We start from the raw sequence: 138,607 nt of genomic DNA on the forward strand, positions 1-138,607 counted from the left end.
CAACAGGCAGCTGCCTTCCCATTTAATGTAACCCACCAAGGAAAACATCCTGGTTTATATGCTTTCCCCCTGGGAGCTTGTATACATCCAAACACCGGCTTTTATATTTTGGGGAGTTGTTTTTTTTTTTTTGGTGTCTGAGAGAGGTACCTTGGAAATGACTGTTCTGTTGGTGGGTGATGATAATGACTTTGGGGATGTGGGTGGAGGAAAGGAGAGAAAGTTTAATGTATGGAGTTAAATGCTGTTGTGATTTCGTTGCAAACAACTTATCTGGGGAGACAGAGGCACCTCTGACACGGGCAGTGACTGAAATATCCCTTTATAAATGGGAGAGATGGATCCCCCTCCCTGTTGTTGCAGGCTCTGCTCTCTGGGGCCATCCTTGTCCCGGCATCGGTGTCTGTGGGGCTGCGCCTTCAATCCTATTGGTGTCGCTTATCTTCCCCCTTTTGCAAGAAACCTCCTTAAAGCCTCAAGGTTGTTCATTGCTGTTTGAGAAGGTAGTCTTGAGATTAAGGCAGGAAATCTGCATTCAGCTCCTAGCTCGAAGGGAGACTTTCCTTATGCAGTGTTGGACAAGCCAAGCTAAACTCCCATGCTTCATACTCTGAACTTGTGTAAGAAAAATCGTACTGCCTTCTGTTCTTTGTCTTGGCTAAGCGAGGACTTGGGGAAGAGAAAGGCTTTCACTCTGTGTTTATACTGTGCCTGGTTCTTCGGGGCTTCAGCCTGCAACATTCCCTGAGCACAAACAGCAAGAAATAATGAATTGAGTGAGATCCAACCCAGGGCCACGCTCCGTCTGGTTACTTCACAGTCAGCCTCAGATCAACCGATAGGCAAACCTACCCCGGCACTGCCTCTGTGACAGGGACGTGACGGACCTTCCGCGGTCGGGGCAAGGCCAGCGGAGCCCCTCGGCGCGATCGCAGCCCCTCTGCTCGCCCAGAGCCCCTCTGCTGGCCCAGGCCGCGCTCCGGGCGGGGAGGCTCGTTCCGTTCCCCGGGGCGGGGGGGCGCGGCCGGCCCGCCCCTCCCTCAGCATTGGCGGCGGCGCTGCCGGGGCGGGCGGGGGGCGGCGGCGGCGCGCAGAGCCGGCGGGCAGCAGGTGGCTGTGCTCGCTCCGCTCCGCGCTCCCGCCTCGCCTCGCCCGCCGCCTCAGCGCGGCCCCGCCGCCGCCAAGACGCCGCGGGCCGTGCTCCGAGTGAAGAATGGGGCGGCCAAGCTCGCCAAGCCGCCCGCGGCCGCGGGCGAGACCCCCGGCGGCGCCCCCGGACAGGGGCTCTTCATGGAGCGCTCGCAGAGCCGTCTCAGCCTCTCCGCATCCTTCGAGGCCCTCGCTATCTACTTCCCCTGCATGAACAGCTTCGACGAGGAGGATGCGGGTATGGGGGCGCTGGGGGGACGCGGGGTCGGTGGTTCCCGGTGGTTCCCGGTGTCCCTGTGCCCATCCCCGGGTGTGCGCCGTGTCGGGCGCTGTCCCCGGCCCCGCTGGGGCTCCGGGTGTCGGGGGTCCCTCTGCCGCCCGGAGGGGGCTCAGCCTGGCCAGGTGTGTGCGCAGGGTCCGGGCTTGGTGCAGGGCACTGTGTTCCTGCGGAGATTAAAACTGGGAATGCGCTCCGGCGGTGAAACGCGCTCCTGCTTCTAATCGATAAGGAGCCCAGGGTGTTTGCAAATGGAGCGGCTCATGCTCCATCCTCTGTGTGAATGAAGGGCAGCGCTCGGGGAGGAGGCGTCTATTCTGCTGGATGGTGTGTCCACCCTGATTTATACACCGTGAGCTCTGGGGCCGATTGTTCCGAGGGGTTGTTAGCACTGTACACCATGCTGCCTTTGGAGAGAGGAATAAAGGGATTCAATTTAAATGGGGGCGAAGTAAATCCCAAAACAAAAGCCTTTCAGAACAGATGCAGTGATTTTTTTTATTATTTTTTTCCCCCCCATGTCAGAAAGACCTTTCTGGCCTCAAAGAGTTGGCAGTAGTCATAAAATGAGACCAGGCTTCCAAAAGAGGGGAATTGGTAGGGCATAGTAAAAAGGAATTGCGCTGAATGGGAGAGGAAGGGCAGTGGGTACTGGAGAAGGTGCCAGGAGTAGAGGGCAGCACAGCCGTGGTGTGGGTAGGGAGGGCGTACACGGGAGTGGATGGAGAGCGGTCGGTGAGCGCTTTGTCCATTCCCGGTGGCTCACTGGTCATTGAGGGGTGTTTTTCCCAATACACACTGTCCCAGAGACTGAACCTGTAAGTGAATCTTGTGAGGGGCAAATAATGAAAGTTGGTAACTAAGGTATATTTTGATGCTGTCATGGTCGCATCCTTCAAAATGCCGGCGTGCTCCTTTGTCTAGTGGCTCATCCCAAGAAGTGCAGGTGCCAGCAGGAATACATCAGCCCCCTGGCTGCTACACCTGTAACGTTGTTGTTTTTAAAGGAGTTGACGTAAGAATCAATTCATCATCTGTGTGATTAACCTAGACTTGTCATCAGCATCGTGCAGGGGTGTCAGGCAGAACATAGTATCCTCCAACAGATGTAGCTTTTAAATTTTTTGTCTCAAAATTCTGCTGACGATTTTTTTGCACTTCCTATTTGGTTTGAATGCTGGGGAGCGTACAAGACAATAACGGGAGCTTTGGGAAGTCTCGGCGCTGTTGCTTCAGAAATGATTGATAGTGAGACATGCTTGAGTACGAGAACCCGACACAATGCCTGGAACGGCGTTTCATTCCCTGGTGGCCGACCCCTCCCGCTCAGAGCGGGGTGATGGTTTAGGTGATTACTCCCTCTTCCAGCGCTTAGAAATGCGGTTTTGCGCTGAATTGTATCTATTCACGCTTAGTGAATGCTCACGCATGAATGTTAATAGGCTGCTCTTAATACAACACGAGCGCTTGTCTCTGAATTAAATAAATCTACAATTAAGATCTCATTTGCCAGCAGCTTATTAGCGGATCTCGCCTGTGAGTTGTCTCGCTGGTGAAGCTGCTCGGGGTGGATTCAGTGCAACGGGGACGTTGCAGTGTTGCTCCTGTATTTTGTGCCTGTGAGAGTGTGTTCAGACACGTCTGAGCACCCAGCGAGGGAGAACGTGCGCCGCTTTCTATTTCTGGTGTTAAAACTACAAGCGTATAATTTTCTTTCACGGCATCTATTTTCTTGAGAAATTGTGAAAGAAATACTGAAATTGTTCCAGATAAAGTTCTGTATTATTCATACCCATGCATGGTCCTGAAATTGTGGGAGGTTCTGACCAGTTTGGGTTGCAGCATGATTTCTCTCTCAAAAAAAAAATGGATCTCGATAGCTCATTCAGGGAGATGAATACTGCACTTGGCAAGATGTTCTCCATAGGAGACGGTGGGGGAAAAATGAAATTGATCCCAGGAGCATTGACAAAGTAAACAATCCTATTTCAAACAGACACATCATCCATTTTGTCTCAGGCTGAGGACCACGTCTTTAATGGAATAGTCATCCTACAGAAAAAGGAGAGGAGCTGATAAATGGCAAGCTTAAAGGAAACTTGACATTTTCCTCTGAAATAGGAGAACAGCCTAATGAGAGCTTAAATCTACAAACAATAAAAATTCTTGAGGTGTTTCATTGAAGTTACTATGGGAGGGTTGTATCAAAGGAGTGTAAAAGGAAATATACAGAAGTGCTGAGAGCCCTGGCAGTGTGGAAACATGTCTGGCCATATCTGAGCAGTGCTAATGATACCTCTGGGTTCTGGTATTTCCCCCCTTTAATTCTGGAAAAATGGCTCTGCTTTTGAAAAATGTACAATCTATTGTTACTTGTACTTATGGAATATTTTATTTTCTGCCAAAGTCCTTTTGTTTTTCTTTGCTTTTGTTTTTCTTTACCTTCTGGACAACAGGCAAGAAGACTCTTCTCATCTTCCTCAACTCTTCCTCCAGTGAATCTGGGCTGAGATCTGGGCAATGAACCGGGTGCAGATGATGTCTTAGTGTGCAGAAGCAGGCAGACAGCGTAGGCAGGAAAGCAACGGGACTTGGAGCAAAAAACAGGATCCCATTTGAATATTTCCAGAGCGTGAGGGTCGTGGAGATTCAGATGTGTCCTGTGGCACATGGGGCTGTGTGCCTGTCTCTCCAGAGATGGATGTGGACTTATACTCTAATGTTCTGATACCCTTTTTGTTCCTCAGCCATGCAAACACTGAGCTCTGTTCACCAGGAAGTTGCAGTGGGGCTTTGAAATAGCTGAAATGACCATCTGCTCTCAGCAGTGGAAGGACTCTGGGTTAATGACTCTCTTGATCTCGGCATGGTAATGTTGCTGCCCTTCCTGCTGGCTGAGTGCCACTGTCCTTGCTCCCCTGAGGTCCCCAGCAATGTCAGTGAAGTTAAGGATTTTTAAGCTGCAGTTATTATCAGAATAATTGTTGGTTTTACTTATGTAAATGTCTGTCTTCCATTTCAGTTGTGGAGTGGTGGACTAAGGAGGTAAAAATCAATCATGCACTCTTTGTGGGCACATTTTTAGAATGCCTCTTCTAACAGTGTGAACAAAATCTTAGCTGTCCTGTGGACCTGCCATACTCCTGGTCTTGGCTGGAATCAGCCATTCAGGATGCTGGTATTCCCATGGGAACATGTTGGAAGGGACCAAACTGCTGAGGACTGAACTGCCAAGTGCACGTGGGTTAATAACAGGCTGTTGAGGATCTGTGATGACTGTGTGCACCTGCCTTGTAGGCAGCTGGTGAGTCCTGGGTGCAGCTCACCACTAAAACTGAGGGACTGGGGTGTATGAAATCCCCCTTTGCTGACAGTGGCCTTAGCAGAGCCCAGCCCAGTCTGAGGTGAAGGACATCCTTAAGGTTAATGGGAACGTGTTTTCTGGTGTGGAGGAGAACCAGCTTGCTCCTTGTGCAGAACATGGAGTTTGGAAAGCTGGCTAAAGCAGAACAAAAAGTGAGGATTTGGTAGAGAGCAATGCCAGCTGACTTGGAGCTGCACATGAAAAAGGAGCAAGCCTTGGGCAGGGGAAAGGAGGTGGTTTGAGTAGCAGGACAGTCGGTGTAGTGGTGGTGGACCTGCTGGAAGTTGGGAAGCCAGAAGCAGTCCTCAGCTCTGAGGAGGTGAGAGCATCCAGCCAAGGACCCTGTGTACTACAGAGGACAAGGACTACACCTAAAAGAAGTGGAGGTAGGGAAATGCCAAAAATCACTGGAGGGAATGGGGTTTTCCTTAAGCCTCTGTGCCTAAACTGCAGGATCCAGGAGCACTTCTTAGGTCTGGATGTGTGCTCCAGCTGTGCTGTGGCTTAAGTGGGTAAGACACAGTAATGCATCAGCACCTTTGATCCTGCATCTTGGTTTTCCCAGGAAGAACATCTGTTTGCACTGGCAAAAGGCATCCGATGCATGCCTTGGTAGGGATGCAGATTTGGATGTTTGGGATTGTAGCCATGGGTCAAATGCAGCTGCCTGGAATCCAGATCCAATTTGAGCATCTACCACAAGGGGAAATTCCTGTTCCTTACACACCCAGGTGTGAAGAGCAGGGCTGCTGCCATCAGGAAGCAGGAGAAGGTACAGAACAGCTGCAAGGGACGTGTAAGGGTCCCCTGGATCACGACCCCAGCGTGAGGACTGTCCAGCTGGGCAGACCTCTTGCCCTGGCAGCAACACAACAGAATCAAATCATGTCTCAGCCAGCTGGAACCAAGTGTCTGGCAGAGAGAAAATGGTTTCCAAAGTCAAAATGTCTCCTAGATACTGAGAGTAAGCCTTCCTTGTGTCAGCTGCTAATTCAGGAAAGAGTTGAATTAGAGATAAAATTCAGCCCAGGCTGCTGTTTTCACACACTATCAAGTACTAGCAGGGCCCCTGTGTTACGATCAATTCTTTAAAGAGAAAGTATGTGAAATATTAATTTAATGGATTGATAAAAACATTTAAAACATTGGGGTGGGAGAGCGTGCTGTGGACACTTAGATTAGTTTAGAGTACTCTTTGTTTGGGTTTTATCTGTTGAACTTCTCTATAATTTTAAATAGTGACCTTCTCTATAATTTAAAACATTAAGGTGTCACAAAGTTATTAAATAGAGAGAGCTCTTATATGTGTTTTCATGTTGCCATGGATATTTCTCAGTTGCAGCACTGCATTGGGGTACATATTTTTAAAGAAAATGATGATTCAAGTCCTTACTAGTCCATTTGTATGTTTTTTTTTTAAATGCAGATCAAGCATGTGAAGTCCTTTTGGTGTTTAGTCTGGTTTTGCTTCATCTGAAGTTACCTCTGAAGCTTGGTCAGCCTCTAACTGGTTTTGTTAGTTGTTTGTTAGGTGGGTAACCATGCTCACATGGGAAACATATAGGCAGCAAGGGAAATTAGCTGTACACCTGCAACGTTAGCTGTTTTTCTTATTAATCTTTTACAAATGAAATGACAGTTCAGCCCTTTAACCCTGCAAAGACACAGACCCCAGAGCTCACCTGATGATGCATTACCCCAGGGGTGCCAGCTCTCTTGGCTGGTGCAGGAGGCAGCAAATCCAGGGCTTCTCCCCCTCCTTGCACAGTAAGGAGCGCATCCTTGGCCCTGGGTTATCCTAGTGATTGAAAGAAATGCCTCTCTCCCTGCTGGGCCCTTTCTGGCTCTAGGTAAACATGTTTGTTTCGTGAACGGATTAAGTTGAAATGAAAAATGAGAACGGTTTTAGAAGAGCTGCTGTCAAATCAGTCTGTCATCAGAGGGAGGTGTATGAAAGGGACCAGCGGCCTGGAAGAAGATGCTGCTGATAATACCTGCAGAGGTTGGTGGTCTCAGACCCAGTTACAGGTTAATCCAAATCCTAAATACAGCGACTGATTCTTACACCACGGATGCACCTGGTCGGGGCAGAGCTGAACAAGCCGTGCTGTCCCTTCCCTGTCCTGTGCACTGGAGGCAGCTCCCTGCTCTCTGGGCCTGCTGCTGTGTGTGTGACCAGGGCACTGCAGTTACAGATGGCGGGTTTTGTCTTCTCCTGTGGCCCTGTGAGACCGGGGCAGAGCAGGAACCCTGTCATGAGTCAGCGCTAGGATCGAGGGGTTTGAAACCTTGTCCTTGTTTGTGGTGTTGTGGCGGCACGTGAGAGCCGCGGTCCCCGGCCAAGTTCATGCTGTGCCTGTAGAAAAGCGAAGCAAAATGTCAGTGCGAGTCCCAGGGTGCTGACGGTCTGTGGCAGAACCCAACAGATGGGGAGGGTTGGACAGATGGGAGAGCGCAGGGGAGGGTGACGTGGCATCGGTCAGCGCTCAGTGTGCCAGGCAGCCCTCCCAGGCCACCAGCTGCTCCCCGCTCCTGTCTCCCGTGGGCTGTCCCACAGAGTTGTCCTGCATGCCCCAACCTGGAGCCTCCACCTGTGCCTCGTGCTGAGTATTGGCTGAGGAATTGTTTTAAACAATGATGTAAGGCTGGGAGAAGAGAGGGAACAGCTAGTCCCGGGATCTCAAGCACTGTGCCACAAAGTGCTGCGTAAGCGTTTCCTTGGTGGTCATCTGGGTATGGATTTACAGGGGAGAGGGGACGTGGATGAGGTCACGGGCTGTGATGGTGGCTCTGTGCTGTCCCCTCAGCCTGCTTCTGCAGCACACTTGCTGTCACAGAAAGCACAGTGCTGTCTCCTTCCCTTGGAGGTGACTGTGCCCGGCCTGATGGACGTTAGAGGTGTTCAGGGGATGGTGCTGAGCTCCAGCCACGTGGGCAGGAGTTGGTGAGGGCAGGTTGTACGTGACCACTGCCAGCCCCAGGGAAAGGATATCTCTCTCGTTTTGCTGTCTACTGATTTCTGAATAGAAGAGCCTGTGTCCCTGGAAAGTGTTCTATCTAGGAGACACTGTTTCCTTACAGCTTCTATTTCATATGCAGTTAATTCTAATGCAACATTTATTAATTCAAAAGCACTCTGTTCTCCAGACTAAAAAAAATTATCTTTACTCTGTCAGATTCCTACATCAGGACAAGTTGTGAAACGCTGTAACTACTTTGCTTCAACATTTCTGTTTGACAGAAACTGTATCTGCTTTGTGTAGGGAAGAATTAAGTTTGATTGGAGTAGTTGTTTTGAGGAATAATTTATCTATGCAATTATTTTCTGAAGCACTATCTGCTTATATATGATTGCCTTAAGTTAGATTAGAAATGTGAACAATTTAATTTAGGATGCAGTCTGCAAGTTGCTGATGTGTTTTATTGGGGCAGTGAGACCTGGCTCCTACAAGACTTCTCAGCCCTGTTGTCTCCTCCTCCTCCCCACAGACATCTGTTGTGAAGCACCATTAACATGTTTGAATAAGGATTTCTGCTCCTCTGAGGAAGTGTTCAACACAGTTTGAATATCCATCTATCCAAATGACGTTCCCCTGAGGGTTGGTTTTATTTTCTGGGAGAATGCTACACTGTGTGGCAACATGTGTCACGATAGAGATTCTGCAACACAATGATCCATCAGTGGTGCCACTGCTTAAATCATCTGCTGATGACACACGCAAATTAGGCATTCTCTGCTTTTGCTGTCAAACCATTCTTGCCTTGAAATCTGCATTTAAGTTATATTTTTGGCTTTGCTTTTTGCAAAACAGCACACATGTAAAGACTGGGAAGCCCTGGTACAGCCTAACTTCCCACAGGAATACAGCAAATCTCTGCAGCCCTACCTTTTAGCCAAATCCAGACAGTTAAATCACTGAGATGGATACTGTTCCAGCTTCGTGCAATCAGGGTGTTATATCACCTTTGTCCAATACACAAAGAACTCATACAACCTTGCAGAAGCCAGTCTGAAGTGTTTGAGTGCTCAACAATTTGCAGAGTACGGTGTGTACAGAGGTAAATGTCACATTTTTCTCAGAACTGTTTTATGACTAAGAGGAATTTATGCTATTGTCTGTGTCCTTACTCTTACAAATGCAGAGGTAGAAAGGGTTCTGAGGAGTCATTTGTATCTGTTCCCCAAGTAACTAATCTATTCTAATTAGAAGGAGAGTTTACCCTAAAATTCAGCTTAAATCTGTGTGGAAATCACACAGATGGCTATTGTATTGTTCCCAGCAACATGGGAGGCAGTTGGTCACTGCTGTCTTCAGAGCAGCTCTTCACATCACGAAACTGTTCTTCCCTGTGCTGATAATCCCAAGCCAGGAAGTGAGTGTAACAACAATCATGAGTGCCTGGCACCCCTCTCCCTCCTTTTGCATTTTGGACCAAAGAAACCTGGTTGATATTTTCTTCTTGCACGGAGCAGTTTCCCAAGCGCTGTGTTGGCCTCGTTGGTGTCCTCGGGATCGTGCGGGAGGAGCAGCGTGGACAGTGTTGCTGCTCTCTGGCCCCCAGCAGGGAGGAGGAACTGTCTCCTGCACCTTGTGTGCAGTATTGTTGTAAATACAGTGCTTTTGCAAGAGTTTCAGCACTCCTAACTCACACTTGGGGTATGATCCTTGCCTCTTTTCCAGATCGTTCTCTGCACAGCTGCTCCCTGGCTACTCAGTCCCTTTATGGCATTTGTGCCTTTGATTTATTTTTTTTTCAATGCTCTGAAGTTACATGTCCCTTTAGTGAATTTTCTTGCATTGGTTTGGAGGGTCGAGCTATTTGATCCTGTTGGTATAGGTCTGAATTCTCTATCTGTTGTTTAGCAAGGCCCGTGATGCTGGGATGTTTGTGGGATTGAGAGGTGGGATAAATAGATGCTTTACCTTTTGGGCTTCAGGAATAGTGCCCTGTTTGTGGATGACTTTGGCAGCTGGAGATCCTCTGTAACTGAGGATCCATGGGCAAAGTGCAGCATCCTTGAAAACCTTTGCTTTCAGTGCAGCTGGAGTGCCCTGTTTTCTCAGGCACCTTCTCATCGCCTCATTCTGCAGTGCTCGAGTCGAGGCACTGCTGAGGTGTCATTCACTGTTAGTAGCTGCAGTGAAGATAATTGTGGTTAATGGTACTTCACACTGGTGACAGATCAGATTTAAGAGGTTATAGTCTCCCTCCCCAGGGAACACATGGTTGTGTCCCTCTCTGGAGCTGACCAACCTCTTGGTGGAACGGCTCAGCTGTTGGTGGGGTCAGACCTGCAGAATGACCAACCTTGGTGAGGGAGCAGCAGCGTCACCAGGAGAGCAGTGTAGGCACAGCCTGCCCCTTGCTCAGCTCCCTGGGCACTCTGGATGAGGCTGACGTTTCCCAGTGGTGACAGCTTCCCAGTGGTGTGGGACTTTTGCCAGCTGCCCACCAGCAGTATGCATATTTACACTTAGCAGGGAATGTATCCTGCCATGTGGATGGAAAACATGTAAATTGTGTTGCAGCCAAGATGTCTAAGAAGATTAAGATATTTTTTTTTGTTGTTGTAAATCCAGCTCCTCGTTTAGCACTTCTCAGCATCCTGGGAGGATTGTGTGGGTGGGTGTTTTTTTTTGTTTTATTTTTACTATTTACCTTTCCTTTCTTGTACGTAATGTGTGACATCATAGCACTAGTGAAAACTTAGGAAAACTTGATTCAAGATTTTTAAGGTGGCTGCTTTATATCCATATTTGTGTTTTAATCAGATTGCCAGGAAAAAAAGAGAAGGCTTTTCCTTTCTGATGGCAGTTGGAATTCCAGCTGTTGTAGTCGATTCATTTCTGGATGGCAGTATCATGACAACTCAGACCCAGTAGCTTTCCTTGTCCCTTCCTTAGGGTTGTGCTGCCATCCCTGTGGCTGAAGCCCTGCTGTGAGACCTCACCAGTGGATGGTGGGATTAGAGCATCTGCTCTGCAGTAGTTCTGCAGAGCCCCTCCACCTTTATAGTAGCTTGAATTAAATTTACAATAAAGGTAGACAGCTCCAGACTGACTTCTGAAGCTTGTCAGTATTCTGCTTTCCCCCAGTTCCCCCCAAACCATAAGGAATTACAGGAGCTGCTCTTGCAGCCCAGTGTTACATTCCAGTGGTGGATTTGGTGTGTTTGTCAAAAACCCAGACATTTTTGTGTGGGTTTATCCCCACACATCTGCCCACAGTCTACAGCTGCACCCTCTCCAGATTTGAGATTTTTGTTTCAGTGTGAGTAAACAGGAAAGATAGCATTACCTGATGTGCCTTGAGATAAAACCAAGCTTTGTGCCATGAGCATGGTTTTTACAAGAGTCAGTGCTTGTTTTAAATATTAAATGTGCAAAGTAGAGCTTTTTCAAAAATGCCTGTGAGTTTTGATCTCTGGCATTTGTTGAAAGTGAATGGGATTTGGGGCTGTACCTGCTTTCAGCAGTTCAGAAAATCACCTCACAGCCCTGCAAGTGTGGGACTGGCACTGCTGCTCTGGTCGTGCAAAGCCATCTGGAGCAGAGGAGCAGACTCCCCCTGGGATTCTGGGAATTCAGGGAAGCTGGGGAGGGAACACTGAAAACTCTGGTGTGGAAAGCGGGGCAGGCAGTGCCGAAAGTGGGCGTGCAGGGCAGCGCTCAGCCTGGCAGACAGTGCGTGCTAAATCAGGGTGATTTATGGAACAGTTTCTGTGAAAAGCTTCCTCGTGCACTTTAGGAAGCAGAGCTGCCAGATTGGTCAAACTCCAATGCCCAGACAGTTTGAATTGGCTGCCGGGTGCAGGGACGAGCGTGGCAAAACTCGAGCAGCCGTTTCACAGAGGCTTTGCAGGCTGCCCCGCTGGTGCTGCTGCTCAGAAAACAGACAGTGTCAAAGTGTTACGTGGTACGAGGACATTTCCATGGCAACGTCAGCATCCCATGACACCGTTCCCGTACTGCGGCGTCAGCACATGCTGCCATCCCTGTGCTTCCTTGCTCCATCTGGGGCCTTCAGGAACGCTCTGCTACTGATTGTCTGGGTTTCTTCAGGGACTGCTCATAGTTTTGGGGCTGAAGGTGGAAGAAATGCTCCTTCTGGGCTTTTGGGTGTCTTAAGTAAGGCAAGTATTCCTTCTTTTAGCAGAGCAACTCTCACATAATTCAGCTCCAAAGCACCTGGTTTTGCATTCTGCTGCACTGGGAGAGCATTTTTCCCTCTCAGATGGTCGTACCTGGCCTCAGAGGTACCTGCACTCTTATGCAGATCTTTGGACAGCTCTGAGATGGCTCAATTTGGGAAGGCACTCCTGTCTTGTCCTGTCTTCTTTCAACCCAGAGAAAGCGTGTTGCTGATGTCCATTTGCTCCCTCCCGCCCTTCCCTTGTAGGAGCCATCAGCTGCTCTGGGCACCGCTGTCCACAGAGCTGGTTTTGGACAGCAGCCTGATGCTTTTGGGTAGAGTTTCATCCATGGCTCTCCTCCTGGTTTCATCATGTCTCCATCAATGGTTTGGGCATGCCTGGAAATATTTCAGTTTCTGCTGCTACCTCTGCAGTAACTGTGTCCTGATAGGATTTTCAGTTTTACCCCTGTGTTTTTTTCCCTTTTCTTATATTTCTGTATTTCCACCAGGTGTTGCATTCCAAAATTAGCATAATGGTGGTTTGTTTTTTGTTTTTTTGTTTGTTTTTTTTTTTTTACTATGCTGGCAACACATGTTGACTGGCTTTTTTCCCTTGACATAGAGAAAGCTGTTCTCAGTACAAGCTAGAGCCTTGGCAAGAAATGACAAAGGTGGAGATGTTTCCTGTGTGGCAGCCCATGGACCTTCCACCAGTGCACATCTTTCACTTCTGCTTGGTACTTTATAAGAGCAGGAGAGAGATCTTGGTTTAGTTATTGTGCATGTGCAGGTTCTGAAAATTGCATTGGCAAAGAGACTTTAACATTTACCTAAGGATTTGCCTCCCCAGTGTGCATAAACTGTGGATGTGCAGTCGAGGTTTGTGGGTGCATGTCAGGGCTATTTCTCACACAGTGTTGCTGTAGCATGAAGGGACCATGTATGATGAAACTCAGAGCTTGTGATCTTCACATCTGGTCTAAAGTATTTCACATGAAGGGTCTGAGAGGGTGAATGTGAGGCAAGGGGAAGGAGCAGAACTTGTTTCTTCAGTCATATCTGCTCCTCAGGACCCACTTCTGCACTGTTTCAAAACAATAATTCTCAACTCTCCTATTTTGCCCAGGGCTCTGCTTTGAGTCGTGCCAGAATCCCAAGTTATCTTTCTATAAACTTGTTTTTCATCTGTTTCCACTGAATTCCTGGCTTCTGCCTAGTAACAGGAGTAGGTCTGTTCCTGTGGCCTGGCTGCTCTGTCTCTGCAGAAACACTTTTACTGCTCCTGCACAGGAGACTCTGCTATGTCCTAAACTCAGTTTTTCCCAAGACCCAGTCCAAGCCAAGTGCCCCTAAACCTGGCATCGTGTCGGTCCTATTTCAATGTTTTTCTATTTCTGTCTCAGTACTGCCTGGCTTACCTACTTAGGCACTCTATGAAATATTCCATGGCTGGTTGAGGCAAAATCTGGCTTGCTGCTCTAGGAATAATACCAGGCAAATTATCCACAGTCCATTTTAGTTGGTGAATGTGTTTTCACAGCCTGTTCACTGCAGCCGTCTGCTGCAGAGAGGCAGCAAGCTTGTAGGACAGATTGGCTATAAAAATCAGGAAGTCTTATTTCAGGCCATAATTCTTTTTAATTTTGTGAAATCTAGAAAGCTGTTTATTTCCTATAACACCTTTCCCTGGATCCTTAAGGCTGGGTTTCCAAAGATCACCTGCACAGGGTACTACCTATATGAAATATGTTGGGGGGGGGGGATTGAATCCTGAAGCAGTGACACCGTGATGGTCTGAAAATGTTTTGCTGACCAAAATATTCGTTAATAACTTTCCAGATTTCTCTGTTTTGTCCAAAATGCACTTTTATACACAAGCTGACCAAAACAGACATGTTCTGTGAGGGTCAATAATGCAGGTTAAAGCAGAATTTGGCCTCTGATGCTCAGTAAATGGTTTGGAAACTGCATTTGGCTTTAATGCTAAATTACTGTGTCAGGAAAAATTCTCAACCTTTTATTTCAGTTTGCAAGGAGGGGAAGAAAAGCTTGGTATGAGTACATCTTACAAGGGTTGGACATTGTAAAAGGTTTAGTGACCTGCTCTTGTAAGCTCTTGTATTCATCAGATTTGAGAGGAAATTGCAGTCAAAAGTGAACATTTTAAAACTTGCTGATCCAAGTGGTCTAATAGTCAACCTGGTTTTTCCCCTTGACATTCCTGTGCTGATTTCTTCAGACCTGCAGGTGTTCAGTCCACTAAGGCTGCAGTGCAGAAAGGGGGAAAGAGCTGCAAAACTAGGACAGACTTGGAGTATATTTAACAATGCTCCATTTCAATGTGACAACAGCTATCGAACACCTACAAGTTTGCAACTGTGATTCACTCGGAAGCTGATATAACTGATGTCACGTTGTATTAATAGCTACAGGATTGTAACTGCTTTTAGCAGTGAGATTCATTAACAGCCTCTACAAACACTCTTGACAATCAGTTGAAAACCTGAAAATATTAGGTGTATATAAAAATGGATTATGCCATAAAGGAACCTCCCTGTGCTGCCAAATGTGTTTACAGCAAGTTCTTGCGGGTGTTATGCATAATGATTCCTCTTCATCACTTTCAGCAGGTCTTACTGATAGCAAAAGGTGTTTGAGGACTTATCCACACACAAAATTAATTAGGAGCTGCTGCTCTAGTGGGGTTACACAACGTGAGTATATTTGGGGATTACGGTGTCCACGGCGTTTTTCTTGGCAAGTGGAAGCTGCACAACCTTCCTGCATGGTGCTGATTTTTTGGGGGGGAGGTATTTGGTCCTTCACTTGTTTTAGTTGAACATTTTGGCTTCAATGGCTGTGACAAACCGTGCCTAGACAGAACTCTCCAAGGTGTACCAAGCACATCGAGTTCCGCTCCCCTCTGAGCCTTGTGTGCTTTCCTCGGGGTGGGCTGGTAGCTGTGCCCAAGGAGATGGGCACGGAAGAGAAGGAAGTGTTCATTGCCTCCTACCATCTTTGAAGATACTGAATGGTGACATAACTGGTCCTCTCCAGCCTCTGTTAACTGTCCTCTGGGGTGAATGAGTTGGTTGCTCTTCCAGGCTCGTGCGGGTTTAAGGTTGGCATCCCTGGCTTGATTGGTCAGGACATGGTTATGGAAGTGAAGTGGAAACTGAGGGTCAAGAGAGGAAGTGTTCAGGATGGCATTGGCCCCATGCCAAGTTGTGTAGTCAGGCTTGTTGCCAGCAGTGATTCTGTGGATGTGTACCTTTGGGCTGAGATTTCCAATGCTCTGAGTGCCTCTGAGACCTGGTCCATCTTGGTCAGCCATCTACTTCCTGCAGTTCCTTCCTTCCCACATACATCACAGTGCCTCTTCTCTTCCTTTTGGCCATGAATAATTCCCTTGTCCTAAAGTTTTCAGGTAATCTCGGCTCTGTCTCATTCATCTGTTGCTGGCTTTTGGCATCTTATTTGGATGTGACCTTGCTTTTGCTGACCTGTGACTCTTGGGCTGGCCTGGTGTGCTGACTTTGGGAGATGGAGAGTCTCCTGAGACTGGTAGGAACAGTTGGCTCAGGATGCAACAAAACTGCAAATAACAGTCCTTTGAAAACAGTACTGTCTGCCAGGGAAGCAAAATTCCTTATTTTGAGAAGATGGAAACCGTAGGCATTTTCCCACCTTTTTCATTGTTCTTTTTTACAAGGTTAGAAACCTTGTTTCTTGAGTACATCATTAAATGATCATTCACCCATCCTCCTTAGAGTTACAAGCAGCTGTCCAGATAATTAAATACACCCCTGTTCATATTTTAAATGTCACAATAGTAAATGGTTCATTGGCCATATACACAGCAAGTGATCAAACCTTGGCTCAAGGTGTCTGTGGAAACAGCCTACGACAGTTAAGGAGTGTAATTAGCAAGACACACGGAACTGGATTGAAAAAAGATGTGAAAATAAGCACAAAGGTTTGAAAAGGATTAGGAGAGTAAATGACAAACCGGTAGTTAAATGGTGCATTATTAATGACTGTAGAAGGAAAAGGTTGACTAAATATTGTGACTCTGTAATGGCTGCCCCAAAGCAGTAGAAAATAGTTTGTTTGAAAGACTCTGGAACTGGATTTTTATCTACACATATGCTGACTCTGGATTTAGACCTGATTCTTAGACTTGGCTTAGGTCAAGGTGAGCATCCCCTGAGATGCTTTCCTGATTGCCTCGATGACCTGAGATTTGTCTCCAATCTTAAATATTAATGATCAGCATCAAAATAGCAGGTACCTCACTGAAATACTGTGAGAACTTCCACCTGAACTGTGGTCCAGGTGGACTGGACTGTCAATCTGCAGCATGTCAGCAAAGCTGTTCTGAGGAAAATCAGGCTCTGTGTGTTCAGTAGCTCCCAGCTTATAGATTTAGTTTTGTCTCTGAGCACTAAATTGTTTGAGTTCAATAATTCATCTCCCTCCAACTGCTTTATTGTCACTTGATTTATTAATGAGTTGACTTGGACTTTATCACAGCACAGTGAAAATAAGAGTTGCACTGAGGCTCACACAGATTGTGTGAAAAACATACCATTTCCCTGGAGCTGGTCCCGGAGGGACAGCATGGTGAGACTGGATGTGCAAGGGCTGGACCTCCTAAACTTTAACCTTTTTCTGTCCATCAGTATCCCTTCCCAACTCTCATCCTCTCTCTTGCCTTCTTGCTGTAGAAGAACTTCAGATCATGCTTTCTTTTCCCCAGGAGTGGATTGTGATGGTTAATTAGATAATGTTTATAGAGCAGTGTACAAAACCTGCCAAGGGTCACTGTCCTCGCTGGTATTATTAGAGCTGGAGGAAGACTGCCAGAAGGTATTGATTACTTGGTAAAAAATAAACCCTTCGAACTTCTTTGGGGTTTATTCATTACTTCTTTTTATCTCAGCATCCTGCAAACATTTCAGAGGGTGGATTTGTTTGCCGAAAGATCAAAACAAAATGTTGACAACTACTGGTGCCAATTTGTAGCCTCCCGTGTGGGCGACATCAGAGGAATCTGTGCAGTGCTCTGGAAAGTCTTTTGAGGCTTTAACTCCCCTTGGATCCTGGGACTGTTGTTTGAGCAAAGCATCCGAGTAGCTGGGTGGGATAGCACATTGAGTATCAGACATGAGAGAAACTCTCTGGGGCTTGTGAAACTCTATTGTGTATAGAAGCCTGTATATACTTCCTAAAGTTGACATTTTGGTTTGTTTAGTGAAGTTTGGCAACGAATTGAGTAAAGCTGAGTCTTGCAGGGTGTGGTGGGTGCTGTTGAGAGGGCTGTGGCTGGCTGGTGGGAAGGGCTTGCTGCCCTCTGTGTTTTCTAGTTCATCTCACAGTGATGGTTTACACTTCTCTTACACCTCACCGTGGAAAACAAAATGTCACACTTTAAATTCATTAAGCAGCTGTGACTACTGAAAGGGAAAGCTGTTCTATATGACAGTAAAACACAGGGGGAAAAGTCACAAATCTGTAGCAGAAAATACATGAAGAAGACGTATTGTGTAAGGGCCAAGTCATGCTTCGTAAAGTGGAATTTCTAAGGAGAATGGATACAACAGGAGGACAATTCAATCAGGAATATGGCTTACAGGATACAAGGAGGAGTAAAATTTAGTAGTGACTTCAAAACAAGTGTGGCCTTACAGTTTCTCTGATTGAAATGTGCAGTCGGAGCAGAAGCAAAACATGATGTCTTTCTCCAAATTAGGCCAAGGACAAAGCACAGACCTCCAAACATCTGCACATGTTATGACCTAGAAATTGCTTCAGCAGGGAGACTAAACCAGGCTTTGGTGGAGGCTGCAAAGTGCTTTCTGTGCGTGTGTCAGACTTGCAAATGGATTTGCTTTGATTATCACAAGTCCCTTTCATGTTCATTTCAAACCATTAAGCTCCTTCGAGTGAATGTTTTGGTAAATGGGAGGTTTTTCAGCTGACTGAGAGTCATCCAGCCATCTTACAAACTGAGCTGTCGTGGAGCAAGGAGCACATGTCCTCAGAGCCAGCCAGCAGGGCTTGAAGGCCCCATGCTGGCCTGTCACATCAACCTGCTTCCTTGGTTACAGAGCACCTGCTGGGGGGTGCAGTGACCAATGATAGTCTTTGGTAACTGTGAACAAATACCAGCTGCTTTGCTTCTAAAATTCAGGGCAATTCATGAGCAAAGGAAGGGCAAGAACCATGGACAGATGCTATCAACTCACTCCCTCAGTGCTGGTTGCTCAGATTTCTTCTAGAAGAAGCTGAGATGTGAACAAGTCTCCCAGCTGCATAAAGTATGGGTGAAATAGGTTCAAAAAAAAAAAAGGCAAATGATATAATTAATGTGTAGGCAAAATGGAAGGAGTAAGAGGTTTTCATGTTTGCCAAGGTATTTGGAGACAGGGAGATGGCGAGAGTCCCAGACTGTGGAGGAAACTCATGAAGGAGGTGAGTGCTGGGACAAGACATCAGCCTGACCTGATCACCAGCAGTCTGGGCTTACCCCATCCCTGAGTAATGCACAGCTGAATGGGAGATGGAAGTCCCACTTCACCAGTTTGGTGACTTTTATGAGTGCCCACCTCATAACCCAGCAAGTGATTGCTTCCCAGATTTCTTGGGATGCTGCCTGACTTTTTTTTTTCCTCAGTGATTTCACCCAGTTGCTTTTTGAGTCCTTTTTAGTGTCCAGCAGCACCCCAAAGTCCTGCAGTGAGGACATACCCACCCCTGGGCAGGGGGCAGTGCTGCTACCCCTCTCACCTCATGAGCATATCTGCTAAGTTGTTGGCTGTGGGTTGCCACAGAGCTGTGGTGGGGCAGACCCTAATTTTAGCACATTATGCTGGTTTAATGACAGTAATAGAAAGTCAATTTATAGGCAAGAGCAAATTGCCTTTTTATGTGGGGAGGAGGATAATTCCTCCCATGTGTTACATTATTAAATTTGTAATCTTCATTTCTAATGCTTTTCGAAAGTGAATATTAACAGAATCTAAAATGCAGATCTTAAATTCATAAGCTGCATTTTTTTTTACCCAAACTCATCAAGTTGTATAATTTGTCTTCAAAGGTGAACTTCAGCAAGGTTGATTTTTTTTTTTTCTTTCTTTTTTTTTTTGGGAGGGAGGGTTTTTTTGCTTAACTTAATAAATGAAAATCCCTTACTCGCTACCTACCCCTGGACAAGCTTAAAGGCTCCAAAGAAAAGATGCTTACATTTTAAATAGCAGTAATGGATATCTATTTCCATTCTTGCTGAGTGGAGACTTCTCAGTTCAGACTTATTCCCTAGTGATAAAAGACACCAGAGAGAAAAAAATGACACATTTTGGTGTGTCGTTTGCTAGCGAGGAGGCTGTTGTGATGCTCTTTTTTGTTGCCAAGGAAACAGAGCCCTGAACTCCTGTCTCTGCAGGCAGCAGGAGGAGGAGGAAAGGACGTTATTTCACTCCTGAGCTCAATTTGTAATTTTGACGTGGGATCAGGGACTGTGAATGGGTTGGGGCTGAGGGTCTCACTCGCAAGTTCACTTTCCAAATTGTGTGTCCTACCTCCCTACGTTTTTTGTGTGTTGAAATGCCCCTCCCTCATGCTGGAGAAGTGAGGTGGGTGGCTGTTCACACACCCATCACTGGCACAGTTACCCAGAGTGAAATGGAGCCCTCGGAGCACACTCAGTGATGGAAGGGGATTGTACTTCTCTGACCTTGCCAGTACCATCTTGAGAAATCCCAAGGCCTCCTTCTTTCAGCCCCGTTGTTAAATGTGAGAACAGAAGCAAGACAGTTACCTGCAGGAATAAGAAGGCAGCGAGTGATGCAGACACAGGTGCTTTGTAAGCACATTGTCCTCTCCTGACCTTGTGTCTTTACTGTTGGGCAGTCTTTGCCTGCACATTTTGTAAAGAGATTCCCATCAAACATGGTGGGTTTTGGTTTTTTTTTGTAGTTACATTAAAACTATTTTTTCACTCCTAAATACACACACTGCTCTTTAATGCGTGTTTGATCTCCTGAGCTGGCAGAGTTGCCTGCAAGACTGATGCTGGCTGTATCACAATTTCTTCATCTGTTCTCTTTTCTGCTCTCATAGTAGAGACAGACCAGCAGGGTGCTCTATCCTTGCTCCCTCTCCAAAATGTATTTAGAAACATGTGGCACAAATCATGGGATTTTGGTGAACTTTGTGCCATGCCCACGTCACGGGGCAGCCGTGCTGCACACAACCATCACTTCTCACAGTGCTGTGCTGGTGGCTGTGTTACCCCTTGAGTGATTAACACAAACTCCATTCAATACAGTATTGAACATTGTGGCGTGTCTCTTCTTCACAAAGGACTGATTCTTCCTGCTTCCAGTGGTTGGTAATTGAGAAAAGTGGATTTTGGTATTGTTCCGAAAATGTATTAATCTGCTGCATTGATGGCTTTTTCCTCTAATCCTCAGTAATCTGCAGCCAGGCATGATATTTTGGTTGGTTTCCCACATTCTGCAGTATATTTCAGCAGAGATGAACACACTATGTCTGTTTTTCAGCTCTGGCCGAAGGGCTTTTTTTTTTCCCCTCTGTTGGAAGCTCAATACTCTGCTTAGACAAACGGTGAGCTGAATTTCCCAATGGGCTTCAAATAACCTGGGATGCTTTTATATCTGAGTGCTGCTTTTGTGCATGCAGGAAGCAGATGTAGGAGGCAGATATGTGTCTGCCATGTTCGTCTGTGGGAGAGTGTGTCACTCAGATGAGTTTGCATGTGTCTCCTTGGGGTTTGGGCTGTGAAAATTTTGCTTGAATTTTTTTTTTTTTCTTAGGTGTCTGCTAGTTAAATTTCAGTGCCTCTCTTTTTGGTATTGGATGGTGTTTTCCATGTGTAACGGCTCGACTTGTCACCAGTTGAAGATATTTATGATGTGTGATTGGCAGAATTGTTTGCAATGAGACAAACTCACTTCGATTTCTTAGTCACCGTGAATCACTTTACATTGTAAGCAACTGTTGCTCCTGTCCTGCTTCTGGGCACTGAAGCCTGACCCCCTCTAGCAGCTGTCCACAGATGTTTGCAGCCAAATTAGCATGGTTGTGAAGGGTAGAGTGCTCCTTTTTCACTCCACTCAAACAGACCTTGATCCTGGAAAGGGATCTATGTGGGAACCAGTATGAGTGCAATGGAGCCATTTGCAAAAGCAGAGCTCTTGTTCGTGGGCCTAAAGAGCTTTTGAGCCAAGCTCTTCCCCAGGCTTTTTGGAAATGCAGCCACCCTCTGGGCTCACCCCTTTAGCATCACAGATGTGCTACAGGCAGAGATGTTTGTACTGTTCTTTGTACCACTTGGGAAGAAAATAGTCCCTTTAGTGCAGCTGTACTGGGATGCAGTAGTTGACTGGTACAACAAGCACTTCACAGCCTGTCAAAGGATGTTTCTGGGTGAGGCAAAGCAATGTGTAGAATTAGAGGGGAAAGACATGCTGGCTTGCTTCCTTTAACATTTGCTACAGGTATTTCATGAAAGCACCTTTGGTGAAGCCTGACACACGTAGTTGTAGCATCTGGTGAAATTGTCTGGAATTAGGAACTGAGTGCCTGAAATTGTTTGACTTCTCTGGAAACCAGACCATGGGCTCCCCCTCTCTGCTTCCACGGTGGTTGAAATAATTGCTTCCAAATGGACACAAGTTATTAGGCAGTGTGTGTAATTAAAGTCAACTCCTTGTGAATTTGATCATTCATTTCCTTAAGGAAAATATGATGAAGTAATTACAACCCAAGCTAAACACAAATCAAATGCTATTCTAAGCGTGATTCTGCACCATGATTCTGGTTTATGAATGACTCCAGGGTTCTGTGGCTTTGTGCCTGTTAGGGAAATGTGGCTGTATTTTTAATTGTGTTTATAACGAGTGAACAAAAGGTTGCATGACTCATTCACTGTGCCAAAACTGTTGCTCTCTGTGCTCACACACACGTGGTCCCGACAAAGCCGCTCGCTCCTAAAAGAGCATCAGTGGGACAGAAGAAAATGGAAAAATCTCATTAATAAATATGGCCTTGTCAGTTCCTACCCTCTGAATTTTGTCAGTACCAAAACTAAATTTTACTGCCTTAGCTGGGAATCTCAGGGAGGCAAATATTTCTTCAATACTTAAGCCTCTGTCCTGACCCTTTCCCCTATGTAGTGTGTACTTTCTAGTTTGAGCCAAATTTGGGAGAGAAGTGCGAGATGTGCAGACCCTAAAAATGCTGAAGAAGATGGCAGAGAGTAGAGAGAAAGACACAGACTAGTGCCTTTGGAAGAACAGGTCTGATATTATATATCAGCTTAAAATTAACGGTCTGAGTGAAAGTAAACCACTGGAGCTGAGCATCCAGGGGGTGGAAAGGTGTGTCAGCTCCTCAGAGAAGTTTTGGTGGCTTCAGGAGGCTCATGACCTGAATCATCTTCTGCAGCAGGAGAGCACAGCTTGGAAACAGGCTGCTGAAGTTATTTTGCCCACTGCTTGCTTCCCAGGAGTTATTGAGTACTTTGCCAGGAGGTACAGTCTGTGAGCAGGCGGGTTCAACAGGCTCAGGAAGGACACAGCCAAGTGTAGGCAGAGCAGCTCTTTCATCTCATGCCATCCTCCTCTACAGTGGCTCTTTCCAGTTGATTTATTTTTGTGAATTCACCTCATTTTTGTGATCCTTTTCTAAATTGAGAGGTTTTCTGCAGCTCGGGCTCATTCATATTTCACAACCTGGACTTAAGCAACACCCTCAGAGTTATTAATAGCATGAGATGGATGGTAGAATTAGAACATCAGAGTGCTCTGGTTCAACTCACTTGTAATTAAGTAGACATCCTCACCTGGCCTTCACCCCTTTTATTGGTTAGCTGGAGGACTTCCAGCCACAGGGACATAAGTCGGTTCAACCTCTGTTTGACCTTGTGAATTAACAAGAAGAAAGCCCTGGGATGGCCCCAGCAGACAAACCAGTCCCCCACCTTTCTACTTCCATATTTTCCTGATGCCTTCATAGCTGGCAAAGTTCTAAGAGTCTGGAGCTGAGAACACATAAACCACCACTGGTTGTTGGTGCTGTGCCTGGCATTTCCCTCTGCTTTCTAGGGAATAAATATTACAGTGTAGTAGTTTAAATACATTATTTGCTATTGCTGTGCCAAAGGTACCTCTTCTCTGAGTACATCAGCTACACATTCCTTGATTTGATGTATGTACTCAGGCTGCAGACCCCCGGACCTTGCAGGTGGGCAGATGGCAGAGTGGAGTTAAGCTCTGGTGAGGCTTAAACCACAAAATCCAAGAAGCAGAAACATTGAATCCACTCCTTGCTGTACAGTCTGAATGTGTGGGTGTATATATGTATCTCTGTGGTTAATTGCCTTATAAATATCATAGTAACATTATATGTTTAAATCATCACCAGTTGCCCAGGCACAAAAGCAGCAGAAGATGAAGAGCCTGGGATGTGGGATGTGCCTGTCCCAGATGTGTGGCCATTCCAGGGAAAACTGGTGCAGCATCACCAGTTCTGTGCCTGTCTGTCCCTGGAGACCTGGGCTGCAGACAGGGCAGTGCTCAGGTTTCATTGCTGGGCTGCTGGAGAAATGTTACAGCAGTGAATTTTCTGGATGGATGTGGACACTTCACTTAATCAGACTCTCCTGCAAAGCCTGGCAGATTGGGGGAAGAGAAAGGGGCAGTGTGTTCCACTCCCTTATAAAAATAAAAATGCAGAGCAGCCATCAGATGAAGCTATTTGGATCCTGCTGCTGCAAACAAAATAGAGACATGGAAAGAATTCTGAAGAGCTGGATCTAGCTGCAAAGTAGTTCCCATGAAATACTTGAAAGAAACGAACGTTTTTGTTAGTGTTATGGTACTGTAACTTTTTTATAGTGAAAAGCTAAACAATTTTTTATGGTAGTCAGAAACTGTTTGAAAGTCCCTGACAGTGGAATATTATGTGTTTACCTTTTGGCTGTTTGCTTTCTCTCTTTTGTTGATGGAGGAAAAAAATCTCAAAGTGATTTTCCTGGCTACATGTTTGTTGCAGAACTTTTTCTTTAGACGTTTTTAAACAAAAAAATTTGGCCATTGAATTTTTTTTTATGTAGATGAATTATCAAAAAGGTCAAAATTAAAAATAGTACCATGGGAACTATTTGGTTTTAACCTCAAAAGGAGCAGAAAAAGTATACCACATTTTCCTCATTTAAAATATGAAAGTGGAGCCTTTGAAGAAAGGAAGCAAAACTGATGCTTTACCAGTACCCCAGCCAAGCTCCAAGAGGTGGTAACATCTACTGGGGGTGGAGACTTGCTTAAATACAGCTGGATTTAAAACCAAACTGCAGCTCAGACCAGCTTGGAGGAGACAGTGCTGGTTTAAAGGGGTTGAGGAGTTGGGATCTGGGCTGGGTTGTGACGGAAGGAAGGGAAGGCAGCCTTGGAGGCTGCTGTCAGGTGCCAGCATAATAAAAATAACCCTGTGAATGATTTTTGGTCCTCTTCTAATGGTGAAGGGGAAAAACAAAAAATCTGGGTTCAGGGGGAGTTGGTTTGATGTCCACACGAGTGTCACCACTGCTGGTGTGGATGAGGACAGGCTGGGTTGAACTCTGGGATGAGAGAATGCTTTTTTTGTGGCCCAGGAGCAGTGGGACATGTTGGTGACTGCTACAGTGGGAATTCAGTGCTGTCCCACTGGATCTTCATAGGCTGCCCATGCAGACTGGGTGTCCTGGTCCTGCTCTGCATTCAGCTGGGGTCGGTAGCTGTAACAGCAATGCAAATAGTTGTGAATTTTACTGTTTTCTGGCTGTCACAAGAAGAGTTGATTGAACTTTCCTAACCCTGTGAATGTACTTAAGCTGCACAGATTAAGAATTGACATGTTGAAACACTTTTTTTTTTCTATCCCATAGAAGATTCTGTGCTTAATTTGGAAAGAAAGGGTGTGATTTTATTGGTGTCTGAAACTGGGACAAGGGGAATGAAGCAAACAGCCTGATTAGTGCCCCTGCTTATCCCCAGCCATTTTCTGTCATTCTGGTGGATTACTCAGGCTGTGATGATAGCCTGGCATGTTCTGGAGCACAGTACAAACTGCCTCTCTTTAGGTGCTCATAATTCACACTCCATTAGGATGTTGATGTAGGGAATGCTTGGCAGGATGTCAGAGCTTGCCGGGCATGATGAGATTGAGTTCATCTCATTAAACTGCATTCTGAAGTGACAATCCACTATTTATATTTTTTTTTTTTTTTCCCCACAGCAGCACCAGCCCCTTTAGGAGAGCAGCATGGCTTTCTCTGAACAGAGATGTCCAAGGGTTGCCCCCCTGTCCAAGGGCCTGTGCTGCCCACCCCCACACAGCCTCGTGTGCCAGGCTGGCACAGGTGTTGGATGTTCACACAAGGCTGTGGGAAGACTTTTCCTTTATTTTTTTTTTTTTTATCCCCTGTGAAGCTGAACAATGGAATTCTTTTATTCATCTCGGAGTTGATTCATGGCACACAAATCTTAGCGCGTGTCATAGGGAGTCAGCATCTGACTAAACAGAAAAAAACCCCAACTCTTTATTTCTAAATCCTTTAGGAACAACGGTGCAGTGACAAAGTTTGAAGCGGAGAAGTGAAAGCGTTGGCTCTTTTCTCAGAATGTCTGAAAACAAGTAGGAGGTAAAATGGTCAGTGCTTCAGCAGTCTCATGGAGTGCTGTGCTGAGGCTCCCACTGCTGCTTTTTGCCCACAGACATGCCAAAGACCAGCTGTTTGACCTGGGGACCTTCTTCCTAATCTCAGCAGGTGATAATGTCAAGATGGGTGTTTGGTGTTTTCCCCTCTTCGTTTTTCAGCCCCAAACTGACCTGGATCATCTTTTTTCAGGGGCAGATCTTCATGGGGAAGGAAGAAAGAATCAACTCTTTGACCCTAAGAATGAAGTTAGTAGCTGTGGAAAATGGAAGGGTTTGTGAGTCCATGTTTGAGCCAAGGACAGAGCAGGCAGGTTCGGTGTGAGCCCAGGGGAGTTAGCTCAGGGCAGATCTCTGCAGGCAGTCAGGTCCTGTCCTGTCTCTGCTTTTGCTTTCTGTGTGATCTGCAACATGCTCCGAAGGCTGCATTGACTCTGCTAGATGGGTTTTTCTGTGTTCCCTTGCTGGGGTTGTCAGTTCTTCATGTTTCATAAGTGCAGGTCTGTATTTCGGAGGTTTGTCTGTCTTTCCACGTGCTGAGAAACCCAGGTGTGAAGCAGAGAGCAGAGTCTGCCCAGGTAGATGCCCTGCAGCATGTACAGATGGGAATCACTGCACACTGCTGGGCTTGGGCAAGAAAAGCAATAGGAATGCAGTCTCCCAAGCTCAAGCTTGGAGTAATCTTTCCTGGAAAATATGAAGCATTATATTTTCCAAAGCTTTGCAATAGGAACAAATGGAAGTAAACATCCAACTGATTTCCCTTCCTGATTTTTTTCCCCTTGTGTCTCATTGTGAAGTTTGGGAAGGGATAAAAGCTAACCATGATGTTTGGCCAGACCCTTGGTGTGTTTTGGGTGGCCTTTGTTGGTGCCACGTGGCCACGTGCTTTGCATGCCATTGTGTTCACTGCTTGGAAGCAACTGGGTAATTTAGGAGCAAAGCTGATTGAGTTAAAATGCAGTCAATTCCTAATCTCAGGGTTAAATCAATATCAATTAATTCTAAAGTACGAGAGGGTCTGTAGCACATGCCTCGTGCTGGTTTCATTTTGTTCTGGTAGGATCCAGTGAACTGCACAAACATGGAGGAGAAAATTGAAAACAAAGTGGAAAAGAGAAGGATGTGGTACCAAGTATTGGGTGGGGAAAAGGAAGTGACGAGTGGAGATAGTGTAAGATAACAGTGGAAGGGACATGCTGCCCTCAGAATGTCATTAATAAGCAGCTGCTGTAGAGAAATTCTGTGTAGGAGTAATAATTACATAAACATGACCTTGTGATGAGCAATTGCAGAGCTCATGAAGATTTTTCAAGACCTGACAGTCTCTGAGCATGGAGAGCCCTGTCAGCAGCAGAGAGAAAGGTCTTCCAAGAGTCATGTGTTGGAGTGGGCAGAAGTGGTGACTCTTTCCTTGAGGGGAGAGAAGGGGGCAGTGCCACTCTTATGTTTCCCTCCCCCATGATTTAAGGCAAAGACAGTTCTAGGTGGCATCATCCTTGAGAAGAGCTGCCCTCAGTGTGTGGGCAGCTGGAAGTTTAGTGAAGGAAGGGAAGTCTCCAAAGGATGCTCTGCTCTGCACAGGGCACCTGCACGGTCACCTTGCCCTCCACACAACCCAGTAGTGAACCAGGAGGAGAACTTTGGCTTAGTTGGTCTGATGTCACTCACAGACAGAATTAGGGGAAACATGATAATGAGATCTAATTAATAATGAACAAGAGGATGGAATATAATTAATATCAGTCAAAAAGAATTTAGGGAAAATGGGTCTTGTGAAAAATTTTTTTTCTCCCAAGTTTTTGCAGAAGCAGGTAACTGGGTAAATGTGATAAGTATGTAGGGGTTTTGTCCTAGAACAACATGACCCTAAAAAATGTGATCATGATAAATAGATTAAAAACATATTTCACTTTTCAAAAAGCAGTTGTCAAGGAAAAGCCTCAAAGGCAGGAGGCTCTTTTGAAGGCCTGGTGCTGTTCAGTGTTTTCATTTGATTTGGAGCAAGCATGAGCTTAAACCTCACTAAATTCACAGGCAATATGCACATTAGAGGTGAATAGTATTGGGGGTGGGAGAGCTGTATAGAGCTGTGTGGAGTTTTGCTTGCTTTCTCTGCAAATAAAATTCATTTGCTTACATATTTCTTAATATAATGTTCTCCAAGGTTGTACCAGCAGGACAGGCAGAGACTGCACAGCCTCCAGGTGAGGTGTGATGTGACCAAGAGCTTACTGTGGCCTTGGGTCATGCCAGCAGAAGCAGTGAAGATGAGAGTACAAGCTGATTTTTACCTTGTGTACATGTTTCTGCACTGAAATGCAGACTCCAGTTCTGCTGTGCAGGTTCTCACAAGGATGTTTAAAACCTGGGGAGGTCATAAAAAAGGCTCAAGGCCGGGAGAAAAAAAAAAAGCCGGAGCATAAGAGACATAAAGATCTCAGTCTGTTTAACTTGTCAGAATAAGATTGAGAGATAACTCAACTGCACTGCAGAAAAGTCTCTATGGTGAGAACACAAAGCACAGAGGAGAAGGGCACTAAAAAAACTGATGGGTGAAAGCTGAAACCAGGCAAACTTAAGTCACATCTCTAAATGTCAGGTAGTAAAATAAACTGTGCAGGCAAATGGCAGATTCTTCATCTCTCGATATCTTCAGATCCAGAGTGGATAGTGCTGTAGAAGATATTCTCCAGCCAAACATAAATTGTTTGGCTGAACGGAGCAAAATCTAAGCTCCTGTCAACACTGAGGACTTGGCAAAGTGACTGCTGGGCCCTTCTGGCTCTTGGCATCAGCGAGGTGCTGTGTCTCTTCATCCTGGATCTTTGACCAAAAAATTTCTCCTTCCCAAGGTCATCCCAAAGGAAAATCCGCTCTTCAGTGATGTGTTGCACTGCAGGTTTGATTGACTGCTTAACCTTTGTTGTTTACTGCTGAACTGGAAAAGGAGCAGGGAATAAATCTGGTGACACTGCAGAAAACGTCGATACCACTCTTACTTGTTCAGATACTGCCAGCTAATTAAGACAAATGATTTTGCCAGGCAACACCCACGTAGATGCATCTCATTTACCCCCTGATTTGCAAAGGTGTCAGAGCACAAAGATTTCAGGTAAGGGAGGAGGCACAGCCCTGATGTGATGCCCCACACTGACCAGAGAAGGTTGCTGGTAGGTGACTGTTGCTTGTGAAATATTTTTGGCCTGCAGATGCTGCTCGGTCCATATTTCTTTCCCTTCTGTACGGACCCTTTCCAGGTGTGCTACTCCTGATGTGCCCTTCTCTCCCAGCTCCGAGGTGTAAAAAAAAAAAAAGCTGACTGAGATAAAGTGTGACAAAAGAGTTTATGTGGGTATTTTGGGAATCTACATCTTATGGCATCTCTGGGGCTTATGCTGGTCCCTTACCATGTTTCAGTCTTGCCTCTGGCTGCAGTGGTTTGGGGCCTTGCCTTTTTGGCAAAACAAATTTCTCCCCTTCTGCTAAAGGAAAACTTCTGGCAAAAAGAGACTACAAGGGGATGAAAGGTTGAAGAAACCTTTCTCCAGATTAATGGATGCAGGAGTTGCTGTGCATTTCTGGAAAAAGAGGGAGGAACAAAGGATTCTTGTCATCTCTTCCTGTTGTTTAGTTTTTCAGAGTTTCTCCATTATATTTTTTTGTTTGTTTGTTTGTTTTTTTGTTTTGTTTTGTTTTTTTAATAAGAATATCCATGTGCTGTAGCTGTAAAAGCAGTCAGGTGTGCTAGAAAACCACCCACTCATAGGCAGCCAGCAGTGAAAGCTGAACTTGCCCCATGCCAGCTGGATCATCTCTGGCACAGTTCCCTGGTGCTGCCCTTCCTTGGGTTTGGGCCCTTCTGCTTTAAGCCCCTGGCTTTGAATCTGGAGATGTCTGGTAGAAAGCAGCAAGCACCTTGGGTTGTTCCAAAGCCTTGCTCTGTCCCAAGCCTCTCACTTGTTGCCAGCTGTGGATGAATAGTCCTTTAAGTTGGAATGCCTCCAGGCACGTCTCGGTAGATTGGGGAAATAAGAGGTTTTTTTAAGCAGATGTTGCATAGCTGGGCAACATTAATTTGTTTCCTGCATTTGTGTCATTTGCTGTCTGACGCTGGCTGCCAGCAGGACTAACCTGGAGGGGCAGGAGGATGAGTGTTCTGAGTGCACACGTGAAGGAGGGGGGGCACTGGTGCGTGCAGATGACTAAAAGATTGTTCGTGGAGGTGAATGTGAGAGACAAATTCAATGGACCATCACGTGTGCCCGCAAGGCTGTGGGATGCTCCCAGAAAGGAACCTGCAGACCCCATCAGAGGCTCCAGTGAGCTGTACAAGGCTTTAGAAGGTGCATCAGAGGGAGCTACTCTGCAGTGGTTGGGGGAATAGGCACGACCATTTTGCAGGGCTTTGCTTTTGTTGATGCCCACATTGTTACTCTTGCCTGAAGGTTTGGATTTTGAAAGCACATGAAAAATATGTTTTACGTTTGTGTGACTTCCTGATTTATACAATGTGCTTAGTAATTGCTCAAGGCACACAAACAATACAAACTGTATTTAATGTTAACCCAGAACATGCACATTCCATCCCCTTAGCCCATAGGGACATGCATACACGTGCTGCACCATATGTGGGGACAGCAGCTGGTGCAGAGCCCTGGGGCCAACACATTTACCCAGTTGGAAACCTAATGATAACAGAAGAAAAGGTACTTTATAGCTGTATTTATAGGAGAATTTTTGTCTTTGCATTTCAGTGTAGATATAATTTGAGAAGTAGGATAGGAAGCATTTCTGGTGTCTTACTGGAAGTGCCTGTTCACACCAAGATCTAAAGAAAAGTATTTTAGGTCAAGCAGACTGCTACACAAATAACAGAGATCTGCAGATTTTAGACAGGTTCTTACAGATACCCTTTATTTCCAAAGTAGTTTGGAAAGTGATACACAAGAAGTTCTACCTGAATATGAGGAAGAACTTCTTTACTGTGTGGGTGACCCAGCATTGGATCAGGTTGCCCAGAGCAGTTGTGGAGTCTTGCTCACTGGAGATATTCAGGAACCATCTGGACATGATCCTGTGGTCTAAGACGATCCTGCTTGACCAGGGAGGTTGGACCAGATGACCCACTGTGGTCTCATCTAACCTTATCCATCCTGTGATTCTGTGAAAGACTTGTTTTCTTTAATATTTGGGGACCCTGAGTTCTCTAGACTCAGTAGCTGGGTCATTTCTTCTCCAGGGGTGGTCCTCAAACAGCTGGTGGGTTTGGGAGAGCAGTGTGGATCAGAGGTTGGTTGCCTGAATCCACATTAATGGCCAGGCATCTTTAGAGGATTTAGATAATTCTGATTTGTTCAGAAAACTTGTAGCAGATGTGTTTCAGGATGAGTGCTCTACGTAGGATGAAATCTGGAGCTTCCTAACACCAGTTACAGCAATTAATAGTAATGGTATTCATTACATATTCATTGCATAACTTGGTTTGTTCTGGGAAACAGACTGCTAGAGATGGAGGATGAAAATAGCAGCTGTTAATTTCAGAGGGCTGAGCCTCTGAAGACTGCACCCAGGAGGAACCAGAACCTACTTAATTCCCTTTATGCTGTAGCCGAGGGCATCTACCAAGGGGAATAGTCCTCTCCAGGGTTTTCCACTGCTGGTGGCTTTCTGGTGCCACCAGGGAACAGTTTGCCTGTGCCCAACTATTCCCCTGTAGCCCATCTGGAAGGGCTGCTGCCTTCACAGCACCTCTGGTGCTGCCTGGCCTTTTCCTCCCCTCTGCTCCAGGACCTGCCACTCTGCTGGCAGCAACAGGGGATTTGGGAAGGGCTTTGAGGCAGGGTCAGGCTGTGCACCTCAGCTGTGCCCGTGGTTACCACTGCTGCGTTCCCTGCCTGGGCAGCTCCAGGTGTAGCCAGCTGGAGTGCATGCCTGCTCCATGGATAGTTGTTTGGTACAAATGGTTGGAGCAGGTAAGGTGGAGTGTATGCTTTGAGTATCTTCTGGGCCCTGGCTTGGTGGAGCACTGAGTTTGTTCCAGATGTGACTGGGAGCTGCTGAAGGACCGAGTAAGGAAACACTGTCTGACAGCAAAGTACTGCCAGATGCCAGGCTGGTCTTTTGAAAGACCTTCTCTGCTTCTCCTTGGCTCTGTCATTGCAAAAGGCTCTAGGAATAGAGGCTGACTGCCTTTTCTCCCCTTGTGTTCCTAGACGGCGATGGTCGGAGGCTGAAGGGAGCCATCCAGAGGAGCACAGAGACCGGGCTGGCTGTGGAAATGCCCAGCAGGACCGTCCGTCAGGCCAGCCACGAGTCCATCGAGGACAGCATGAACAGCTATGGATCAGAGGGAAAGTAAGTCATCAAAAGAGAGCTGGGTAATCACTCGTGGGATGCACTGTCCTTATACCTATTAATTTCCCTGCAGCATGATGGATGGTGTGTTCTTCTGACTTGCTTATGCTGCAGGTGTACTGCCCATTCAATTAGAGCAGATCTCTCTGCAGAGCTGACACGTCCTTTAGCTGTTTATATACTTTTTTTAGTGTCCTCATTATTCTGAGCTGAAGCAGATACCCATTACTTTTAACCACTTTGCCTTTAGAAGAATGATTCAGGGTGAATAGCCGAGGCTCATTACTGGTATTAAATTATAAGCCAGTAGTTTCTAATATTGCACAATAGTTATGCATTTCCTCTGTTTCAAAATAGCCCTTTGGTTTGGGGCAGGGGGAGGTGTCAAGGTGCTGAAAAGGGTCAGAGTAACAATGCATTATGGCACATAGCAAAATCATATCAAAATACATATTTAGAAGCCTGTGTATACTTTGGTAACAAGCTTTATTTTATTTCATTCGAGTTCGTGTCCTAAAAGAACGTGTTGCAGAAAACATTTTTGATCCCGTAAAAAGTTAAGACACACTTTGTTGCATTTAGGCTTTATTCCAGAATGCAAAGCAGGAGTCTTTAGGCCAGAACTTTGGGAGCTGACTTGTCTCCAATTCTGTTTTTTGTATTTGCATTATTTGAAGCCATATATGGAGATTTTATTAATTTTATTAAGATGACCATTCATGGGAACGTTTGGAAGCAAAAAACCCCACAGTATTTAAAAAAGAAGGCAAAATATACCACCAGAGTCTGTGCTTCTAGATGTGAGGCCAGAATGTTTGTATACCTAAAATGTGCTTTATTTAGGCCAAGTTTCACACTTGACATTGCTCTGTACACTCACTCTAGTCCTGTGTGGTATTCCAAGTACACTGTACAACTAAAATGCTGGGATAGTCCAAAGGCACTCTCAATTAATGTGATTCTGGTGTTAAATAAGTAACAGCCTGTAAATTAAGAGAGACTTTCTTTAGCTTTGGAAGTAGGCTAATCCTGGAAAGGCATCATAGATCTGTGCTGAAGGTTCAAAATAGTAATGAGGCACAAGCTGCGATAGCAATCTTGTCACTCCAAAGCTGTGATGTACCTTATCTCTTCTGTGAGCTGCTGTCTCCAGGGAAATATTCCTGCTACACCAGCACAGTCCTGTGGCTTGGAGTTCTGCCTCTGCTACTTGTTGCAGGGGATTAGTGATTAAGTTCAGTCCCTTGGCAATGCAGGGCAAGAATCTGCCTTCATGCAGAGCAGAATTCTTTCCTTTTTCTATTTACACAGCTTACCCTCCTGGGAAAGGGTTTAATTCCTTGCATGGTCTGTGTCCTGTCGTTGCATATGCTGGCTGCTTTCATTAGGCTTTCCTGGGGGGAGAGTATCTCTGCCAACAAACTATTGCACCCGTACAAATGCTGCCTCACCCTGAAGGCAGGTGACATCTCGCTGTCAGCTCGGCAGAGAAAGGGAAGCCCTGCCTTGCAGTCCAAATGTCTTTATTAGAACAAGCCCAACATTTGGTATTCCAGCCTCCAGCGCTGCCAGAACATCCTTGCCAGCGCCTCTGCCAGGGATGGGATAGTTTCTTCTCTTACTTCTCTGAAAAGTGTGATTAAGTGGTTCCTGGATGCTTTGTTCCTAGGTGGGATAATTAATCTCTTCTGGGAAGCCGGTGGGAATTGCAGCTATCTGTCTGAGCCACGAGTGATAAGCAAACAGGGCTGAGAATACAAAGAACTAAGAGGGCTCAATTCTCTTGAAACATGGTGGGAGGGGAGTTTCTCTGCTTTCTTTTCCTGCAGCAAAGAATGGAATTGTTTGGGGAATAGCTTTGAGGAACAGAAATGTGTTCTCCTAAATCAGATTTCTCTTGACCTCTCTCATTTGCTGTAGCTGTCTTCCCGGGGAGGCAAAATGAAGGTTCATATATCTTGGTTAGCTGTGGCAAGTTTACTTTCTTTCTAATAAAAGCTGGGTTTCTGACTGATGCAGATACTCCCAGGTCAGAGACAGTTTTCACCAGTGAGTGTCAAAAGCCTGGTTTTCAGCAAGACAAGCCTGCCCTAGTTCTTCCCACCTGAACATCCCTTCCGTGTGTTTGCACCTGGAAGAAGATGAATTCAGTACCTCATCTTCCAAGAGGGCTTGTTTCTCAACTTCTCTATGTTTTTATAATCCCTTTCAATTTAAAGACTAAAAGGACAACTTCCAAAGGTGGCACACTGAAATGAGCAAAGCTCTGGTGTACCTGTGCTGCAGGAGGCCCAAATACCTGCCCTCAGCCACACAAAATGCTTTTAGAAAGCGATGCTGACTGACTGTTTTCATGTTCGTTGCAGCTGCTCCAGCTGCTCTGTGCCAGTGCAAGGTATCACAGTCAAAGAATTTTCTGAAATGCATAATTTTGAGCAATGCTGATTTCATGTGAACACCAGAGCACCCAAAATCCAGGTCTTTTTTTTTTTTTTTTTTTTTATGGAGAGCATATTATGCAGGGGTATACCTCTCAGGTATGCTAGGCCCTCCTTCAACAAAATAATCCCTTTACCTGAAGATGAAGTATATAGAAGATTAGCTGGTATGGAAGATGCATCTCCTGGAATTGAAGCTCATACAACATGCCAGTAAGTGCTCACAGTGTGAACACACTGCTTCATGTAATTTTTCGCCAACCTTATTACCCGGGTTTTACACTGCATAGTGGTTCTGCACTAGCATAGGAAATTAATATAATAAAACTCAAGGCAGGTTTTTGTGGAAGGGAAAGTAGGTATTTATTCTAAACACAACTGTTTTCAGTCATTGCCTTGTCTGGGTTTCACTCGCTCACGCTCTCACCACCCCATGCAGGCACCAAGCCTCGTGCATCCAGGGCTGTAGCCAGGATGGATTGTGTGCTGCAGGGAGGACCAGGAACACCATCTGTCAAGCCCTTGCTGTGTCTGCTGAGTTGTTCTTCACAACAGACTGGCTCTTGGACTGTTTTTTTTTTTCTTACACTTTCTAGGACTTACCTGCTATTTTGGAGTGATCTTTCACCTCGGGGTCTTGCTCTTTTTGATCTCAAGCAGCACTGACACCTTTTTGTTCCCTTGTTTGGGGGATCTTTATGGCTACAGTCTGCCCTCAGACAGGCTGTGGAAGTGATGTGCTCTCTAACCTGGTTGTCCTTCTCCTGTCATTGAAGGACAGATCTGCTGCTGACAGGCTGGTTGTGCTTTCACACACACACAGATGTTTCCATTCATAGTTCATCCAGACCAATCTTAGCACTGGTTACAAATCTCTACAGCAGTGAGTATTTTCTTCAGTGACTGTATATCTAAAAATTTGCTTGAGAGAACAGTTATGCACTGTAGCAAGTGCCTATCGGGTGGTTTCAGGACACCAGGATTACTGCAAGGATACAATTCCGAATATAGGAATAACTCACAAACAACCCCCTGAGATTCAGCAGAGATCTCAGCTCCATCCTGGCTCTTGCACGATCTACATCTTGTTTTGGCTGGGTTTTGCTGCAGCTGCACGACACCATGTACAGCATTCAGAAAGCAATAGATTCTGGACTTGCGTGTAACTCATTCCTGCCAACCACTTTTCTTTCTGAAAATGGAGCAGAAAGACAAAAATGGACCTGGAACAAAAGCCTGCTAGCTGCCATAGTGCCTAGTGAGTTGTACTCATAGCATTTTTGTTCTTGCTGGCTACTGCTGAGATGATTAAGTTATGGAGAGCTCAGGTGATTTTTACCTTAGAAAAGCACAGCAGGGGGTGACTGGCAAGGCCTTAGAGGATTGTTCTTGTATTATCTGAGACGAATGTAACTGTCCAGCAAGGAGGCATCTTGTCAGCCACATCATCTCTCTCTTCCATGGGGAGAGCAGCACCAGCCTGAGCCCTGTCTGAAGGCCCTGTTGTGACAAAGACAGGAGGGAGAGGACAGCCTGGCATGTGTGCTGCCAGCATGGGAATCTCGAGCCCCTCAGCTTTCTTCTGTCTCATGCTGTTCCTGCAGGCTTGTACCAGTTCTCTCACTGGGCATATGGGGCTGGTGTGAAGCAAAGCTGGGACTTGGGCTGGGAGAACTGCCTGCCCTTCTCTGCTTCACTGTGGAGCAATAAATACAAGGAAGCTGGAGAAATAGTGACCTGGCTTCTAACTTCACTTTCCTTCACCAAAAGTTATCCGTTGCCATTCAAGAATGATCAAAAGACCTGATTCCTAAACACATAATTCAACAAATTCTCACTGCAGCTATTCACGGAATGTTTCTTCTTTGACATCCAAAGCCAGGGGACTCTTTTACAGCAGATTATCTTTGGCACTCTTCTTTTATCCAAGTCCTTTTAAAAAATGTAATGAAAGGTGGTTTTAATACAGTTCAGGCTATAAGAAATCGATGCCTTTCGAGATGGTAACCAGGAAAGGAGTAGGGATTGTTTCTGTAATACATCAAGAAATTCATCAGCCTGTTGAGCAACAGCATATCCTTTTGTGCTGGTAAAGCTTGACTAGCACAGCTTGGAAAGGGTGTGACCTTGAGAGCTGTAGTTACAGCAGTAAATGGCTGTGAATCCCACCTTCAGCAACCTCTTGGGAACAGACAGAATTGCTCTCTGAAGACAGGTAGCTATCTTTTATTCAGTGAGTCTGAGATAACTAGTGATTGCTAAAAATGGAGCTTGCCTGGCAAGGTGGGGAAGGGAATGGGGGAGGTCTTTGTACAGAATTCACTGCATAGTTTTTATAGCACTGTTTCGGTGGCAGAATTCATACAGCAGAAGGAATCGGATACGGGAGCAGAGTACAATGTGTTATAGCACATAAGACAGCACGTCACAGTGCTAAAAATGTTACAGAAAAGTGGAGTGGCCAGGAGAGGAACAGAGCTTGTTGAGAGGCAGAGACAGAGATATTGCCTGGCAGAGGAGAGGTGTGCAGTCAGTGGAGTTGGGGTGGGGTTGGGTCCTGCAGGGATAGATGCTCGTGGAAAACCTCCCGAGCCAAAGTGAAGGCTCCTGCAGCATTCCCATCGACTTTGACAGGGTGAGGGGCTGTAGTCAGATGCATATTCCATTAATAATTCCTCATGTGCATCATAAATATTTTAAAGATCGGGGCAACAGACATGAACAAGTTCAGCCTTCCTCCTTAGCTGATAGATCTCTACTTGGCTTCTGGGTGTAAGATGCGATTTAAAAGACGTTAACATGCAATATGGATGAGTGTGATTGTTACACAGAACATTACAGCTCCCTGAAATTGGAGTCTTGATGGTTTTTTTTTTAATGCTCAAATAAAATAACTGTCAAGTATGTTTTCAGTCTCAGAGGAGACTTCCCCCTCCCCATTGCTTCTGGCTGAAGGAGTGTGTTGCTGTCCCTGGTTTTTAAAGACAGAGCCAGAGAACTTCAGCTCTGTGCTAGATGTAGATGTGTAGTCAATCTGTTAGTTCAGCTGTGCAAGTCAAACCACTCAGGTGCATGGCTGTGTTTAGGTGTGCCAGGGGGTGGCTGTGTTGAAGCTGTCTGGCTTCACCACCCCCCCAGCTGGCTGAACCCACAGCAGTGGAGCAATGCAGCTCTGCAGGAGTCAAGGTGTGCAACTTGTGTAGTAGAGAGGCAGGAATGGGGATTTTGTCCAAGGGGGAGGGCATGAAATTATCTTCTCCTCTTGACAGAGCTCCTGAAAAAAAAGGTGTTACAGCCAGCCTGTGAAGGGAGTAGTGAATCCATTCTGCATTTCTTCTGCACAGACACATCAGCCAGTGTGTGGCCATTACAAGTTGGTACAATCAAGATCAGTCTCAAAGTCTTGTAAGATAGAATTGAGAAGTATAGTATCAGGAGGAAAAGAAATTGAATGTGTTGATCTATCTTGTGAACTGGTAACTCACAGATGGCGTTCAGGACTGATGTGTAAAGAGGAAGGGCTGGAAGAAGATTCAGAAAGAAAAAGCAAAGCACAGGAATAAACTCATAGGGAAGGATTTTAAGAACAGGTTAGACAAGCAGCTGTCATGGATGGTGTAAATAAGGCTACTCTGGCCTTGGGACCTGGATGTGGACTGACTGACCTGTGGAGATGCATTCTTACCATGTTTCCTGAGAGTTTTACAAGATTTTGACAAGTTGATTCTGCAGATGCTTGCAACAGCATAATGGATACCTGGCATATAGAGTCCCAGGGGCAATTTAAAAATAGATTTAGAAAAGAGGTCAGAGAAACTCCACACGGACAGGAAAAGAAATTAATGATACATTTTCCCTAAATGTGTCTGCTGTTACACACTCCGCATGCTAATGGTGCAGAGCCACATACACCCTGTGAGAGGGATCAGCACAGCTGCTCTGCATTTGCTTTATAGCATTTTGCATTGAAATCAGTGTTGTCCATCTAGGCATTCAAATCCTGATCAGTTTACAGGCAAACTCTGAAAAGCTGGTCCTCCATGCAGTCACAGATAAAGAGCAGCTGCTGTGCCGTTAAGGAAGCGACCACACGATGCTTTGCATGAGGAGAGGAAGGACATGGATCTTTTTGCAAGGAGCAGGTCAGGAAATGCTGTTACCTTGAAAGAGCAGAGAAGCAAGCAGCTGGCAAAGAGCCTTTAAACCACTCTTAAATTACACTACAGAGGACAGATTCCATACGCCCTGACCTACAGCATGCAGTGCAGGAGCAGAGTCATCAGAGACTGCTGCACAGGTTTCCTAAATCATCAGGATTAGGAATGTTGTGTTTAAAAGAAGGTCTAGGTGATCTCAGCCCCAGTCGGAGCACACGGCTCCTGAGATCGAGTGAAGGTGCGGTTTTGTTCTGCGTATAAACGTGTCACAAAAGACAGAAACGTTTTATGTGTTGGGCCATCTGTGCCATAAGCCGGGATGATGGTTGGTACCCGCTCTGCCTGGGGGCCGTGTGCGGGCCTTGGGATGGGGCAGGAGCTGCCAGCCCGGGCGCTGCTGCCTGCGGGGTCTTGTCTCCCTCTCGTGGGTGTCTGCACGGCTGCAGCGGGAGCTGCTGTCCCTGCTGTCCCAAGGTGTGTCCCTGCTGCCGTGCCTGCAGCATGGTGTGCAGGGGGCTGTGCTCACTGCCTGCTGTGCCAGGGACAGCTCAGGCTTAGAAATGGCTGTTCTATCCAAGTGGCTGAAATGGGGTTTGCAACCTGTGCTGAGCCTTAGGGGGTGCTGCTACCTGTGCAAACACTGTTAATGTTCATGCGGGTTTCTGCTGCATTGGTGGGCTCGGAGATCCCAGGGTCGATAGTGTCCAGAGCGTTGTCTTTCTGCTGTCCCTGCCCTGCCTCCTTACCTACAGCTGAGGGACAGGGCCTGAGCATCCTCCAGCCAAATGTCCTTCATTTGTCCTTGACACCCTGGAGGCATCACTGACCTCCCTGTGCTCTCTCTCTGCCTTCCAGTCAATAACGAGTCACATTCAACTTACGACCAATTCCACAGCAAACCCATGATCTTTAACTTCGTTAAAACCATTCTCGTTCTGCTGTGGCAAAGCAGAGCCCGTGAATCACGATTAGTGAGAGCAAAGGGCCAGAGAAGAGAGAATTAATTTCTCTTTGCTGCTCAAAGGCTGTGCTGCCCTGGCTCAGGGGAGGATCTGTGCCCTTTAGACAAAAGGCTGAGGAGTGTCACCTGTTAATCTTCTCTGTGTGCAGCCCTTTGCAGCATGAGGTGGTCCTGCTGCAGCCCCTGTCCCCAGGGCCCTGCTGGCTGTGACAGCTGCTATTTGCAAGTCAGCTGAAAAATGCTTCCTCTTTATTCCTCTGGCTATTTTTAGCATTTCTCTTTAGATTGCAAAGACATCTCGTATCGGTGATTTCTGCCCTTAAGGGAGAGGCATGTTTGGCAATGGGAGGGGAAGGGCTTTCTAGGATTGCTCCAGTGTGTGTGAAACACATCTGCTGGCTGTCACCCACGGTGGAGCCAGCACTGTCACCTGTGGCAGATCCCTTCAGGAGCATGTCTCTTTGCCAGCACATCCAGCGTGTGGTGATGCAGCTGGAGAGCTGGTTGCTGAATCAAGGGCAGGTCAGAACAGCTCAGTTTCATCAGAGGTCAGGCAAGAAAAGTCTGCTGGGCGTGTGGCAGCATGGTAGGGGAGGGCTGTTAGAAGCACCAGGGCTGTGTTTAAAGAGCTGAAAGAAGTCACAGTGGTCCCTGGAGCTCTTTTTCTCCCTGCTTTAGCTTCAGGAAAAGCAAGTGAGTGAGTGGGGAAGGTCTCTCCCACCAATCTCACCATACACATCCCCCTCACCTCAGCATCCCAGCTTCTCTCTGAGCACTTGACAGACAGAGCTCACTGAGCTGGATTTGAGCATCCTAAATTTAGTTGATGCAGCGAAATGGTTCCTGCTGATTTTAATTCACATTCGTACTAAATTTCTGCAATTTTATTTTCCTCTTCCCTCTCCTCTCAGGGGAGAAGCAATGGCTTTCTTGGAGGTAGCTTATGAGTTTTCCAGACAGAAATTGTTTCCACTCCAGGGTTACTGGCAATACCCAAATATATGTCCAGGAATTGGTCAAAGCCAAGGAGCCTGATTTAGAGCTGCTGCTTCTAATGTCTCATAAAGCAGCACTCCAAAAGGTCAGCCTCTGTGCAATGAAGCAGCCAGTCCCACTAGCTAATGGCATAATCTATTAAAGAATTAATTCAATACGTTTTCCCAGTCAAATATAACAACAGCAGGGAACATTAACTGTCTAACCTAATACTGAGTTTCAAATAGTGCTAGTAAACCTATTAACTAGGGCTGTTATCCAGACTGATGGAGTCTTGACCTTGGCCTGTGTTTCTAAATGGGCTTTGCCATTCCTCTTGGGATCAGCCTTAGAGTTACAAACCAGCAGCAGCTTCATTCAAGCACAAGGGCTCGGCTCCTCGTGAGGGTCTGTGCTTGTGGGCCAGCCCTGGTGTCCCTGCAGCAGGGTCCTGCCCTGGCTGTAGTGTGCTCTGAGGAGTGTTCATCATTCTGAGGTCATCCACAGCCCTCTGACTCCTGAATCTCTGTGGAGGTAACAGCAACCTTTGCTTTGCTGGAAACACTTCCAGTTGCTGTTGGTTCACCTTTAGCCCAACAGCTCTTGTTCCTGTGCTTTTTAGCATTTTCCTTCGTGCTCTCCTGCTGTTTTCCTCTATATCACTGATGAAGGCTGCAGCATAGGCTGCTCCTTTAGCAGGTGCTTTGAGTTTCTCCTGAGCTGCCCAGCTGCTGGCAGAGCCTTTGCTGACAGCATTCACAGCATCACAGAATGGCTTGGGTTGGAAGGGGCTTTAAATATCACCTAGTGCCAGCCCTGCTGCCATGGGCAGGGACACCTTCCACCAGACCAGAGGAGGGGTGAGCTGGTGTGTGAGAGCACGGGTGGCTTCTCCCCACACATGTATAAAGTGCAGACAAATACTTGACATCGGCCTTTGACATGATTCTCCCCTCCAGCAGGTAAGAAGAAGTGGTTTTCTGTGACTGATTGAATGAATTATTTTGAGGATCCAGGGGCCAGAAGGGTTTTTCTTCTTTGTTGTCCTGCAGCATGCCAAGTCTCAGTGGGTGGTCTTCTCCCAGCTTTGTGTCCCCACTGCAGTAGCGTGGCTGGAGTTCATCCCAGAGAAAAATGGCTCTGAGATCTGGTTCTGGGTGTGCTGTGCACTCTCATAGCCTTCAGCTTCACTCAATCTTAGGCCTCCCCTCCTCTCTCCTGGTCCTCAGCATCTTGTTAATTAGCCTGAGCATCTGTTCTGAGCACAGCAGTGAACATTTCCCTGAACAGTTGGGAGTTGTCTTGCCAGCCTGTTATTTACGTGCTTGTTCAGGTCACACACTCCCCAGGGCAGGAGCGAGACCCTGGCCCATTTATCTTCCATGAGCTGAGGAAAATAAAGAAAACATTTACCTTCTGGCTGATGGTCCATTCATCTCCTGCTGAATCTTATGTCTTTCTCTGTCAGGTCTCCTTTCTCTTGAACTATTTTGAGTTCTCTAAGCACTAGTTTTCATCCTTTTTTGACTCTCTGTGTGCAGCTCCAGAGGCCTGAGCCAGCAGGCTTACTGAGTGTTGCTGGTCCTTGTGTGCACCAGGACTCTCTTCTTCCCTCCTTGTATGGGCAAATCATGAGCCTGATAAAGCCTGTCTGGCTCCAGGCTCCCTCTTCCCCTGCCTCCCCCATCCCATGTCCCCGCAGATTTACCAGCCCTGGGGATGTCTCTCTCTCTGTGCACAGTTCATCCTCAGAGCCTGGCCACAAATCCAGCTCCTGTGCCTGGGGTGCTGCTCCCCAGAGAGGGCTCCCTCAGCAGGGCCAGCAGATGCCAGGTGGGTGGTGGGGCAGGAGTCCCCTACCCAGAGGGAGCAGAGCGTGGCCCTGTGCCACCCCTGCTCCCGGGACAGATCTTGGCACTGGGGATGCACCTTGTGCCGCTGAGGAGTTGGTGACACTGAAAGACAAGAAAAATGTTAAGCCTTCTCTGCAATTAATGCCAACAATAAATCCTGCTGTTGCTGTTGTATCTCAAAATATCACCCTGAGTGTTTTTGCAACAAACAGTGAAGGTGGGGTAAAAAAACACTGAACAGGGGAAAATCCGCCCATGGAGAGCCCCTCCCTTCCAAGCCTGTCTCCCAGGATGCCAAGACACCTTCCTCCCTTTTCACAGAGGTGACATTCGTAAAGAGCTCAAGGGCAGGGTTTTCCATGCTGATGGCTCAGCAGCTCCCTGTGTAGCAGCAGTAACCAGGTTTCTCAAAGAGCCAGGTCAGCAGAGAGGGAGGTGCAGTGCTCCGTGGAACAGTCGGGCCATTTAATGCAGTGTCCCTGTCACGGGGGGCTGAGCCACCCAGTGAACCTGTCATGAGGACATGAGCTGGGGACACATTCTCTTCAGCCCATGCATGGTGAGATGCTGAGGTGTGTGTGCTGCCTTTCTAATTCCTTGTCAGAATAAATAAATATTCCCGTGGGGCTGAGACCGGGTCTGAAAATAGCTAATGAGAGCTGAAATCCTAACCTGAAATTAATGTTCTGCTGGCTGAATGGGGTTTAAAAAGAATTTCTTTTTTTTCTCTTTAATGTCTTTTAAAATGTAACTGGCTTGCAGGGGGGGCATCAGTGAGTCTTTGTGGCTGAGTCAGCTGTGTGAGAGCCTGTGGTCCCCAGCCCGCCCCGCAGGCAGGGCTCCGATCTGCCATCACTTGTACCCAGTGTGCAGCCTCCTCTCAGCATCCTGAGAAACAAATTTGGGGAAGCAGGGAGCTGCATCATTACGTGGGTAATTGCCCCCCTCCAAGGGCGTTTGGAAAAGTGGAGGAGGTTTGTAATTGTGCCTGGCTTTGGCACGCAGCAGCTTCCCCGGAGGCAGAGTGCAACACCCGGCGCGGCAGCGTGGGTACCCCGGCACAGAGCTCCTGACGGGTGTCTCAGCAGCTGTGTCATGGGCTGGCAGATGCCTGCAGGACAAATGTAGGTGTCAAATGCTGGCCTCGAGCCTCCTCCTTACCATTTGCAGCAAGTTTTTCTACAACCTCGAAAACAGCTGCGTAAATCAGGGTGCAACTGAGTAAATCTTGGTTGGTATCAGGGTGCCTCAGCGTCTGACGCTTTTGTGTTGCTTCACACGTGTCCAGTGCAGTGACCAACACCTGTAGCCACGCCATGGACCAGCCTCAGTACCTGATTTGGAGTCTATGTCCTCCCAACAGCTTTTGTTTCACTGCAGTGACTGCGGCAGAGGCATTGCTGGGGTTTGAGGACATCAATGAGTTTTGCAAGAGGAGAAGTTTTCTCTCGATGTCATTAATTGCAAAGGTGTATCAAATCTGGTTCTTTAATTAATGGGTTGCTTTAAAACGCAAATTAACCACATGCCAAAATAATTTTCTTTTGCAGCTTGAATTTCAGTGGAGTCCATCTGGCATCTGCTGGGCAGTTCAGTGACTTCCTGGGGAGCATGGGCCCTGCACAGTTTGTTGGGCGTCAGACCTTGGCCACCACCTCGATGGGTAAGGAACTCAAAGGTGTTGGGTGGCTTTAATTTAGTTTTGAACTGCTCCTACAGGCCAGTAATAATGTGTCCAGCGTCTGCTGATCTACCACTGTCCTGCTCCATTTCTCTGTTAAATCAAGTGTGCTTGGCTGAAAGGTTTTGCTGACTGGAGCAAATGTGGCTTTAGCAGGAGAGCAGCAGCTTTGTGCTTTCCTCCCTCAGCTCTGAAAGGCACAGACTGAGTAAAACACAGCTGAAGTCCTGAAAATGCATCCTGTGCATCTTGGGGTTTTTCTTTCTCTCAAAGGCCCACTGTGCTCTGTAAGGATTTTGTTATGGTCCACCTTAATTGCATTTTCCAAAGCAGCCTGCAATCCCAGGTGCTTTTGTTTGGGAGAGGTGAGAGTTTGTTGCCACAAAGAGTAGGAGACTGAGCCCCCAAAGCCATATTAGAGGGCTGGCAGTCGAGTTTGCTTTTGAAAATGTGGGCTGGAATCACTGTAGAGCTGCTCCAGAGTAACACAGGAGGAGATCAGGCACATACAGTTTGTTGCAGCTTGTAGCAGGCAGGACGTGAGGGTTGTTTTTAAACATTTTAATAGCCCAGGGATATATTGTTTTGAAAGCCTTCTGTTTATTTTGACATTTTGGTTTAGGGGACGTGGAAATTGGCTTGCAAGAGCGAAATGGGCAGCTAGAAGTGGATATCATTCAGGCTCGAGGACTGACACCAAAACCCGGCTCCAAAACACTGCCAGGTAGTATGCTTTGATCTCCTAAAGTAATTGCCTGAGCCCCAGCCTCCCGTGATGCTTGTGAACAGGAGAAATTTTAATTTCACTGGGCTTCAGCAGGACTAAGCAATCTATGTGCAGCATTGAAAAAAAAGGCTGCTTGGGCAAATCTTTTCCCTGCTGTAAATGCCTTCTTCAGAAGTACCTGAGATGTGGCACTTTGTCTTTTCTAAAGCGAGCATGAATATTTGTTTTCACATTTGACCATGTTTGTTTTTTCCAGCTGCTTACATCAAAGCTTACCTGCTGGAGAATGGCGTGTGCATCGCGAAAAAGAAGACAAAAGTGGCTCGCAAATCATTAGACCCTTTGTACAATCAGGTGTTACTGTTTGCTGAGAGCCCCCAGGGCAAAGTATTACAGGTAAGATGAGCAAATCTCAAGGCTGCCCATCTCTCTCTTCCACCTCTTAGGGAAGATAATAAGTCTGGCAAGGGACCTGGATAATTAACAGGGATGAGAAAAAGCCAATGTTTTCGTTGAACCAAATGCACTCCATCTGAACGTAGCAAATGGAAAGGAAACCCTTTTTTTTCACACTCAAACTGATGATTATTTCGTCCTCTGCCAATTACCATGAATACCTACCAAGAAGAGGTTGATTTTTATTTTTTAATTCTTTTTTTTTCCCCACCCAGTTAGGAGATAGGCGGTACCTATAGCTGCTAAACAATCTGCAGCATGGGTTATCTTCTGTGTTTATACACATTCAGAATGCTCTGCTTTGGCCATCACCCAGTCACATGTCCTGCCCTTTTCTACCTCTTTTCTGTTACTGGCATACATTTTCTATCATACTCATATTTTCACCTCTGTTTCCAGAGCAAAGAATGATTTGCATTGTTGATTCATATAAAAATCATTTCCATCTAATAAAGCCTGACTAAAATCCATTTGTAATACTTAATGTAATTCATCCATGAGTTTCTATTGTTTACCTCAACTGGCATATGAATTGCCACATAACCTGCTGAACCCTTCTCATTAGTGACCTCTTCCTCATCTACCTTGATTAGAAGCATTTTCCCCTGATGCAGCGAGACTGCACATTTTTGACTGAACTGGGGTGGAACCTGGCTTGGTCTGCTCTTGCCTTGCGTGGGTTTCCTTACCTGCTGCCAGGAAAGGCAGTAAAATGAGAACACAAGAGAATAAAATGAGGAGCTTGGCTCTCTGCTGATTGCCGTGTCACCAAACCAACTTTGTGCAGTGGCTTGCTCCATCTCCTGCTAACCTAGAGTGTGAATTTTTGTCTTTTAATTGACAGTCATTGTCTCTCCTACCTCGTTTTACAGAAATTTGTAGTGTGGTGGGAAGGAAGTTGTGAGGATTAGCCAGAGATCACTAGTCATTGTCATAACCCACCCTACTCATCCTCTCCTCTTCAGAACACGGACTCGCTCTGGAGTCAATCGTCTCCTTTGTCTGGAGCCACGTAGGGCCCCTTGCCCACGTGCAGACCTCCAGCATGCCTAATTCCATGACCCTCACTGCATCTGTTCTTCCACCCACTGGTCTCCATCATGTCGTACGTGTGATTCAGCCTTCCCTGCTCACCTGGCAGCTCTGTCATTAGCCCTTCCTCTGCGTCTGCGAGCCGATCTCGGCCGTCCGTTCTGCTTCCCCTCGTGCCACCCCACGTGTCCCCTGTGTCACTGGGCTCCTGCCCTTCCTCCAGGTGAGTGGCTGTGCCTCATCTCCATCTGCCCTGTGCCACAAGCTCCAAGTGCAGAAGTTAAAACACGCTCTTTTCCTCAGACTGTTGGCTTTTGACCCAAGCTGTTGCCCCCCTTTTTTTTGTTGGTTTATTTTCCCACATAAGGAGCTCTACCTGCCCTTTCCCCCCAGGCCACCTTTTGGTGTGTGCAAGGCCTGTCATGTGCCAGGAACAGGTTTTACCTGTGGGTATTGGACTGCAGCTCCAGGGATACTTCGTGCAGGTGCTGTCCCTGCCCAGCAGATCAAATGGCAGAATGGTGTCTTATCCACGTGCACATTTACCTCTTTTCCATGGGGAAATACATACCTGATAACATTAGACTTTATAAACATGTGCTTAAAAAAATCAGTGATATCATCAGCCAGAGGTTCACGTTACCTGTTGGTATAGTAAATTTTTCTGGTCTTCTTGGGCTGTAGTAAAGCTCCAAGAAGTTGGATGAGTAGAAAGGATTGGTCAGACTTGTGCTTCCCAAGCAAGTGTGCAAGTTGAAAGATTAACTGTGCTCCCCCTTCTTGTTCCTAAGGTGATAGTCTGGGGAAACTATGGGCGCATGGAGCGCAAGCACTTCATGGGAGTCGCCAGGGTCCTCCTGGAAGAACTGGATTTGTCAACTTTAGCAATCGGCTGGTACAAGCTCTTCCCGACTTCCTCCATGGTAGATCCCACTACAGGCCCGCTCCTGCGTCAGTCCTCACAGCTTTCCCTGGAGAGCACAGTGGGACCCTGCTGTGACAGGTCTTAGTGAGTAAGGAAGGGGGAACTGCTTTTGTTTTTTAAACATGCTGTCAAAGGTTTTGTTTGCTGGAACTCTGACCTCAAGCGCAATGCATGTTCAATCAGTTCTTGTGGAGCTGGAAGAGGAGGATAAACCAGTGACCTTAGACAGAAGACGAGGGGGAGGGCACTGTGCCCTCTCCGTCCGAGGAGGAGGTGCCGTGGGGCATGAGTCCTAGTTGTCAAATTAGACATACACCTCTTGTTTCACTTCTCTCACTGTCATTCTTGGACCCTTGTTTCAGATCAATATTAACCCTGACAAGTTGCAGCGTTTGAAAGAATTTGAGGGGGAGTAAGGAAGGAATTTTTCTTAACTGTGCATATTAGAAATTTCTAATACGGATTCTTTCACGAGAAAGTACCCAAAAAATTCAGAGGTCAACATCTGGCCTGAAAAGAGCAGGAGCAGAAAGTTTAGGAGGAACCATTAGGGTTTTTATAAGGTCTTTCTTTTTGAAAAGAAGAAAAAGAAACCTGCAACTCTTTCCTTAGAATCAGTTCCCTGCCACTGAGTCATGTTAGCTGTAACACTGTCGTAGCTGTGTTTTCAAACTGTGCCAAATTACCAGCAAGTGTCTTTACTGCATTACGTGTCTAACACTGCTGATGAAGCAAACTTGGTGGGAGAACAAGTAGCGCCTACTTAGACCAGACAGTTTAAACAGAGTTCGAGTTTAGCAGGATAATTAACTGCAGTTTTACTCAGAAAAAAACCCACTGGAAGTGGGAGCTGAACACCAGAGTTGCAGCTTGACATGCTTTGTATTGTCAGATACAACGTTCTGCAGTTTACTGACCCCCTTACCCTGTTGCTGTGCATCCTTCAGTCATGATGTCTTCTATCTCCTGCTTTGCCTCCATCTCCCTTGTCCTGGTACATATCTGCTGGAGATGCTGCCCTTCCTGTTGTGCTGTGGACTGACCTGAAACAGGACTGTTTTGTTCAGCCATGGGAGAGGAGATTGGGGGTTCTGGGGGTGCAGAATAAAGAAACCTCAGTTTGTCATCTGACGAGAAGATGCTGGAGAGCACATAACCTTCCCTGTGGAGAGAGGGGAGCTTTAGGCAGTGTCAGTAGTACACAGACATTGTCAAGTGTCCTGCAAGAGGAGATGTGACCCCCGAAGTACAGAGAGGTAGTGAGTGAGGAATGTGACACACGGCGGTCACAGCGTGTATATTCTGTTCATTAAAGTGCAACACTAGCTGTAAACAAGTCTTGTAGATCCAGTCAAGCACATTCTCAGAGCTGCTGAGCTGTGGCAGCTGTTGCCAGCAGAGCCACGTGCTGGAGGAAGTGCACTAGATCCTCCCAATAATGAAATTATCCAAAATCACAGAGAATCTCCAAAGGTTTTCTGTTGATAGCTCTGTTTTGGCTAGGTTTTGTCTTAGTTCCTAATGAGGATTTGATGACTGCTGTCCCAGAATAAATAAGCTTTTGGAGATGTTTTGCTTTGTGATTTAAAAGTGAAGGTCCCATGTCATGTGTAGGAATGAGCAGATTCTTGAGCTGTCATAGAGAAATACTGAGCATTTATTTCTGCATGTGGACCTCAGCTTTGTTAGAATAAAAGCATGAGTGTTGAGTGGATGGTAAAAGCAGTTGCTTTTGGTCCTAGCTTGTCTATGGCATTTTAAATTATTTTGAGGTAAATTACATGATAGATGCAAAAATTATAGGCCTTACAATAATCTATAAAAAATTATATAATATAAAGGAGAGGGAAGGAGGACAAGGGACATAGAATGTCTAGTTTTTTGAGTCTTCAGTGGCAAAAGCCTCAACATTTCAGATAAATCTCCTTATTTCCTTGATCAAATATGTCTCGGGCCTCTCACTAATTATTTTTTCTAATTGTATTAGACAATTTCTATATATTAGCTGAAGAAAGTTTGTTGCATGCTGGTCAAACTATGTTGTGGCGCTCTCTCTTATTTTTATTTTTTTAAAAAAAAGCACATTTACTTGTAATTCAAGTCAGCATCTTTTCCTCTTGGTATGTAGTGAGTACTAGGCAATATTGTACAATATGTGTATGAACTAGAATAGATAAGGTAGATTTAGTGGTTTGTAGCACTGGATCTTTTAATAACTATGACTTTAAAAGGACTGTGGGGAGCTCCAGGTACATGCCAGACCTGGCAGCTGAGTAACAGGGCTTCTGTCTTAAGTTATGCTGAAACCTTTGTATGGCTACTTAGTTTGGACATTATCTACCAGTAAGAGCTAAGTTAATCCTGGGTTTCCTGTGTCCAGGAAGATGAATGCAGCATTTTTGCAGTCTTTAATAGGGAGTAGGAGACTATACATGCCAAAAACATTCCCCCAGAAAACTTTGTTTAATGACTGTCTGTCAAAAAGCTCAGTTCCTGTTTCCCTGGCAGACACATGTCTCTGTATCCTGCCCCTCCAAAAGCTCTGCAGGCTCAGTGATGATCAGTTTAGTTACCATAGGACTCCATAGCACTGAGGACTATCTTCTGTCTGGTTTTAATCACAGGAAAAGGTCACTGTCAGGGGAAAACACAGAAGTTACAGTTCTGGTTGTGTTATTTTTGTTAATGTCTCCAGTTCTGTGATTTGGAGGCAGTTTAACAGTCTGCTCTGTCCTGTTTTCTTCTGCATTTTTTACGTGGTTGACTGTGGTCCAGTGGCTCTTGCTTTTGTTTTACTCACTTCCCAGTCCTGTTTCTCCCCAGTGAGGGAGCGTTGCCATCCCTGGCTGCCACACACAGCACAGCCACGTGAACTGGCAAGTGCAGGTGACCTTCCCTCTTAAAGCAGACTCACAGGAGCCCTCCTGAGTGTGCTCACGGGATACAGAGTGAGGCCAGGAGAGTTGCATAGTACCCCAAAGTCTAAATTCTTGCTTCACTCATACCCGTGATTCCTGCACTGACCATGGCGTATTATAGTCAAAAAAAAGAACTCTTCTAATTATCCATCAATTTAAATACTCCCACTATAGCATCCAAGACAAGTCTCAGGCTTGGAATAGCTTATTTTTATAAAGCCTAATCCTTTTTTTCCCAAAAATTTGCCTGGCCAGTTCTGTCTGAGGGGATGTGCTGTGACAGTTGGGATTACCAGCGTGGCTGTGTACAAAGCAGACATTTGCCAGAGTGATGAGCAACTGGAAACTCAACTTTGGTTCCCTTTGCAAGTCCTGGCTGACTGAGCCTTTTCCTGTGCCTGAGTCTTGCTGTTAGTTCTAGTCAGAGACAGGGGAGAGAGGAAGAGCAGGAGACTTAAATAAAAGAAAAAAAGGCTTTATAGTATTTTTTGGTCTGTGAGCGTGATGAGGGATGAGACTGAGGAGAGATAAATGCCTGCCCAGCTCAGGGTTGTGCATGAACTACTATGTTGTAATGTAATGGGAGGATTGCTGGCCAAAAAAAACATGGAGAGCCAATCCCTAAATGTTACCTGAATTACTATTCCCACGGAAAACAAATCTTGATGCTGAGAGCAGAATAATCTCTCCCCAGTGGGAATCCCCGGCACACAGGGAGAGCAGCCTCACATCTGGCTTTGTCCTCTTTGTGCTCTGAGCAAAAATTTGCAGCCGTGACTGTGGCTGGTCCTGGTTTGTTCAGGCCAAAAAAAAAAAAAAAAAAGTATTTTCCCAGTCTCTTGGTGTTTTTTTCCCTTTGCCCCAACACAGCTGGGGTGGCACAGAGCCAGCACAAGGTCCTCAGTCTGCAGTTCAGTCCATGGGTCCTCATCCTGCAGTCGGAGCCATGCGGGCACTTGTGTCCTTGGGCAGGGTAAGGGCCAGGTGACTTTATTGTTCAGTCAAGTGCATCCCCACTCCTTGGGCATGGATTGTTTCAAAGGACATTGCAGCATTATTTGCTTTGAATGAAAATATATATTTATTGTTCCTAGCTACCAGATCCTTTATCAATGTACTGTTCTAAATTTGCAGGTCTTCTGGAGTATGAATATCACAAGTTCCTGTAAAGGAGCTGTTTTTAAGATGTTGAGGCAGTTAACAGAATCTCAACCTAAGCATGTTTAGTAATGTTTAGACAGCAAGACAACTTTTTTATGAAACTCATTTTAAGTTAGTTTATTACATGCTGTTGGTAATATTTTAAAACAGGAAGAATATTTTTCTTTAAAGACGAAATGATATGTATGTTTTTTAACAGGTAACATAATTTAGTGTTTTCAAAAATGTTTGATGTTCTTGGTATGAAGTTTACTCATTCTTTTGATTTCTATGTTCCTTGTTATATTTTATCAACTTTTTTCCAAAAGAAAAGAGGCATATGTAAATAAACACCAGAAAAGAGTCCTATAAGAAATTCTGTTCAAACTGGCCATAAAATTATTAGTAAGTATTTGTTATCATTCATTAACTCTCAGCTACTTTGTTGAAAGAATTGATGTTGTATTTTCAAGATGAGAACTACTTAGCTAGTTTTGTCATAATCCTGTACTCTGTATAAAAATCTTTTTATAAAGAAAGTCTAATAGGCTACCAAGCAATAATATATTCCATTTGGTGTGCACAGATTGTGACTTGCAGGCTGTAGTACATATTGTTGATACAGTTTATAATTGTCTTCAATCTCAACGACATCACTTTCGAAAAGGATCCATATTAACTTTGACTGTAAAAAACAAAGACTGGGCTGTTGCCTTGTGAGATATATTCATCCTATAGACTTCTCTGTGAGTGTCTGTGCCCATCGACATGAGATCTCTCTTAGGTGAGGAATGAAAGAGCTGTAGGTGACTTCATACTACAGAGGTAAAAAATAGTTTCAGTATAAACTTCATGACTGTTTCAATCTCCTGTTTTTTCTTAGGCTATCTAGTATTTGTAACTCGACGAGAATGGTTCCCACTGCCACCGTAGCCCTGATAAAGCAAAAAAGCCTTTGCACTCTGGGGCCACATCAGTTCTGCCTGACAGCTGCCTATTTTCCTCAAGATACCAGGGGCAAGCTAAAGGGAGGTTTTTTTCAGAGCAGCAGGTTGGGCTGCTCTTCTTTAAAGGCTTTGTGGGTTATTTTGTCCATTTCGTAGGTGGTATTTGTCCATTTTGTTAGAAAATTCCACCCAAGGCAGAGAGATTGCACCTTCGCAGAGGATCACGGGGGACTGAGGGGTAAAACAGGCACAGTTCTGTGCCATTCTCCACAAGTTTGCTAGTGCTGGGCTCACCTGAAGATTTTTCCAAAGTAGCAGGATCGAGATATTGAACTTTAAGTCAGCTCCATCACTGGTGCAGTGCATAGAATTAAACAGTCTCAGAACAGTGTCCCAGTTCATTGCCTGTGGATTCCTTGCAGCATTTCCCATAGGACAGGTCTCCCTGTTGTTCTCAAGACTGCCAGACTGCTGGTTGTGCAGGCAGCAAGTCCCAGTGGTGCTGGGAGCCTGGAGGAATGATGGAAGAATTCCTGGTTTTTGTGAAACGCTTTGAGGAGAGAGAGAGGTGTAAATGCAAAGTGCCGTCAGTAGAGGAGCCCAGGGCATATTGAAACCTGGAGGGAGCATCTAAAATGAAATTGCAGCTACCAAATTTGAGCAAAACATTTAGAAAAAGAGATGATCAGTGAGAGCCTTTTCGTGCTTACCCCAGTGCACACCAGCCAAGGTGTGTGTCTGAGAACACATTGATTCCCCAGGGAGTTTGCAAGTGATTAGGTGTTCTCAAAACGTGGCTGACGAGTTTTCCACTCACACTGCCAGGCTCCTCTGCTCAGTGGCCACATCCCCGTGACCAAGCAGCCACACGTCCAGCCCCAGCTGCTCACCCATGACAGCAGCATCACAGTCATTCTTGGGGAACCTCAGGCTCTTCTCAAAGTGTAGACACCCTCTGTCCTCCCTCCCCCGTGGTAGCTGCTCTTACTCTTGCAGAGGGGAGGAACCAGGGAGACTTTCTTGTAGCATTTGGTTCTTTGCACTTAAGAGGCTGTAACAGAAGGGCCCTGCACCAGCCCTTTCCAGAGCACCAGCAAACAGAGGCAACAACCCATCGACTTTCCCTTCGTGACTTCCCAGTAGCTAAAACAGCACCCAAAGCTGTGTTGTTCAGCCCCGCTCAGCCAGGTCAGCAGACAGCCTTGGCATTTATGCTGGGCACCTCAGGTGAGCTTGAGACCCCTGTGCTGGGCAGGGAAGGGCTGTGTCTGGCAGAGAGGCCATGAGGGCACAGCTGTGAGCTCTGCTCCCTGAGCAGGATGGGGGCAGAAGCAACCCGAGGGAGGGATCCAGGATGCTGAAGCCATCCCACAGGCTTTCCAGGAGTTGGTTTTTGTAGTTGTTTGGGCACCACACATTGGGATAGGTGCTCCAGGTCCCACTAACAGCCAGCCTGGAGCTTGAAATCCCGCAGCAGTGTTTTCTTTGTGGCTGCTGCTCCTTACCCAGTGCTGCACGCTGGTCTCTGCTTTGGTGATTCCGTCTCCTCGACCTGGAGCTGCTTTTGGCTTTGGAGCAAAGGAAAGCAAGGTTTGGAGAGCAAGTCTAAAGCACAATCCCACAGCCTCACCACGCTGGGCTTGCCTTTCTCCTGCTCCCTGCAGGCTGTTCCCTGCACCAGGAAACAGCAAAGGGCATCCCGGGGATGCAGTGCCTCCCCCAAGACCCCCTCATGCAGCACTGCCATGGCCTGCCACCCACCAGGGATGCCCGTGTCCTGCCCACGTTTCGTGGCAGTCCCAGATTCAAACCACAGGGGGTCCTTCCTTTCCCATCCTTGGAAGGAGCAAGGGGTCTTCTGCAGGGGCTGAACAGCGCAGGCAGGTGGGATGTGCCACACTGACAGCCAGGAGAGGACAGACCGGGATCTGCCCCGTACTGCCCGGGGAGAAGGGGAGCTCCCAGCTAGCTTTCCTCCAGGTTCCCTTTGCTTTTCCCAGCATTCTCTGCTCCCTTCAGGAGTTCCCCCTTCCCTCCTCATACAAGGCCTTATTCCTCAGCCCGAGGGGACTGAGGCTGCCCAGGGCATCTCTTTCACTGACAAGTCCCTCCCAGGCTGCCTGCCGGGAGCCCCAGGGTGATGCAGCAGAGCTGGCCTCTGCTCGGGGATGGGGCCACCCCCAGCCCATCCACACCCTCACCTCCCCACTCCAGCATGCAGGTGCTCTGCCTTGTTCCTCTCGTGCCAGGGCCTGGCCAGTGTAGGGAAATCTGCTTTCATGGTTTAACCCTTTTTACTTCATTAATCGCTTCACAAACCCCAGCAGCTTTGCAGGGGCACTGCACTCCTCTTGCCTTTCCGCAGGAGTGGGGGCAGCTGATCTGCCTCTTTTTGGCCTCTGGTAGCCCTCTCCAAAACTTTTTGGAGGTTTTTAACATCATGTGGTGAGATGTAATCTCCGTGGGGCTGGAGGGAACACAGGCAGTGGAGCTGGGCAGCCTTTGCCCCGGGGGCGAGGGGCTTGCGAGGTGCGTGGGCTGCCTTGGGTGGAAGGTGGGACACGTCCCTGCAGCGCCGGTGGGACACCGGCCACTCGTCTGTAGTCAGGAGAGGATTCTGCTATACTTTTTTCCTGTCTGTAGGTTTTATTCAGACAATATGTAATGATTGAGTGATTTACAATTCAGTGTTAAGCTAATGAAACCGTTGATAATGGTGATAATAAAACCTTTCTTTTTCCTATGGTGTGTTGGAGGTTTTTCTGCGGAGTGTCTCTGCCCTCTCTGTTGCCACCACCCTGATCTTCAGCCTGATTTCAACTGGGCCCTCCCTTCTTCTTGTGTCTGTGGGGAATGAGAGCAACTCATCCTGGTGTGTCCCAGTTCTGTCCCAGGCTCCTTGCCAGTGCTCTTTGTGGAAGGACTCTCAGTCCAGCTCCCTCAATCAGCCCCAGGTTCAAACCTGCATTCTCCTGTGACACTTCCAGATGAAACTGGGCCATGGGCCTCCCCAGGCACAGAGCTCAGCTTGCTCCCAGCTGTACTCTGCTCACCACCCCAGTCCAAAGCCTTCTGCTCCTGCTGTTTTCTTCCCAAAGATCCTTCATGCCCAGCCCTGACCATTCAAGGGTGATTTTGAAACCCTGGAGGTGAAGACTGCTGGCAGAAAAAAGTACCCCTGCTCAGGCCATTGGGAATACTGAGTGAGTGTGGGTGCAGGGGAGCCTGGGGATCCCTGGGGAAGGAGACCCTCAGATGTCACTGGGTGTGCAGCTGCTGCCTGCTCCTGGGTGACCTTTGTCAGCCCTGGGGTGGGAAGTGTTAGGAGGCTTCTGCTGCAGGGGTCTGTGGGAGGGGGTGGTGAGAACAGGCAGCATTCCCTGGGGAGCCGCCACAAGCCCTTTTCCCATATGGGAGCAATGAGGGATCACAAGTTATAGTTCATGGAGAATTTTCTTAACGGTTTTTCTCATGCCTCCACATCCCTCTGCTGGTCACTGGGGCAGGACCAAGGGGCAGCTTCTCACCTGCCCCAGCTACAGCCCCTGGGGAGCAGTGGTGGAGGGAGGAGGGGGAGAGTTTCTTTAGCAGTGAGAGTGTCTGGGGGCACCTGGGGGTGAACAGCATCTCCCACCCTCAGACCATCACCAGCTTCCAAAGCAGGGCTCAGGCAGTCCCTGAGCAGCCAAGCTCCCCAGCAGTGCTGCCTGGAAGCTCAGGCCACATGGAAGCAGCAATAACCCGAGTGTGTGCCCCACTTTCTGCACCATCACCTCCTCAGCAACACTGTCCTCCCCGGGGCAGATGTCACAGCACAGCCCCGCTGCCTCTGCTGGGCTTTGCCTGTGCGTGGTGGGCTCTGTGACCCGAGCACGGGCAATGCCAGCCTGAATCCAGAGGGAGAGTTCCAAGCTGGCTCAGCCTCTGGATTGGAGATGTTCTCCTGCTTCCAGCTCTGTAAGAGGTGGGTTTCACCAGGGCAATGCTGTGCAGGCTCTGCTTTGGGCAGGAACTTAAGACCTGCCTCTTTCCACGAGGGTGGATGAGGGTGAGAGGTACCATCTCCATCTTAGCCACTGGGAAGGTGTCCCAGGTTTAACAGGAAAAGAGGGAGAGATTTCCATCTGCTGCCCAGCTCTGATGGCAAAGGCATCACATTACAGCCAATCCTTGGGCTGACAGCCTTGGGGAGGGTGGGGGAGATGGGAGATGGCAACAAAGGGGCTGAGCTGGTGGGATCAGCATGAAGTGGCACCACTGAGGAGCTCAGAAACCAATGAAAGTCTCATTTTTAAGCCTGTTTTACACGCTCAGAGCTTGCTTTCGGCCTCCCCACCCCCCTTCTCTTTAAAACCAAGGCTCACCCAGCTGATCCAGATCTGGGGCCACTGGTGCAAAGTGAGGCAGCTGCTGGGCCCCTGGGGGGAACTGCAGTCTCCAGGGTTTGGGGCTTGGACACATCCCTCTGCTCCTCCTTCTGACAAATAACCAACCACCACCAGCTGGATTCATCTTTTATTAAGCTGCCACTCAGAACAAAAGGGAGAGAGCAAAGCCTGCCCTGAGACCTTTCCAGCGCTGGCACTCTCCATGCCTTCACATCAAGAAAGGTGGATTTTCCTTCAGGAAAACCCCCTCAGAGGGTATTTTAGATAGAGCCATTAGTGAAAATGTCCCTTTACTGGGGAAAAAAAAAAGTGAAACAGGGCTCCTGCCGCTGTCAGAGCCTAGTCCTGCTTTCCTGCAGATGAGACAGGATGGACAAAGGCCACCAGCTGGAAAGAGCCTCCCAGGTGTGGGGGGCACGTGGGGATGGGATCAGCCCCCTCAGGTAATCCCAGCAGCAATAAACAAAGACCCAGGGGCTCGTAGGGACTGTGAGTAGGTGAGGAACTGGCACTCCTGCTGGGCTTCCAGCTGGAGGAAAGGTGGAGAAGGGAGGGGTGATTTTAGCTAAAAAAAAAAGTCTCCTCAAGGCCAAGCCCTTTTCAAGGTTGTGGTTGAGGAAGGCTCTCCCTGGGGCTGCCCTTGGCACAGTGTGGGCTCAGCAGAGGAGGGCTGGGCTGGGCTAGACTGGACTGGACTGGACTGCAGGAGTTCAGCTTCCCCTGTGAGTGGGACACAGATCCCACCAGCCAGCTCAGGACCTCCCAGTGGCAGTAAGGTGTAAGAGGTACGGTGTGCTGGTGGGCAAGTGGGTGAGTGCATGGGCCTCCAGCTTCCAGAAGCACTGAGCCAGCCTAAAGGACTGGGAGATGCAGCTCCCTGAAGCCATCCCCATGTGCTGAGCCCCTTCCCCCCTGCCCATCACCAGCTGCAAACCTACTGCATGGCACTGACTTACCTGCATCCAGTGTCAGGGGACAACTTAAAGGTTCCCAGCCCTGCAGGGCTCACTCACATGGGCCCTGGATTTGGTACTCTCAGCAAGTGCAACCCACCCCATGGAGCAGAGCCATGTGCTGGCAGCAGCCACAGCCAAGGTGTGGCAGGGTGGGAAAGCAGCAATGCACCCTTTGGGGAGCAGGGAGGTGGGAAAGCAAATGTACAGCTCGCAGGGCTTCACACCAGGGGGGCTCTTGCCAGACCCAAATGCCTGAACCTACTTGGGAGGAGAAAGCAAATAAAAACCAACAATGTCATTCAGTGCCTGCAAAAAAGGAGTACTTATTTCTCAACAGGGTTTAAAGGCTCCTGCTGGACCCTGCGTGGGGCTGGCTGCCAGCTGAAGGGGGAGAGGAACAGAAGAAATGAGAGAGTAAGAAGAACCTGGCATCTCTGTTCTTAATTTGTCATCACGGTAAGACTCGAGCACTGAGTGCAGCTCGGCACACGCTCCTAGATGGATTTCCTGCGCAGCCGGGGGTGCTGCCGGCAGCGAGGGCTGTTGGATGATAAAGTGCTCCCCGGGGAAGAGCCGGTCTGACCCCGCGTGCTCAGGGACACCTCGTCGATTTTGTAGGAGATGGAGTTGTAGTACACGGGGTTGGTGTGGCAGCTCAGGGTCTCGGGGTGGGAGGGCACGGGGCTGCCGCACACCTGGGGTCTGTAGCACAGGCACGTGCAGAAGGAGGGCACCGCGGCCGCAGAGTTGGCCGACTGGCGCCGCTGCCTCTCCGCGTCCTCCTGGACCAGCGGGATCAGGTTCATCTGGCTCGTCCTGTCCTCCACGGGGAGAAAAATGGCGTTGCTGCTCCGGCTGTCCTCTTTTGGCTTGAGGTGGATGTTGTTCCGGGCTCTCCTCAGCGAGGCTCGCTCCTCGGCGTCCCGCCGCTCGTCTTCCGAGTTCATCGTCAGGAACCGCAGCACCACCAGGTTGAGGAAGGCGCCGATGACGGTCAGGCCCACCAGGATGTACATGAAGCTGAAAGCCACGTACGGGGGCTTCTTCTGCAGAGCCTCGTTCTTCTGCAGAGCCACAAAGTCTCCAAAGCCAATAGTGGTCAGGGTGATGAAGCAGTAGTAATAGGCATGAAAGAAAGTCCAGCCCTCGAAGTAAGAGAAGGCTGCGGCGCCGATGCACAGAGTGCCCATGCAGGACAGAAAGCCCACAAGGACCATGTTCTCCATGGAGACATGGGTTGTCCTCATGCCCAGACACTTCTTGATCTTCTTGAGCAGCAGCCGCACCACGGTGTTCATGCGCTCCCCCAGGCTCTGGAACATGACCAGCGTCAGAGGGATGCCCAGGATGGCGTAGAACATGCAGAAAACTTTGCCGGCATCCGTGCCCGGGGCAGCGTGTCCATAGCCTGTAAAGGAAACAGGAAAAGTGGTGTCAAGCCCTCACTGGGGTTTCCAGCAAGGCTGCCCTGGGACCAGAGGAGCAGTAGGAGAGTGGGGGAAAATGGGAAACGACTCGGTAACAGATCTGCAGGCAGTGCTAATGGGGCCACATGAGGCCACATCCTTTGGGATGATGGCACATCACAGTATCATGTAGGCAGAACCTCATTTGGCCTCTAAAGAGAGAAGGTCCCCTCCTGACAGACCCTGAGCTTGTCGCAGAGGCCAGGAGGGGCCCTAAAGCTGGACTGGGGTCTAGAGCTGGACAAGCCTCCTGCAGCTCACAAACAATTCAGAGGCCATGCCAATGCAGCGCCGGGTGTGCAGGGTAACCTTAGGGAGGCTGAGGGCTCCACAGGATGCTGAGACAACAGTGCCAGGGTCACCCTGTGGGAGGGAACACACCCAGCCAGGACTGTCCACAACTGCCCTGCAGGGGCATCGACACCTCCCCTGGCACCTGCTCTTGGTCCCCCTGAGCACTCCAGTGTCACAGGAACCTTTGACTCTCGGCTGTATGAGAACCCGCTGTGTGACCTTGTTGGACATGAGTTATAGAGCCAGTCCCTGCAGAAGCATCTAAGTGTGGGAGGACTTCTGCAGAGCCACTCCGGATTTACTCCAGTGTCACCAAGACTCAGACCTAAATCACGGCCGGACTGTTGGGGAGGAGGGGTTGTGCTGTTTTAGATGCAGGGAAGTGAGCATTTATGCCATTGAAGCTCTGTCAGCCCTTGTCCCGGGGACAAGGAGCTCAAGGAGGACAAGGTTTGCCTTGAATGCCTCCTGAGATTTAATTTCCCCACCTTGGTCCAAGTTTCAGAGCTGTGACTCAAGGACACACACGATTACACCATGAGGCATAATGAGGTATTTGCTGCAATCTTCCGGACTCCAGCGATTCTGTGCCCACCTCAATTACAGCAGCTCAACAGAAACCAGTGGCCCCTGCCCTCAGCAGATGAGTAACAAACTCAGTGCCAGGGAGTCACGTGGCATGGGGAGTAACGGCATCCAAAGGCATCCAAAGGCATCCAAGCCTTTCTTCTGAGTTTCTTTTACAAGAAACTACCAGGGCCAGAAACTTCCTTTCTGAAGGTGCCCACAGAACAGCACTGGCTCCTTCCCATGCTGCTGCCCGGGGCTTTCACAGACAGCTACTTATATTTTCACTTTTTGCAGGAATTTGTGTGACTTTTGCGTGGAGAAGAAACCCTCTTGTTTATTTCTGTCTTACTCAAAGCTGTGCCTTGGCTTCACCTCTGTCCTTGCTGCCAGTGGTTTTCCAGGACTCTTGTGGAAGCTGACAGCACACAGTGATGGGATGACCAGAGGAGGATAACCATGTTATCCCGGGCTCTGGAACACACCTCCCACTCCAGGAAACTCCTACTTGGGACAGGGTTGAGGGGCTGAGGACAGCATCCTGCTCCATGTTGTGCTCTGAGCTGTGAGCAGGCAGGAAGGCACCAGCTTCTAATTGCTCTGTCTGTTCACAAACCCACACAATCAAAAATTATGAACTTAATGCCTGCATGCCACATTTCACAGAATACAGAGCAGACAGAAGACTGCAGTGGCAAAAAAGCCCTGTCAGATCCAAGCTTAATAACCAAGTGCAATTACCAGATCCCAGGCTACCAGATAATACAGTGACAGCAATGAGGAGGTAAATATAATGATCTATAAGAGCAGTAAGTGGAAAAACAGTTGTTACACCCTGAGAGACTGTTGAAAGAGCATTTGACTGATGCTTTCAGAATTACAAAGGGAATTAGAAAGAGTAAACACAGCTACATTAACATTAAAACTGAGATTTGGAGCACAGCCCAACACAAAGAGATCTGACGTGCCAGTGTTTCAGAAATATGGCACCTGGGTTGCAATTATTTATTGCACAATGCGTGTGAGAAGTGTAGCCATTGTTTGTCACAGCTGACAGGAAAATCATGTAAATGAAGCTATAACCTGTCAGGCAGTGATGGAGATTTTTGCTGAAGCCATTCACCCTTCCCTCCTGCTGGGGCCTCACCTGAACTGTGCCCTGAGCCCGCTGCTGTTTGCTGGCCACGTGTGTTCCCAGCTGCACGGCCCCCATCCCATGGGAACACATGGAGACCCCAGGCAGGGCCTGCAGGGTTCCTGCCCCTCTGCCACCTCTTGTCCTCTGGTAACACGGTGCAGTTGATCCCATCAGCCCTTGTCCTGGGGGATGATGCTTTCAGCTACCAGAGGTGTTTCAACCATCCCAAGCCTTTTGGTAAGGCTGAGTCCTGTCCTGCAGATGAGGAGGTGGCTGCTGGCTGTGGCAGGGCAGGATTTGGCCTCAGAATTCCTGCCCCCAAAACACATCTGCTGACTGAAATCCCAGCACAAGCAGTGACACGAGCACAGGATCCCAGCCTGTCTACCCCCATGGGATGCTCAGGGTGCATGGATTAATCAAAATGGATTAATTAAACAGTGCTAAACTCCCATGTGGCTAATCTCACCTAGAATTAAGGGAACCCTCAAACAGTTTCATTCTCTTGCAAAATTGAAGGCACTGGGCTCTGGTGTGGGTGAGTGTGGCTGTGTGGGAGTTTAATGTGATTCAATCGTTCCCCTCCAAGCTGACACCCATCTCTCTGCAGGTTCCCGCGCAGGCAGAGCAAGGGGCAGTGGCTGGTGGCTCTCTTGGCTCCCTGAAGCAGGTCTCACACAGCCAAACCTCTGGAGTTTTGAGCTGGCAAAGAAGCCAACAGTTCTTGCCCAGCTCTTCTCTCGGCTCGCTGGACACAGCCCTGAGCAGGGACAGATGTGGCCCCCACCTCTGCCCTCCCACATCGCTGCCGGCTTGGGCAGCTGCCTGCCCCGAAGGTTCCTGCAGAAGCTCCACGAGGTGCTGCCTCCCTGGGACACCATCGTGTCTCGTGGCCTCAGCCACAGCAGCATCCCCGGCATCTGGGTGGCCCCAGCCTGCCCATGCCTTGCCTTCCCCAGCACTGGGCACTGGGGGTCTCACAGGGTCAGCTCGGGGGGGGGCCTAAAGAGATGCCTGAAGAGATGCAAGCCTTGCGAGGAGGAGACCTGCCTCTGCCATGTGGGCATCCCCCAGGCTGTCCTGGAGCTCCCGAGGGTACTGGAGGTGCGGGGATGGAGGAGGATGGGGTGCAGGGAGGTGGCGATGGAGGGATACGGGATGCAGGGGCGTGGGGATAGAGGAAGATGGGAGACAGGGATGGAGGGACACGGGGTATCGGGAGGTGGGGATGGAGGGACACGGCGTGCAGCGGGTTGGGGATGGAGGGATACCGCGGGCGCCGGCCGGGCTGCCCGCACTCACCGATGGTTGTGATGACCGTGATGGCGAAGTAGAAGGAGCCGGCGAACTTCCACTGGCGGCCGGCGCGGTGCGGCTCGGCCTGCAGCACCAGCCGCTCCAGCTCCCGGTAGTCGTCGGCGGAGAAGCGGTACTTCCTCCGCAGCTCCCCGCGCTTCTGCTCCAGCAGCCGCTTGCGGCCGCTCTCCGCCTCCGACTCCAGCGCATCGAAGACGGCGGCGCCCACCAGCAGGTAGGAGAAGATGCAGAGGATGAGCGCGGCCGTGCGCAGGTTCTGCCGCTTCATGGCGAGGGGCGGCCGCCGCGCTCAGCCCGCGCTCCGCATGGCCCCGCCGCCGCCCCCCGCCCGCCCCCCGCGCACCCCCCGCGCACCCCCCGCGACCGCCCCCCGCGCACCGCGCACCGCACACCGCACACAGCACACCGCACACAGCACACAGCACACAGCACACAGCACACAGCACACAGCACACCGCACACAGCACACAGCACACCGCACACAGCACACAGAACACCGCGCACCGCACACCGCACACCTCACACCGCACACCGCACACAGCACACCTCACACCGCACACAGCACACAGCACACCGCACACAGCACACAGTACACCGCACACCGCACACCTGACACAGCACACCTCACACCGCACACAGCACACAGCACACAGCACACAGCACACAGCACACCGCACACAGCACACCTCACATCGCACACGGCTCCCCCGCACGGACCGCGGGCACCGAGCAGCGCCTCCGGAGTGCCCCGGGCACCGCCTCCTGCGCGCTCCCCGCACCGGCTCCGTAGGCAGCAGCTGCTTCGGTCACCGGCTCGCACTCACACCAAGGCTGGCTCCGCTGTGTCCCAAGCCCCCGTGCCCGGCACCCTGGGCAGAGCTGGTGGCCCCGGCTGCAGGTGAGCCCTGGCGAGGCCGCGGTTCGTCCCGTGCCAGTGACGCTGGTGACAGCCCCGTTCCCTCCAAAGCTGCCCCTGGCTGCGTGCGCCCAGGCTGGAGGAGGGAGGTTCTCATGCCAGCACCTGCCCTCCTGGCAGAAAGGGCCTTTAGGGCTGTGTGGCTGTCCCGAAGTACCCTGCGGTGCCATCCAGTGCAGGCAGCCCTCGCTCCTGCTGCTCTGCCCAGCTGTGGGCAGGGGGTGCTGCTTCACACCAAGGGCACTGAGGAACAGTTACCCGTGTTTGCTGTGTTACCCCTGTTATCTGTCTGTGTCAGCCCTATTGCCTGTGTTGCCTGTGTTACCCACATTATCTGCATCACCCGTATTATCTATCTGTGTTATCAGTGTTGTCTATCTGTGTTGTCTGTGTTATTTATCTGAGTTATCTATTTTGTGTTCTCTGCCTGCATTATCTGCCCCATCTCTGCTTTTCACAGCCAGTCACCAGAGCAGCACTTGTGCCTTCTTGTGTCCGGTGCTGTCTTAAGAGGGCAGAAAGGAACAAAATAACCAGGTTCATGTTTTCTGCTGCTTTCTTTGGCACACTGATAAGAGGCTGCAGGCACAGGGGGCATGGGGCCTGTCAGCCCTGTGCTGGTAAGGAGGGCAGTGAGTGCATCCTCCTCACACTGATGGGCTGTGGACAGCCCAGGTCAGCTCCGAGGAGTGGGGAAATTAGCCGGGGTAGGAGGCAGAGCCCACAAAGTGAAGACCCTGTTTCTCATTCCTGGTTTCCACAGCTTTTATGTAACTCTTATACTTCACTTTTAAAAATAGAAAGATACTTCTGAGTTGTGTGTTGCAGGAGATAGTATCTTGTTCAAGAAATAAACTATCTTTCTTTTGGCTGGGAATAAAACAAGTAAAAAAACCAATGAGGCTTACATCCCTCTTCATCCATCTTGCTTCTCTCTCTAGAGAGGACAAGATGCTTTGGGCTTTCTTAGCAACAATGGAGGTTTGCATTGGACATAAGAAAAACTTTTTAACCATGAGGACAGTGAAACACTGGAACAGACTGCTGGGGGAGATTGTGGCACCCTGTCACTGGAGGAGTTTAAAAATAAGATAAGCAGATGTCTGGGTGCCTGCTGAAAATGCTCTGGGTACAGCAGATGCTCTCCTGAAGCAGGGGATGACTCAATGCCCTCCCGGAGCCCCTTCCAGCCCTGTCCTCAGCGTTTCCATGGCCAGCACGAGGGACACAGTGGCCTTTCCTACTGTAATTGTGAACTCTTTTTCACCCTGGCCACTTGCCACTTCCCTCCTCCTGGCTGAGCCTCCGTGCCAGCACCATTAGTGAAAGTTGTTATTAGAGAAAAAATAGACTCCCCCATCCATCCATCCAGCAGCAGCAGCACGAGCTGTCAGTTTGCTGCTCACATCACAGCGCTCACAGCCCCCTAAATCATGTGGCACAGCCTGTGCTGGAGGAATGTGTCTGGTTTGTGTTCCCTGTGGTGTGTTTGCAGCCCTGCTAACGGGGCCTGGGATGCTGTCAGACCTCCCGACCCAGAGACATGTGGGGGCTGCCTGCTCAAGTAGACACACTTCACCTGCTGCTGGGAATTTTTTCCACTGGTCAGCGATGACATCCCACCTTGCAGATGGGCCCCAGAGCTGCTAACTGAGCTCCTGTTGGTTCCAGAGGAAGGAAGTTTTAAGGTGACTGCATCGCTGGGTGCCTGTCACGCATCTTTTAGGAGGAGTTCTGGAGTCTCTAGTGCCTCCAGTGCCTCACAGTCAAATTCTGGGGTCCCCAGGTAATATTTGGAGTGTTAAGCTGATGCTGTAGCCTGTTATTCAAAGCCATCTGCTCTGTTGGGCCATTGTAGGTTTTCCAGTGTGGAAAACCCTGGGAGATGCTCTCTACCTGTGAGTGACAACAGGCACAAGGCACTTGCCCAGTTTCCTTTAGCAGCAGCATCAATCTTAGCTGCTCACGGACTAACTAAATCCTCCACAGTTTGTTTCCAAACCCGTGTCTGCGATGAGAGCCAGCAGTGGTTGGGCAGTGATGGTACAGCACGGCCTTCCCAAGGTGGTACTCACATAGGGAGTGGGTCTGTGGATGGGATATCACCCTCCCTGTGGCTGGGGCCATCGGGGCAGTGGGGCCATCTCTGCCATGCAGTATTAACAGCTCTCAGCACTTCCTCAGGAGGGTTTCTGCCAGCCCTGTCCTCTTTGGGGCTGGTGGAGGGTTGACCTTAGCTTCTCCTGAGCCCAGAAGAAATCCTTGCCTTACAGTGTCTTGTGGCACAGCTCTTCCCTCAGCATGGCCCTTCCCTGCTGCTCTGGGAGTTACAGACATCGGGACGTCACTGATTTCTCCTTTTGGGCTTTGCTTTGACCTCGTGCAGGTCACAAGGCTCTGTGGAATAAATGCTGCTCAGCAGGAACAAGGGTAGCAGGATCCATCTCCTAATGAGAAATCCCCCAGTAACAAACCAGGAGTGTGCTCGGGGTGGGGCTGGAGGCTTCATAATTCAGGCTGGATTCAGCCTGCTCTGCCTCTCACCCCTCACATGATGCTTTCTCCTGCCTGCAGTGAGCACGGGGCAGGAGAGACACCAAACTGTGCCAGATGGCTGTCGTGCAGGGCCATCCTGTCCTGCCCCTCCTGAGGCACAGGAAAGTTTCACACTTTCCCAGTGCCAAACCCTCCAGTTCAACCCTTGTCTTCCCCCCGACTTCGCTGCGCTCGAGGAAGGTCAAGCCGGAGCCGCAGGCTCAGGGCAGGCAAGATAATGTACTTTATCATTGATTTTCAGTGAGAAGTTGCATTGTGAGATAAAATGTCTCGTTTTTATTGCGTGGGGAGGCAGAGAGAAAGCGGGAGCTCTGAAAATAAAGCCGAAGTCGAAGCACTGTGTTCCTGTTGTGAGGTGCTCGTGACTGGGAGTAAAGCTGCCTTTTCTTCAGTCCTTTGGAGGTGAACTCCGAGAAGCTGCTTCCTCTGAGGTTGGTAAACAAAGTCAAACTTCATCTGTGTTTAAACCAGTGCCTAATTAATGTGTCTAATTGGCCCACATCTACTAATTCCAGGCTGGCAGGGAGTTTATTAAAAAGCTTTTCTAGTTCTAATGGATTGAAATAAGCAAAGCTGCTTAACAGTCTCAGCTGAAAGGCACTAACCAGGGACCCAGTGGTGTGGGTCTGTCTGAGTCAGTCCCACGTCCCATCAGGCATCAGCCCCCTCCTGGGTTTTGGCCACAAGGTGCTCCAGCTCTCTGGGGGCTTGGGGACCATCCTGGTGTTCTCTGCTTCTTTTGGTTATTTTTAAACACCAAATTGATGCTTTTGTTTGCCTTAGTAAAAGCATCAGCTGTTCTGGGTTTAATGCCATTTAATACCGAGATTATAGATAGCCTGGTGATGCCACGGGGTATTTTTAAAGCAATGGATTACTTAATTTCTGAAAAGTATTAGTTATCAATGTGTGAATGACAACCAGCTGCAGCTGCCCAGATGGTGTCCTTGCACCACAACAGGCTGCAGGCACTGCTGGGCTGACCCCAGCCAGGCAGCACCATGAGCTGGGCACAGAGTCCCTGATGGGGCCCAGGCTGGATGTAGCTGGGTTTACTTTTGCCCCATGACTCCATAAATCATCCTGTAAATTATCCTCCTGCTCACCAGAGCTGCCTTGTCTGTGTCCTCTGGCCATGCTCAGGGTTACTGCAGGCTCAGTAACCTTGTGCTTTCTCTCTGCTCTGAGAATTCCCACTGCCTCCTTCCCAGGGTCTTTGGAGCTCAGATGGCTGCAGGCACTTTGCTCTGCACTGTGATCTGGAAGCTCAGCAAGGGAGTCAATGAAGTGTTGGATATAAACTGGTTGCAAGTGCAGATCACCTCCACATGGTCTCCATGGATGTGGCTTCCAGGTTTCAAACCCAGGGCAGATGGACACAGCTCCACATATGACTGTCTTCAACCACCTTGCCCAGTGCCAGCCATGCTGCCTCCTGATAACCCACAGCTCATTAGTAAGCCTTTCCCAAATACCCTTCCTACCCAAAATGGGTCCTGCAAAGGGCTGCACAGCCCCATCCTCTCCATCCTGCTCCCCCAGCAGCCTGATCTCCCAGTGGTTGCACACAAAGCAGACTTGGGCTGGAAATGCTGACAGTGCTCTTGACAGTTTATGGTCACAGACTCTATTTTCAGCCTAATAAGTTTTTTATGTGCTTGGAAAACTGTCAGTTGAACATCAGCCAGGTAAAAAGCACCTGCCGTAAAGTGCCTGGACCACAACCGAACGGGAAAGGTGCTGCTCTGCTTTGGCAAGTTCTTGATCTCAGACACTTCAGTTGGTTCACTTATTTGGTTTGAGGATCTTGGCTCTAATTATAAAATAATAAGATAAAAGAATAACGCCTGTATTTAAAAATTTGTGGAAATATTTGCTGAGAGCCTGTTAAATCAGAGCAAGCAGCAAGTCTGGGTTGGGGTTTGGGGTTGGGAGGCTCTGTGGTGCTGCTGCTGGTGCTGGGGTGGGCTGGTCCCTGCCAGGAGACCCTGGATCCCAGTGATGAAGGAGAGAGGCTTTGGGAGCATGTCTGGAGGAGGGTCCTGCTTCTGGGGAAGGTGAATGTGGGGATGAGCTGCCACTCCCACTGCAGACTCACCACAGAAACGTGGGCATATCCTTGGCCACAGGGAGAGCAGGGCCTGATCCCGAGCCTGCCTCTGCTCCCACCATGGACATCACGATGCTATAAATGACTTCCCTGCCTCACAGCCTGTGGGACTGCCAGGAAGGTCAGGGGTGGGGGGACAAAGGGTCTGGGAACAAATTGCAAGCATGTGAGGCTCTTCCAGAGGGTTCCCCGGTGACAGCTTCGCCCCTTTCATACCAGGCAGGCCATGCCACAGCAGCCCTGCATTGCAGGCACTGGCACGGCCCTGAACTGCTGCAGGGATGCTGTGGGACACCCCTGGGGAGTGATGGGCTCTGGCAATGCTGTGTGGCACACCACAGCCCACGGGGCACCCGGGAAGCACCGCGTGTGGCTCCAGTGCCAAGGGCAATAACCAGGTCCCTGCATCCCACGGCACCCTCCTTGCCCAGGTGCCACTGCAGGGCACTGCAGGCTGGTGGGACAGGAGGCAGCACCATCCAGGAAGGAATGGTGGTGGGTCCAGTCCCGGGTGGGATCTGCCCATCCTGCAGCCCTGCCCCGGTGGGATCTGCCCATCCTGCAGCCGGGGCGGTGCCGCCCCAGGGCTCTGCTTCCCAGGCAGACAGTTTACAGCAAATGGCTCCTCTCGGTGATAAAAATAACCCAGTAGGAAACAAACTGGCCCCAGCACTTCAACTGGCGAAAAACGCATTTATTAGTAAAACTCAAGATGTCCTTTCCTGTTCTGCCTCTCAAGCTCAGGGAACCAGCACTGAGAGGTTGACTGAGCTTCCCAGCCAGGCACCAACTTATTTCAATGCAGGGCTTGATTCCTCCAAGCTGCATTTTTCTTCCTCTGCTAGCGATGCTCCACTGCTGGTCCCTGACTCCACTGGCCAGAACAGCTCTGGCTTTGGGGCCACAAGCGATTTCCCAGCTGATAGAGCTGTAAATGCCCTGTGAAATGTTCCCAGCTGCCCATGCCTGAGAGCACAGCAGGTTCCCTGTGGGGAATGAACAGAATGAAACGAAAATATTTGTCTTCTCCTGCACTGTAAGCACTGCACTGGGGACTTATTTCTTCCTCCACCTTAAAACTGCAGATTTTACTAAGTCTTGTTTATATGCAGAGGGTTTCCAGTTGCTTCTCTCCAGGCCTTTCTGTGGAAGGACTAACTGGGGAGATGAGAAGCATCCTCCCTGAATTGCAAATGCAAAAATGTCCCTGTGTATGCCTGGCCCAGCTGCTTGTCCCCTGCTCCAGCCCTGGCCCTTTCTTCCCAGCCATGCTCAGGGGCTGTGTGGTGTCCCTGGGGTTACAGCAAACAGCAGCACAGGAATCACAGCTGTTCCAGGCATCAGGAGGCAGATGTGTCATCAGTTAAAGGGAATCTAATTAACAGTAGGCCTTTCTGGAGGCAGGCAAGCCACCTGAGCTAAATGGAAAAATAAATCAAAGACTTTTCTGGGTTCTGAAATATTTAGTTGACTTTTAGGTCCTTTATTTGAGAGTCTCCTGGGCTGGGAGCTGAGAAGTGACAGGCAGTGATGCTCATCCAGGTACCCCCCAAGGCACCTCCACTCATGGCCAGGCACAGACTCAGGGCATGAGTCTGGAGGTTCAAGCCTGGGAACTGCTTGCCAACAGTCCCCTTTATGGAGGCAGATGAGAGCTGTGAGCTTACCCAGCCTGGGATTTGGAGGTGCTGATGTGACTGCAAGCCCAGTGCCCATCCTGTGCTGTGACTTTGGGAGATGATGTGTCCCTCACTCCCAGGCTGAGTCTGCAGGTTTATCCATGAGACACCCTCTGCTCCTCACCCATGCAGCACTGGAAAGGAAAATAACCCCTGCTCCTGCCTTCTGTGCTGCTGGGTTTACTCCCACTGGGGCTGACCAGAGCTGCTGGCAGTAAATATTGGGATGAGGAGTTATGAAACTGCCCTGGGGAAGCTGCAGCATCCTGTGATGGGTATTGCAGACCCGTGGGGTTCTTGGGCACCCCCAGGCTCCTGGATGAGCAGCATCCTGTGGGAGCTCTGCATCCCCATCTCCCCTGGACTCTCAGCATGGCACTGTGTGGCCTTCCCACCACTGCACACTTTTAAAGGGACATTTTTGCCTCCAAAACCAAGTAACAATTCAGTGAGAGTGTCTGGCTCTTGGCATCACCACCAGTGAACCTGCCCCTGAGCTCTCCTCGGTGCCAGCACCTTCCCATTGCCAGGACACCTCCTCACTGCTGTGCCTGGACTGGAGACAGGGCGGTGCTGCAGGGTGGGCTGTGCTGGCAAGAGCACACTGGGAGCTGTGGTGTGTGGTTGGGTGGTTATCCCCAGCCCTGCTGAGCAGCACCTCCTCATCAGAGCAAAGGCAGCCAGGACAGAGTTAATCTGCCTCCTGTCCTTGCATGTCCTCTGCACAGCATGGAAGCAGCCTCTCTGAGGAGAAGCTGTGGTGCCCCTGGGAAGCCTGGGAGCTCTCTGATGCTCCTTGGGGTAAACCTTTTGCCCGTGAGCCCAAACAAGCAGAATAATTTCACTCTGGCTGTGCTGTGCCTTGGCACGAAGGGCTCCTCAGGGAGCCATGGATCGGACCTGAGTGTCTCCTGTTCATGGCAGAGCGGAGGTGTTGGGCGAAATTCAAAAGACAGTCTCCTCCCAGGATGCTGGGGAGGCAGTTCAGACACAGGGCGGCTCCCGGGGGTTTCTCACTGCCTCGCTCCTGTGCCGGCACCTGCCTCAGCAGCGATCAGCACCGATGGCAGGGGCAGGGAGGGCTTGCCGCCGAGGGGTATTTAAAGGGATGGTGTGAAAACGGGCACAACTCCTTTAGGGCTGGGCTCAGCAAGCCGTGCAGGCCGAACCCTGCCCGCGGGTGCAGCCGCAGTCGCTGTGCAGCGCTCATACCAATGCGCGTTCGGCGGGAGCCACTGCCGGGAGCTGCCAGCGCATCCTCAGCCCGCCCGCTCCGCGGGTCCCGCGCGGCACGGCATCACCTATTTATAACTGCACGCACTGCAGGAGCAGTATTAGACTGATGGCTTCACACAGTCACGCTAAGTGTTGCTCTGTTTCTGTGATCTGCTCTTCTTCACAAGCTGTTGGTCTCCTGGATGCCAAAACACTCTGCATAGCGTAGACAAAGACTCTCACTTTTCATTTTTATTAAAATCTTCACCAACAGCACCAGTCCTTGGCATATTTACCAGTTTTTCCCAGGCCACCTTGAGTAATTGCATCTACTATTCCTTCCCAGTCCGATCGATATCCTTGGTAAATAACATAACCTGTCAGCTCTGTTATTGCTGCAGACAAAGGCACTTTAGCAATGAAATTGTTTTGCTGGAGAAATAAATACTTCTCACTGAATCTGAGGATGCTGTGACCTTTCATTAGTGACCTGAGTGACTCATCCCTTTTTGTGTGCACACTGCAGCCTCCTACCATGCCATAAGAGGTGTTCCACAAAGTCCCACTGCCCGGAGTAATGGGGAGCTGAATCCTGTGGGAGCCTCCTGCTCACGCTGCTTCTCCTCCAGCTTCACACCTTGCCTGGGCCTGGGGGCTCTCACGTTATGGCAATGCCCTGTTTACCCAGCAGAGACCCTGTGCACCATCTGAGTTCCACGGCAAAGTCCCTGGCACACCCAGCCCTTGTCTGCAGCAGCTCCTGCTCTCCCTGGCTATGGAAATCTCTGGCACAAAGGTATAAACCCCTGTTCTCAGCAGAGGGCAGCCAACCCACACTTGTTTGGCACTCAGGGCTTCACTGGCCATACCAACACCCATGAATTGAGTGGGGGAGCTCAGTCAGAGCCAAGTTTTAGCCAACCTGTGCAAAATGAAACAAAGAATTAATCAGAGTTGAGTTCCATGCATTTAACTGCTGCTGATGGTGATATTTTCTTCTTGTAGAGTGTTTTGCATGCCAAGAAAAATAGTTTTGCATTTTGGAGGAAAAAGGTAGTTGTACATCTGTGCATCTGTACATGTGCCTGTTATTTCTGCCTGACTGGCTTCCCTGGGTTGTCAGCGCAAAAGTTCTCTGTAATATAACAAATCTTGACTGTGTTTGCAATAAATCCTCAACCAAGAGGGGTTTATTTAATGAAGCAAGAAATGCTGCCAAATTTCCATGCTTGATCCTGATCCCATTAATGTCAGCAGGAGAATTCCCACCATATTTGATTTATTGGTTGGGTCTAATCTGCGCAAAGGAGTTAAAAGTCTGCTTTCAGTTTCCTGTTGCAGATAAGATCATTGCAGATAAGATCATTGCTCCACAGTGCTATGACAGAGAGGCTGTGGGAAAAACAGACAGCAAAACAATCCTCTCATCTGATTTTAGGCACCTTCAAACCTGACAACACATAGCCAAGGGAGGGGAAGAAGGACGTTCAGCTCATCACAAGCCAGGGGCCCAAAAGAGGTGACGGTTCAGGATGTAACCATGGCACAGCAGCTCCAGTGGCACCGGCCCCCTCCTGCCAGCAGCAAATGCTTGTGTGTGGCCCTTCCAATGGCTGGCAGAGCTGCTGGGAGAAGGGGAAGGGAGATTAAGACAGCTCCCCACCTTCCCTGTCCCTTTACCCACTCCCTAAAATGTGCTGTGTCCCCCCTTCCCATGCCACAAGTGGGGACCGGGACAGACCGGGAGCTGCCCGTGCTGGTTGCTCCAGGGACAATTCCACCCTTCTGGTCCGAGGGGATAAAGAGCCCTGGGGAGGTTTTGAGCAGTCAGCAGTGCCCACACATTTTGAGCAGGTCCCCCGAATGTCCCACAGAGAGCAGTGGCTGCTCTTTGGGAGGGAAGGAGCCTCCCTGGCAGCGAGGGCAGGAAGGAGGACTGGAGGAAACAAAACTGGAGGAAGGAGGGCTGAAGGACTGAGGGCTGCTTTGTTGTCCCATCACCAGCTGTGAAGAAGCTCATGTGCCAATGGTTGACCCTTAATTGCACACACAGCCAATGAAGGGAAGCAGCTCATTATCCCCCCACCCAGTTCACAGGGGGAAACAGCATTGTCTGAGAATAAAGGAGACTGCAAAGCAAGAGATTAAAAAGAAGAGGAACTGGACAGCTTTCAGAGGTATGGGTACTTTTTCAGCAAAGGAGGAGAAGAGTTCAGAGCTCTGGAGAAGCCCAGATCTGGGGAGTGCGTGCAAGGAACAGGAACCAGATCTGATCCTAACGTCCCAATCATCCCTGGAGGACTGAGAAGAAGAGATTGGGAGAAGAAGATCTCATTTGCAAATTTAAGCTTTTTCCTTGGGTTTCCTCTGGATGAGGTGGGAGCTGGATGTTTCAGGACTCTGCTGGACTTCTGAGTGGTGCTGAGCAGACTCTGGGCACCGACCTCAGTGCATGCCTGTCCCAGATCACTCTGCTGGCTGCCTGCAGTCTCTCTGTCTGCAGAGAACTGGGAAGCTCATCATCGCTCCCTGAACAGGCACGTCCCTGCTCCAGCCCACCGACCCCCTAATTCCCATAAAGCTTTAAAAGAAGCCAGACGACTCACAGCTGAAAGCAGAAGGTGTTTATTTGCACTTTAGGCATATTAACAGGGCTGAAGTCCAGCCGTGCTCCCCGCACGCCGCGGCGAAGGTGGGTCTGTGCGAGGCACCGACAGAGAGAAATGTCAGGCAAAGGGCAAACGGGGTGTCAGTGTGGGGACTGCTGCCAGGAAGGGGCCACCGTCTGCGGGTCAGCACTTTCGCAGAACGAGCTGATTTAAACTCACAACCCACTTCCTTCAGCCGAGCTGCAAGGGTTGTTGTTACAAATCACTTTGTTTCTCTGAGGGAACCGAAACGTTTGAGCTTTTCCTGGTGGGTAAACGCCCGGAGTGAAAAACACTCCCCGCCCGAGGCAGAGATCCCCCCAGCCCCAGCTGATGACAGCGACTGCCCTCGCCACCGAATCCTGCAGCGCTGCTTCTCTGTTTCTGCACGTCTCATTTTTACGAGACACATCTCACCCCCTCGCAAGGCTGGGTGCAAGATGTAAAAGCACCCACCCGAAGGTTTGCACTCTCCCGGGATTTGCCTGCTGTAAGCAGCGGTTCAAGCTATCGCAGTCCTTTGCCTTCCGAAATAAAATCCCAACCAACATCCTCCAAAAACTTTAAAATGCCCGTTTGTTGCTGTCTGCTATATGCTCTTCCAAAAGAAAGTGAGTAATGCTAAAAATCTTTTTACTTCTGCAAAGGAGATGGGCAGTAGAGGATCCCACAGATCCTGAAACAGCTCAGTCATCCAGGAACAACTAGCCCAGGAACTGGCACAGCTTAGTCATGTATTTAAAACCTGACTTTTTTAATGGATATTTCCATTTCTAAAGCACCTCCCCCCTGCAAAAAACCACGCTCTCAGCTGTCCTGTGATGCAAGTAGTGTCCTCTCCTTAGATGAAAGAGGGAATCCTTTCTCAAACACGTCCAGTGGGGGAGAGGAGATGCAGCAGGGGGACAAGGCATCATTTGCCCCCCCCATCCCTCACTCATTGAGGAGCTTGGTGAGTGTCCAGGAAGGAGGGGGATGTTAACCAGCTCAGATTGCTGCATTGGATGCTGGAGAGAAATATTTCCAGACTGGAGCAAACGTGATGTTCATCTCTCTCCATCTCCGGGTGTACTGTAGGCAAAATGGTCGAGTTGAGTAGCTTTGCTCTTAAAACCTGGTCCCAGTTTGCTCTCCAATGCTGCCAGTCCTGTCTATCCCTTGTGCCAGATGGGAGCCCATGATACTGCAGTCACTGTCTCTGCAGAAGAGGTGTCAGTGTGGGGGCTGCTCCCAGGAAGGGGCCAAGCACAAGCTGAAGTTGTGCATCCTTTGTGTAGAGGGGTGGCATTGGGTACCTCAGAGAGCATCAGAAGCCTCCTCCTTAGAAAGGATTGTGCCCCCCTTCCTCTGATCTGCCTGGCAAGAGGTGTTCCTGCTGAAGGTGGTCCCCAGCTGCTGTCTGGCTCTTTGTCGGATGCTCCTTATCCGTGACATGCAGTCTTTGCCTGTGATCACATAGAGCAGGGGGTTGAGGGCACTGTTGAGGCTGGCCAGGCCCCGGGTTACCTGGTAGGAAACGTAGATGTTCTTTGAAGCCTGTGTGCAGAACCCTTGCAGCTGCCAGACACGGGACAACAGATTGAGGTTCCTGAAGATGTGGTAGGGGAGGAAGCAGATGGAGAAGAGAACCATCACAAGAACCACCAGTCTGATGCTTCTTCTTCTGAGCTCGAGGTCCATGGTGTCGTTCCTGCAGAGCACAAACACCACGTGGCAGTAGCAGCCGAGGATGATGAGGAAGGGGATGATGAACCCGGTCACGGTGACAGCCAAGGTGTAGGGCAAGTAAACGTCCAGCTTGTTGTGCCCCGTCGTGTCGTGGCACCGCGTCCCCGTGTCGTCCGTCTTGCTGAAGGCAAGATCAGGAGCCACCTGGGCAATGACCCATGCCCAGACTGCCACGCTGAGCCACGGAGAAAAGGCAGCCCCCTGGCACCGGCCCCGTGCCTTCAGCGGGTGCACGATGCCCAGGTAGCGGTGGATGCTGATGCAGGTGAGGAAGCCGATGCTGGCGTAGAGGTTGAGGTGGAAGAGGCTGCGGGTGGTCTGGCACCAGCCCTGCCCGAAGAGCCACACTCTGTCTCGCAGGTAGTAGCTGACGAGGAAGGGCAGGGTGCTGACGTACAGCAGGTCTGCCAGCCCCAGGTTGCCCACCAGCAGGCTGAGGGGCTGGCGGGCGCCCTGCCGGTGCCCCGTGCAGAAGTGCCACAGCCCCAACCCGTTCCCCAGCAGCCCCAGAGGGATCACTGTCAGGTACACGGCGGGCAGGAAGCGCTGGGCGAAGGCGGCATCCACAGGGCACAGAGCCCCGCTGGCATTGCCGGGCCACGTGGCAGCAGCCATGGGGAGCTGCGGCACCCCTGCCCAGCGGGGCAGGCGGTGGCAGGGCTCGGAGGAGCCGGTGCCCACAGCAGGGTTGGCTCCAGCAGCGCCGTGCCCAGAGCCAGCCCTGGCAGCGCCGTGTCCTCTGGCACAGGCTGCGGCTGCCCTCACCTCCCCGCTCCTGCTGAACCCGGACTGGCCTTTGGGGTGCTGGGCTTTTCCCCAGAGCATGGGGAGGATGTGGTGAGGGCGGCCCCAGCACAGAGCCGGGGTGACTGGTGGCTTCCGCCACTCCTTCGGCGCCTCCCACCAGCCCACTTCAGATATTTTGAGGCGGGCGCCAGGGACATCACAGCCCCTTGGCTATTTCGGGTGCTGTGTGTGCCTGAAGGGAGTGGGAAACAGGGAGCAGAGAGGAGGGAGAGGGGCTCTGCTGTGGAGATGTCTGATGAGGGGGGCCAAGGCTTTCAGCCTGTTCCTGTTCTGTCCCACTTGGGGTGAAGAGAAATGTCCCAGTTTTACAGACCGGGGGGCTGGAAGCCTGCCCTCACTTCCATTCCTGACAGCCTTTCTCCTGGCCCCAACGCTCAGAAATACCAGCAGCAGAGTTAAGGCAGAGACTGGCAGCATTCCACGGGGCTCATGCTGCCAGTCCCGCTTGGGCAGAGCCGGTGGCACCGGCAGTGCCAGCAGGCAGAGGTGTGGCAGGCTGCCTGCCCCCAGCACAGGCAGCAGTGACCCCATCCCTGCTAAAGAGCTGTCTCCACACTACAGCTCGTCCTGCTGCCTATTTCTATATCCCTCCCCAAATACAAACCCCCTTTTCCCCCTCCTCCTTCGAGTGGTTTAGACCCATGCGGGGAGGACATGCAAGATGGGCTGTGACCTTCCTCTCCTGCCTTCCCTGTTGCAGGGGATGTCACACAGAAGACACTCAGATACTGTGAAATTGGGGTAAGAGCTAAAACCAGCGACCCCAAAGCAGACCCCAAGGAAAGGCAGCCTCAACTGCACTGCTGAGCAGCTGCTGCATAAATGGGGCCAGAAATAACTTTATCTCCAAGCATGGGAATCGACAGGGCAGTAACCAGCTGGGTTTACCCTGGCAAGCCATGCAAAAACAACCTTGGGAAAACAACTTCAGGTGAAAAGGGCTGGGCCCAGGAAGGGCGACGTCCACCTGCTTTCCGGGAGCTGGATCAAAGCAGGGGGTGGGAGGAGGCTGAGAGCTCAACTGCCAGTGGGGAGAAGGAGGGTGGGTCCTGCTGAGCCATCCTGGCTGCCTGTCCCTCCTTGGGAGCAGCTGAACATCTCCACTGGAACATCCTTGGGCACGGGAGTTCGGGAACAGGGTGGGGAAGCCCAAGACACAGATGAGGGGTGGTAGCTGCTTTTTGGGAGTATCAGTGTATTTATCAACTTCAAAAAAGTGCTTGCTGGAGCAGATAAGTGATGAGAAATGCTGTCTGTTATTTCCAGCCTTTGTAATAGAATCTCAACGCTACAGGCATGATGGAGTGGCAGATTGTAGAAGCTGTTTCCATGGGGTGAGGATACACCTTTTCCGAGGTTTGCAGAGCCTCTGGTGGGTCTGTGCTCCTGGAGTGGCAGCAGCACAGAAGAGGGTCCCTGGGGGTGCATCCCCAGGGAAGCAGTTCTCCATCCTGCCCAGCTCCCACCCCCTTCACCTCAGTGCACTTCAGCTGCTCCTGCAACCTAGGCTTGGGGTGGCACTTGTAGAGCAGCTTTATGGAAGTGTGGAAGGGCAGCACAAGGTGAGGAACAGACTGGGAGTGGTTCCCTTTGTCCCAGAGTATCAACCACTGGGGAAACTGAGGCAGAGACAGCAGCTGGCTGGGAGGACTGCTGAGATCATGGGAAGCTGCTCTCAGCAGTGAAGGCAAAACCTGCCCTGTCCCCACAATGAAGGCTTGGAGCTGGGTGCCTGTTCACTTGGTCCGTGGTTTCACTTGCAATGCAGGTGCTACTTCCAGCTCTGCCCAAGCATCCCACACCAGGATGCTCCCCTCCTGTGCCTGGGTGGCAGTGTTGCTGCTGGCAGGGTGAAAATTCAGGGCCCAGACAGCTCCTGCAAACAGATAACTTGAGTGATGGGCTCCCAGGAAAATTGAAAAAAGGCTCAATTTTTTAATTGAGCACTGCACTCTTGTGCTCAGTTTCTGAAAATGTTTTGCTTTAATGAGGGGCTCATCTGGCCCTTTCTCAGCCTTCTCCATGCATTTAAAAATCATCAGTCATGAGAATGACTTGGAAAAGAAATTCTGATGCATGTTGTTTGCTCATGTGGTAGCACAGTTTCCCTTCAGCTGCTGCATGTGCTTGTGCCAAAATGAGCCGTGATCTGCTGCTCACCACTGGCTCGGGAGTGTGGTTGGCAAATCTGTGCTGTGTCTGTGTGCAGATGTGCCCTTAGGCCTTAAGGATAAGGGTGATTTTTTTCTACTGATTTTGGGATTTTTATCTTTGCAGGTTACCAAAATCACCTGTGGATCCCCCACCCGAGCAGGCAACGACAGGACCCTGCGTCAGAGACTGTCATAAACGTGAGCCTCAAATAGCTGTGTTTCCAGGGTAGCAGGGCTTTAGAGGGAATGGCAAATATTGTGAGACTGGCAATCAGATTGCAAGAGTTGCTTTCCCTGTGTTCTTAGGAAAAATAACTCTGATTTATTTGGAATCATTAATTCATTATTTAGATGTTTTCTGCTTAGTGAATCGGGAAGAAGTGATATTCTGCAAGGGAAAAAAAAGAGGAAATTATAGCAGAGGTGCACTGAGTCATTTGTTTGAGATGACAATTACAGATTGCTTCTTAAAAAGTGACCTTTTGATTTTGACCATCACCCAGAGGTGGCTGGGCAGGATCTGGGAGGGGGTTACAGCCTTGGCAGCCCTCCCTGCCAACAGCTCACCCAGCCTTGGTGGCCGAGTCCCAACAAGTTCAAACAAGAACTGGCTTAAAAACAGGATTTTCAGTACACACAACGTTTTATCCATGTCAGTCGAGGAACATGGTAGTTTTAAAGTCTACATGAGCCTTGTGTCATCACTTTTTTGGCAGAGCCATCACAGAACTAAAAAAGCCACCCAAAGCTGTTTGCTCTGCGATTTGCTGCCTGATGGAGGTTCACCATATCCCCTGTATCAAACAGAATTAATGATTTGGATTCAGGCCGAGCACCAGATGATCACAGTAAATAATTCTCTTTGTAAGCAATGTTTTATTGCACAAGCAGTGAGGTTTCTTCTTTCTTCCTCCCCCCTCACCTCCCCAAGTGACTGAAAGGCATTCTTGACTTCACTTTTATTTTCAGCCCTTGCAGAGCCCAGGGGAGTGAGTGAGCAGCTGCCTTGGCCCTGCTGCCTTTCCTGCTGCTGGTGAGGAAGCTTTTCCCTGGGCTGGAGAGGAGATCTCCCTCTGCCATTCAGCCTTTTGCCCCTGCACCTCCAAATCTGCCGCAGTACCAGTTGCCCTGGGTCAGGGGGAGGGTCAGCTGGTGGCAGTGGTGGCACTGCTGGGGGAATCCCAGTCTGGGGGGAGCAGAGGAGGGCCTGGCAGGAGGGGGGAACGAGTCACAGGGGGGTTTAGGCACTGATTTTTAGGAGGCTGAGGAGAGGCATGTGCCTGGGGCTGCAGACCCAGCAGCAGGGCAGCCAGTGCTGTCCTGCACATCCCGACACTGCCCGGAGACCTGGGCAGGGCTGTGGGCAGGGCTGCTCCCATTGGCAGAGCTGGTGGAGCTGATGGCTGGGTAAAAGCAAAGGGTCATGACTGAATCCAGGATATGATATACTCTAATAATGTGTTCAGTGCTTTGATTCACAAAGTTTTTTTCCTTTTTCTTTTCATACTCTAAGCAGCCTGAATTGAGGTGCTTCCAGGCTGCCCCATCCTGTGCCACTTTCCAGCTGGCCGCGAGCAGCAGGGCTGGGCTCACCCTGCACCAGACAAGCTCCACACCTGGATCAGCACACCTTTATTTTTAGCTCCAGAAATACACGTCTAAAAAGTCCGTATCTCACCTGGACGTGTCACCTGCACCACTGCTCCTTGCAGCTGCCCCTCTCTCCCTGCGGTGGGACGTTCCCTCTGCCCGCTGGTGCGAGGCCGTTAGAGGGCATTTGGGTTTCATTTTCCGTCGCCCTCAAGGGTTACTGCCGAGGGAAAGCACAGCCAGAACTGCCGAGCAGCTCTCCTGCGCAGCTGGAGCGGCTCCAGCCCGTCGGGAGGCGGCTCCGACTCATCTTTGCGATTTTGTTTTCTCTTTCTCCTGCTTTTCCTTTGGCCCGGGCTCACAGGGAATGTGCTTGGATGGCAGGCGGTATGTCTGGTGCCGCGGGACGGTGTCTCCGTCTGAGCTCCTCGCTCGCCGCAGCTCTGCCAAACCGCCAGCGCCTGGGAGAGGAGGGGGCCAGGAGGAGCGGGAAGGCTCGTGTTTGTTCTGGAGGGATGCGGGGAAGGTGAATTAGAGCTGTCAGCAGGAGGACCCTGCCCATGCCCAGGGAGGAGCCGCTGTTTGCAGGGTGGGTATCGTGGGCTGGCCGAGCTCCCGCACGGTGGAGCAGCTCAGCCTGGCACGGCAGTGACTTGTGGGTGCAGCCTGATGTACCTGCTCCCTCCCTGGGGGGCCAGGGCATGAGGGTTCCCTCCAGGGATTTGGGCTTCCAGGTGCTGGAGATGGCCTCTATTGCAGTCCACATGGAGCAGAGCTGTGTGATGTGGTGGAGGAGCAGCATCACCTCTCCAGAAGCTCCACTGATCCAGGAAAGGACCGATTCCTGGCTTCTTGGGTGGGTTCATGCTTGGGGCAGGGTTTCCCCATTTCCCATTTCATTCAGCCTAAGAAACTCGGGAATGCTGCCCACTAATCCTGCCTGGGGCAGCAGGGTGCACAGAGGAGGCAGGTTTTGAGTGAGAGGGGGATCTTCTTCTCTATTTCCAGCCTCCTTTGCAGCCAAAGTCCATCAGTTCTTCTCTAGTTTCTCGATGGAAACTTCTCTAGTTTCTCCATCTTCACCAAAACCACAATGCCATAGGTTTGTGCCAGACTCTTTGCCGGGATGAGGCGTTGGCTCCAGGATGAAACCAGGGTGGGCACAGCTACAAATGACCTCCTCTTCCCCTCTGGAAAGGCACAGTGGAGAATGATGGGGAGATAGAGCAGGATGTGGCGTGTTCTCTATGTCTGGGGAGCAGGGGCATGTGGCAGCAAGGCTGTGTTACACCATGTTCACACTGGGGCTGTGCCAGGCTAATAAAGGGGTGGCAGAACCACCTCTTGGGTGTGCCCAGGGAGCCAGGCAGGAGCTGCAAACACATCTCTGGCCATAGGGGCAGGCCAGGCTCCCCTGTGTGGGTTCCAGAGTGCTCCTGGATTCAGACATCCAGAGATGCCAAAATTCAGGTCTGCACCTGCCATCAGGTGTTTTCCAAGCTGAGTTTCAGGAGATGGTCGATCTGTCCCCGAGACACTCTCAGCTCAAGGCTGAGGAGGGGTGATGGGGTGCCCGCACTTAAGTGGGGGTCTCGTGTTTTCGTGTTTGGCTGGCTCTGCTCTTCCCTTTGACTGTCAAACCCGTTGCCCGGAGGCACCAGCTCCACCCTCACTTACCGCCGGGAATGCTGCGGGCAGGGCGGGGCAGGGTCTGACCACGCAGAGCCGCCTCTGGGTCTCCAGCCGGCAGTAGCGGTTCTGGTTGGAGACGCGGGTGGCAAAGCCCACGCCACAGGTGGCCGAGCAGGCGCTCCACTCTGTGCCCCACTCCTGGCAGGGGTATGGCAGCACTGGGGACACTGCCCCGGGGGCTGAAAGAAGAGAGAGGAGGGGATAAAGGGTGGTTGGAGCCAGGCTCTGTGCAGATGCCCTGCGGTGCTGCGGGCAGAGCCCCGCGTGGCAGAGGAATGTGAGGTGATGTTTCAGAGCCTGGGGTGAAGGGGCCATCCCCAGAGACCTGCCCGGGCATCCCCTCCCTGGAGGTGCCCTGCATCTTACCTGCCCTGGCATCCCGGAGGAGGTGCTGGTCCTGGGCTCCACAGATCCACTCGGGGCAGCACTTCCCCGGGATCTCCACGCGCCGTGGGTAGGGGCAGTCCGGGGTGGGCAGCCTCACGTCCTCCTGGCACAGCGGGATGCAGGTGAAGCCCCCGTCCAGGCAGCGGCACTGGAGTTTGCAGCTGGGCTGGAAAACTTCTCCATCTCGATAGACCCGGCCGTTCACCTCACAGCCCTCCTCGTCATCCTCGACTGAAGTGACAGACGGGGAGCCCGTCAGGGACAGAGTGACAGAGATGTGAGTGGCAGAGGGACTGCTGGGGTAACTGTGGGGCTGGCACGAAGGGACTGATGGGGGGGGGAACAGAAGTGACTGAGAGGTATGTGGGGCAGAATGAGTGTGCAGCAGCATGTTCATCACCAAACCTCCTCCCCTTCCCTACCTTCCCTCCTCATCTCTCTGTGTTTTCAAAGGAACAGCTCACTAGCTGGTGGGAAACCCCCTGCCCTTTGGCTCTGACCCTGCCTTCAGGGTTTTCAGGCTAGACAAAGTTTCTCTGAGATTTCTCTGCAGGACCCCCAGGCTCCAACCCTGGCTGGGTGACTGCAGCATCCCTGGGACGCCATGCCCATCCTCACTCAAACCACCCCGAATCCTCAGTCAGAAAACAGCACAAGAGCTGGCAGCAGCTGCAGCACAGCCCCATGGCCAAGCTGTGTGTAAGTTCCTCAGAAAAGGCTGCTTTCCTAGTCTCAACCACTTCCCTGAAAACTGCTGTGGGATGCCTGTAGCCAGCTGAGGCCATGGGTGGAACTGGGGTGTGGGGGCATCCCCGGCGGGAAGGGGCTCCCCTGTGCTCACAGTTGCAGGTGCCTCCTGTCCCGGCCGGTGCTGTGCTGTAGTCACAGACGAGGCCCTGGCTCTGGTCGCAGACGTGGAGGAAGTCACAGGGCTCCCCCAGGCGCCGGGCACAGATCTTGCAGCAGCCACAGCCATCCAGAACCAGGGGGGACCCGCGGGGGCAGCGGGGTGGCACCCAGGGGCAGTAGCATGGTCTCCGGCACAGCTGGGCACACACCTGTGGGGCAAAGGCATTGCTGATTCCATAGGGGTTGGTTTTGACTGACAGGGAAATCACTGGGACAGACAGGTAAGCTCTCAATCACGAGGGCAGATTTTCAGTGGAGGTAGGCTCTGCAAATCCATGGGAATATGGTGAAGCAGCATGGAAAGCTACTTTCTTAAGGGCACCTATGGAAAACCAAGGAGAATCAAGGATTCTCAGCACTCTGCAAGATTGAGTCTTAAAAGTACCACTGCTCTGAATACACAGGAGGAGGATGGAGCTAAAAGGTGAAGATCCCGTGCAGTGGTGGTTATTTAATGAGCTCAGCAGCCACAAGCAGCCCAATGTGAGGGAGGGAAAGCAGCTCACCCTATGGCTGCCCCTAAGGCAGTGGGTGTGCCCAGCTGGAGACGGGGCTTTGCAGGGACTGGATGCACGTGAGGAGGGCTCAGCACCTCACTCCAAACAGTCTAAACAGCTCTCCTTCATGCTGAGAAACAGGATGTCACATTGGCAGCAGGGATCTGACGCCAGGCAGACATCACTGTGTTCCTCCCTGATCCAGCTGCAGCCTCTGCCTGTCCCTGGCTGCAGGATCCTCACCCAGCCTGGCCCACTGGGCGAGGAGCCCAGAGATAGGCACGTTTCTGTGGACTGGGAGCTATGTTTTCCCTCCTGGCTAGACTGAGTAATCACTTTGGCAGGACTGTGCACTGCAGTCCTTTGCCTGCTCAGCCAGTTGTCTGCCAGGGATGTGCCCACAGGAGTTCACCGGGGCAGGGGGGTGTTTATCCCGTTGGCTCATCCTGCTTGCACAACCACCCTGGCACACCTTGCTTTTGCAGGCAGTGCTTGTGCTCCCGACGTGTCATATCCAACAGGGCTGTTGCATACTGAGCCTGAAGCCAGGAGAGCTGGCTCTGCAGTTTGGAAGTGAATTCCTTGCCAGTCCTGGCCTGGCAGTGTGTGTGAGCCCCCTGGCAGCTCCAAGCCCCCCAGCAGCCCTGCTGCTCAGCACCATGCACGTGCTGCTGGATGCAGGGCCAGCACATGCAGTGCAGCAAATATGCAACCAAACCATTCACCCCTGCCCTGGTCCGGGTGTGTCTGCTGAGCCTGCCAAGAGAGTGATGGGTTCAGCCACACCCTGTGGGTTTTAGATACCATTTTCCTTTCTTTTTCAATTTCTCCCAGTGACATCAGGTCTGACATGACCAGTCAGACAGAGGAGGTAGGTACTGGTGTGCTGTTTCCCATTTGCAGCCATTCAGATGTTTCTTATGGGGCTGTAGAAGTGTCAGTGCCAGCAAGTGGAGATTAAATATATCCAAAATGGGCTGGGTCTTGTTCTAGTTCTGTCAATGAGCAGCATTATTAATGTGGCAGAAATCAGAGAGAGACTTGTGGCAGGGACCAAGGGACTGTCTGTGGTGGCCAGGTTTGGGCTGGCAGGACAAGGGCCTTTGGTGATTCTCACAAGCACCTGGGGCCAGAATAATTTCTGTGTCACAGCTTACCCAGGCAGCTAAAGGCATTTTTCATCTTTCAGGAGATTGCTATTACAAATCGATGTTTTAGAAAGATTAGCCAAGCCATTAATGCATTTCCCTCTGCTCCTTGTAATTTACTTGTCTTTAGATGACAATGTGGGTCCTATCAGAGATCTGAATTTTCTGGGAAAGGAGTCAAATAGGCACACTGTTGCCACGACATCCCTGCTCGCAGAAGGTCTGCCTGGGGATTCAAGCAGCAGCTCTGATTAACTTGGAGCTGAGATGCCCTGAACTTTTCAACATTGCTGTTCTCTGCACAGGCAAATATTTTCACACAGAGTCCAAGAGAAAGAAAAAAATAATAAACCCACTACGACAACCCAAATCCTGTCAGAGGCATTGGCTTGGCATGAGCGTCCTGAGAAGCAGGGAAAGCTGAGTAATGCCAGGGCTGCTTGGCCCCTGCCTCGGGAGCCTGGGCGGGGATGGAGGAGCCTGCAGGAGCCACTACTGCCGAGCTGCTGCTCGCTGACTGTACGTAGCACAGCCCAGAGAGCGGCAGGGACAGCGAGCAAACAGCACATTGCTGTCATTCCTGTGTGCTCCAGGGACTCACACAGCAGAGCCTTTGGCCCATGAACGTTCACACCCTGCTGCTGAATCTCAAATATCTCTCCCAAGCAGAGCTGTGCCCCCGTGGGACTGCATCCACACAGCCTGGCCAGCGTTAGCCAGCGGGCTCGTGGTGACACCCCAGTCCTCCCTGCAAGACCCAGGTGCTCCACGGGTAAGGCTAAAGCTGCCCCAGTGCCCCATCTCCCTTACCTTGGAGAGGATGCAGAGGAGGGAGAGGAAGAGGAGCTGCTTCTCCAGCTGGAGCCTCATGCTGCTCTCCCCTCTGCCACTTCAGCACATCACCCCCCAGGCAGTTTGGAGGCAGCGGCGTGTTCGCAGGTTTTAAAGCCCGGAGTAGGTCCTGCTGGTGTTTATACTCTCCCTGCTCTGATGTCACTCACAGGCTCCAATATAAACATGAATAGGTTTGGACAAGCCTCAAGATTTCCTTTTTTTTTTTTTTCCTTTCTTTTTCTTTCCAGCCCACATTCCAGCTGCCATTTCCACTCTCCTCAAGGTGAGAATGTGCTTCCACCGAGACAGTGAGCGAAGGGAAGGGACACTGTGCTGTCCCTGGGGAGCAGGGCAGAGGGGCTGGGGAACCAGGCTGGTGGGGTGATCCAGCTCCTTGCTGCTAGCCATGACTGGGAGGGAAGATTCATGCCTCGTCCTAATACTGATCAAGGTCTGCCCAAGCAGAGCCAGAATCTTCCTCCTGGGATTTGGAGGGATTGACAGGGCTGTCCCCACTGCTGCCCTCAGACAATGCCATGGCCATGCAGGAGCAGGGCACCCACCCCTATGTTTTGTGCTGAACTCTGTGCATGGCAGGCTGTGGGAGAGGGGTGAGTTGACCAAAAGAGCTGGAAAGGGATTTGCTGTGGTGGTTGTGATGTGCTGCCACATCATCCCTGTCCTCAGTGGGGCTGCAGCCACCTAGGAAGGCTGCTGGGTGGGAGGGTTGGATGTACATTGTGTTGCATTGTCCTGGGTATGTGATGCAGGGAAAGCTTCAGTCTGGCTCTGGCTCTCAAATTCAGCCCCTGAAGTATTATGATCATCTTAAGCAGTTGTGAGAATTAAAAATCCAAGTTTGGGGAAAAGTCTACCATGATCTGCCTTCCCAAAGAAGCTTTTCCATGGGTGACAATGGGCTTGAGCTTCCCTGCTCCGGTCTCTCTGTGTCCCACGTGCCTGCCCAGGTCACTGTGCTGGTGCTGCAGGCAGAGCCTGGCACAGGAATACAGTCCCTGCTCAGGTTTTGATTTGCAAAGCTGCACCAGAACAGCACATTAGCAGTCCATGTTATAAATACCCTCTGGAGCACATACTCCATATGTGTTCTGTACCATACATGTGATTTCAGAGCTGGTAATTAAGTCCATATGTTTTGCTCCACAGTTTCCATGGTATTATTGTCAGGTTTTTTGGGGGATTGTAATTTTTTTTTTTTTTTTTTTTTTTTGTGGTCAGTTGTGCAAGAAAATAATTGATACAGGGATCTGAATACATCTCCTTTCAGTTAGCCACTGACAAGCTCTGCTGTTTCTATAGAAATGAAGGAACTGCCCTAGTGAATTTACATTTTAGAGAGCTGAGTTTTTTCATGTGTTTGCCATTTAACATGCCATCATGAATAACATGGCAAAGCTCTCATTTTGCACACCTTGCTCAGCTGAAACTGCATCCATCTGGGATGGGTATCCCAGACCATATTCTTGTGCCACCCCTTTCCTTTGCTTGAGGCTCCTCTTCTTTACTTTACCTCGTGTGTGGAACCCCCTCCCTAGAGCTGTCTGAACTCAGACTCCTGTCTGCATGTCCATCTCTGGCAGGGAGCATTGGGGCTCTCCTGGGTCCTGGCTGGGTCTGTTTACCCTCACATCAACAGTGAAATCATGGGTCTGGGGTGAGCCCAACTCCATACCTTGGTGGGGAGGACATTTCCTTTGCCTCTGGGCACTTCTGCCTCAACTCCCCACTGCAGAGGAGCAGGGCTGTCTGTGGAGCATGGACATCACCAGTGGCAAAGCTGGACAGACATCCAGCTTGGCAAAGCCAAGAGCCCTGAGCTGAAAAGGAGGTGCCTCAGGTCTCCCTCGGCTGTTGGACACTTTAGGGTGGCTGCTGGATGTTTTTCATGAGACTTCTGGAAACACCATGGCTTTGGGAAATTTTGAAATATCTCTGCTTTTGGCAGGATGGGAAGGTTGTTTCCTACCCAGAATGAATCTGGCTCCAGTTTCAAACAGCAAGAGCCGAGAGAGGTGGTGATGGCTATTTCCAGCTCTGTCTGGGCATTTTTATTCCCTCTGGTTCTCACACCTTGACTGGGCAGCAGAGCCAGGCTGGAAGGACCAACCACCCTGAGGGACAAGGGACAGGCCAGGCAGTCTTTTACCTTGAGGTCACTGCTCCCACCCCAGAGCCAGGATGGAGAGACTGAAAGTATTTACCATCTGGTGCCTGTCCAAGTGACTTGCAAGAAAAGAATTCAGGGCTGCTGTCCAGTTTCTGATGGCCAGGCAACTGCACCAGAAACCTCGGCTTCATCTGGGACCAGCTGACCCCTCCGAGCTCCCAGCCACGGTGGCCAGGCCAGCCAGGCAGGAGCTGGGCATTGCCCTGGCCAAAGGAGAAAGGGGAATGGTGCCTGGTGCTGGGAGCACTTAATTCTGCACCATTCCCCAGGCGTTTTTAAGTGGGTTTCATTAGAAAGAAACACTGACAAATGGGACTTGGGGCTGGTTCTGGTCTCGAAGTCTGACGTTGCCAAGAGGCAGGAGCTGAGTGATGACATGAGGAGCAAATGGAGCATCACAACAAAGGAAAGGCTCGACTTGGCCAAAACTACAGAGAGAGCTCATCCTTCAGACTGAGGGGCTTCTCATTAGCACAGCCCAGCCTTGCACCAGCTGTTGTGAAAGGACAACACTTTTACTTAAGAGGCATATTAAACCCATCAAACCCTGGGCAGTACTTCTGTGGGATTTTTTTTTCCCCTGCAGTCCAGACAAGAGCAATTCATAACTGTCCCCCTAAGTTAAACATTCAGATAACTCAAAGAATAAGACTTTTGTAAAACAAAGCATGGAAACTTCAGCCAGATGAGGTTTTCCATTATTATTTGGAAAACAGTGTCAGAAATCATCATGTATCAAACATTAGGATCCTCTGGGAGTTTATTTTTGGTATCAAACATCATCAAACATAAACTCCTTTTAAAAAATCTCACTAGAAATTTTATCTTTCAGACAAGATATAATCCCCACATCCTGACCTTGTGTGGTTAGTGAAAGACCCTTGGTATTTTTCATGGACCTGCACAGCTAACTCATGTTTCCTGATCAAATGGCTCGTTCTTTTTGACTATCTCTGTTTTTCTTGTGGTTTCAGGCTAAAACAGACAATGTTTTCCCTTCTTGTCTTGCTCAAGGGTGCTGTGTGTTCTCAAGAAGCTGCCATGTCCTTCGCAGCACCGAAGAAGCTGCAAATTGAGGCACACACTGAGGTACAGCCCGTGATGGTTTTAGGTCTCTCCAAACTCACTTTGTCACTGTGCCAGCTCTGCTTTAGAAGGGGGGATGCTCGGTGATGTCTGTGTTTCCTTCCAGCCCTGTTCTCTGTGACTCTGGTAAGACTTCGGAGGATGCAAGTGCTGCACCCACGAGGCAGCTGGTGTTGTGCCTGGGAAGTGTGTGGTGCTGAAAGAGGTTTGGGTGACACAGGTTGTGTCTGTTCCCAAACATCACAGCCCTTCACATCCCCAGAGCTGCTCTTGGCTTGCCATCAGCAGGAGCAGCTCGGGGTGCTGGTGGATCCAGGATGCTGGGACTGTGTGGAAGGAAGGGAGGGTAATGACCAGTGTTGGGACAGGACAGTGCTGGGGAGGAGACAGTGACCTGGGGCCAAGACAGCCCTCCTTAGCTGGCACATCAACCAGGCATGCTCTGCAAAGCCCTGGGTGTGGCTGGGACCTTCCCAAAGGCAGTGCACTGGGCACTGCTTGGCAACCTTGGCTGGAAGGAGCCTGGCTCGTGCAGGGCAGGGGCTTCCAGTGTAGACACTGGGCACATTAGGAGGCTGGGCTGTGGAGAACTGAATGGCTGCCAGTTCACCTATTCACACCCAGCACTTCAAAAACCCAAATGTCTGGTCACCACCCAAAACCAGCTGGCAAGGGGACCTGCTGCTTCTCCCCAGGGCTCATGCCAAAGGCTTTGCAGGTGAGTCTCGCTTCCTACCTCCACCCCAGGGAATAAAGCAAGGGTTGGGCTTGCTCTCCATCTCCTGAGCAAGACTGGAAAGGTTGAGACCAGTGATGCTTCCATGTGCAGAGGGGTGCCAGGCCCCCAGCCCTTCCCCATGCCCCCTCCTGATGCCAGAGGCATCTGGAGACATTTCCTGAGCATGAACTTCACATAAACCACCTCCTCTTGTCCACATCCCCAGTCAAGTCAATAAAGACACCATTGAAACCTTTAGTGTGGGGGGGAGGAAGATCCAGTTGAGAAAAACAAGCCTCTCAGTCTCACCATGATTATGAAAGCAACGATGTCGCCTGGAAAGTATGTACCAGGGAGCAGAGAGCTGCCTGTGTCCAGGGGTGAGTGGAGGAGATGGGCACCAGCTCAAATATGACTCAAAATCAGGGGGAAATTATTTCTGATGAACGTAATTACTTCGGCTCCAGCCCTGATCAATATGAGGAGCTAAAATGCTCATAAACCGGCCGAGAATGCGAACTATGCAGAATGATTTGTAAAAGGTGTTTGGCTGGGCACGCTCTCCCCCAGCTGTCGGGCTGCCCAGGGACAGGGTGACCTGGTGCCACGGGAGGTGGGAGAGCAGTGACTTGCTAGTTGCAAACTGGTGAGCCTCAAAATGAGAATCCCCCCTGAAGGAACAGGGAGGGGGCTGCCTCATGCAGGTCTGAATCTAATTAAAAGCAACCAGCCTGCTTGGCTGGGCTTCTGTGCTCTGGCCACAAAGCAAGAGACAAGACTGGCCCTTTACAGGCTTATGCTGGCCCCCACAAGGGTGGGGAGGTTTCAGGGGGCTGGCACCCAGCGCTGCCCAGGCAGGGGCTCTGCGTGGGCACTGAGGGGGCAGTGGCAGGACCACAGGGACAGGGTTGGAGGGGACAGTGTCCTCAGACCTCACACTGTCTGAGCCCGAGCTGTGTCAAGTGTGGTGTCAATTTGCACAGGAAAAATGCTCCTTTTCCAAGGGCATGTCTGTGTCTTGGGAAACTGCACCAACAGGAGCAGATCAGGAGGAGGAAGCTGGAGTGATCCCTGGAGATCAAGGCCAGGTTGGAGACGGTAAGAATTTTCCTCCTGAAAAAGCAAGTATAGGTGTGAGGGAAGGTGTCCTGGGGCATGGGGGTCATCCATGGGTGGTTTCCCTGACATGGTGAAGAAAGGGAAGGAGAAGGGCTGTTAGTCTCATTTTTGTCCTGCTCTTCCCTGGGGAGACTGGAGAATCCCATTGTGAATGCCTCTCACCACCCAGGCTTTTTCTCAGGACACATCCCCGGAAACCCCAATGGCAGAGAGGTAGAAATAGGAAAAGAAGGTGAAGAGAGCCCTTGGGCTGGGAGCTACCTGTGCCCTGGCAGGAGGAGATGGGGTGCTGAGGGCTTCACTTTCCCACTTGAGCTGCTCTGCAGGCTCCAAGCTGCCACTGCCCATCAAACAAACAGATGTCTGCAGCTTCAGTGGTGACAGTTCCAGCTTCAGTGGTGACAGTTCCAGCTTTATCTGGCAGGGAGGCTGCAAGTTACAGCCACTGCCTGATGATGCTATTGCTACATCACTCCCACAACACACTTGATTAACAATTGCAGGAAAACTCACTGATTCTTATTGAATGGGACTCTGCTGGCTTTCAGCCACACAAGCCCTGCCTGCGTGAGGTCCCTGCACCTAGAGCCCTCCTAGCCATGGAAAGGGAGACTGTTCTGGAAGTTTTTCCTTTTCTGACTATATTATTGATGATTTTCTTGAAAAGAGGAAAAAAGAAAGCAAGAAAAGCCTGTCTGTGACTCATGACTCACTGGGATGTGTCAGGCTCTGGATTAGCATCTGCTCATTGTGAGCTGGTCCCTGTCACTGTGGTTTGCCTTTGCCACTTGCATAACCGGTCCAGTTCTGTTTCTGGCACAGAGATTGGCACCTCCCTGGCTCTCACCACACCAGCAGGAATGGCTCCTTCAAGGAGCACATTGTGGCAGCCAGGCTAATCCTCTGCCTGCCCTGCTGGCCTAGGCTGTGGGAGATGTTTGGAGGTGCTGTGGTGTTTTGGCTGCTGTGCTGCTTTTCCAACATTAACTCCATCTCCTTCCTGGGGCAGGGAGCTCCCCAGGCCACATGGAGAAATCCTGGGCTGCAGTTTTTCTGGAAACCACATCTAGCACAGCGTGGTTGGGGTTAGGAGAGCCCTTTCCCTGGCATTTGGCTGCACTCTCCACTGCCAGAAGCTGACCGCACTCAAACCCTGCTTTCCTCTGCATCCCATGGTCCTGCTGAGCTGTGGTCTGCTGCCTGTGCAGGCGAGGCCACTCCACTGGCCTGCCACCCAGAAACAGTGCTCTGGATCATCTGTATGGGAATTAAACACAAACACTTTGCAAACCGCAGTCCTTGAGCACGAGGCAACGAGCTGAGGGCTCTCAGAGACAAAGGGAAGATCTGCTGAGCCTTGGCTGCTGCAGCCTCTCTCCCTAAACCCGACCTGATGGTGCTGCTGTGCCTTCCCCTGCATTACACTCACCTTGTGCCTCCTTTGATGGCACCAAAGGCGCTACAAGTCATGGAGAGGCAGCTTGAAGGTCCTGCGGTGTCACGAAGCTTCTGCTTGGACCTGGCCACATCCTCCACAGCCTGGTTGTCCTCCCTGTCACCACGCAGGACCACGGGCACCTGCTTCAAGCCAACTTTCCTCTCCCAGGACTTGTCTGCAGGGTGAGAGCCCAGCCTTGCTCCTCCTGCCTCCGAGCCCTGGCCCCTGGAAACATCTGAAAGGAAATAGCTGAAGGTATTGAAAGGGGAGGCAGGAAACGCTCTGAATATTTTTTTTTCTAAATATAATGACACTAATGTTGCTTGCAGTGTTAAAAATAGAAGTCAAGAGAACCTGCCTTTTTCCTGTTTGCTTTCAGCTCTCACTTTCCTGCCTGTCTCTGCATTCTGGGGATCTGCATGAAAATAAACCCAAGAAAGATCTCAGCAGTGTGCAAAGCAAAGCCAGATGGGTTTGGCCTCGGCTCCAGTTTCCCCAGGAGGGGCCACGCTCTTCTGTGTAGTGTGGGGAGCTTGAGGTTTTGCACTCCCCACCCCCAGCCACTGTCCATGGGGGCTCCCTCTGGCTGTGGTGGGACCACACACTGACCTCCCTGCTGCGGAACTGGCCACTCTGGCTGGGAGGGTGGCCACCCTCCTGCACCCCGTGTCCTGGCTCGGGTCAGTCTCCTGCCTTTCCCAAGTGGATCAGTGCAATGAGTGTGCTCTGACAGTGCTGTGCTCTGTTGGATCTGCCAGCAGAAGCCCTGGGAAAAATCCCCCTGGTCCCACTTGTCCTGCTGAGATGCTTCTCCGGATGCCTGTGGCACATCCCTCCAGCTCACACTGCATGTGCCCATTCCCAGATCTCCCTCCCAGCCTCCATGGATGCACTGGGAGGATTTTGCTGCCAATCTCCCACCAGCTCATTACAGGGCAGTGGCCATCACTGAATTCCGAGGATGATGGATTCAAACTGGCCAGAGCCAGAGCAGGGCTCCCAGAGCCTGAGGGATGAGGTGTGGGAGCCAGATCCCAGCCCTGTATGGGGAAAAGAAAAATGCTGGAGAACAGCCAAGTGGCCAGGGAGAGACTGTCTGAACAGCACGGTGCCTTTAACCGGGGCGGTGGTGCCGCAGCCCGGGTCAGCACAGCCGCCTGCCCGCTGCAGGTGTTCACATGAAGAGCTCGGTGCTCATTTTTCAGCAGAGCAATCCAGGGTATGCGTGTCTTGGATGGAGGCTGCTGCCTGATTTATTACAGACCCAGCTCGAGGTGCCTCGGGAGAGCGAGCCCTGGCAGAGGATGAGAGGCAGGCGTGTGCAGGGATGGATTGCAGCGCACAGAACGCTGCGTTGTAGTGAGACTGCCTGGAATGCGCCGAAGCCGGGAGCGGGAGCGGGAGGATGAATGAGTCCTCTGGCCTCGTTTGCATTCCTCTGCCCCCCCCAGTTCCTTTCTCGAGCTGGTGAAGGGGGTGGGTGAGCAGCCCTGGGCTCTTGGTCTGTCTTGGAAAGCCACAAGGCAGCCAAGTGCTGGCTGGGAGTGCTGCTGGCACTGTCCTGGCCACATGGAGCGTGCTGGCAGTGCCAGAGGACCTGCTCCACTACATCCCAGGTGCCACCCTCTGTGCAGCATCCCTCAAAAGGCTGATTTTTGCAAGGAGTGTTTTTTCAGAGGGTGACAACCTATTGGGTTGACCTCAGGTTGCTCTTAGTTAGCTGGAAATCAGGTGTTTAAATGCCACTGGACTATCATGAGTCACTGTCTGGGCCACTTTTGTATCACAGAGACAATTCTCTTGTGCATCACTGAAAAGTCCACACTTGAACCTGGCATGATGTGATTTTAAAAACATCTCCACAAGAAGCCTCCCCATGCTTCCTTCTCCTTCTCTAGCTGCTTTTCTGGGGGCCTGGCATAGCCCTGGCCCCTGGTAGCCCACAATACTTCTGCAGTTTTTCGGCTGCTCATTCCCAGCCAGATGTGTCTGGCCCTCCCAGTCTCTGCTGTCAGAGATGTTTAGGTCCTTCAGCAGTGGTGTGTCAGCAGTATCCAAGAGGACCATTGATTCACAGAGTGTGACAATGATGGCCTTCACTGGGGGCTTCCTGATTGTGCTTTTGGGGATCATTTGGGCACCAAACCTGAGGTGGGAATCGGATCTTGACCCCACCTGGTGCAACCTGTCATGGCATTAACTGGGGCTGAGCCAGAACCATTGACAGAGGGTGGACATACAGCCATGGGGACTGACAGACCATCCCTGTGAGCTCCTTCTCTGCTAAATGCCTCGTGTCTGACAATGTCTCTGTAATGCACAGTGGGATAATTGCCCTGGATTTACAGATGAGAGCTGAACTGCAGGGACTTCACAGGTCCTGCTGCTGGCTTGCAAGGTGTCCCATCCACAACCCATGCCTTTGGTGTGAACACGGAATGGGACAAAGCACTGATGTCCGAGGAGGAGAAAACAGCCCTTGGAAAGGAGTTTAGCCATAACGTGTGTTTAGGTGCTCAGCCTCTTCACCTGGCCACATCGAGCAGATGCACTGAAGATCCTCGGGGTGGAGGGCAGTGAATCTCCTTAGGGGACCACTGGCAGTAGTTGATTTTCCCGCGGGGCTTGTGCTGCCCTCCTGAACCGGGACCCATCGTCCGGCATCGCCGGGGGACCGGGGGGCTGGAGCCGCGGGCGGTGGCGATGCCGCGGCTCCACAGGTCCGATCCCGCATTCCCGATCCCGCATTCCCGGCCCCGATCCCTCATTCCCGGCAGCGCACGGGCTCTGCCTCCCTCTCGTGGCCGCTGTGCTCGGGTTCGCCGGGCGTTGCGGGGCTTCACGCCTTGCCCCGGGCTCCCCGGCTGCCGTGCCCGCACTCCTCGCCCTGCACCCCGTCGTGCCTCCCTGTGCCCCTTCCCTGGGCACGGGGCATAATCCTTCCCGGGTTTATCCCGACGCGGAGCCGCGGTCGTGAGCCGGACCCACCGATTCTGTCTCTGCTCCAGGCTGCTCCTGGACAGTCACCTTTTGCTTTTAAGCAAAGCCTTTCTGCTGCCACTGGGGCAAAACTCTTTAGAGCCAGCCTTGCATTACGCCCGAGGAATGGCTGGAAACGAAGCCAATCTCACTAGACACAGCTGCCTAAAAGCTGAAGCTGTTTTATTCCCAATAATCTGTTTTCAATTTCTTCTGCAGCCCTTGAAGCCAAGAACTGAACAAAACAAGAGCTCCAAGAGATCCTATAGAATATTAATTGGGTCAGGGCCCTGGATTAGATAAATTAAAGCATCTCCAGATGCTCCAGAAATTTCCAGCTTGACACAGTGAAGATCAGTTTCTCTTCAAATATTTTTTTCTGGAACAGTGGCCATGGCCAATTTGCCCTGGGGCTTATGGCCACCTCTGCTGGGACAGCAGCCAGGCAGCCCCCTGGGAATGCCCCAATAGCACCAGCTCTGCCAGGAACCAGCACTGGAGAGATGGGTGGGAGCACCTGGCAATTCCCCTTCTCCCTCTTCTTCTTCTCCCCTTCACCTGCCTTTCTCTGTCTGCCTGCAATATCCCCAAGTGTTGATACTTCTGCTGGTGCTCTGTGAGCCCTGCTTGAGGAGTGAACATGTCCTGGGACCAGAACAACATGTGTGAGTATTGTGACCCTCAGTTTGGGAGCAGCCAGACCCTCACTGGCATCTCAAGGTGTGTGATCTGGACATCCCAAGACAGCAACTTTGAGCTGGGACCAGTTACTGCTCTGCTCTCCAGATCCTAAATCAGGACATGAAAATAAGTCATCTATCAAAGCCACCTACAGGAAGGGTGGAGCAGTATCAGGGATGGACCAACCCTGTCTGCCAGATTTAAGGGCTCCACATGACCAGGGTGGGAGAAGGGTGGGGATAATCCCCCAGCTTTGCTTTGCAGGATGTGACACTGCAAGTGTCAGAGCCCTGAGAACACTTATGACCCTTAATGGCCCTGACCAGCCTCACCTGTCCCACACCCATGGGCCCAGAAGGTGCTGGGGGAGTGCTGGCTCCAGTACAGGCACGGTGGTGCCTGGCTGTGGGTCCTTTGGTCCTGACCTTCACCTGCTGGTTGTCTTGGCTTGGTGTCAGCCCTGCCTCCTTGCTATGGACCTGCTGGTGCTCCTGGCCCCATCCCAGCCCTGGTGGTCAGACTGACTTCCTGGCTTGACCTGGGACCTGCCTTGTCACTGCTGCCTTTTCTGGCCCAACACCTGTGTTTGGGCACAGATACAAAGGTCTGGTCTGGACTGGGGTGCAGATGAAGGTATGGGACAACAGTGTTTAGCCCTTGCCCACTGCTCCTGCTGAGGGGACCAGGGACCCCCTTCAGCTCTGGCACTGCTGAGCCTCAACCTGAGCAGGATGGCTTGGTCAGAGTCTGTACCAGTGGAACAACCAGAGTTCAATCCCTAGTGTGGTGGGGTTTTGGAGGATGGAATGCCCTCCTTCCCCCAGTGCTGAGGGGCCCAACAAGGGGGCTGACCAGCCCTGCTCCCACTCTTCTTCCCCCAGTCCCACCCAAAATGACTGTGTGATGAGGGGTTGAGAGCTCAGCTAAAATCCCTGAAGAAGTGTAAATCTGGTCCTGTGGATCCCTGGGTTGGGGGTAAACCACCAATCCAACAAATCAGGCTACAGAAGGTGTTGTCTGGGCACCCTGTGGAGAGGTGAGAAGTCACATTGGGAAGCTCCCAAATTCCTCTGGGCAGAGGAGCTATGCTGTGGGCTGGGGAGATTTGGGTTTTCCTGCAGAGGCAGCAGCATGGGCTGAGGCTGTGATATTAAAAAGAGTCTGAGGGGGGCAATGTTATGCTGATTATTTCTGTTTCCTGCTGCTCAGCCCTATCTGAATTATCTCTAAGAAGGTCAGATTTGGCAAAAGCCTTTTTCCTTTTTGCCACTGCAGTGAAGATGGGATGCAAGGTGCTGAGCTGTGGCACCACAGCCCTTCTGAGAAAGGCTGTCCGCAGCTCCTCTCTGTCCTTTAGTGGCCCAGGTCGCAGTGTCTGGTCGTGTGCTGATAATCTAATTACCTGCTTATGCTGGGGGCTGGAGAGCAGCTCAGCTCCCCACAGGGCAACATGTGCTGCTGAAGCCTGGGCATGCAGAGTCTCCTTGGGCTGGAGAAGCTTGTTCCTGCTGGTCACAGCTGCCACCTTGCAGACAGCACCCTGGTCAGAGGTTTCCTTTGGGCTCCTTGTTACTCTGCCCAGTGACTGCAGCTTTGAGGCAGTACTTGGCCATGGAAATGGGGTGACACCTGACCCAGCTCCTTTGCTGGATGTGGCTGTGAGTTGTCTGTGAGGATGAAGACCTGCTCCCAACACAGCTCTGGATAACGGGGGGAAGGGCTGGGGAGGCACCGTGGGTTTGGGGCTGAGAAGCTTTGCATACGTGTAAAACGGCACAAGCCCTGGCTCCCCAGGCTCTGCCTTGCACAGATACAATCAGAGATATCAGCCCGTGTGTCTCTTGGTCCTCGTTCAAAAAGTGGACTTGAATGGAGAGGTGTTAACTGGCCCAGCTGGGCTTGTGCTCAGCCTGGGAGCTGCATCTGTGTTGCCCTGCTCAGTGACCCCTCACTGGAGCAGGGAGGGCATCCTGCTCCACGTGGAATTCCCTCGAGAGAAGTGCTGCAGGAAGGGGTGTGGGGGATCCGTGTTCTGGATGGGGAATGTGTTCTGGATGGGGCCTGGCATGCTTCCCTCCACTCCTCCCCAGCAGGTCCCAGTGCAGTGGGCTGTGCTGTGGACTCAGGGTGCTCAGGGCCAGACTCAGAAGGGCTATTCCACCTCTGTGGGAGAGGGCAGGAATGTCAGAGCGGGGCACTGGGGTCACGTTCCAGCCACAGTGTGGACACAGCAGTGCTGTTCCTGCAGAGGTTTTGATCTGCAGCTGAGCTGTGCCTTTTGAGATGGTGCCAAAAAACCCTAGGAGGGGCATGTTGTGCCAGGCTGGGGTGAATCTGGGTGCAAATCTTGTCTCTGTTGGTGTGTGGTGTTTACAAGGAGGGCAGTGACCTGGACAAACAGGGTGACAGAGCTGCACTGCTGAGTCAACTGCCCTGTTACACCTGGCCTGGAACAGGGATGTGTTTATTTAAGGAATGACACGAGAGGAATGTGTTCCCACCTCCTCATTGATGGACATCAATGAGGGACCTGCCTGGGACCTGCCCCAGCATGGCACAGGGACCCACTAGGACATGCTGGAGCATGCCTGGCTCACCTGCTGCTCTCATCTCTGGGTTTCCCTTTGTGAAAATCAGGCTTAGGGCAGGGAGGGACTGGTGTGTACTTGGGCTGGAGGGACCAGGAGGATCTTCTGTCATGCATGATGGAGGTCTAGGCACTGACCCAGGCAGGAGGGGGGATCTCTTATCATCCCAGTCAACTGCTGGTGGGAAGGTGGCTCCAACCTTGCAAGTAGCAGCAGGTTCAGTAATTCCCTAGCAACAAAGCCTTTCCCTAGTGCCTGAGGCATCAGCAGTTGTGGTGAAGGTGGTGGGTGCACTTGGCCAGGGACACAGCCTTGAACCCACCCACCCACCCTCATCTCCTGGTCTCCTCAGGTTGATCTTGGCACATCATGATGTTGGCCTGTCCCAGGCAGAAGTCACATCCTGGCGAGGTTTCTGTCTTAGCTGCCATGGCTGATTCAGATTTCTCTCAGCTCCTCTTGACAGGGCCACATCTTTCCACAGGACAGAGTTGGCTCCTTCTCTTTACCCACAAGAGAAATCAAAGGGCAGCCAGAGTCCAAGGGCCCAGGAGGAGCTGAGCAAGGCAAGGTGAATCCTACTTCCTTTTGTGGTGATACCACCCTTGGTCTTGAACTTCAGCACTGGATTTTAACAGTGAAACAAGCTGACAAGGCAGGTGGGGTGCAGGGCAGGGTGGTGCTCCCGCTGACCTGTGCTGCAGGGACTGTGTGCTCCTGTCACCTGGGGGCACTGGGTCCATCCTGTGACCCAAAGAGCTGGGTGAGAGAGGGGCTGCCTTTATCCTTAGATATCCCACAGCTTCCAGAGTGGGTCTTGGAGGCATTTCCTAGTCTGTAATGCTGCCAGATCCAGACCTCTGCTCTTTCCCACAGCCCAAAGCAGTGACACTGTGTTTCTCTGCTTTATCACTTTCAGAGATGTGCTATACTGATGTCCTGTGGGCTCTGGAGCAGCCCAATTTCCCTACAGCTCATATCAGACAGCCTTCTTGGTCCAGGAGATGTTCAGAATAAGTTGAAATACATAAGTGTGGCCTGATGCAGGGTGAAAATTGGCCCTCCATGTTACAGCCCTAATCGGGTTAGGGGATCAGCACGGCAGGCTTGCAGCAGCCCACGTGGCTTTCCCAGTGGCTGCATCCTGGGATGTGCCCATGCTGGGCATGTCATCAGCTGGGGGTGAATTTCTGTGCCGCTCAAAAATGCCCCAAAATGGGAAAATGCAACCCGTTTACAGGGTAGCCTCACCTGTGCCCTGGGGTATGACTCAGGGGGATTCTGCTGTGGAGGTTCTTTCTGTTTTCAGGCTGCTGTTGTTTTAGTGGTGTGAAGGTTGTGGTTTCCTCACAAGCAGTGCCAGGCGGGAGCCCCCCAGAAGGGTCTGCCCAGTGACATCCCTTGGGTGTACCCAGGTAATCATCAGCCCTCCAAGGAGCTTCTCGGTGGGCTCTCTGTGTTTGTCCTGATGCTTTTGGCCCTGCAGTCACACAAATGTCCTTGGGAAAAGCCTGTCACCTGCTCCCTGCTGGTGGAGAGCTGGAAGAAAGTCTGTCTGGGACTGGGACGTGATGCAGGACCTGCTTCAGCTTTTGGAGGCCAGTGTTGGGTCTGTTTCCAGCTTCTTTGAGAGCAGAGGGGAAATGAAGTCCCTTTGGGGAGTGGGGTGGATCCTCAGCAGGGTTTTTGCCCTTCCCATTGACCACAGGATCCCGTGATCCCCAGCAGGGACCAAATGGGTCACAGCTGAGTTCCCACCAGTGACTCCAGTGGTGGCTCGCCCCGGGGCAGAGGTTTTCCCTGCCCTGCAGAGAAGCTGCAGAAGTTAAATGAGAATTGCTGAGTTAAGTTAGGGCTTTGTCTCAAAAACAAAAATTTTGCAGAAGCAATGGATGTTTGGGCTGAGAATGTCTCCTCCTGCAAAATCGACCAGTTTAGCAGTATGTCACATTTATACATTTCAGTGGCATTTATACTATCTTAATGGTAGAATTAATTAATATAAACACTTTTTCCTCCATTAGACACTTAGAATGGGCTGTCATGTGACACTCTTTGGTATCTGGTAAAACAAAACAAAACAACAAAAAACCTCCACCCCAACCAAAATAGAAAAGGGTGTTTTTTAAGATCCAAGCCCAACATAAGCACACTTTTTAGTATTTTTGGAAAGCTGTTTGCAGGTGTCAGCAACCCTGACACACAGCTGGTATTAACTTGTGGGGGCAAGAGAAAGGGAATAGGTTTAAATATAGCTCCTGGGAAATAAGCATTGGAATAACTTCCAAGATCAGTTTTACCCCTACTTTGCTGCCTGGAATTTTCCCAAAAATACAAAAGATAAACAATCAGAGACCAGAGCCATGGCAAGCTGTGCAGATGAGCAGTTGCTTTCCCCCAGGATGGTCCCAGAAGATCCCCATGTGCTGCCTTGTGCTTGGCCAGACAGGTCCCTGTTTGTGCCCCTCTGGTTTCCCAGGTGGGAAGTCACCATTAAATAACAGACTTGTTCTTCTTGAGCCTCCTGGCTGCAGGGAGATGTGGTGTTCTCAAAGGGAAACATTGATTTAATACCAAGAGCACAGCAGCTATCGCAACCACCCGATTAAGCCAGTGGCAAAGATGGATAAAGTGGATCAGGGTCAGGTCAATTAAAATCAGCCCAATCCGTATTTCTAAGGCTCTGCAACACACTTGTGTGCAATGAATGCACTGTGCTGACACTCCTGGAAAGAGCTGAGTCTGCAGCACACATGTATTTGCTAAGCAGGAAAAAAAACATCAAAAAACCCCTTACTGCACCATTCCCAGTCGATGGGGCCAGTTCAGCCCCATTTGCCTCTTTCTGACCTTTGCTATCAATGCTCCTCCCAGCAGATAATTACCCACATGCTATTTTTTTTTTTTTTACCCTGTAATTTCCTCTAATCTCAAATAAATGCTCTAATTGACCTCTGTCCTCCCAGTGTACATGACACATTGAGCAGGGCTGTGCCCACAAAAGACTATTAGAAAGCACTGTCTGTTCACACTGGGGCCATCCCTGTTGTGGATGCTTTGAACCAGAAGTCAGACCTCAAATATGTGATGCTGTGAATCATTATCCAGGCAAAATAGATATTTTTCAGGTGGCTGCTAAAGAAAGCCTGTGATGTGGAAGTGAAATGGTCCATGTGAGCCAGAGCCCACCTCGCCCAGAAGCAGTTTCACAAACAGTTGCTAATTTGCACACTGGACCATTTTGTGCACACCCAGGAGGCTTTTAACCAAATTCAGCACTTTCAAGGTAGCTTGGAATGTTTTCCCCTTTTGGAAATCACAAATTTTAGTGCAGAGAATACCTGCTGCTTATTCCTGCTGCTCCATCCCACAGGTTCCTGGAAGCCCTGAGCGGTGCTTGGCAGCTAACACTTGCTTTCCCCTGCCAGTCACTATTTTCTAAAGAATATTTTTGCCACTTAGCTGTGGTTAATGGGCTTTGTCTGTCCGGTATGGATGCAGTTAGGGCATCCCTGAAAGGTGGTACTTAATAAAAGAGAACATGTTGATGAACTTTCCTCTCCAGCCAAGCCCTGGGCTTTTCCCACGGGCTCTGTTGCAGTGCACATACCCAAATGACCTTGGGATTTAAGCTGAAAAACTACTGTTTTCTCAATGCCTACTTGGCTTTGGGGCAGAAATTCCATCACTGCTCTCATGGCAAAAGCTGGTGACAAGGGAGGCTGGTGACATTCCCCAGTGGAGCAGTGAGCCTGCAGCATGTCCTACATTCACTAAGCAGTGCCAGCACAGGTTGCAGCCCCTGCTTTCAGGGCTGTTTGCTCCCCTGGGTTGTTTGATGTCACCTGGCTGGGTGGCAGTGTGACAGCACAGGGCTGGAGGAGCCCCCAGCCTTCCCCATCCCCAAAAGCAAGGCTCCAGCATAGCTAATCCCCTGCTGCCATCTTCCACAAACAATGTCCCTCTGGAGTAAACACAGCTGGGGAAGGAGAAGAGGGAACTTTATTTTGCAGCCATTTGTGGTAGTGTTCCTGCCTACAACCCCAAATGCTTTCTCTGCTTACGCACCAGAGCAAGTAATAATAGTATTTTTCATTGATATAGCGATTTTCATCTCTAGGACTCTCTGCAGACCTGGCCTGTGGTCTGGGAATGGCCTCACCTGGGCAGCTGAACTCCAGTCATACAGAACAGAACTGTGCTCCTTGTCTCTGCAGAGATTTTGGAAATATCACCTGCCTGCTCAGCACCTTCCAGGGAGCTTGGGTCTCATCTCACCCGGGGCTGCAGAAGGGCCCAAGGGATGTTCCTCAAGGCTTAGTCTAGGAAGTGGTTCCTCCTGATGGACTTGCCTTTAGCTAGATGGGGACTTCAGGAGTGGAGTGACTGAAAGCTCTGCTCTCTCCAGTATCAGAGAAGCCCTGCTCAGAAGGGAGGAGCAGGCAGGACTTCTCCAGAACTCCCCTTCTCTGGAGATATTCAAAACCAACCTGGACACAACCTGCTCCAGGTGAACCTGCTTTAGCAGATCTCCAGAGGTTCCTTCCCAGCCATTCTGTAATTCTGTGGCTTTCTGGCTCACTGTCCTCAGTGACTGGGCTGCCATGTGCATCACCTATGGGAGAGGAGGGCAGAGGAGCAGTGTAAAACATGGCCAGGTCACTAAAAATAAGAAATGAAAAGCTGAGCGTGAGTTTGCAGGAACTGAAAGCAGGTGTGGGGTGGACTGAGAGCCATGGGACAAAACAACTGAGTCACAGAGCAGCAGGTCTGAGAGCAGGAAAGGTTAAAACAAATATTATTGAATTGGGTTAAGGCTGCAATCAAAGCTGGAGATTGCATTCCGGTTCTACACACTGAGAAATTAGAACACTATCCTGTTCTAATTTCTGTCAGTGTTATTGTTGGAGGAGCAGCTCTGCTCGGGCTCTGAGCTCCTGAAGGAAACATCAGTGGGACTTCAGGAAGGGTGGGTTTTGATTAAACGTTAGAGAGAAATTACGGTATTAAGCTCCGCCAGGGGAGGTTTAGGTTGGATATTAGGAAGGAAAATTTTTTACAGAGAGAGCAATCAGACATCGGAACGGGCTGCCCAGGGAGGGGGTGGATTCACACCCTCCCTGGAGGTTTTTAAGATGAGACTGGATGTGGCACGGCAGTTTTGGATCAAGGGTTGGACTCGATGACCTCGGAGATCTTTTCCAAGCTGGCTGATGCTGTGATTCTACGACTCTATGAAGAGCGAGGCGAGGCACCGGGGCTGCCCAAAAGATGCCCCCATATCCCTGGGAAGCGTCCGAGCCCAGGCTGGACGGGGGACTTGGACCAACCCAAGCGGGAAGGTTAGGCGTTCCCTCCCACCAGGGCAAGGGGGTGTGTGGAAGGGGATGATCTTTAAGGGTCCGATGCCATCGCCCCGTGCCTGCCCCGGGCTTTGCGGGGCGGGGCCGGCGGGGGCCGGACGAGCGCGGCCGGCGGGGCGGGGGCGGCGGAGCGGGAGCGGCGGCGGGCACAGAACGGCAGCGGGAGCGGCAGCGGGATCATGGAGCGGGCACCGGGAGTCTTCGGAGGACCCAAGGTGAGCTGTAGGCAGGGCTTGGGAACGGGCACGCACCGGGAGCAGCGGGGTTTGGGAGCGGGGTGAATGCTCCGGGGCGAATGCTCCGGGGCGCGGCGGCTCAGCCCCCCCGGGACACAGCACCTCTGCCCACGGGGCACGGACGTGCCCCGTGGGCAGAGGTGCTGTGCCCCGGGGGGGCTGAGTTGCTGTGCCCCGGGGTGCTGCAGCCGCGTGGGAATTGGGGCACGGCCGGGACGCGGCGGCTGATGGGCGGGGATTTGCCCGGCGGTGTCACCCGGCGCTGCCGTGGGGTCCCCCCGCACATCCCTGGAGCGGTGCGCGGGTGTCCAGGGCTCCATCCCGGCTCTGCCGGTGCTCGGGATGTGCAGGTGGGATGGGGCTGGGGGGGAGGGATAAGCCCTGAAGAGTCGCAGGACGTGCCGAGATGGAAGGGACCCAAAAAGGTTGTTGAGTCCCTGCACAGGACCATCCCCGGGAGTCACACCCTGTGCCCCAGAGGATCATTCAAACGCTGCCTGACCTCTGGCAGCCTTGGTGCTGTGCCCACTGCCCTGGGGAGCCTGGTCAGTGCCTACCCACCCTCTGGGGGAAGAACCTTTTCCTGAGATCCAACCTGACCCTTCCCTGACACAGCTCCAGCCATTCCCTGGGTCCTGTCCCTGGTCCCCCCAGAGCAGAGCTCAGGGCCTGCCCCTTCTCTTCCCCTCCCGAGGAAGTTGTAACTGCAGTGAGGTCTCCCCTCAGTCTCCTCTTCTCCAGCTGAACACACCAAGTGCCCCCCCAACCCCTGCCGTGGTCTACTAAACTAAATGTTTTCTCTTGGCTTTTTCATTTTGTTCTGGGGTTTTTTTGGTTTTTTTTGGGTGGTTTTGTTTTGGTAGTTTTGTGTTTTGTTTTGGTTTGGCTTTTTTGTCTCTTAAACATTTAGTTCAGTTTGTGTTTTGTTTTGTTTTGTTTTTTTTGTCTCTCAAACATTTAGTTCAGTTTTGCCTCAGGTGCCTGTGACACGACCTTGGTGGCTGCTGTCAGAGGGTGCTCCAGTCTTTCGCTCTTGCCATGCCTTGTATAGGTGCATCTCAAGTAGGATCATGTGGTAATGTTTATTATTCAGATTAGAAAACAGTTGAGGAGGAAGAAGATTAAACAGCTGTGGTTAGCAGTAGTCCTGTATCTGATGGTAGATCACTGCAGGATGGTTCTGCTCCCAGGCTGTGGCCCCAGTAAGCTGCTGTACAGGGAGCAGGTCTCCTCTGCCTGGCTGCCACGTTGGGCTCTTGGTGGTAAGTGAGGGGTCAGGGCAGAGGAGACCAAGAAAAGTGATGTGAGGCTTGTGGTGGTCCTGCTCTGGGAGAACCTGAGTGGTGGCAGCACTGTGTGGCTTTCCCAAAGAAGATTGTCTCTGAAAACCCAGCAGAGTTGGTTTTTTTCTGCTGCTGTTTGCATCCCCTACCACTCCCAAACCATTTATCTCTCAGCTTGAGTTCGCACCAGGAAAGTCTTGCATAGTTAGAAAGGTCTGTGTGCACAGGTCTGATTCATGTTTCGCTCCATCAAAATCTTCCCTCTCAGGGAAGTTGATTCATGCAGTAGCAGGCAAACCTTGATACCAAAATCCAGGGAGTGCTGACAGCTGCTAATGGTTAAAGCCTTTTTAAGGCTGCTTCAGTTTTGGGAGATGGTGGCCTTTCATCAGGTCCACTGAGAACAAAGGCTGTTGGTTCACCCCAGTGATTTTAAACTTTCAGATGAGAGAAGCAACTTAAGTTCTTCTTTCACTTGTGATTCTTCCTACTTTTTCAGTGCGTGGGAGAGTGGAATGCCAAAGAGAAAGACCTAGGAAAATCTGCAGGGTTTGACTGCTAAGATCAGGCTTCTGTTGCCTGGCTGCTGGTAATTATGAGACTGGTTTTCCTGAGTCAGGCAGTCCCTTTCAGTCCTGTGAACCTGCTAAGTCAGGCTTGGGGAAAAAAAATGGGCCTGAAGTCAGTTAATGAGCCCTATTCATTCCCCTGGACCCTCTGCCATTGGGAACGATCAGTTTTGTGTTTTAGAGATGTTTCTGGTGACTGGAGCGGCTTCGAGCCCCGGCTGAACCTGGGGCCGGGGCTGCCTCTGTGTTTTTCAGGAGCTCTCTGACTCCCAGTGACTGAGGTGGATGAACAGGGAGCTTCCAGGGCTGCTGGGGGACAACTTTGAACCCTGCTTATCATAGGCCATAAAAGAGCAGAACAGACTGACGTTCCTTGGACACCAACCATCAGGCTCCCCCCGTTCTGCTGCACAACCAGAGCAGAGACTCTGTCCTTGCTTGCTGCTGGCTCCTCTCCCTTCAGGCCAGCCCCAGCTTGAGGGCTTCAGGACCCATGGCTCTCTTCTCCTGCAGCTCCCATATGTCTTGGGCTGTGTTGTGGGAACAGGAGTTTCTGGGGTCAGGCTCTGCTGCTGGATGCTGGTTTGGAACATGAGCGTCAGGTCACACTGGGCAGGTGTTCCTGCGAGACACACCGTGTGTGTCATGGTGCTTTGGGGCCTGTCCCTATCCGAAGGGAGGCAGTTGTCTCTGACACAGCCTTCATACCCAGGAGCTGGGGAGGGTGGCCAGAGCTGGCTGGAGCTGTGCATGTCCCATCAGTGCTGAGGAGATGGCACTAAAGGTGCTCGCACTGGCTGTGCCCAGGGAGTTTGGGTCTCCTCCCCTGCTCCCTGTAACACTTCAGCGTCTGCTGAGCTGATACTACAGGGATTTGCCTTGGGAGCAAAACTTCAAAGCTAAAAATTAAAAACAAATTAAATTTACGAAGGTGATCCTTATTGTGGGGACTGCAAATGCACAACAGTGTGTTCAGGGTGATGTTGTCTTTGGCTAAACCACTTCTTGAGTGCAGCCTGACCCCTGACTCCTGGCACGGGTCAGAGCCTGGTGCTGTTGAGGCTGCATTGAGCTCAGCCATACCTTACACAGTGGTACCTTGTGTGCTCAGTCCTTCAATAATGGGATACAGGGATGGTCTTGGATAAACTTCCTGCATCCACTTGTCAGCCATGATGGCAGTGAGGGGTTGGCTTGGTGCTGCACAGAGTGCAAGGGCTCTGTTTATTGCTCCAGCCAGGGTTGGGTGTGAGATCCATGGTGGGTTGGTGAGGACATGGCCCTGTCACCCCATGGGATGTCACCTGTGATGACACACAGCCACCATCACCTGTTAATGTCACCAGGAGTCTTGTACTGGGATCAGTGAAGGTTGAGAAGTTGGTGCTGGGAGGATGGGACCAAAGGCTTCCCAGCACAGGAGTGACCTCCTCTTCCTCAGCCACCAAACCCATGTATCATGTCAGTGCTTGTCTGGAAAGCATGGATGTGCTCTGCAGCCCAGCAGTGTGTCCTGTGGGTCTTGCAAGTCTCCCACGTTTCTCTTTCAAAGACTCAAGCCTTAAAGCATGTGGCAGATTCATCTCCCAGGTGCATTTGTGGGTGTTGCCAGGTTTGAGGACAATACTGTGCCCCTTCCACTTCACATCCCTCTGAGCCACTCGCACCTCTTGCTCCTAAATGAGTGTTTGTGGTGAGCTTGGGATGAGGATGACTTTGCTCCTGACAGCACACTTCCATAAAACCAGTATTTGGGAAACACAGTTCATTCTTTTTTGCAGTGATTGGCATTTGTCTTATCTCTTGTTCAGCTTTGCTCTACATTAATATTTGCCTGCCACACTTATCTAATAATTGACAAATTACAGCTATAATTACCCTGTTTTTCAGCTATTGAGATTAATAGAATGAATTTAAATTATCAGCTTTTAATGGCCTGATAAGTATTCCTGGGCAAAATCACTGTTTAGGGTTTTAAAATGATGCCACTTTACCAGCTGCAGTTGGTGTTAATTTTACTGTGGTGTTAGGACTGACTTTGGTCGTTGTATGTATTTTAAGAAAGACCCTAGAACTACCTAATACAGAAAACCCTTCAAGTGCCTTAGCTTGGATGGCTCTTTTAATGCCATATAATAGGCAGACTGAGCAGTTAACTGCTCTGCCATGGTCTGCTGAGCAAACTCTAATAGAGAAATTGTATTGGGTTTACTGTGGCTGAAAATACTTTGCATGTTTAGTTAACTTTTTCCTCCTAATTTCACTAAATTGAAAATAATCAGACTTGATCTTGGAATGGAACATACTTGTTTGAGTACCTAATTTTGTGTTTGAATTTATTTTGAAGCTTATTAAGTCTCAAGGAAAACATTACAATATCGCCAGAGAAGTCACGCCAGAGCCCTTAAAACTTCTCCTTTTTAAAATCTGAACCAACTTGCTGATATCTGCACCAGTGAGTCACGTGCCCTGGTTGAGCTGAAACTTTTTTTGCATAAAAATGGAAAGCGCTGGGTTTGCTCTGATGGCCTTGCTGGGGGCTGTCTGTGCTGAGGACGCACAATTTACAGCCAGTTACATCTTTTGAACTCACCCCTCTGGCTTTCAACAGCTCTTTAGTGAAACTAAAGGTTTTATTGAGTTGCACTCCGGGTTTTTGATGGGCTGGCTGGAGATCAGTGGAGGTGCAGAAGGACACAAGTGTGGCTGCACAGAGTTGGTCCAGAGGGTCCTCACTGCAACTGGGGGAAGAGCAAAGCTCCTGCCCCAGGAAAGCGTTGGAGAGCTCTGCTGCTTTCTTGTTCTTCATCAGAACAAGTGTTGCCATATCCTGTGAGAAGGGAAGGCATCAACCTGGTCGAGTGGGTGGCAACCCTGCCCATGGCAGGAGAGTTGGAGCTAAATGATCTTTAAGTTCCTTTCCAACCCAAACCTTTCTCCGATTTTATGATCAGTGGTCCTGGAATAGTTGGAGGCTCCTCTGCAGTGCTGGTGCAGCACTGGTCCTGGACCAGTGTTGAGATCCCCATTTAATTTGTGTGCACAAGCTTCTGCTCCAGATAAACCGGAGGGTTTGGGGTGAGAGACCACGTGCCCGTGGAGCTCTGTGTGCCAAGGAGCAGAGCCCTGGAAAGGGCACTGGGCTCCTGCATCCATCATTATTTCTGCTTGCTCAGGCATCATCTCCTGGAGCCACAGTTCAGAGAAAACTCTTTCATCTCTCTCTGGGTGCTTTCCTTGGCTTCAGGCAAGGTCATGTCACCCACTTGTGTCTGGAAAAGTCTTGTGCTTTGTTTACCCAAAACAAACACTCAGGAAGAGAGCTGAAATGTAATCTGCAGCGAGCAGCCTCCCACGGACCTGGAGGCCTGGGGGTTTGCCAGCAAGGCGCCCAGGGGAGATGAGCAGCTGGGTTGTGCCTCTGCTGATTGCATCCTTATCTAGAGCCTTTTAGGCACACCTTTCCATCTTCTCTTGAGTGTCCTTTGGCCATCTAAATAGCATAGATTGCTTCTCAGCTGCAGAAAAGGACGCCCTGAAGCACTGATCTTGGGGAAACCCAAAACTTTTTGGGTTGAACAGCATTGAGCTGCCTTAGTTTAGATCCCTCCAGACCCAAAGAAATGCTGGCAGGGGTGGAAGAGCCTGTTGCTGGTGTTGGAGAGGAACCTTGCTGCTTTACAAGCGTCTCACCTTCAGGAGTGGCAGGAGGAGGTGACTTGCATGGACAGAGGACACCACAGAATCTGCATTCTCGTTGATGGGAATGTCACATTGGGATGTTCTTGCAGGAAACACTTGAGAAGTGTTTGGAGTGAGAAGACCTCAATAGGTTCAGGTTGCTTGGTTTTTAAATCCAGTGTGAGCAAGTTTCAAGCCTGTAAGTTTTATCCATCAGAAAGGGCTGTCACAAGGGCTGTTGGATATCTCAAGGAGTGGAGCTTGCCTGGTTTTGAAATAGGAGTTGGAGCTCAAGAGTGGAAAGCATGCCAGGCGTCCACATCTGGCGGTGCAGATCAGTCCATGGTGTGTTATTTTATCTGCTGCTCTGCAGGACATTCAGTCCTCATAAGCAGGATTGTGTAACTCGAGGTGGGGGGAAAAAGCAGGTTTTTCCCTTTTCCAGTCTTCCTCCCTGTAGATTCAGATGGTATCTTTAGGGTAGGAGAAGTGACAGGGATATCTTTTTACAGCCTGCTAACAGTGGTGTCTGTGGGCATGTTCGTGACATGGGCCAGCTGATTGCAACAGTGCAGGGTCAGCAGCTCGAGCTGTCCTGAGCCTGGCACCAGTGCATGTGGAGGGGCATGTCCTGTGGGGGTGGGCTGGCCCCCAGCCCTGCCCCTGCCCAGCAGTGAGGGCCCTGTGCAGCAGCAGTGGTGGGTGACAGCCCTGGCCGTGGGTCGGGGGTCTCTGCCTGCACAGCAGGGCTGCAGGGCAGGGTGGGCACGGGAGCGAGCTCGTGGGCATCAGTGCGTGGGCACTGCCAGCCCTGTGCCAGGAGCTCACATCACCTGCTCTTGGACGCTCCCGAGGATCCAAAAGGATCCAAGGGAGGTGGACAGTCCTGCCTTGCCCTGCTGGCAGGGACCGCTTACTCGTTTTTCCTCCCAGCTCCTCGTAGTTATTGTTTGATACATACCCTGGTGCCAGAGGGTTTGTGGGTTTTAATTAGTAACCCTGGGTGGTTTAATTATCCATGCAAATATCCAGTCCTCTTCTGAATCCTACTCGATTCTTACCCTGCAGCAAACATGTATGCAGTAGAATGTGCACGATGTTACAACTAACAACTTTGGGTATCAAGTTGCTGCTCTACAGCTTGATTAAAAAAATAAAATTAAACATGCATTTTGTAGGCTATGCTGTTACTTAAAAGAAAATAATGCTGGAAAGATGAATATCTAGCTGAAACATTTTACAGCTAATATTTTCCTTCCCAGTTTGACTTCCAAATTACATCTGTCATGTTCCTCCAAAAGCCCCAGCTGGCTAATGGAAAAAACTTACTTTTGTTTTTCTGGGGCTCTTTCTCCAAAATCCAGTGTTTCAGCAGTAATTGGGAAACAGGGTTTCACAGTGAAAAGACCCAAGTTACTGTCCCATTTTTAATGAGTAAAAATTTAAGTGTTTTATTTTGAAACCAGCTTGGTAGCTCTGTGGGACAACTTGTTATTATTTTTTACAGCACCTTGTACCATGGGACCGACCTCTTGTGTAGGATTAGAGATCCTGTAAGCTCTGATAATACCAAGTAATTAACAACCCATCAGGAGCTGATTCTTGGAAGTGAAGTCAAAGTTTTTGTAATGACTCTTAGCAAATTAATTGGTGTTTGGCTGCCTGTGACATCAAGGAGGAGTAAGCTGGAAAGCAAAGGTGTTTGGGGTTTGCTTTTTTCACTCTTCCCAAACTCTGAGCCATGCAAGCTAAATAAGGATAGGGCAGTTCCTGAAAATTACTGGAAACAGAATAATTTTCTAAAGACTCATTAAATGTGTGAGCTGCAGCAGCTATAAGAAAATACTTAGTATTTAGATGTTGAAAAATAAACTTTATAATGATTATATTTTAAAAATGTTTCTGTGCTTCCTTGTCATGATTTTGTCCCTGTATTGGCTGCATTTATACCCATGTGAGTGCCAGCTACTTATCTCTGAACTTTTGCTGCAGCTCTAAGAATACCTGACCCATTTTTCTTATTGCAGGTTGAGCTTCACGTCCACCTGGATGGAGCCATTAGACCAGAGACAATCTTGTACTTTGGCAGGTGAGTTGTGGGGTGAGGAAAGCTCTGGGAGCTGCAGTTCCAAAGCATCACCCTTTCTGCTTGTCCAGGTCTGCGACAGAAGAGCTCCTGCAGGCAGCAAACCTGGCTGGTGCTGGTGCTGTCTCTGCCCAGACGGGTCCTCTGGCTGCACAGTGTGGTGACACTGAGCACATCCCAAAGGGCACTGGGGCTGCACAGGTAGCAGGAGCATGAGCAAGGTGGTCATGGGTTTGTGAGCCGGGCAAGCCAAGAGGAGCCACCATGAGAAAGCCCCAAAGGTGTCTCATAAACAGCTGCCTGCCTTTGAAGTGTGGCTGGGACACAGCAGAGCAGCTGTATTCTGATTCCTTTTTCCATGTTCCTAATTGCAAAAGCAAGTGAAATGACAGCAGGTGGGAGCGTTGTCTTGGTGGTGGTGGTGCCATTCCATAGTTTGGGAGGAAAAACCCACCCTGCCCTGCTGCCTTTGAACCCTGGGCTGTCTGCCTGGTGTCAGCAGTCATGCTCACGTGTGTGGGTGACCCCAGGGAGCTCTTGGCAGTGGCTTGGAGAGAGGTTGTTTCCTTGACAGAGCCCACGTGCATCTTCTCCCTTCAGTGTAGACCGTGTGGGAAGCACTGGGTGAATGATTAACTGGTGTGAGGACCTGGCTCCACGCTTGCAGGAAAAATAAACAAGATTTCTTCCAGCTGTCACTGATACCCTCAGATCAAGAAGGTTGTGAGCTTAAGGATTTCAGGGAATGGCTCTCAGGCACAACTCTGGTACTTTGGGGAGGAAATCAGTTCTGAGGCGTATGGGAAGTGGTTCTGGCATCCTGTGAGCCCAGCAGGCTCCAAGGCAGTGCAGTCCTAGGGGGAATATTCTTTCTACAGTAGCTTTTTCTGCAGGGCATAGCCATACCTTTTGCAGTGTAGTCAGAGCAAGGAGGGTGGATCAGAGCTGTCCATCCCACTCGCTGCAGGATGTTGGCCCTGAGCTGAGTCAGGGTTCCTGCTGGTGGGCTGCAGGGCTGGAATACAGGTCCAAATGGACAGGTGAGTCGGTGGTGACTCCCTGGGACTCTGCTGGGTCCCTCTGCTAGAAAAAGGAAAATGCCAGTGGAGGGCTGTGGGACCCCTGAAGCCCAGGAGGCCCTGGCTGTCTGGGGATCCTGTGCCAGGATCCTTGCTTAGGGCAGAAACCTTCATTGCCTGAGTGTGTGCCGAGTTCCCTCTTATTTTTAAACAGCCCTGGCATCCCCCAGAGCTGCCAGCCCTCGGGTGGAGCAAGGCTGTGCTATTCGTGAGCTCTAAAACTTGCACTCGCACAAAAAAAGCAGTGGGGCAGTGCAGGAGGTTGTAGGGGACTGACTGCCTTAATAACCTCACCCTGGGCACAGAAGGCTGCTTGTGGTCTATTTTTAAAGGTAAATAGCTGGAAATAAATTTGCCAGGTGGTGGCATAATATAACCCCGAGCTGCTGGGATGCACAAGGTCCCTTGGGCAGTGCACTGCTGAACTGGGCTGTTTTTAGAAACTTTGTCTCCAGTTCTGTCACGTCTGGGCCAGGGTTTGCATCCCCCCTGCCCAGCCAGAGGGTTTAGAGCCATGGCAGATCCCTCATGGGACTGGGTGTCCCCAGGAAAGCTGCCCTGTCCGAGGTGGGATGGTTTGTGTGGTGCTGCCCATGGGTGGAGGTGGCTCTGGGCAGGACACCGAGGTGCTGGTGGGCACGAGCACCTTCCCTGGAGCAGCTTTGCCTCAGGAAGGATCCCACCTACCAGCAGGGTTGGATGGGGCAGCAGCAGCTCCCAGAGCCACACTGGCATGATCCACCAGACCTCCTCATCCAGAGACCTGACTCCAGGGCGGATCATCCCAAAGCACTGCTGCTGCTGCCTGTGCAGAGGCAATCCTTCGGGAAGCACAGGAAAATGTCAGGGAAGGGGCTTTGCTGTAGGAAACTTTCCCTGGGCAGGTGGAGGGAGGTGCATGCCGGTTCCTAGGGCAGACACTGATGTGTCAGTGCCATGGAAAGGGCAAGGCAGGGAGGAAAACCAATGCCCTGGCAACGATGAGTGTTCCCTGCTGAGTGCCAGCAACTTAATCTGTGCAGATTGCATGTGAGGGCTGAGCGTGGGGCTGGTTTCCTTCCTGGCCGAGGGGGGAAGGAGCAGTGTTTACTGAGCCCAGGAGCAGGGTCCTTTGGACTGTGTCCCTGCATGGCTCCCTGGAATGGTTGCTGGCAGGGGGACAATAAAGCTGTCTGTGGTGTTTTGTCTCTATTAGCAGAGATCCACCAATTAGCTGTAATTCATTGTGGCAGAAAAGAGGATTAAAAACAAATGTCTGGTTATTATTCCAAATTTATGTTGGCTCGTGCAGGGTACCAGAGTGTGGGGGTGGCAAAGCCTGCCCAGGAAGCCTTCAGCACCCTTGGCTGGCAGCCTGGCTGTTGCCCCACTGCCCTGGGGACACCTTCCCCCACACAGTACTCCAGCTGCTCCAGGGAAAAATGGCCTCTCCCCTCTTGGAAGTACTTAAATGGGCTTTAGCATCGCTATCCCTTTGGTGAGAGCAGTTGTTGCCATTTGCTCCTGCGTGGAAGGTGTCCCTGTCAGAGAAGATGCCACCACAGTGCTGGGCTCGGGAACCAGCTCACTCACAGGAACTGAACCCCTGAGCCACGACACTTCTGTCTGCATGATCCCAGGCCTTGGAGCATCCTCTCGATTTTTTCAAACCTTTGAGCCTGCATAAGTGGATATTGACTTTTCTAAAGAATTTTGGCAATTCCCAGGACTAGGAGGTGCCAAGAAATAATCCAGAGCCCCTTTAGATGAACTCCTTCTTAAGCTTAAAATGTGCCCTGGCTGTGTTCCTGCAGGGTCAGTCTGGGCTTGCATTTCGGTTTGTTTGTGCTTTGCCTGTGTTTTGGATTGCCTTCCTCCCTGCTGAGATTCAGGGCAGCATCCACGAGGAGATTTTGGAAGGACAGCGTGTGCTGTGTGTCTCTGTGAAGGAGCAGTGGTTGATGCTGCCAGCTCGAGATGTGATCGCTGTGTGAGATGGACTGATCAAGAATGTGATACCTTCCTTCCCTGTCAGTGACACGTGCCTTCATTTCCAGAAAAAGAGGGATCCCTCTCCCCAGCGACACTGTTGAGGAGCTCCTGAAGTACGTCAGCTATGACACACCGCTGACACTTCCCCAATTTCTAGAGAAATTTAATTACTACATGCCTGCTATTGCGTAAGTACCTCTCAACCCTTGGCAGCATCCCTTGGCTCAGCCCTGGAGGTTCCCTGTGTGCCCTGAGGGTGAGCAGTCCCAGTGATGGGTGGCCCTGCTGTCCCTGCAGGGGTGACCGTGAGGCAGTGAGGAGAATCGCCTACGAGTTCGTGGAGACAAAGGCAAAGGAAGGAATCGCCTACGTGGAGGTCCGGTACAGCCCTCACCTCCTGGCCAACTCTGGCGTGGATCCCATCCCCTGGGAACAAGCTGAGTGAGTGATCCTGCTGTGGCAGGGAGCTGCTGGGTGGCCAGCTGGGCATGGAGAAGGCATGGCCCACTCTGGACAGCAGCTGTGTGTCCAAAGCCTGCTGTAACCAAAGCTCCTCTCTCCCCCCATGCAGTGAGCACCAGCATGCTTCCACCTCTCCTTCCCACCTGTAGGGTTTTTCATCTTGAATATCTCTGTGTGCTGCTGTGTTTTAATGTCCCTTGCTCTGGGCACCGGATTCTGCATGTGCAGGGCAGCTGTGCTCAACCTTCTGGCTGGAGCTGTTCTCTGTGCGAGGCAAGGCAGCCTTCACATGTGGACTGCCTGCAAAATGGGAATTTGAGCTGGCAGAGATGGTGGGTGGCGTTGGAGGGGGCTGGTGATCCGATCCCTTCCTTGCATGTCATCCCCTCTGTGATGTGTGCCTCTTATTAAATCAGTGCTGGGCTCTGTGGCCCCTCCAAAGTGTGCTGTGGTGGGCATTGAGCCCCATGCTTGCCCCTGGCTGGCTGCAGGCAGTTGTGTGCCCTAATGAGATGCTCTGGCAAAGAGGGGGTTCCTCTGTGCAGGATTTGCCCCTGGTTCCCTGAGGCATTTCTAGATCTTACTGTCATCTTCACGTGCTTTTGTGGTAAATGTGGGCATGGCATGGGTGTAAAAGGTGCTCATAAGTTCTGGGTGGTCTCATGGGGTGCCTCTGGATGTTGAGGCGAGTGGAGCCCCAGGCAGCCTCCCTGGCTGGTGTCTGCCCTCTTGCTGATGGCTTTTCTTCCCTGCAGGGGAGACCTCACTCCAGATGAAGTCGTTCAGCTCGTAAATCAGGGACTACAGGATGGAGAAAGGGATTTCCACATCAAAGCCAGGTCTATTCTATGCTGCATGCGCCATATGCCAAGTAATGTATTGCAGCTCCCCTGCTGCCCTGCTCCCCTTCCCTGGCGCGTGGCGGGGGGTGATGGCCCCTGGGTTTGGGTCCCTGCACAAATGTGGGGAAAGCCCCTGGTCCCTGGGTCTGATACAGGACTAGACAGTGCTGAGGAGGAGTTCTTCCTTGGTGGGGGTCCTCTGCTCCCTTCACTGGGGGGAAAAGGTCTGCTGGATGTGAGGGGGGGGTCTGTGGGTGTAACCAGTATGTGAAATGTCTTGCTCGTCTGTCCTCTGCCTGGGGAGCTGTGATCTCTGCTCCCTGCCCAAAGGCCAGAGCACCCCTTGGGCCAGTCAAAGCCATTGGCACAGGGAGCACTTGCATCTGCCGTGCTGTCTGGTGGGTCTGAGAGCAAATGGTCGTGGAAGGAGATCTCACACTTCCCTGCTCATGGTCCTGCTGCTACAGCAGCATGTGCTCCTTCCTTAGCCTGGATCACGGGGCAGCCAGGGAATCAATCCACTGGCTGCAGTCAGTCTCTGCTGGCTTAAGCTGAAAACACAAGTCAAATATACTTAAGACAAATACATAAAACGTTTTTTAAAAAATCAGCAGCTCTGAACTTGGTCGGTAACAGGTGCTGTGACCCAGAATAGAAAGGAAACCTGATTTCCAGCATTTCAATGGGCTGCTGAGTTCTGTGAGGACCTTCCTCCAGGGAAGAATGCAGTCAGAGAGAGGCTGTGTGACAGCAGCTGTTTTATGTGAAGACTTTTCTCTGAGTATCTTCATATCTCACATCAGTTTCATATAGGCTTAATAGGGTAGATGGTGGAAAGATATTTCCTAATGAGTACTTGGTTAATTTGTGTCTAGAAATGTGAAAAATAACATTCTTTGGAACCGGGAGATTGGAGAGCTGGGGTTTTTTTCCTCCTGTACAGCCAACCGCAAACAAGACTTTGAAAACTTGACCCTGTCATTTCTGGTTTCTAGGGAGAGAACATTTTTCTTTGTAGAAACTGGAAAGCTGTAAGGCACAGTCACACTGATCTGCAGTGTGCCAGCACACGAGTGGTAACGGCAGGAGGTGGCAGGAGCATCTGAGGGCACGTGCAGCTGCACTGCAGGAGGGATTGCTTGTGCAGGCAACAGAGCTGGCATTCTCATACCTGTGTGCCAGGGCACCAGCCCTGTTACCCAGAGCCAGGAATGTGCTTGGTAAAGAGTCTTTAGTGCTACGTTCAGGATATGCTGCATATCACCTGTGATATTAATCACAACGAGCTGTTGAGAGAAAGGCAGAGATGCCAGCCAGAACTAGCTTGTATGAAATTTGTTGATAAAATAATGGCTCTAACCCAGTGAGTTGGGAACTGATAAAAACAAAAAGACGATGAGACTGCACACATCATCTTATGTGTTTGTATGGTTTGGGGATTGTATGTACACAGCAGGTGCCTGTTAATTATTAACACTACTGTTTATCTCTGTTTCTTGGCCTTTCTGCTAAGGTTAAGTGCTATGTGAGCTGGTAGATGCATGTCCTTTAGCAGAGGTTATCTATCCTGATCAGAGAGAGCTCTGAAGTAATTGTCAGCCACTTGTTACTCTCTCACTGATGTCAAATAGATAAAAGTTTAGCTCCTTCCCACCAGGAGTAGAATCCATCATCTTGCCCCGGGGAAGTCGAGGATGCCCTATAACAGGGCATGGCTGACTGTTATACAGGGCCCCCCAGAGATCCCTCTCAGCCCAAAATCCTCCTTAACAGGACACATCCAACAGATGCCCAGCCTGGGATGGGGTGAAAGCTCAGGAGTGAGTTGAGGGAGTTCTCTAAAGCACCCTGTTACAGCCTCAGGGCAGTGCAGTTCATCTTACCTTGAGCCAAACACTGTTTGGAGGGGATTTTTTAATTATTTTTTTTCTCTTCCTCAAAGTGAACAGAAGAACATGATAAGAGCAGTTTTATAGCTAGTGAATGCATTTGGTTTCCTTTTCCTTGATGACAGACCGATCAGTTGACAGCTTTTATTGGCCTGAAGGCGACAGGCTTTTCTAGGAGTTTCTTTTTGGAGCATCAAAAATTTTAGGAAAGACCAAAGAAAACAGCTCTAGCCGTCGAGTCATAGGACCAGGATTTGTTCATTAAAATGCTTCCTCCTGAATGCCGGTGCTGTCTTTTCCAGGCTGGTCTCCAGAGGTGGTGGAGCTCTGCAAGAAGTATCGAAACGACTCTGTGGTGGCCATTGACCTGGCTGGGGATGAGACCCTGAAGGTGGAGAACGACTCTGAGCATAAGAAGGCTTATGAGGTTTGTGGAATTAAGCTTCTTAAAAGAAATTACAGGGAAAATACATATTGAGGGGACGTGTGTGAAGGGACAAGCAGCACGTTTTCCCAACTGCAGACGGCTGGGACAACTTAACAATGCGTTGCAGCTATTAAAAACATTCAGATGAAGAGCAGAAGTGTTTGTTTATATTTCCTAAATGATTAATGGCAGGCATCACTGCTTAAACATGGCCTTAGAGCTGAGGCTTGGCACGCTACCCTGTAGCACTGAGCGTGACACAAGTGACTTGGAGCCCAGATCATCCCCCACCCCGCTGCTGTCAGCCCCTGGGGCTCAGTGGAACCATGGCCAAGGGTGGAAGAGACTGGCCTTTCCAGTCTGCCAGGAATCACCCGAGGAGCTGAGAGGAAGCTGCATATTTGAAGGGCTTTTATCTGATCATCTCAAATACAAACACTGTAATAGCTTCAGGAGCCTGATCCCAGACTCTTACTAGACCTCAGCCTTTGCAAAGGTTCTGAGAGAAAGTCTTGTTCCTCTTTGCTGGTGGGAATTTGGGGTTGTTAGTCCCCTCCATCAGTGGGGGAGGAGGTTGTGCACCCCCACTGGCAAAAAAGACAGTGGTTTGTAAGCAGTGCTCAAGTCTGAAAGCATGTGCTGGATAAACAGAGTGATTATAAACCAAGATGCAGGCAGAGGGTTCTATGAACAGATGGGCTGGTGTGTCTTCTCCTCCCTGCTGTGCCAGCAGTGCCCAGGTCCAGCCTTCTCCATCCAAAGGGTGTATCTTGTCTCTGTGCCAGGGGCTCGCTCAGCCTCTGAGATGCTGAAGCAAACCCCACTCCCATCTGCATTAAGCAACTGAAAAAACCCTCCTGAGTGCAGAGCCCTGAAGGACTGTCTGAGGAGCGGCTGCTGCGGGATGGGGCTTGCAGCCTGCCTGCTGCTGCCAGCTGGGTGGCCCTTCTCCAGCAAGCCAGGAGCCCGGCTTCCCTCGAGGCTGCATGGCTTCCCAAAGCCCAGGTGGCCTCTGGGCCACCCTGGCAAAGGATTTTTCGGGTTGGTCATGGAGCTGCACCGAAAGCTGCACCCGCAGGGTCCTCTCGGCTGGGCTGCCTCCACCCCAGCCCCTTACAGGAGGGAGGTGCTCAGTGCCAGAGCTTTTCTTCATCTCTGCCCTGGGGGGAGCTTCTAAATTCCCTCATGTGGCTGCAGCTGACCAAAAACGTAGAAGTTCCACAGGCTGGAACTGCTGCAAGGTTCGTGCAGAAGGACAGGTGGGTGGAGGAAGGAAAGCTTGGAGCTTGCTGCTGTCTGGAGAAGAGGCATCCAAAAAAGCTCACCCAAAAAAGCCCTTGAGGAGCCTGGCTGGGCTCCAGCAGAAGGTACCAGGGTTTCTCAGTGTCTCTGTCTGTGGCTCTTCTCTTGCAGCCCTTGGAGTGCAGAGCCTGTGACCTGTGGGCTCTTGGCACAGAGCCCTGTTGCTTGCTGTGCCACCCCAGGGGTTTGCTGTCCTTGCTGTGGGTGATGGGACAGGAACATGTTCTCCCTTGTTTTGCAGGAAGCTGAGAGGTGTGGGATTCATCGCACTGTCCACGCTGGGGAGGCTGGCCCTGCTGCCATGGTCAAGGAGGTACGAGGAGTTCCCGAGTCAGGGCAGGGAGAGGGGCAGGGCTGGGAAGGGCCCTGCATCCCCTGCAGCAGGGAGAGAGGTGTCCCAGCCCCCTCTGTAGCCACAGCACAGCAAACACTGGGGACATGGCAGTGGCTGGAAAGGGCCATCCCAGAGCAGAGGCAGTGGTGGGGGCTGTCCCTGCAGTGGGACAGGGGTCTCAGGGCAGGCAGGAGCTGAGCCTGGTGCTCGAAGGCTGTGAGTGGTTTTCGTGTGCTCTTTTTAGGCAGTTTATGTCCTGAAGGCCGAGCGTGTTGGCCATGGATACCATGTCCTGGAGGACCCTGAGCTCTACAAGGAGCTGCTGAGAACAAAGATGCATTTTGAGGTAAGGACGTGTGGTGGGAGCATGACAGCTGCTGTCTGAGTGGAAAACCAGCCCTTGTTTGGGCTGTGCTACAGCCAGGGGCACGACCTGACAGCCGAGTGCTGACCACACGTGTGGTAACATTGCACTGAACTCAGCTGCCCAAAGCTCCCCAGCAGAAATGGTGGGGACACCTGTCTGTTTACTGGAACCTGTTGCAAGGAGCAGCAGTGCACACAGCAGCTTGTGGGAGGCTCGTAGCAGAAAGAATGGGTTCTGGTGTGGCCAAGGATAAATTCACTAATTTATATACCTCAAGTCTACAGGCTCCTCCTTCCACAAATCAGGCTACTGTACCAGAGCAAGTCTGGTTAGAGGGTGGAAATGCCTGAGAGTTACTGTGCACGTGCAGATTTTCTTGGCTTTTCCCCAGAATGGTCATATCCAGCTAATAGATGGAATGTATGTGTATATACTTAATGGCAGCAGTTGGCACATCACACATGACTGACTGGCCATGGGAAACATCCCACTGGCTCCTGCTGCTGCCATGTGGGTTGTGGGCTCTTTGCATCCGTGTCCTGGGACGTGCACTGGTCCATCACAGTAGCACTGAGGGGCAGCTGTGAACAAAGCTCTAAGCCTGTATCTGGCTCTACCAGTGTGCTGAGCTATCTGTGTCCACAGCTGGGGTTCAGATCTGCATGCTTGATTCTGTTTTTCATGCTTAACTCCCCCAAACAGGTCTGCCCTTGGTCCAGTTATCTCACTGGAGCATGTTCTCCGGACTTCACCAAACACCCCGTAATACAGTAAGACTTCTCAATTATATGCAATCTTAAATAACCAGGATTTGGGTTGCTTTACTATTTTACAAAGCTAAGGCCCATCTAATTATGTAGCACAATGTGGCACATCCTTGTCCTTTGGCACGGGGGAGCTGGTGCAGCTGGAGGGGTGCAGGGGTCCCTTGGGTTTGCTGTCTTGTCCCTCCTGCTCTGAGCTGTGGGGCATGAGGTGCTGCACCCCAGCCACTACTGGCAGGTCAGTGCAGAGCTGTGGGGACAGAAGCCACGCTCCATGTCTGTCTCCAGCAGTTCCAGCTGCAGGGACAGCCCCGAGGTCTTTGCTTTTACTGCGTTTCCCCCTGAGAACTGCACAGCATCACATCCAGTGCTTTACCCACCACTTCAACCCCATTTCCTTACAGATTTAAGAAGGATCGTGCCAACTATTCTCTAAACACGGATGACCCCCTCATCTTTAACTCCACCATTGACAAGGATTATGGCATAGTCAAGGAACACATGGGCTTCACCGAAGAGGAGTTCAAGAGAGTTGTGAGTCAGCCCTGGCTGGGTGCTCTGATGCTGTCCTGGTGCAGCCCAGAACAACCTGCTGGTTTTTCTTTATGAGCTGAAGAATTTTTAATGGAAATCAGAAAGTGCTGCCCTGGCCTTGTAAGCAGGAGGTTGAGAGGGTGCTCTTCATGTCTGACGTGTTTTAATGTCTCCCTTGTGTTCCCCCTCTTCTTCCCCAGAACATCAATGCAGCCCAGTCCAGCTTCTTACCTGAGAAGGAAAAGCAGGAGCTGCTCAACAAGCTGCATGAAGCCTATGGGATGGTCCCCAACACATCGTGACCTGTCCCTGTGAGCCAGCGTGGAGCAGGGCCCTTCTTCCTGTGCTGACTCCTGTGCCCGTGGGAGCTGGGGAGGAGGTGCCCAGGGTCGGTCTCTATTCCTGGCAGCCCTGTGTTAACCCTTACAATGCTCATCAGAATCAGACTGTCACATTCACCCACCTCTACCCCACAAACTCTCTCCCAAATGGATATCCAGCTTCCTATCCTGCTGCTGTGCAAGCAGACTGGATCTGCCTGCTGGCCTGACTCCCTTCTCCATCTGTCAGTGTTTCTGTACTGCAAATGCAAACAGAAGAACCTCCCCTGCTTTTTCCCCCCCACTCTTTCCCTGTTTTTCCTGTCCTGTCCCACTGACCTGCCTGGCCCTTGTCTGCAGTGCCGAAATAACCACCTTTAACTCTGACTGTGGCCTGGGTTAATCTTCACCCTTGCAGGGAAGAGGTGTGTTAGTGCTGGCAGGGAGTGAGCAGGTGTTTCAGACACAGAGGCTTTATTCCTGTCCCTGTGGGTAGGAGGGTTTGGTCACAGCTCTATTTACACAGGGTTAGTCTTGTACTAACAAGACTGGAACAAGAACAAGCTGGAAGCTGGTGCCCCTACCTATACACAGGTCTGAAGGGCATTTAAAACAAAATACATTTTTTTTGGCATCCTTTCTTGGACAGGAGCTGTGTTAGGCCACACCAGTGCTCATAGCTGGCCATGACCATGCTCGCACATGCATAGGAAGTTGAAACGTAATTTTACCACTTTGGGCCAAAATCTGCCTTCTGGGACTTTTCCCAGTTTTGTACTCATCCTGGAGAATTCCTGTGAACTGCAGTTTGATCTTCCTCTATCTTTGTTTAGGGCTTGGAGAAGCCATGGTCGATTGGCTGGTTTAACAGTTCTGCCCTCTTCCTGATTTGACACAATCATTAGGCACTGCTAAGGCTGAAAAAGTAAATTAGCTAGGGCCCAGTGTTGACTTGGATCCCACCTGATTGCTTCTCTCACTCAGCTACAAGTCAGATCTTCGGTTTGGTGGAGAATTTATACAGAAAAATTCACTGAATATTCCTAAGTGATTTGGTGCATAATAGTGTTTTTACTCAATAAGCAATACAGCTGTGCATCCAGAGAAGAGACCATCATTTTCTGACGTGAGTGTGTGGTGTGCTTTAGCATCCCAGGTGTCTGCCAAGATGCTTACTCCAAAGATACTGTACCAAAAAGTTGCCTTTGACAAGGGGCCGTGGTCACCATTACCATGGACAGACCACGGACCGGTCCAGCCTCATCCAGCAGGAACAGTGTGCTGGGAGTATTTCCATTCTTTCTGGGCTTCCATATTGGTCGAGTAAAATACTCATCTCTGAAGTACGTGGTGCATATATACACATAGATAGATGAATAAGAGAGAGTGATTTTCTTACTTTTATAAAGCAAAAAATAAAGCATCCCTTTTAGGAACGTGATTGCGGTAAGAAACAGGCCTTTTTTTGGGTAATTTCTCTCCAAAAATTCTTTCTAAAGAAGAGTTTCTTGTTTGGATTCTGGACAGTTGATTGTTAATCCTCTTTAATAAAATAACAGATTTATATTAAAGGTAAATCCTATTGCCTTTCTGTTCAAGGGTGACTGTTAGGAACTGCGGCTCCTGCTCTTCAACATGTGCCCTGGTACCCCTGCTAGACCACAAGGGTCCACTGGTAGGTGTGAGGGGGGCTTTGGCAGCCTGATTCCTGCCTTCTCCTGTTGCCAGGTTGGAGCAACCTTGACAGCCAGAAGGAAGCCTGCTCCCTTGCCAGCCAGCCAAGTTGGATTTATGGATGCAGGTTGTTCCAACCTCCCGTGTCCTTTCCCTTCAGTAATCAAAGGGATGTGTAACCCCTGCTAGAAGCAGCAGCGCCATCACTGTGTGCTCTCACTTTTTCTGGTGTGTATCAAAAGTAGTTCACAGGTTTTTTTCCCCTGTCTCCGGGTTTTGCACTGGTGGCTGATGCTCAGAGCCAGAGAAGAGGGACAGCCTGGGCTGCACCATCGGGGGACAAAGGGGAGTGTTTGCCAAAAGACTTCGGATCGTTCAGTGCTTGGTTAGAGCTTCAGGAGGTCTGGCATGCCACGTGTTCAACTGAAATGGAGGGCTCGGAGCATCCATGTGCTCAGCAGCTTTGCAGGTGGGGATGTGGCTGGATTAAGGCAGTGCCCTTGGTCTTCCAGCACAGTCGGTGACAGCAGCTGACCTGGCTGCCACTTGCAAGGGGAACCCGATGCCTGTCTGCTGTCCCCTGAGAGTAGCTGGCCCACAGGTCCCTACTCCTCTGCCTAAATATAATTCTGGAACAGATATTTTCTGACTGAGGAGAGCTAAGATTAGCTCCCATTTGACTGCTGGAGGTCTTGGGTGGTGCACGGTCCCTCCACGCCGCCTTTCAGCTCTGTGTGTGTGTGCCAGCATGAGCCAAAAATATTGCTCTGCTCCTTGGTGAGGAGAGCTGGAAATGGGGCTTAAAGACACAACTATGCAGTCAGCCAAGCCCAGGAGCTACCTGCTGTTTTGCCCCTGGGCATGGGAAATGGGAGCAGGCTCTTGGCTGCTGTCCTGGCTGGGCTCTGCAATCCCACCCAGGGAACCCTGTGCCAGAGCAGTGGCTTCAGCCACCACCTGGCTGTCAAATCCTTGTTTCCCAAGGGGGCTGGAGCCATGGACATCTCTTGTGCTGGCCCCACAGCCACCGCTTCTCAGAGGCCCACAGACAATTCTCCCTCTGTCTGGCATCTGCTTCTCTGCTTATTTATGGCCTTGTTTTCCCTGATAAACCTCAAACTTTTAACATTCAGTTCTTCCCTGGGCTGTCAGGGCGATGCTTGTCCTTGTGTCACCAGCTCAGGGTGTTTCCCAGGGCAGCTCTGCCTTGTCCCTGTCGGGCTGTTGGTCCCAGCCAGGCTGCTCCATCGGGATCAGCTTGGGCTGGGTGAAATGCCAGCAATGTCCCCATAGTTCTGTGCTGCAGAGGGAAGATGCCTCTTCCTACTGGCACCAGTTGTGCTGGTGTCTGGGCCAGTGTGCCAAGTCCCAAGCCAGCCTTGAGCTTGACTTCTGGGGCAGTAATGTGGAGGGGAGCAGTGCTCCACAGGTGGATGAAATGCCCACGGGAAAAGCACTGCCTGGCAGAAAACCTGGGAAACCTGTTTCTAGAATGTTCTGTGCCCGACTGTATCTGCCTCCCCCTGGGGGCTGCAAACCCTGGGGGTTTCATAGACCCAAACTGAGGGACTCTTGTATCACAGCTCTGTGTCTCCCTGTTAGGGGAAGCTGGTGAATCCATCCCACAGCTCAAGGCAAAACAGAGGAAGAAGAAACACCAAGGCAGAAAAAAACACCTTCAGTACTTGAAGGTTGTGTTATTTATTCCAACAGCTTATATAGTTTTATCAAACCATCTTTAACACAAAACATGTCTCCTAAAAGAGAGAATGGTGTGAGATCCTACCAGAGATCATCTCAGCTAACAGCTTGCAAAGTTAAGCCTGAATTTCAACAGTCAAACCAGCAAATTGTTTCTCCCCTCCCCTTAACAACATCTTAAAATGCTGACACCCAAATGAAAAGGTGCCTGTGGCTGGTGCTGCTGGGTCTCCAGGTGGGGCTCATCCCCACAGAGCTGTGCTTTGGTCCTTTCCTGATGCTAAGCAGCAGCAGCACAGGTAAGTGGTGTTGACATGAGGGCAGTGGGACTGGTCAGGTCCCTTCCCCACTGCCCACCCTGACGAGGGGCCATGTGGACAGTCCAGAGGCCAGGTCAGATCTAAGATGTAGATGAAGGTGAGGCTTAGAAAAACCAATAAACTGAACTTCTAATCTATGGAAACAGAATAAATAATAGTCTAAATTTGCAAAGGAGGAAGGTACCTTGGACAGGAGAGTCTGATGTGTCTATTATTACTGAAACTGTTTTCCCCCTAAGGGAAAATCACAGCTAAGGCATCTTGAGAATGGCTCATGTCACTACAACCACGGCAGTGTTGCTCTAAATCATCAGGGATGGAGGCAGAAGTCTTTTGGAGGTGCCAGTCCTTGCACAGCATCTTGTGGCTCTCTACAGAAACGTGGTTGCAGCAGAGGCACCCGACTGACAACTTGCTGTTCCAGGTTGGCTTTTGTCTGCAGATTCAATTGCAAATTCTTGTCTGATGTTCACAGCAAGGCCTTCCTCCTGCCCATCCCAACCCCTGTTCGCTCTCATGGGGAGGGGCTGCTTTCTTGCCCCTTTGGTCTTGCTCCAGGGTCGTTGTCAGAAGAGGAGGCATCTCTTTGGCTTTCTGTGAAAGGGAGGATTGGGAAGAAAGCAAAGTTATACCCTGCTGAGGACACAAGCCACCAGTAACTGCTACAGCTGACTCCATTCTCATTGCCACCTGAAGACCCACTGCTCCCCTGCTGTGGCCAGGCACTTCCCAGGCTGTGCCAGGAGCTGGGCTCGCCGTGTCTGTGGCAGCTCACCTGCTCCCTGCACGGCAAGGTCGCCGAGCTCCTCGGTCAGCTTGCGCATGCTGATGGTGGTGGCATCTCGCTGGATGTCGTGGACAGCGTTCCTCCGGCCCGCCCGGTCGCAGGAGATGAAGTCGGTGTAGGTGCTGGACTCTACCTCCATTGCATCTCTATTCGCCTGCAAAACACTGTGGAGAAAACACAGCTGTGAGGATGAGGATGCTCGGCAAGGCTCGAGTCACGGCTCCCTCCAGGTGAGGCTGCTCCATGGGGTTAAATTACAGCACAAAAAAACAGCCCCTGTAACTCTGCTCTGGTTCCTCTTGTCAGCAGTCACTGAGATCTCAGATATCAACCCCCTTGTATGGGGAGACCCACCGTGCTGGGTGGCCCAGTGTGCCAAGGATTCATCCCAGCTGCCTTACTGGCCCTTGTTCTACCTTCCCACTGCAAACCGAGGCAGACAAGGTGTTTTTCTCTCCTTTGGAGTTTCCAGCCTTCTCCTTTAGGCGAACAAGGTCGCTTGCAGCAGCTTTTCCCTTCAAAAAAAGCATTACAGAGAAAGACCTCCTTCCTCCTCAAAATGCTACAGGAGCTTTGAACAGAAGCCAAGTTTGGCTCACTGCAGGGGGGAAGGGGTGCTGATCCATCCTGAATTTGTAATGGGAAATGATGGAACCCCTGGGAACAGCTGGAGGAACAGAGGAGTATTTTACAGGTACGGGGCTTTGGAGCAGTACTGGCCTCCACTGGTTGTGGGATGTCACTGAAGAAGTGTTGGGCTGGACTGCTGTGAGATAAGCACTTTAACATATGAAAAACAGCCCTTCTCTGAGACACTTGGATCCGTTCACTCCAGACTTGTGCCTGTGCCAAGGGCACAGCACAAAGAAAGGCTCGGAGCGGCCACTTGTCACACGCGAGCTCCGCTGTGAGCCAGCTCCGAGCTCAGCCTGATGAATCCTTAAGTTGCTGGGTTTTCCCTTCAGCCCAGGGTGTCCCTTGCCAGCGTTTGCACAGCACACAGAGCGCAGGGGCTGCAGCAGCTCGGGGTGTCCTGTCTCCTGGGCACAGAGCTGGCGAGCACACACTGCCTCGGCACAGGAAACCCACAGCTCTCAGTTCCTGATCCTGTAGACTCCGTTTGGCACTTAGTTTGGTTTTCTGTGTGGAAGTTAGAGATTAATTGTTGTCTTATCTGTGATTCTGCTCACTGTAAAATACGCCTCTAGCTCCACTGATGGTGTCAGTGCTCGGAGCAGGTCCCGATTAGAAACGCTCGTGTGCAGTGAAAACAAAGTCATGCACATTTAATGCACATTCACTCCCTTTTGTGCCTCGGGGTTAATGACCCAGAGAAGTTTGCTCAGCTTCCTGTACAAATCCTGCTTAATATTGATTTTCCTACCAGGGAATTCTGCTGGCAGACCACCAGACTGGACAGGAATCACACTCCTCTGACTAACCCCCAGTGTTATGGCACTAGGAAGGAGATGAAGCAGATGGGATGAAAGAGGTTAAATTCCCCCCATTCCTGAGCTGAGCAGGGTGCAGCAACCACAGTCTTGGTAGCCCCAGGGACTCCTCTCTTGGTGCTGATGCCAGATCAGGGATGCCAGATCAGGGAGTGCTGGCACCGGCTCTCTGGTGGGATGTGGGGCTCAGCCTACCCAGACCTCCCAGGAGATCCTGCTTCCCCAAATCCAGCAAATTCTTGCAAACATCCATCTCCTCCAAGGGCTTGGCATCCCTCTAGCCCCTATTAAATGAGCACTGGGAAAATCTGCATTCTTTGTCCCAGCAAGAGATCCCAGCTGTTTTTCCTCACCTCCTCTCCTTCTGTCCCTGGCGTGCCGTTCCTGGGATAAGGCACACGCTCTGGATGCAACAGGCTGGATGAGCTCAACGAGCCTTTTCCCCAGGACAGGCTGAGCATCCATCATTCCCAGACAAGTCCTTACAGCTCATCAGAGCTCAGAGGCTGCTGACCTTCTGCAGCTGCCAGAGATGTCATACGGACTTGGGAGGCTTCTCCAGGAGCGATCCACACAAGGCTCAGTTCATCTCCAATCCGTGAGGCCAGTCCAGAGCTGAAACGCTCCAGAGTCCTCCTGCCCTTGTACTGAGGGCTGAACCACCTGGTTTCTAGGATGGACTGCCCGAAGCTGGGACAGGAGACAGTCCCTGGGATGCAGCATTTTCCCAGTGTTCCTTGATGTAGCTGCCAACAGTAGTGGCAGTGCTGTGCCAAGCGACCAAGTGCCCCATCACACGGGAAAAGGATGGGATCCTGACTAAAAATAGAAGGCACCAAGAGTGCAGGTCTGGGTGGCCGGGAGATGGCGCATGTGATTTATTTATTTCCACGGCTGGGAGGGCTCCTGCCTTCGGCTCTCCATGCAAGGAGCTGGAGACCGGCGGATTTATGAACAAAGCTTTCCAAATTGTGCAATTCCTTTGGGATTTTCAAGGTGGGCGGCTCTCGAAAGCCTTGCAGGCAGAGCCCTCCACACTAGCAGAGAGACTGCAGCCTCTTTCTCCAGGAAGCTGTTGGACTGAGAGGGTGATGGGAGCAGTTGCCTCAATTTTTGATAGAAAAACCTGATTTTTCAATGAGCACTTCCACATTTCCAGGCATGTGCAAAACAGTTCCACGGGGCTTTGCTCAGTAAGAGCTTGTAGCATCTGCCAGGGACAACAAAGGAACCACCTTCCCTCTTGCCCAGGTAATTCAACCTGAAACTGTGCTACCATGGACAGTCACTTAGGGGTGGCAGGAGGTGCAAAGGGGGGTGCATCACCTACCTTTGGTTTTTCATACTCCTGTGGGCTGACGGGATGATGGGCCTGCTCTTGCCAGGTGTTGTGGGAATAATCCCCCACACACATACAATGCACAAAGGTTTCCAGGGCGCTTCAAAGAGGTGATTCAGCTTGTCCCCAAGGGCACTTTCCTGCCCTCCCTTTCCTCCCTGCTGCTGATGGTAACAGAAAGAGTCCCTGTGCCCTCAGCACAGCGTGCCAGCCTGCAGGGACGGGGCAGGGAAGCTGGGACCTGCTGCCCACTGCCTATTCCTCAAAAGCTTTCCTGTGCTGCTTGGAGGGAGGTTGTGTCCCCTCTGCCACTGGAACGTGGTGCTGCCAGTCCCAGAGCAGCTGGCCACAAGTGAGGAAGCCCCTCACAAGCTGCCACTGACACCAGGGGTGTCCCAAGAGCCACCTCTGCTCCCATCTGCCCAAAGCAACCTGGTTCTGCCAAACCTGCCGTTTGGCCTCGTCTTAGTTTTTTGTAGTGTCTTGTGAGGACTAAAAAATGTGGAGCTCTAACAGTCTTGGCTTTGTTGGCATGGGCTCAACTTCCAGGGCTGTTTTGCTGTCGGACTGCAACTGGGCTCACCAGCATTTTCCAGGGAAGTCTCCCAGCAGCTGACAGAGCAGCTGGCTCTGCTCTGGGGGCTGCAACTAAACCAGCTTTACTCATTCTGGGACTGAGTTGTATCCATTTAGGATGTGGATGCTAAGAAATTGAAGGGTTAAATGTTTCTTCTGCCTTTTGGTAAAACAAACTGGGACATTTCTTTTGGGTCAGCTCCATGTCCTATTCAGTCCCACTGACAAGCCTGCATTTAAATCCCTCTTGCCTGCTTCGCAGCACAGATCCCAGGACTACGGCAAACAGCTACTGCAAATAACGTAAGAGTGGCAGAGAAATGACCTGGAAACTCCTGGCAGGTTACCCTGAGCACAGGACCCTGTGTCTGCAGGGCCAATACAAGCCCTGTGACCCGAGCCAGTGGCCAGGGCTGGTCCCCGGGATTGGATGGATGCTGCAGTCACACTCAGCACTGACTCCACTTTCAAGGAGACCCTTCACATATGGCATCTCTCCCTTGTCTGGGTTAAACTTTTTATGGCTGGAAAGGGCTGTTTCTGGATGGTGGCTATCTGCAGGCTGGGCTGATCTCAGCCCACGGCTGCTCTGTGCCTCCTCTCTGCTGGCAGGAGCCCAGCACAGCCCCAGCTCTGGGTGCTGCAGCCCAGCTGTGGCTTCATGCTGTCCACTGCAGCTGGGACAGAGCTGTAGGTTTTGGTTGGAGATGGCTCTCTCATCCCACAGCCCAGCCCAGGACACGCTCTCCCACCCACACGGTGTCACACCAGTGGACACCGTGTGGTTGGACCAGTGCACTCTCCTGACCATGAAGCCAAATGAAACCTATAGTTCCAGGGTGAAATTCCAAATTTCTGCCAGGGACAGGGGATGTGACCCCATCTGATCATGTATCACATCCCACTTCTCTGCCCTTTCTTGCCAACCTGCAGGGACCAAGGCATGGAGTGGTGTGGTGGCCTCGGAGCTCTCGGCATTGTGCAGTGCCCCTTGCCCTTCCATTCCAGGGTACAGGGACTATTATTAGACCTCTCCTGCTGGGGCCGGATCCATAACAACAGCAAAACATACTCAACAGCCCTGCTGGGCTTTTAAAATATTTACAGAGTGAGATGGTTTACTGAAGAGGGGGGCCTGGTAGAGCACAGAGACGGGAGCACCGGGATTTCTGTGCTCCCTGTGGGTTTGCTGTGAGGTTTCCTGCTGGGAGAGTCGGATCCAGTGAGGAGAAAAAAATATCCCGCAGGGCTGAAGCCAGCACTTGAGGTCAGGGGGTTTCCACCAACTGTCTGACAACCTCCAGCTGGAATTTCAGCAGATTTTCCACTGGGATCTTGTCTGGGAACATGCGTGAGGGGCTGTACATCAAAGAAGAAGGGCTCTGTAATGGTGTTATTGGGGTATTTTTAGACCTGTGATTATGCCTAAAGGCCTCATTATGTCTCATGACCCCTCACTAGAGCGTAGATCCATGGCCAGAAGCTGAGCTGAAGATGCAGCTTAGGATGAAGATGCTGCTTTTGGGAGCCCAGTCTGGCAGTGGCTGCACAAGCACCAAGTGTTGGTAAGGCTGGTGACAGGGTGTGTGCCAGACACATCTGCTGGGTCTGTGTTCTCCAAAATGTGGTGGGGGTGGGTCTTACTGGCCACAATTGATGTGCTCCAAACTGCTGAGCCCCAAGTTTCCTGGCTGGGTGAGAAACAGGCAGGAGCAAGGCAGCAGCCTCATGTCCTACGATGGAAGGGTGTGTCCATCTCATGTGCTGAGTTTCCAGGAAAGAATAGCGTGGAAAAGCCTCACCACACTCCAGTGATGAAGAGATGTCAAACTGGCCATGGCACACTGGTATTTTTGGAAGGCTTTTGCTGTGGTATTTCTTGTAATAACTCTGTACCCTCTGGCTCTTACACTAAGTACAATAAATTCAGCCAGGGCAGACATCCCAGCTGCTCCAGCCACTGCAGTGGTTTTGCAGGAACAGAGCTTCTAGCATTCCCCAGGACTTGGTGGAAAATTGTAATTCCTACAGGAGGAGAGGGGATACAGCTGAGGCTCAGTGTCCACAAACAGATCCCTTCTTTTGCTTTTGGTTTCACAGTATCAAGATCACTTCATGCCTGTAGAACTGATAACTAATTGCTCAGCCCCAGGTTTAAGATTAGGCTTAGACTAACTCCTCTGTGACTTCACAAACCTTGCATTTAGCTCTACCAAGCTCTCCAAACTCCTTCCTCTCCCGCCTCACCTCCGAAAGACACGTCCCCAGGGCCCCCCAGAGCAGTGTCCCTGCTGTCCCAAGGCACCTCCTGCTGCCCCACACCCTCACAGCCACTGCCCGGCTTCCTGCTGATGTAAGAAATGCTCCAGACAGATTTCAAAATCACAGCTGACCCTTGGCATAGGGGTAGGGTGAGTCCTTGTGTGTGCTGTTGTGGTCCCCAGGGGAGAGGGGAAGGCTGGGGGAGGCAGGAGGGCATTGCTCAGCCGCCAGGATGGATGTGTGGGGAGATGGTGGGACAGAGCCGCCCGTCCTCCATCCGCTCATCCCTCTGCCAGGGGGACAGCTCAGTGCCCAGCTCTGGCCACACAGTGCTGCCAGCCTGGAGCAGGCAGCACCCCTCTGCCAGTCCCCATGGCACATGGGTGCGGAGCATCTGCTCCAAATGTCCTCCACCACGGGAAGAATCGCAGTTTGCCTTGGCAACCAGGGTCTGATGGAGCCCTCTGCTCCTCCCTTCCCCTAAGCACCAAGCCTTGATGCAGCTTAAGCCTCTTCTGCAGCTTCTCAATAAGTTGATTAATGAAAATAATTGGTCTCTTTGTGCATCTGGAGACAGTTGCCGTGACAGCAGTTGTATTTTTGTTTTGTTCCCAGGTCGAGCTTGTTTTTCACATCCTCCAGCCTCAAGATGCTCACAAATCAGGGAGCACTCTGTTTCTCCCCCACCTCCAAAGGACACGTGGCCCTCTGAGGGATGGGTGGCAGAGGGGATGAGGCACATTCAGCCCTGGCAAGCCTTAGAACGTGGCAGGCTGGCAACTTTCTTGCTGCCTGTTTTTCACCCCCTCAAGCCAGGCTCACACAGTGCTCCGACTTCTGCAGAGCAACGAGCAGAGAATCAGATCCCTCATGTTTACCCAGAACTGCCATGAGCACTGACAGGTCCCTCTGTCCCCTGCAGGGGACCTTTCAAAGTTATAAGGAGTCTGAGGCTACGAGTCCCTTCTCCATTACTTTTATTTTCTCAGAACTTCTTCGCTGCCTTTAGATGTCAACATATTTTTACACGAGCAAAAAGAGCGACTGTGTGGAAGATCTGCTAATGCCTGAACTTGCAAAGCAGACAACCCACAGACCAGGGACTTTAAACCCTCTAGCTGCAGAAGCCCCACAGCTGCTGTGGCAGGCTGTGTTCCGTGTTCCATGTATCCTCCTTGCTTGTGATGTTCAGACACCTTATCATGCCTGGGCCATGGGGTGAATTCCTTTGCAATGGGGATCCCCGGGTTTCCTGCCTTCCTCCAGATTGTTCAGGAAGAAAAGTCCCCAGGGCACTGACCTCTGAGTCAACATCACCTTCTAAAACTCCACTTGAATTCCTGGCCCAGGGATGCTCAACCCCAGCATCCCCCCCAACACTTTGCAGGCTTCCCTGGGCAAGGAGAAGTCAAATAAGCACACAGAAGATGCAGCTGGGGCTATTTTCTAGCACAGCTGCCCTTGTTACATATAAGAGGAAGGTGAAGCCACAGCAAGCCTTGATGCTGCAGCTCTGTTTCTGGGTTGAGGAAGACCTCTCTACAGGACAGAGGTAAGCAAGGATGAATCCTTATTTTTATCCCTAGCAGGAAAAAGAGCTATTTATTCCAGTTCTTCTTTGTGATCTGAGGAGTTGAGCTCTGTTGCTGTGTGAAAGCAGTGCTGGTGTGGCTGGGAAGGGAGCACAGCTTGGCAGAGGTGTTGTGAGGGCTGTAACTGTGCAAGTTTTGGTTGAGGGGGCTCTGCTTAGCACAGGGGGTGTGAAGCTGAGAGCCACCTGCCTTGGCTGAGACTTGCACAGTCCCACAGGAATTTGCATCCAGCATCCAAAGAGTCCTCCTGACTCAGTGCAGTGTAAAAGGCTGAGTGAAAACCTGTGAAGCCTCCTGAGGTGAGAGAGCCCTGGCAGCTCCCAGTGGTGCCTAAAAATAACTGGGGCACCTCTTTAAAGAGTGTCAGTGTAGAACGAGGCTGATTAGCAAAACCAGGCTTAGCTCTGCTCCCTGGAGCTGGCTGCCTGTCTGTCTGCTCCCCTGTAGGGAACAAAGCCACCAGCAGACCCCCCCCCATGCCAGGGCAGGGGCAGTGCTTGCCTGGCAAGGTGAGGGTGGGGGAGATCTGTCTTTGGGGGCTGTGAGAAGGGTTGGCTGGCTGGGATGGTGCTGTTGGTACTTGACATGCAGCAGGAAAGGGAAGTGTCAGAGTTCAGAACAGGCTGGCAGTTTAGGGTGGCTGAGCTAAGCCCTTTCAGGTGGCTCCATGGCTCCTTCAAACCTCTGGAATCAGGAGCCCCTTTGGCTGTTCTACCTTGCTGGGACTCCTACCAGGGCAGGGAAAGCTCTGTAGAAATCTTCACAGAAGATTTCTGTGATGGATGGAGAATTTCTGTAGAGCTGTGTCAGGTGACAGCAGCTTCTGATCCTTCCTGCAGGCAGGGTAAATCTTTCTGTGTAAGTCCCCAGGGATATGAGCTGCAGTGGTGCTTGAAATGTGCCTGTAACCTTACACTGGGGATGCTCAGTGATCATTGCCACTCATAGTCTCAGGAAAGGGAAATCTCCTAATGAAATGAACTGTCAGCTGTTTTATGGTCCACTGAAATGCAGCCTTGGTGGAGGACATGGGGTGTCTCTGCACCAAAGAGTCCTGAGATCCTGTAGTGCAGATCTCAAACAATTCAGCCCTGGCAGCTCTGTGCAGGAGCACAGAGAGCAGTGACATTGACCTGAGCACAGAGGAGACACAGGAGTGAAACCACAGAAAGGATCTGCCATTTACGCAGGAGCCACAAAAGGTTAAGCTCCGGGGATTCCCTGGATCTCGCTGGACTGACTCTACAATGCAAGGCAAAACTCCCTTACATGGTTACGTACAGGAAAACAACATTCCCGTGCACGGCATGCGGGGGCAGCCTGGGAGCAGGGTTTGCTCACCACGTCCCCACTGCTGGCAGGGAGAGGCTGTGCAGCAGGATTGGCACTGGGGCCTGCCTTGGAGTCAGTGCTGGAACATGGCTTGGTACAAGGACACGGCTGTGAAGCGTAAATAATACAGCAGGGAAGTCATTACAGCAGAATTGTTGATTTTTCTTTCCTCTTAGCAGCCCTCTAGCATCTAGTAATTCAGAATATAGAGGGAGGTCAAGTGACTATGATACAGGAAGGAAAAAACCCATTTTTGTTTATAATATCTCCCTGTGAATAGAAACTTTATCAGTCCATAGTGTGAATGCCTACCTGATTCAGTTGACTTTCCTTCTGGACATGACTTCAAACAAGCTTCATGCACAGCAGGACAACAGCTTCTGGGGAAGAAAAGGAAAAAAAGATTAAGAAAACATTATCTGTTCTTATTCTGGGAAGCAAAAAGCTCAGCTGCTCTTTCCACTGTCTGTGACCAGGACGGCAGAGGAGTGGTGGGGGTTGGCAGGCTCAGGTGGAGCCTGGCTTGGCGAGCAGGGAGATGCCAACCAAAGGGTTGACATGTAAGGAAAGCCCAGCTAGGGCTGCACAGAGAAGGGCTCTTTGGTTTTGCTTCCCCTTCCACTGCCCTCCCACGGGTGCTGGGGAGAACTGAGGCAACTCATGTCTCCTGACCTGCACGGTGGTGACCCAGCAGCTGCCTCAGGGTATAAGTGGATATTGGTTTGCAGCTCTGCTGCCCTTTAAAGAAGTGAAACTTCCATATTGGCTTCTCCAAGGTGAAAGGGGAAGTTTGACCTGATAGTTCTGGTGCCTCACTGGATCTGTGTCCAGCTCCTTGTGCCTCTGCTGTTTGTGCACAGCTGAGCCTCCTCCTGCTGTCCCCAGGCACTGCTCAAAGACATTTCCTCTGTGGCCTCAACATCTGTGGGTGCCTTGCAATCCCTTGACCTGCAGAGCCCAGCCAACAAGACACTTGCTTATTTTAGCAGCTGTTTCAGTTTTCTGAGTTTTTTGGAACATTATGGACTGTTTTTTTGCCTTTGTCCCAGGGACAAATATTAGCAGAACAGGAACCAAGAGATGAACCATTTAACCATATAAGCAGTAGCTCATCTAGCAATTCATCTGTCTGGGCCATCTGGGTTGAGTACCACTGTGACTGGAACTATTTCTCATCCTTTTCCAAACTGGGACAGATCCACAGCCTTTTTCTTTGTTTTTCTGACCCACTTTCAAAACTTTGTAGTTGGAGCTGACTACTTGCTGGCTCTGGTCCTGCTTCAAGGACAGGGCACTTGCTGCTTCTGTGTGTCAGTTTGCCCATCTGTTAAATGGAGTTATTAATACTCCCTCCCCCTGTTAGATGCTTCAAATAACTTAAAGCACTTTCAGATCTGCAGATGACAGGCTTACAGAAGTGGAAAATGCTAATTATGATCATGACAGGAGCTAAACAAAGACACAGGGATTTAACAATACACTTTTGTTGGTGTTTACCTCATTTATAGCAAAGTGCTTACTGGAAACAGTGGACCGGAAAAGAAACAGCATTCCCACAACTCTGGGAATATGCATCGCCCTTTTGGGGCACCAAGCAGGCAAACAAAAGCAGGAAAAGGAAGAAAGCCAGCTTTGGAAACCCACAAGTCTTTATTTTCCTCCTTTGCCTTCCTGCCTCGCTCTGGCTCGTGTGTTACACAGCCCAAACAGTTAAACCTCCAGCACTTCAGGAGTGTTGCAAAATATCTCAATATACGTGGCCCTCTGCCAAGGGAGGCTTAAAGCAAACTGGAGCAACGATGCTCTGAAGTACAAGTTACCACTGAGCAGCTTTGTTCCTGATGGGACACGGTGGGAACCCCCCATTTTCTCTCTCAAAAAAAGCTGATTTTGGAGACAAAAACTTTTTAGCAACTGTGTACTGGCTTTCCAACTCTGCAGTCCTGGCACCTTCTCCCCACAGCCCCTACTTGGGCATCTGGAGTCTGCAAGTTTTTTGAGCCCCTTGCTCCATCCACAAACGCTTGTCCTCTTCTGGCTCACCTGCTCCTGCTGCTCCCTGGGCAATGGGCAGAGCTGGAAAGGCCAGGCAACATCCCACACAGGGAGTTTGGAGATTTAGTGGTGGTGAGGTGGGTCAGTCCATGCAGTGTAAGTAAGGATGGGCTGAAGTGACTTGTTAAGGACCACCACATTTCCTAATCTAGTCCTATAGCCCATCAAGGTACAAGGGTTATTTTGGGATAGTTACATCCATACCCATGAGAAATGAATTACAAGGGCACCAGCACAGAATTATAGAATAATTTAGGTTGGAAAAAATCTTTAAGGTCATGAAGTCCAACCACTAATCTAACCCTGCCATGTCTGCAAGTGCCACATCCATGTGTCTCTTTAATACCTCCAGGGATACTGACTCCACCACTTCCCTGGGCAGACTGGTAAAGTGTTTGACAACGGTGCCAGTTAAGAAATTTTTCCTAATATCTGACCTAAACCTCCCCTAGTGCAACTTGAGGCCGTTTCCTCTTGTCCTATCCAATGCAGATGATGCACATGTTTGAGGTTTAGATTTTCTCCGTGTTGACCAGCTGTTATCCAAAGGAACAAACACATGAAACAACCTTGGTCCTCTCAGCATTGCTTCAAAATGAATGTATGTTCCAAAAAAAAAAAAACCAAAGCCCAAACCATGCCCCAGCATGTTTTTTGGCTGAATTCAGCATTATTCCACACAACAGCTGTTATGGTGCTGCTTTGATCCAGAGAGGAAATCCTTTCTGGTTTCAAGCAAGGTGATGGCAGAGGAGAGAAGGTTATTCTCGTGTCTCTTGGTTGCTGGGTAAACAACAGGCTGCATACATGGCTGATCAGAACAGGAGCCTGGTCCTCCCAGAGCAGCCAGACTGCCTTGTTTAGTGCCCTGTCTGCAGCAGCAGCTGGCATCCTTGGTACAAGAAAACCTCTAATTGTAATGGAATGTTTTTCATAAGTCACTAATGACTCTGAACCAGGAGGTGTTATAATCCTTAAAATGCAATATCCTCTTAATCATACCCAGGATTGTTTTGTTACCCAGATAACTACCTGGTACCCATTAAAATGCCTTCAGAGCTCTTTGCTCCACTGATATCTCATGGCAATGAGCACCACAGATTAATTACACTTTGTGGAAACAGTAATTCCAGTAAAGTTGATGACGCTCTGGTGGGGATATGTTTGGATTATTACATCACTGCAAGTATCAACAGAAATGGCATTTCGGCGCCCGCCGGGGACTTCCCGAGGCAGCAGCTTGTGACCAGCAACGTGCCTGCATGAGAGGTGCTGTGCAGGAGCTGTGCAAAGAACACTCTGGCTGCACTGGGGAGTGCTTGGGAACTCACTGTGGAAACCAGAAATGAGTGGAGTAAAGTACATGTTCCTCCAGGCTCGAGGGCAGTGAGAGTTCTGAAATGGGGCACAGGCAGTTCATAGTCCAACTGCTCTTCCTGCTCGTGCTACAGGTACCAGCCAAGACCTGGAGTGGTGTCTCCACCTCCTTAACTGCCATCAAGAGGAACTTGGGACAAAGCCCATGGAACACCTGAACCCTCCCTTCTCACGGGCTGGTGCTGGCAAGCCTGGGGAGCAGCATCCCTTATGACTTGGCTTTTTCTAGTCATGAGCTAAAGACAGCTGGAAACACTGGGCTTTTTCCCCCCTCTCTAAAACAGGTGCTGTGATGGAAAATTTGTTTTCTGGATCAGCCCATGCAAAGAGCTTTGGTGACATTAAGGAAACCCCTAGGAGTGTGGAGAAACAAATGGAATGTGAAGACGGGAGAGACCAGAACAGGTTGACACAGAGAGGCAAACAAAAAGCTGGGCTGAAGCTTCTGCTGTTCCTTACGGACTTGTAGATTCATCCCCGATTCTGCCCCAGACCTGTGTGAGCCCAGGAAAATCATCTGTGATCTGCAGAATAGTAATGATGCTGGTGTTTGGGTGCCCAGACAGGCTGGAGGCATTAATGCACAGCAGTATGCTGCAGGAACTGGCTCTGAAATGTGGGAGATCA

General features: G+C 50.4%; 6 protein-coding genes across 11 annotated transcripts in view; 2 read left to right on the forward strand and 4 right to left on the reverse strand.

Moving 5' to 3' along the window:
* The first annotated feature begins 1,090 nt into the window (after positions 1-1,090).
* RIMS4 (regulating synaptic membrane exocytosis 4) lies at positions 1,091-54,956 on the forward strand. Of its 2 annotated transcripts, none has more exons than XM_064673654.1 (6): positions 1,091-1,387; positions 31,862-32,003; positions 43,938-44,050; positions 44,691-44,792; positions 45,052-45,191; positions 47,075-54,956. In XM_064673654.1, exons 1-6 carry the CDS (start codon positions 1,291-1,293, stop codon positions 47,291-47,293), a joined length of 813 nt encoding a protein of 270 aa, XP_064529724.1. In that variant the 5' UTR covers positions 1,091-1,290; the 3' UTR covers positions 47,294-54,956. The 2 variants fall into 2 exon arrangements, with proteins under 2 accessions (XP_064529724.1, XP_064529723.1); XM_064673653.1 differs by lacking the exon at positions 47,075-54,956 and adding an exon at positions 46,217-47,053 and having other exon boundaries at positions 1,165-1,387.
* Positions 54,957-56,715: 1,759 nt separating this feature from the next.
* Positions 56,716-62,638, reverse strand: KCNK15 (potassium two pore domain channel subfamily K member 15). The gene is made up of 2 exons (XM_064673650.1): positions 62,325-62,638; positions 56,716-58,965 (listed from the first exon to the last, which is right to left on the reverse strand). The coding sequence occupies exons 1-2, from the start codon at positions 62,605-62,607 to the stop codon at positions 58,052-58,054; spliced, it is 1,197 nt and encodes a 398-aa protein (XP_064529720.1). The 5' UTR covers positions 62,608-62,638; the 3' UTR covers positions 56,716-58,051.
* Positions 62,639-73,424: 10,786 nt separating this feature from the next.
* Positions 73,425-76,088, reverse strand: LOC135423437 (P2Y purinoceptor 1-like). The gene has a single exon (XM_064673649.1). It carries the CDS (start codon positions 76,014-76,016, stop codon positions 74,760-74,762), a length of 1,257 nt encoding a protein of 418 aa, XP_064529719.1. The 5' UTR covers positions 76,017-76,088; the 3' UTR covers positions 73,425-74,759.
* Positions 76,089-79,770: 3,682 nt separating this feature from the next.
* Positions 79,771-85,396, reverse strand: CCN5 (cellular communication network factor 5). 2 transcript variants are annotated; one of them, XM_064673652.1, is made up of 5 exons: positions 85,185-85,370; positions 82,662-82,878; positions 81,800-82,051; positions 81,419-81,612; positions 79,771-80,931 (listed from the first exon to the last, which is right to left on the reverse strand). In XM_064673652.1, the coding sequence occupies exons 1-5, from the start codon at positions 85,242-85,244 to the stop codon at positions 80,908-80,910; spliced, it is 747 nt and encodes a 248-aa protein (XP_064529722.1). In that variant the 5' UTR covers positions 85,245-85,370; the 3' UTR covers positions 79,771-80,907. The 2 variants fall into 2 exon arrangements, with proteins under 2 accessions (XP_064529722.1, XP_064529721.1); XM_064673651.1 differs by having other exon boundaries at positions 79,771-81,612; positions 85,185-85,396.
* Positions 85,397-103,090: 17,694 nt separating this feature from the next.
* Positions 103,091-123,085, forward strand: ADA (adenosine deaminase). 3 transcript variants are annotated; one of them, XM_064673656.1, is made up of 11 exons: positions 103,091-103,347; positions 111,165-111,226; positions 114,339-114,461; positions 114,571-114,714; positions 115,491-115,606; positions 117,769-117,893; positions 119,437-119,508; positions 119,774-119,875; positions 120,599-120,666; positions 121,065-121,194; positions 121,395-123,085. In XM_064673656.1, exons 1-11 carry the CDS (start codon positions 103,240-103,242, stop codon positions 121,494-121,496), a joined length of 1,152 nt encoding a protein of 383 aa, XP_064529726.1. In that variant the 5' UTR covers positions 103,091-103,239; the 3' UTR covers positions 121,497-123,085. The 3 variants fall into 3 exon arrangements, with proteins under 3 accessions (XP_064529726.1, XP_064529727.1, XP_064529725.1); XM_064673657.1 differs by lacking the exon at positions 103,091-103,347 and adding an exon at positions 103,479-103,583; XM_064673655.1 differs by lacking the exon at positions 103,091-103,347 and adding an exon at positions 103,817-103,954.
* A 1,785-nt stretch (positions 123,086-124,870) lies between these two features.
* PKIG (cAMP-dependent protein kinase inhibitor gamma) overlaps positions 124,871-138,607 on the reverse strand; it is a 15,736-nt gene continuing 1,999 nt past the window's right edge. The window contains exons 2-4 of one of the 2 annotated variants that reach the window (XM_064673661.1): positions 134,861-134,928; positions 125,985-126,160; positions 124,871-125,803 (exon numbers count right to left, since the gene is read on the reverse strand). In XM_064673661.1, coding sequence (XP_064529731.1) covers positions 125,724-125,803; positions 125,985-126,135 — 231 coding nt within the window. In that variant the 5' untranslated portion in view covers positions 126,136-126,160; positions 134,861-134,928 and the 3' untranslated portion in view covers positions 124,871-125,723. The remainder of the gene's footprint in view (positions 125,804-125,984; positions 126,161-134,860; positions 134,929-138,607) is intronic. The other variant, XM_064673662.1, reaches the window with a different exon arrangement.

The sequence above is a fragment of the Pseudopipra pipra genome, chromosome 17 (genome assembly GCF_036250125.1).
Source record: "Pseudopipra pipra isolate bDixPip1 chromosome 17, bDixPip1.hap1, whole genome shotgun sequence".
NCBI classification, from domain to species: Eukaryota; Metazoa; Chordata; class Aves; order Passeriformes; family Pipridae; genus Pseudopipra; species Pseudopipra pipra.

Coding starts and splice junctions, on each gene's coding strand:
- LOC135423437 (XM_064673649.1), bottom strand. CDS start 76,016: ATGCTCTGGGGAAAAGCCCAGCACCCCAAAGGCCAGTCCGGGTTCAGC.
- ADA (XM_064673655.1), top strand. CDS start 103,832: ATGGGCGGGGATTTGCCCGGCGGTGTCACCCGGCGCTGCCGTGGGGTC. Junction 119,509..119,773: donor CTGCTGCCATGGTCAAGGAG/GTACGAGGAGTT, acceptor TGCTCTTTTTAG/GCAGTTTATGTCCTGAAGGC. Junction 121,195..121,394: donor AAGAGGAGTTCAAGAGAGTT/GTGAGTCAGCCC, acceptor CTTCTTCCCCAG/AACATCAATGCAGCCCAGTC.
- CCN5 (XM_064673651.1), bottom strand. CDS start 85,244: ATGAGGCTCCAGCTGGAGAAGCAGCTCCTCTTCCTCTCCCTCCTCTGC. Junction 82,879..85,184: donor TCCTCTGCATCCTCTCCAAG/GTAAGGGAGATG, acceptor TTTGCCCCACAG/GTGTGTGCCCAGCTGTGCCG. Junction 82,052..82,661: donor GACAGGAGGCACCTGCAACT/GTGAGCACAGGG, acceptor CTGTCACTTCAG/TCGAGGATGACGAGGAGGGC.
- KCNK15 (XM_064673650.1), bottom strand. CDS start 62,607: ATGAAGCGGCAGAACCTGCGCACGGCCGCGCTCATCCTCTGCATCTTC. Junction 58,966..62,324: donor CACGGTCATCACAACCATCG/GTGAGTGCGGGC, acceptor TTTCCTTTACAG/GCTATGGACACGCTGCCCCG.
- RIMS4 (XM_064673654.1), top strand. CDS start 1,291: ATGGAGCGCTCGCAGAGCCGTCTCAGCCTCTCCGCATCCTTCGAGGCC. Junction 44,793..45,051: donor CGGCTCCAAAACACTGCCAG/GTAGTATGCTTT, acceptor TGTTTTTTCCAG/CTGCTTACATCAAAGCTTAC. Junction 45,192..47,074: donor CCCAGGGCAAAGTATTACAG/GTAAGATGAGCA, acceptor CTTGTTCCTAAG/GTGATAGTCTGGGGAAACTA.